A 121,896-nucleotide genomic window follows, 5' to 3' on the forward strand; every position below is an offset into this window, starting at 1 on the left:
TTGGGGTGCCTGGGTGGCTCAGTCGGTTAAGCGTCTGACTTCAGCTCAGGTCATGATCTCAAGTTTGTGAGTTCAAGCCCCGTGTCGGGCTCTGTGCTGACAGCCTGGAGCCTGCTTCGGATTCTGTGCCTCCCTCTCTCTGTGCCCCTCCCCCGCTCACACTCTGTCTTTCTCTCTCTAAAAAATAAACATTAAAAAAAATTAAAAGAAGAAGAAGAAGAAGAAGAAGAAGAAGAAGAAGAAGAAGAAGAAGAAGAAGAAGAAGAAGATGATGATTTGGTTGAAGTTTCAAGGGTCCAGAAGTCATTCTTATGTCAGCAGTAAGAGCCCTCACCTCTGTAGAGCGGGACAAGTGACTTAAAACCTGGCTGTTCAGGTAAATCACTCTAGCCAAGCTCTACCCAAGCTATACCACCTCTCTGTGCTTTGATTTTCTCTTTAGCAATGCAAGTAAGAAAATACTAGTCTCAGGGGTTTGTAAGAAAAAGCTTATCATTGATCAACTATAAAATATTAAATACACATATGCTTGCCGTAAAAAGTTGTATCTAAAGCGAACAGGAAAACTCAAGTCATAGGAATTAGACAATGAACATTCAACTCACACAAAGGAAGAAAAGTCTGCTGTTGGAAGATGTTTTCTCTTTTGATTTATTTTTCAATGTTTTTCTTTCAGTGCTTTCTTTTTTTATATATCACAGTGGCAGCAGGTGAGAGTTCATTAGACCAGATACATTAATAGGACATAATAAAATAACATTATATTTATAGATCTGAGTGTAGTGGGAGTGGATGTACAGCCTTGACACAGGAGAACAAACACTGAGCGATGTTTCATAAACATTCTTCCATGTCAACAAAATGCTATGGCCATTACTTCTTTTTTTCTTTTTTTAATTTTTTTTTAAATTTTTTTAATATTTGAAATTTACTGTCAAATTGGTTTCCATACAACACCCAGTGCTCATCCCAAAAGGTGCCCTCCTCAATACCCATCACCCACCCTGCCCTCCCTCCCACCCCCCATCAACCCTCAGTTTGTTCTCAGTTTTTAAGAGTCTCTTATGCTTTGGCTCTCTTCCACTCTAAACCTCTTTTTTTTTTTCCTTCCCTCCCCCATGGGTTTCTGTTACGTTTCTCAGGATCCACATAAGAGTGAAACCATATGGTATCTGTCTTTCTCTGTATGGTTTATTTCACTTAGCATCACACTCTCCAGTTCCATCCACGTTGCTACAAAACTATGGCCATTACTTCTAAAGGAGAGTGCAGGGGCACCTGGGTGGCTCAGTAGGTTGAGCATCCGACTCTTGATTTTGGCTCAGATCATGATCCTATGGTTCATGACATCAAGCCCTGCATTGGGCTCTGCTCTGAGCATGGAGCCTGCTTGGGATTCTCTCTCTCCCTCCCTCTGCCCCTTTCCTGCTCTCTCTCTCAAATAAAAAAAAATTTTTTTTTAATTATTAAAGAAGAGTTAAGTTTGTTTGGGGGTTTATTATATGACTTTATTATTTCCTATTATCTCACATGTGCTGGGCCTAGGGAAAGGAATCTTTACTCCTTTGGTTTTAAGCATGTTAAAAAGCCTAAAAATGAGACATATGGATGTGTGTACTGGGTTGAATAGTGTCTTCTAAATCAGATTCACACAGAACCTCAGAATGTGACCTTATTTGGAAATAAGGTCTTTGCAGACATAATTAGTTAAATCAAAGTGAAGTCATCTGGATTATGGTGATTATGGATTGTGGTAATCTAATGACTGATGTCCTTATAAGAAAATGGAAGTTTAGACACAGACCCACCAGGAGAACACCATGTGATGATGGGGGTAGAGATTGTAGTGATGTGTCTTCAAGCCAAGAACTATAAGAAGCTGGGAGGGGGCAAGGAAGAATCTTCCCTTAAAGCCTCCAGGGAAAGCATGCCCTGCTGACACATTGATGTTGGTCTTCTGGCCTCCAGAACTGTGAGAGAATAAATGTCTGTTGTTTTAAGCATCCAAGTGTGTGGTAATTTGCTACACGGCCCCAGGATACTACCACGACATTGCAGTCTCATGTGCAACTGAGCTTTGGGAAGCTGATTCATTCTAACCAAAATTCACAAACTGTTTTATAAACTCAGATTTCAGTTTATTCATCTACAATAAGAAATGTCTGGCAGGATAACAGGTCTTCTCTCAGGGAGCACCAACATGGTGTGTAGGCCTAAATTATGAATCAGGCAGGAGGAGAAACTAATATATATATTTTTTATTTTATTTATTTATTTATTTATTTATTTATTTATTTATTTATTTGAGACAGAGAGAGACAGAGCATGAACAGGGGAAGGACAGAGAGAAGGTGAGACACAGTATCAGAAGCAGGCTCCAGGCTCTGAGCCGTCAGCCCAGAGCCCAACGCGGGGCTCGAACTCACGGACCACGAGATCGTGACCTGAGCTGAAGCCGGACGCTCAACCGACTGAGCCACCCAGGCACCCCAAGGAGAAACTAATATTGATAGAGCGTCAGATGTGTTTTAGGTACCATACGTGTCACAAATATAAAATCGCAATTGTGATCAGGGCTTTGCAGAGAGAGGTACTGTGGCACATAAGCCAGAGAATTGAGGACATCAAGGAGCTCAAGGAAGATGAATCTCAGGAAAGGATCTGAAGGAATGATAGGAATTAACAAAGAGAAGGGAAGATGGCAGGTACAAAGGCCTTCCATAGTCAAGGAACTGAAAGAAGGCTCATGCGCACTGGGGTGGGGGTGGGGGGTTGTACCGGTTGAGGCAGGAGAGTGAGAGGTGACACATGCAAGGGCTCTTAGATGGTGTTCAGGTCTGTGTCTTTCTCCTAAGGCAACAGGGGAGGGCGGTGGTTAAGTTTTCCTATACAAAGAGATGGCAAAATTAGACTTGTAGTTGGGGAAAGATCACTGTGGCTGCAATGAAGGTACAAATTGGAAGGAAGGGATTTGATACCCGAAGAGGGTCCAGGGATTAGGAATGAACACATCACACCTCTGCAGACACTCTATGAGACCCCACGAGAGCCACCAAGAAGCCAGGCCCCTTGACCCTCGTGCCAGGAGGTCCCTCCCCATAGACCCAGACTTCCCCTTGGAGAGAAGTAGGGCTGAGCATTTGCCTGAGTTATCCAAGCAGAGAAAGAGTAACTAAAGAGTAACTAAAGGTATCACTGGATTGGGTTACAATTGTGGTTTTGGACCGAATTTTTACCCTTGCTACCCCAAATGATGAGAGCTCATCAGATCAGATCTATAATGGGATATAATAATATAACACTCTATTTATACACCTGAGTGTAGTGAAGGTGAATTCACAAGCCTGATGAGTGAAGAAAAACCAAACGCTCCACAATGTACCTTAAACATCCTTTCGGGTCAGAATATACCCACCTAAGGCGTTCTTTGTAACAGCTGCTGCCCTCTTTGTATGTGTACTGTCATTCGTCCCTTTTTTCTTTCTTTCTTTCTTTTTCTTTCTTTCTTTCTTTCTTTCTTTCTTTCTTTCTTTCTTTCTTTCTTTCTTTCTTTCTTTCTTTTTTATTGAAGTATGGCTGACACATAATGTTGCATTCGTTTCAGGTGTACAACATGATGATGTGACAACTCTGTACATTACGTGATGCTCACCAGTATAGCTACCGTCCGTCACGTACAATGCTATTACAATACCACTGACTATCTTCCCCGTGCTGTATATTTAACTATTTCCTTATTTAATATTTGGTAAACAATCTCTCCCAGGTATTTTGCTATTACACCAGCATCTTGAACATGGGCCCAAGTACACTTCGGAGAGATTTTTCTGTGGCAGTCTTAGGAGGAGGATTTCTAGGTCTAAGAGAAAGCATATTCAAACACTGATAGATCCTGGCAAACTCCCTAAAAGAGAGACAGGCAGCCCGTCTCTTAAGCACACTGATTTCTTTCTGAGTAGGATATTCACGCTTTGACACACGTTATCTAGTTTTTGTTGGTTATTTTTCTGATTATAAAATTGACATGTTTTGGGAGATGGAGAAACTGTCTTTCACTTGACCTATTAAGGAAGGCACTGTGGGTGTTTGATTCATGTACATGGATGGCTGCTTCTGGTGAGGGGCGATTATCGTCTGGCATGATGTTCAGGTGAGTAACTCCCCAGAGAGGATGGGCTTCTGGCTTCGCTGAGCCCATGTTTCAGAATAAGCCCTGACACGGACCGGAACCTTCTGTATTACAGAGGGGAGAGCTACAAGTTGGCGGTGGGATGGGGAGCCCGACAGGAAGACTCAGAAGCCAGTGACGACAAGCCTGGGATGGGGAAGGACAGGGAGCTAAATGCCAGACGCAGTGCAAGTAGAAAGGGATTTTGGAAACGAATGTACCATTTCCTAGAGTTCACAAAATTCCCCTCTCTTTGTTTTAATTGTGCCTCAGAATATGTGTTTAACCTCTTATTAGAGATGCTGTGAGTCAATTAGTTCTGGCCTTTCTCCCAGGAAGGCGGCTGCACAGCTCCCGTGAGTTGTTTCAACACAGTGAAGAGAAACCAGGGAAGCCCGTTTCTGACGGCCAGAGCGGGAGAAGGTGAGGGGAGGCTGCGACAGAGGGATGACGAAGTACGGCCGAAGGCTTGCTCTAGGTGCTGTTTTAGGTAACAGATCTAAATCCGTTTTTACTCTCACTTCAAGACCCAGGTGAGCAAGTGAAAAGGGTGAGGGGTGACTTGTCCCTGAAGGGTTTCGGTGTCGTGCTGAAGAGCAGGCCAAGGACGGCTGGGTGTCACCAGGCAGTGAAACAAGAGCGACAGGAGAAACACCAGGCAGAGGGTGACAGCCGAGAGCTGAGGGCAGGAAGGGCCTGACTCTACCCGGGCTGCCCAGGGGAGCCTCCACAGACAGCACAGCACCTGAACTAAGTCTGAAGGGCGAAGAGTAGATCTCCACGAAGCCCAGAGTGTGGACAGGTGTATCTGTCCTAGGCTGAAGTAACAAGTGACCTGAAGCCGGGTGGCTTACAACGACAGATATGTATTCTCTCACAGTTCTGGAGGCCGGAAGACCTCAAGGCGTTGGCACACCACCCAGAGGTTCTGGGGAGACTCCATTCCTTGCTTCTTCCTCCTTCCGATGACTGCCGGCTCCCTTGGCCTGTGCCACACCATCCCAACCTCTGCTTTCACTTTCACGCGGCCCTCTCCTCTTTTGTGGCTTTTAAGGACACAAGTCTTCGGATTTAGGCCCCACCTGGATGACACAGCATGATCTCACCTCAAGATACTTAAATCAATTATAGTGGCAAAGACTTTTTTTTTAAGTTTATCTTGTGAGAGACACTGCAGGTGGGGGAGGGGTAGAGAGCGAAGGAGAATCCCCAAGCAGTCCCCACAAGGTCAGCACAGAGCCCCGTGTGGGGCTCGAACTCAGGAAACTGTGAGATCATGACCTGCCAAAATCAAGACTTTGATGCTTAACCCACTGAGCCACCTAGGTGCCCCTATCTTTCTCTTTTTCATGTTTATTTACTTTGGAGAGAGCAAGAGAGAGACAGAGCATGAGCATGAGCAGGGGAGGGGCAGAGAGAGAGGAAGACAGAATCCTAAGCAGGCTTCAGGCTCTGAGCTCCGAGCTGTCAGCACAGAGCCTGATGAAGGAATCGAAATCACGAGCAGGGAGATCTTGACCTGAGCCAAAATTGGGCGCTTAACCAACTAAGCCACCCAGGCGCCCCTGAACTTCCTAGCATGCAAAGACGGGGGAGGGGCAGAAAGGAGGAGACAGAGATTCCAAAGCTGGCTCCTTGCTGACAGCAAAGAGAGAGCCTGATGCAGGGCTCGAACTCACAAACTGTGAGATCATGACCTAAGCCAAAGTCAGAGGCTTAACTGACTGAACAACCCAGGCACCCGAGTCCCTTGTCTTTTCAAATAGGATAGCATTCATAGATTCTAGGGGTTAGGGTGTGAGCATATCTTTTTGGAGATTTACCATTTAACCCATTCAGAGGGTCTCTGGGAGAAACCAAACTTCTTCTTCTTTCTTCTTTTTAATGTTTTTATTTATTTTTGAGAGAGAGAGAGAGAGAGAGAGAGAGAGAGAGAGAGACAGAATGAGCAGGGGAGGGGCACAGAGAGGGAGACACAGAATCTGAAATAGGCTCCAGGCTCTGAGTGGTCAGCACAGAGCCCGATGTGGGGCTCGAACTCACGAATCGTGAGACCATGACCTGAGCCAAAGTCAGACGTTCAACCGACTGAGCCACCCAGGTGCCCCTGGGAGAGAGCAAACTTCTTAACGGAAGGCCTTTGATAATGGTGTCCCCACCATCTTTCAAAGGTGGAATTAATTGCTTTCATTTCCACAAATGAAAGGTTTTCCAGGCCTCCATGCTTTTGTATATGCAGCTCCCCCTTTCAGTTTTAATCAAGTTGGATGGTGGAAGGAAATCAGTAGGGTGGAGCGGTGGCTGGAAATAGGTTTAGTGGATACGACAAACAGGCTCTCTGGCTCCAAATGTTTGTATTTCATCAATAAAAGCTTCTTTTGGACTATCCAGCTCTGTTCGGGAAGCCCCTTTACCATTCTGTCTGGCTTTATGTAAGTAGCAGTTAGGAGGTTTATTTGTGTGGAATGTAAAAATTTCCTCTCTGAAATTTGATTTCATGTTTACTCATGAGTAGCAGCTGCTTGCAAAAGTTGTTCACCTTTGAGTAAATTATAAATTTGCCTCTGAGCACATAAATATCCTAAAGGTTTATTTTGTTTTGTGTCTCAGGAGAAGGAAGTGGGACAGAATGAGCTGGATATTCATAAGGTTGCAGATAATTTGTTTTGAATGCTCTCCGTTGACTGAGGCAGAGTGGCTAAGGAGGAGGAATGCTTGAATTTCAATGGGAATTGTCAACATGAAGTGAATAACAAAGGTGCCAGCCACAAGATCAATGCCTTCCTATCTTTCTTTTATTGTCTCATTGTAATTAAAGTCTAAAGTGGATTATGAAAATATACAAACAAACATCTTCCACCTTGGATTTATGCCTGGCGTGCTGTGAGGTTCCACAAGGCGGGATATGATTGCCTATGCATTATGCAGATTTTACTATAGTGGAGAGACTTTATAATACGCTGTTTCCATGTGGTAAAAATGTGAAGTCTGGCGACACAAAGACAGATGAAAGGGTACTGCTTATTAAAGATCACAAGTAGACTAGGAAAAATTAAGAGGCAGGGAAGAAAATAAGCCATGGTGGCCCTGACACAGAGAAGGTATTGAATATCTGGTGCACAGTCAGAGGGAGAGGGCAAAGGAGTGAATGGGAAGCAGATGAAAAGAGAAGCCTAATATGTTGCTGTTTTCTAACAAGTTTTACGTTTGTTTAATCTCTAACACCCAACAGGGGGCTCAAGTTCACAACCCCAAGGTCAAGGGTCGCATGTTCTTTTAACTGAGCCAGCCACGTACTGCACAAATTCTTCACTTGTATAAAACACTGTATATCGTTGCTGTCTGAACTAACCCCATAGCTTCTCCCAGGGATTCCCCGGATTCTTGTCCTCTGTGGTCTGGACATCACTGTTCACACTCCGTTCCCACTAGAGCAAGGGGAACAGCTTCCTAGGCCTCTGAGAGGGAGGAGGCAGTGCAGAAAACATCCCTCACCAGCTTCCCATTCTCCGCCTCTGGAGAATGCTGGAACAAAAAGAACCCACACGTGCCAAGGTCTGGGCATGGACTGGGGCCAAAACCTCTGGGTAGGAGTAAACTGATCTTTCCTCTCCCTCAGTGCACAGAACCCCTGACGTGGCCCACACTGGCCTCTGGAGTCTGTTGGGCTGACGGATGCCCAGGGAATCCTTCTATGGCAAGGACGGGAAGTGTCCTGGCCCCGTGGGCCTCTGTCTCCACCTCATGGCCTGCTCTAGCCAGGTGAATAGAAGCAGAGAGGTTGGCCCTGCTGGTGTCAGGGCTCTGGCCAGAGACAGGGTGGCAGGACTGAGGTTTCAGAGAGTGTTTTGCTGCATAAAGGGTAAGGACTCAGACAGGCTTCAGTCTGGAGCCTCATCCTGCAATTTCATGTCTTTGAACGAAGGCAAATCATTTGCTGCCTCTGAATTGAATGTCTTTCTCCATAAGGTAAAGGTGATACTACCTACACCCAGAGTTATTGTGAAGACAAACAGGATGCCTGCCTGCCTTCCTTCTTTCACACACTCACTCAACCAATATTTTGGAGTGCAAGATTTGGGCAAAATTCTAAGATAACCTCCAATGACCCATACCCTTGTGTAATCTTTCCCTTTGAAGGTGGGCAGGATCTGTGACTATGATGAATGTTACTCCTGTGCTGAAGTTGTGTATTGTGGCAAAGTTGAAAGGATTTTGCAAATCTGTTGATTTTGAGTTAAGCAAAAAGGAAATTATCCTGGGTGGATCTGAATCAGATGAAAGCCCTGAAAGTGTCAGCAACAGTCTCTTGCTGGCTTGGAAGCAGGTCATTAGGAGTTCTAGAACCGCAAGGAAATGAATTCTGCCAACAACCATAGAAGGTCCGAAGAGAACCTGGAGCCTCAAATAAGACCCCATCTCATGGCGGTGCCACTGTGGTTGCAGCCTTGTGAAAGCCTCGGTAGAGGAGCCAGCTATGCCATGCCAAGACTCCTGATCCGTGGAAACTGTGAAATAATAAATGTGCATTATTTTAAGCTATTATATTCCAGGTAATATGTTATGCAGCATCATGCTGAGTGCTGGGGATGCAATGGTTCACAAGGCAAGCACAACCCTGTCCTGCTAGGAACACAAACAAGGAAATAAGACGACTAACTATTATCTGATGAACGAATAAAGGAGTAGTACGTTTGAGTTAAGTACTTTGAATCAAGTGCTTGAGTTAAGTGCTTCTGCCACTCCATCACAAGCAGGATTCTTCAACTGTAGGTCTGCTGCCACGATGCCTGCTGGGAAGGGGAAACAGAGAATGTGGGAAGGAGGAGGACATGAGTGGGGGAGGGGAAGGGGGGGAATCCCTTCCAGGTAGGGAGGGAAGGGAAAACAAAAGTCCATTTGCTTCTAAGAGGAAAGGCAGAGGAAGAAGAAAGAGGGGATGATGTACCATGGGTTTGTCTTCTCTCACCTTCCTCCCCCAAGTTGGGAGAGGAGGGAGGTTTTAAATAACCAGAAAGTTTGGGGGGTGGGGCGCCTGGGTGGCTCAGTTGGCTAGGCAACCGGCTTCGGCTCAGGTCATGACCTCACTGTTCTGGGTTCGAGCCCCGCATAAGGCTCTGTGCTGACAGCTCGGAGCCTGGAGCCTGCTTCAAATTCTGTGTCTCCCCCTCTCTGTGCCCCTCCCCTGCTCATGCTCTATGTCTCTCTGTCTCTCAATAATAAATAAACATTTAAAAAAAAAAAAGGAAGAAAATTTGGTGGGAGATTTTAGAGTAAGGGGACATTGCTCCTTTTTTCTATGGGTAAATACTGGGAAATTTTCAAGTGTCTTTAGAAGAATGCGAAATCCAGCCCCTACCCAGCTGAGGCAGGAAACTGTGGATCTAGGCGGAGGGAGGATCAGAGACAGCATCCCCGTCCCTCCTCCCCGACTCCCGCTCAGCCCTGCTGTCTGTAATCTTATCCACCGCCAGCTCATTTGGTCCCACTTTCTTCTTCTGAGGCACAAGACAAAAGAAACCCTCAGGATATTTATGTGTTCAGAAGCGCTTATGATTTACTCAATAAGTGAAGAACTTGTGAGCCGCTGCTAGTCATGAGTAAGCATGGAATCAGATTTCCGAGAATGTTTCACCCTTCACACAGTGGGAGAACAATGAAAGAGATGGTTTTAAGCCAGAAGAGACTAGGGTACTTTTAATTAGCAAGATCAAGTGTTATCCCTCAGGAGGGTGATGGTGGCTTGAACCCAAGAAGAGACCACCATTAGCAAATAAAGAAAGCTTTCTTGTTGTTGTTGTTCTTATTATTCTTGTAGCATCTGGATGTATCGAGAGTATAATTGGCCCCATTAAAAGCAACACCTTGGAGTGGAGATTTTTCGGGTTCAGTTTTGTTTCCCAGGGAGACATGTGGCCGTGTCTAGAGACATTTTTGGTTGTCATAACTTGAGGGGGGGTGCTACTGGCATCTAGCGGATAGAGGCCATCCCTGCAGCCAACCACCCTATGATGTTTAAAGACAGCCCCCACAATAAAAACTATTCGGCCCAATTGTCAATTGTGCTGCTGTTGAGAAATGTTTCCTTGGGGAAGCCAATGTTGCTAAAGGGAGGTGCACCAGCCCACATGAGGGTGAAAGGGAGGAGCAGGGAAGAAAGAGTGCGGCCTGAGTGAAGGCCTGTGGGGCACAGCCAGTGGGGGATCTGAACAGGGTGAAGCCTAGAGCAGGAGGTGGCTCAGAGACAGGGGGCAGCTGCAGAGGTGAGCCCGCTCAGGAAGAATCTTTAAGCCATGTACAGACTCTGGACTTCATTTCAAGGTCCTGAGGGGGAGAGATTGGAGGGTTTTAGGCAAGGCTGCGGCGGCAGAGTTTTGCCCCTTACAGCTTACAAAGGAATTGCAACGACTTCTCAGTGGATCTTCACAATAACTCGGTGAGGAGGGAAGGAGGGCTGTTGTTATTTCTATTTGTAAAATACATCTGCATGTCTTGACTGTCTTCACTACGCAGGGGCCATAAGCTGCCCTCCTGCCTACGACGGGAGGAAATATGGGAACCAGGAAAGAGAAATAAGAGGTGCATTCCCGGCTTCACACGCAGAAGTGGCAAAACGGCATAGAGGGGTCTTAATTGCCCTAATTTGTCCGCCAACCACCAATGTGGTGGCTTTGCTCTGGTTATTTTCCCTTTGATGAACCTTGGCTACGCATCAGCTACTTAGAATCACACAATTAAATCAAGTTCTGCTTCGGCAACAGGCTGCACATAAATTGTGATATTAGTTGAAATAAGAATAAACTATAAGAAGAGTTCATACCTACAATGGGCAGTATTATCCCTATGGGAGCGTGATCAACCAGTCAAAAGTCAATGGGCTGTGAAACCTTACTGAAACCAGATGTTAGTTAAATATGGAAGTGTGGGAAGATGAGCAGCAGAGAGAGAACAGCTTGCCTTCATAAATGGATTAGGATGAAATACTGGCATTCAGAGAGAAGTACAGCACAGTTAGAAAGAACATCTCATTTGCGGTATGGCTCGTTCATATTGATGTGGAGAACAAAGATAAAAAGAATTAAACGTCCTTACAACTTACAGCCCTTTGACAAGTTCTGAGACAGGCAGAGTGATCTTCTGGGAACTCAACCGCCTTCATGTTAAGACTTTGCTAAAGCCAAAAGGCAAACTTAGCTTAAGATTAGCCCAACCTCCAGGATCGTGTAAATCTCCTTTAACATATAAAAATTCCTTTGGAAACTTCCTTTATATCTCTACTCCCCGAGATACAGTTGAGCAATCATCCCCCAAGTATATGGCTCCCTGATATACACCTGAAGGGTCTCTTGACTCAGGTTTTACTAGACAGTAGTAAGTGACCTTTTCCTAACAATAATAGCTAACCCCCTCAAGGTCCTGGAAACCTTACTTTCAAATTCCTCAGAGACTTATGCTATCCCTAACCCCCTCCCAACTTGGAAGTACATAACCAGCCACTCCTCACAACCCCAGTGCAGCTCTTTCTGTCCAAGGGTCGTGTCCCCATGCTTTAATAAAACCACCCTTTTGCACCAAAGATGCCTCAAGAATTCTTTCTTTACTGTTCACGCCAAACCCCAACATTTTCACATTAATATCACTCACTTTCAGAGCATCTCCTACTCATAGTCCATAAATCGGCTGCCTGGAATTCACAATACGCTGACTTCCTGGGGGATACAATGAACCTTCTCCATGGGATCTTTATTTATAATGTCCTCCAACCACGCTGAGGGTGAAGGTGCAGTGTTGTGCCTTCTGTTCTGCAGGTGGTGAGGAGGAGGATTCTGTGAATAAACTGCATATTTACTGGCCGAGGTCAGCGATTGCTTAACAAATTCTCTGGTTTACCCTGGAGATACTTGCAAATACATATACATTAAATTGAAAACCAGAATAAATTCAAGAAATAATTTCCATCAGCAACCATGATTGTTTTCAGTAGTTTAGCATTAGTAACAACGCTAAGGCTTCACCCTCTGCATTTATTTTTCTAAGCTGTAGATGACACATGACATCATGTGTTCTAGAACCTTCAGTGGCTCCCTCTGTTTTCAAGATAAAATTCAAAGGTATGGCATACAAAGCTTTTCACAATCTAATACCACCTACTCTGCCCGCTTTTCTTCCCCCATTTGGGATCTTGATATGGAAGACATGTAACAGCCACAACAGGGGCCTGCCAGTCCATATGACTTATGCCCATGTTAATGCCTCCTTATTTCTAACAATGTTGTTTCTTCCATTGAGACTGCTCTCCCTACACTCTACCTGGCAAATTTTTCTGGATCACTTTAAATAACAAATTGGATGGGGCTGTAGAAAAAATGACTCTGCTTGGAAACCCAGGTTTTGGGAGTCAGAGTGTCCTTGTCCTTTGACCTGTATGTGAATGTTAGTTTGATTCTAACATTGGTCATTTGCAAGTAGATACCTGCCCAGCTCACAAAGATTCCCCTCTTTTGGGAACTGCCACCTTGATCCACCTGTCTCAGGCGTAAAAGGAGGAAGCAAGCCTACATAAGAGAGTTTCTTTACAAATACGGCCGGGAGGCCATAAACTAAGAAGAATTTATGCCCACCCTCATCGGAGGAACCGTAAATGTTGTGCCAGCTGCAAGCCCTCCGCCTGGACTTAACTCCTCCTCACCAGGACACCTGAATTGTTAGCATTCTTCACTCCGAAAGGAGCCAAGAGGATTCGACAAATTTCAATCCCTCGTTTGAATGTTAACTCAGTCAATCCCAGGTCACATATTTTCCGTCTGTGTTCTGCATAGAGGGCCTAAATGAGAACTGCACTTGTGAACTTTTGCCTTTATAACCCTGCCCCTCTCTGTCCTCCTCAGAAAAAGAGTCAGGTTCCTACCTACATCTTTGTCTCCAGAGTTGCAATCCTAACCGCCTAACTAAAAGGCTATCTGATTCAGGGTGCCTGGGTGGCTCAGCTGGTTGAGCATTTGACCTTGGCTCAAGCCATGATCTCACGGCTCAGTTGGTGAGTTTGAGCTCACTGCTGTCAGCACAGAACCTGCTTCTTATCCTCTGGCCCTTCTCTCTCTGTGCCCCCTCCACTCAAGCTCTCTCTCTCTCAAAAACAAAATTTTTTTAAATGCCCGTTTGATTAAATTTTCAGTGAATTTTTTTCTTGGTGGACACAAGAATGGACCTCTGGCAGCTGTATTTGTATCACAGGATCCACAGATTTTAGAGCTAGTGTTTGACACCCTGTAAAATTCTCTTTTCTGGAAATTTTTAATTGGGACCCAGGAAAAATTAGGTCATACTCATTATGTGTCTGGAACTGCGACTTGTAAGTTTACCAAGTGTGAGGCAGCCATTTTCACTGTGAACCTGCAGAGGTTGCAGAGGAATGAAGTCCACGGAGAGAGAAGCGTGTAACAAATCCACATGGAGAAGCAGAGGTGACAGATGGAGAAAGACACCTGGAGGCTTGGCTGACCTTAATTTCAGTTCCTTCCTTTTATTTTTTTTAAAGTTTATTTACTTACTTTGAGCGGGGTGGGGAGAGGGGCAGAGAAAGAGGGAGAGAGAGAATCCCAAGCAGACTCTGCACTGTCAGCACAGAGCCCGATGAGAGGCTCGAACTCACAAACCATAAGATTTGTGACCTGAGCCAAAGTCAAGAGTCGGACACTCAACCAACTGAGCCACTCAGGCGCCCCTGTTTCACTCAATTCTAATGCTCTGGCTGGTGCAATTATTTCTGCCTTTTGGGTTGAGGTGCGTGGGGCCGGTCTTTTGGCCTCCATGAGAGCCTTTAGGAATACGACAGCATATCTTGCCTTTCCTAGTCCATTATCCACAACACCGCTGCTGTCTAGAAGTCAGATTTCCTCTGCAGTGGACAGAGGTTCACTCTGGAGATCTTTGTAGCCAGAGTGAATCTGATCAAGTTCTTCCTGATTGGGGGGTAGGGTGGCAGCTGTATCTGGGAGTATCTATCTGTCAGCATGGCCTGAGATTGTAACATTTTGTTTTGGGATAGTTCCTAGGTTAAAAAAAAAAACCCTGGAAACATGGTCCAAACAGGCACAGGCTGACTTCTAGGGGATTTTTTGTTTGTTTGTTTCGCTTCATTTATCAAGAGGCACGTGGCTGCCACAGCTCCTCTTGGCCACCATGTCCAATGGTTCAGAAAAAGAAGCTACCATTCTCTTTAAGGGCCCCAGCATTTGGGTTAAAACCCCTACAGCTATTCCTTGCCTTTCATGTACAGACAAATCAAACAGCTTGTCAAAATCAGGGAATGCTAAGGCTGGAGCTTCATAAATAGGGCTTTACTTGCCTAGCTTCAGTTTGCAGGGCTTCAGGAAAAAAGGGGGGGGGGGGGACAGTTTTAGTCCAAGTCTTGACTTGATTCCAAGTCAAGAGAATGAAAGAAAACTGGAAACCTTAGTTTGGAGAGCCATAGTCAGATATTCAAGGAAACCAGAATTCAGGATCCAGGTTTATAGGCAAACAAAAAACACTAAGACAATCAGAATTAAATCTAACATCCACAAAGATATATTATTGGAACATAATTTTTCTCTAAAATCACCCTCATTTCCATCAAAGATAGCCAAAACGAGTATTAATGTGTTTGGAAAACAAGTCCAGTTTTAACAAACTTGGCCCAATAATTTTTTAAATTTTATTTATTCATTTTGAGAGAGAGCGTGCATGCACATGAGCGGGGAAGGGGCAGATAGAGGGAATGAGAGAGAGTCCCAAGCAGCCTCTGCACTGCCAGCACAGAGCCAGATGCGGAACTTGAACTGTGAGATCATGACCTGAGCCAAAATCAAGAGTCTGCCGCTTAACCACTTAAATGCTTCACGGATTAAGCCACCCAGGCGCCCCCAGGGTGGATTTAAACAGGGAACAACAACAAACAGAACAACAACAAACAAACCAAACAACCAAGTGGGAGAGTGATTTCTTCAATCTCCCAGATCCTAGATCAGTCTGTTAGATCACTCCCATTTCGCCAGGCTGGAGCATCCAACCCTCCAAATGGCTGGGTCATGTGATCCTTTGTCACTTGGGGATGTCTAGACTCAACACTGGACCCTAATCAGTGTTCAATCTCCCAGAGTGTTTACCAGAAAGGCCCTGTTTACCCAGTGTATTCTGTTATGCTGTCTTGCCCAGACTTTGTGAGAGAGCTTTAGTTTTACTTCTAAGATCTCTGCCACGGACCTGGCATAATTTATCCCAACAGAAATCCTTCGGGTAAATATAATCAGAGTTTCAAATGAGATCTGGATTTCAAATGAGGACAGAATGGCACGCCAGTGGTCACAAGCACCAAAAAAGGGTGAATCTCCTCCAAGGAATCTGCCCCTGGTCCTGACAGCTTGAACCGTTTAGCCCAAGCAAGCTTCCGCTGCCTGCTGCTCCGTCCGTCGGAACCCAGGGAACTGGAGGGCAGAACCTCAGGACAGCTGTCCCATCTGGGTCACCAAATTTGTAACCGAACCAACAGGCGTTTACGCCTTGGTGAGTCACAGAAACTGCACCAAGTGAGTTGTCGCACAAGGAAAACCTTATTTGGAAGCTTGGACTCATTTGCTGCAAATAAAGTTTCCCTTAAGGGACAACTCACATGGTGCAGTTTCTATGACTCACCAAGGAGCCAACACGCGTTGGTTTGGTTACAGTTGTGACTACTTTTCTCTTTCATCTTCAACCCTTCGACCTCCAATTGCTTACCTCCAAGCCACAGCTGAATAGCAGGCCATTGTGTGATTACTGCACAAGTGATTTATCTCTTTTCCTATGGAGAGAGGCGTAAGTTGCTTCCTTTTTTTTCTTTCTTGTTTCACTATTTCACAAAAAAACCACAAAGAATATTATATATATCTACAACTGCATATAAGTAACGATCCTTAGGGTGTATTTCTTGGGAGTGGAATTGCGGAGCTGGAAGTTACCCACTACACACGTTCAACTTTACAAGACAGTATCAAATCGTTTTCTAAAGTCATTGTGTTAGAGTAGGCAGTTAGTCAGGTTCTAACACGATACCTGGAGGCCAGCACGAGGAAGTCATGGCCAGCTATCGGGAAGGTCAGAGGCGGGTCCTGACAGCTCTCCCCAAGAAGCCGGATCTACCCAGGCAGAACTAAGATGGCAGGTGCCACGACAAGCAACCTCTGACCAAATTAGGAGGAAAAAGCTTGAAACGCTGCTTGCCGCCCAAGTAATACGCATTCCGCCCGCTAGTTAACAACTGTCAATAAAAGATAGAAACATCCCCACCTTGCGTGCAGCTCGCTCATGCTCTTCCGCCCACTTGCGCGCCTGCGCACCTGCGCATGCTCGCTAGGTCTCCCTCGGTCCTTCCCGCTCCCCGCCTCCCTCTCTAGTTCGCCGGCTCTCATATCTCCAGAGTGTGCTTTTTTGCTTTCATGAACTTGCCTGCTTGTGTCGCTCATGTGCTGTGCTGCGTGTTTGTCCTTGAATCGGTTCCCTTGACCAAAAATCGTCCGCGAGTCCTTTGGCTCTGTCTGGCTAGAGGCCCCAGGGCCCAGGATCTCCCCAGTTCACCTGACAACAATTGTACAAGTTTATATGCGCACTGTCATTAATAGCCAAAAAATAACTAATATTTACAAAGCATTATGATATGCCAGGTAGTCACTCACTGATAGTTTAATGTTGCCCTGTTTTTGCCTTCTTAGGATAAATACTTGGTGATGATGATTCTTATTTGTAATATACTGGTGGGTTCAGATAGTTAATAGTCTCTTTAGATTTTTGCATTCATACTCAGAAGTGAAAAGGCTCATAATTTCTTTTTCTTGTCCTGACACTGTTTGGGTTTGAAGTCAAAGAAACACCAGCTTCAAGAAATGAGGTTATCCCTCTAATTCTGTTTTCTGGCATGATTTGTATAGTTGTTTTCTGTTCCTTGAGAATTGTCAAAACTCAATAGTAAAATCATTAGGAGCGGGGCCTTTTTGTTGGGGGCAAGGTTGAGGATGTCCTTAATAATCATGTCAATTTCTTTATTAGTAGTCTCTGTGTTTCTTTTCCTTCTTGTATCCATTTTGGCATTTTATGTTTTGTTGTTGTTTTTTTTTTTTCCAGAATGTATCTCTTTTATCCAGGTTGCCAATACTCATTTTATTTTTTTATTACTTTAAACTCTATTATTGTTTTCTAGTCTGTAATTGTTTCTTGTCTGATGTTTTCTTCATCAGTTTTTCCAGTTATTTATTTATTTTTTTAAACGTTTATTTATTTTTGAGACAGAAAGAGACAGCATGAATGGGGGAGGGTCAGAGAGAGAGGGAGACACAGAATCTGAAACAGGCCCCAGGAAGGCTCTGAGCTGTCAGCACAGAGCCTGACACGGGGCTCGAACTCACGAACCGCGAGTTCATGACCTGAGCCGAAGTTGGACGCCCAACCGACTGAGCCACCCAGGTGCCCCTCCAGTTATTTTTTAAAAAACAGCTTTTAGCTTCATTGATATTCCCTACTGTGTGATTCGTTGATCTTCTCTGCTTAATTTCTGCTTTTATTTTTATTGATTTCTTCTGGTTTCCTTGGGTATGACCTGTTGCTTGTTTTCTGATTTCTTCAGCTATTTGTTTATAGTATTTTGGTTTTTGCTTGTTGGGTTGTTTTCTTATTTTTTGCTTGGAATAATCTTCCCTCAGTTCCACAAAGCCAGTCCTCCTCTTCCAATGGCTCCTGCCCACACCCTTGACACTTGTAGCTTCTCCAAACCCTCTCCATTCCTCTCCCTGCTTTATTTTTATTTTCCTCTATAGCATTAATAATAGCTATAGCTATAATAAATATAGCATATTTATTACCATCAAACATATTCTTTATTTTTTATTGCCTATTTCCCTGCATTATCATGTGAGTTCTTTTAGTTTTAGTTAATTTATAGAATTGTTCAATCATCATCATATCTAGAACATGTTATTCTTTATTATCTGTTATTTTTCTGCCCATTTTTAAAATTGGATTTTTTTTTTTTTTTTTTTACTGTTGAGTTGTATCACTTTCTTACATGAATTAGATCTTTATCTTCTCCCCACATAAGACAAGTATAAGTATATCCTCGTTGACCTCTGGTTGGTTTCTGGCCAACCCTGCTTCCCTTTCTCAACATGCTAGGAATCATCTTGGTTTAGCTCTAGATTTTAATCACAGGAAGAAAGAAAAGAGCCCTCCTGCAGTCTGCCCCCAGCACCAGATCACAATCCCTTTCTCTCTCTCTGAAAGAGATGAGGAAAAGAGCTCTCTTCCATAGCCTTTGTAATGTCCAGATTCATACACTTCTTTTGTAGCATTTTTACCATCAAACATTCTATGTATTTTACTTATTATTTCTCTCTCCCTGTTAGAACGTAAGCCTTTGATTTATTTTTTATTTTTTTAAAGTTTATTTATTTATTTTGAGAAAGAGGGGTCGGGGAAGGGCAGAGAGAAAGGGAGAGGGAATCCCAAGCAGGCTCCTCCGTTGTCAGTGCAGAGCCCCACGTGGGACTTGATCCCTCAAACTATGAGATCATTACCTGAGCTGAAATCAAGAGTTGGACTCTTAATCGACTGAACCACCCAGGCACCCCTAGAACATAAGCCTTTTAAATTTTAGCAAATATATGAAATTGTTCAGTCATTGTCATAACCCAGTTGTATTAGGGCAGGGCCAGAGGAGGAGAGGGAGCCAGCAGCCTTTGCTAGTTTGCTAATTTCAAAGTTCCATCTTTTTGCTTAGGACAGCTTGGGTTGGCTCTCATTATTTGTAGACACAGAGTTCTAAAATAACATGTTTACAATTGAATATGAGAATTAAGCTGTGTATTTTAACAGGGTAAACTATGTTTTAAAAAAATCCTCTTTAGGAATATGTAAAACACCATGGAAATGCAATAAGCAAAATCCATTAAGTGGGAAACGCTTTAGGATAAATTGTCCAATATTTTCAAAAGATAAATTGCATGGAGAAGTAAGCAGAGGGAGAGGGAATTTCTATATTAAAAATATGCTTAAGGGGTGCCTGGATGGCTCAGTTGGTGGAGCATGCGAGTCTTGGTCTCAGGGTAGTGGGTTTGAGCCTCACATTGGGTGTAGAGGTTACTTAAAAATAAAATCTTAAAAAAAAAAAAAAAATACAGGTATTTTTTATACCATAAAATGGTGGCTCAGTCGGCTAAGCACCCGACTTCAGCTCGAGTCATGATCTAGTGTTCATGAGTTCAAGCCCTGCATCAGGCTCTCTGCTGCCTGCTTTGGAGCCTGTTTCCTTCTCTCTCTGCCCCTCCCCCACTCACGAGTGTGTGCTCTCTCTCACTCTTTCTCTCTCAAAAATGAATAAACATTTATAGAATGTTTTTAAAATCTTTATTCACTTTTGAGACCGAGAGAGAGAGCACGCGAGCGAGCGTGAAGAGGGAGGGGCAGAGAGAGAGGGAGACACAGAATCAGAAGCAGGCTCCAGGCTCTGAGCTGTCAGCACAGAGCCCGACGTGGGGCTTGAACCTATGAACTGAGAGATCACGACCTGAGCCGAAGTCGGTCGCTCAACCAACTGAGCCACCCAGGCACCCCACAAATAAACATTAAAAAAAAAATGTCATATTTTTTTACAAATGTTAAAACAAATAAATACAGTCATATTTTAAAACAAATAAATACAGATTTTTTAAAAGTTTACAATTTTTTATGAGACAAATGAGGAAATTCAAACATTCATCTGATATTGGTGAAGTTAAGAACTTACTAATTTTAAAATATATATAGTAATAACATTTGGTTATGTTTATTTTATTTTATTTTATTTTAACGTTTATTTATTTTTTTGAGACAGAGCATGAACAGGGGAGGGTCAGAGAGAGGGAGACACAGAATCTGAAACAGGCTCCAGGCTCTGAGCTGTCAGCACAGAGCCCGACGCGGGGCTCGAACTCATGGACCGCGAGATCATGACCTGAGCCGAAGTTGGCCGCTTAACCGACTGAGCCACCCAGGCGCCCCTATTTTATTTTATTTTAGAGAGAGATAGAGCATGAGCAGGGTAGAGGGTCAAAGGGAGAGAGAGAGAAAGAATATTAAGCAGACTCCATGCTCAGTGAGGAGCTCCACGCGAGGCTCAATCCCACAACCCTGGGATCATGACCTGAGCGGAAATACAGAGTCCACGCTCAACGGACTGAGCCACCCAGGCGCCCCCATGTGGTTATGTTTTTAAAAAGAGAATTATCTTTTAGAAACAGACACTAAAACATTTCAGAAGAAATGTGATGTACCTGATACGCTTCAAATAATCAGGGTAGGGGAGTCGATGAGAGCATAAATGAAGGAAGAATGGTCATGAATTGATAATTGTTGAATCGGGGTGATGAGAAGGGTCATTATACTACTCCCTATACTTTTGTATATATTTAAAATTTTCTACAGTAAGAGCTTTTTAAAAGTTCTTCTTTATAATTACTGACCTGGAGATCTAAAAAAATAAGTGAGAAAAGAAAACTACAAAAGCCATTATGTAAAGATTTTGCTAATTACTGTCATGGTCTAGTAGGGGAGATAAGAAAGTAAACATGCAATTATGATACAATGCAATTAAGCTCTATCATAGAAGTATCGCAGGCTAGTATATGTGTAGGCCAGGGTCACTCAACCTAGTCTGGAGTATCGGGGAAAGAGAAAGATGTGGAGAATAGCACTCTGCCCAGAGTGGACATGAATTATAGCTCTGTTTGGCTTCGATGATGACCGAGACCCAAGTGTATGTCCACCTGCTGCTACTCCTGGCCTCTGTTTTAATCATTCTCTCTATGTCCTCTGAGACATCTATTTATTTGAAAACATAGTCTCAGTCTGTACCCCCGGCACCTTCTTGCCTTACCAGAAACCTGACTCTTCTTGGAGACATGGCCTCCCTGTGGACCTTCCAGGTAGACGCCATTTGACTTCCCACAGCTGGTCCTTGTGGCTGAGGGCAGGCAGGGCATTGACTTTTCCTTCTGGATACCATCCCACCCCATGCCACCTCCTGTTCCTCTTTCTCCTCTTATGTCCTCAACCTCTTCTCTCCATTGGTCTTTTATTATCCAACTATGTTCAAGTTTCTGCATCCTAGGGGCGCCTGGCTGGCTCAGTTGGCAGAGCATGTAACTCTTGATCTCTGTGTTGTGTGTTCAAGCCCCACGTTGGGTGTGGAGCCCACTTAAAATGAAAAGAAAGTAAGAAAGAAAAAAGAAAGGAAGAAAAGAAGGAAGGAAGGAAGGAAGGAAGGAAGGAAGGAAGGAAGGAAGGAAGAAAAAAAGGAAGAAAGAAAGGAAGAAAGAAAGAATGTTAGTTTCTGCAACCTGGTCATAGAACCAAAAAAAAGAAAGAACTATGCCCAACGTGAAGCTTGAACTCACAACCCTGAGATCAAGGGTTGCATGGTCTTCCAACAAAGGTAGCCAAGTGCCCCATAATGCCTTTCTTTCTTTCTTTCTTTCTTTCTTTCTTTCTTTCTTTCTTTCTTTCTCTCTTTCTTGAGTGCAAGCTGGGGAGTGGCAGAGGAACAGGGAGAGAGAGAATCTCAAGCACCAACATGGGGCTCTATCTCACAACCAGGAGATACTGACCTGAGCTGAAATCAAGAGTGATCGAACCACCCAAGCGCTCTCATTTCCGATTCGAGTAATTTGAATCTCCATTCTTTTCCCTTGGCCACTCTAGCTAAAGATTTGTCAATTATGTTGATGTTTTCAAAGAACCAATTTTTGAGTTCATTGCTTTTCTCTATTGTTTTTCTATTGTCTACTTAATTAGTTTCTGTTCTAATTCTGATCATTTCCTTTCTCTGCTTGTTTTGGGTTTAATTTGCCCTTCTTTTCCCAATGTCATGAGGTGAAAGCCTAGCTTATTAGGTTTCTTCTTTCTAAAAGGTGTTTAAAGCTATTAATTTCCCTTGCAACAAATATGCAAGCTCAAATTTGTTTTCATTTTCATTTATCTCTAAGTATGTTCTAATCTCTTTGTGATTTCCTCTTACTGAAAGTAATGCAGCAATTTCCAAATGCAAAGGACACATTAGGTGCACTCAGTGTAGCACTAGACATAGTAATTACTCCCTCTTTAAAATTCTCTCTTCCAAAGTTAAGAAAAAAATGTTAACTGCTTTTCCTCTGTTTATTCTTATTCAGATACTTTCATGGACTCCTCTTCTTCCACTAACCCACTAAATGTTAATGTTCTTTGTTATTCCTCAGCAGGACAAAAATAGACCCAAGAATCAGAATGGTACTGAATATGTCCACCTCGCTCCAGTCTATTGTACTTTCTATGGGTTTAGACAAATGTATAATGACATATATCTATTGTTATAGTATCATACAGTGCAGAGTATTTATTTGCTTTTTTTTATTTTGAGAGAGAGAGAGAGAGAGAGAGAGCACAAGTGGGGGAGAGAGGCAGAGGGAGAGCGAGAATCTTAAGAAGGTTCTATGCTCAGCAAGGAGCCCAACACGGGGCTCGATTTCATGACCCTGGGATCATGACCTGAGCCGAAATCAAGAGTCACATGCTCAACTGACTGAGCACCTGGGCGTCCCAGAGAGCAGAGTATTTTTATTGCTCTAATCATCCTCTCTGCTTTGTATATTCATCAATTCCCACTCTCAACTCTGGCAGCCACTGATCTTTTTATTGTCTCCACAATATTGCCTTTTCCAGAATATCATATAGTTGGGATCATACAGTATGTAGCCTCTTCGGATCGGCTTCCTCCACCCAGTAATATATATTTAAGGTTCATCCATGTCCTTTCATGGCTTGAGAGCTCATTTATTTTTAGCACTGGCCAGTATTCCAGTATCTGGATGGACCCCAGTTTATTTGCCCAGTCACCTTACTGAAGGACACCTTGCTTCTCAGTTTCAGCAATACAAATAGAGCTGCTAAAAACATCCGTGTACAGGTTTTTGTGTAGACATTCTCGATTCTTTTGTGTAGATACCAAGAGGTGCAATCGCTGGATTTGCCTTTTGGGAAAAATATGTTTTGTTTTGTAAGAAACAGTCAAACTGTCTTCCAAAGTGGCTGTACCATTTTGCATCTCCGCCAGCAACGAAGGAGAGCTCTTGTTGCTCCAAATCCTTGCCAATGTTCGGTTTTATCCGTGTTCCAGATTTTGGCCATTCTCATAGGTATGTATGTTCCATTTACTTTTCACAATATCCCTAGATGTTACGTAATTTGTGGAATATCAAACAACTTGTAAGAAGTGGAGTCATGATTTAAATCTGGTCACTTAAATTTCCCAACTGAGCTCTTTACTATGCAATATTACAGTCTCTTCCAGAATCTTCCACATTATCTGCATATATAAAAATACCTTGGGGCGCCTGGGTGGCTCAGTCGGTTAAGCGTCCGACTTCAGCTCAGGTCACGATCTCACGGTTCGTGGGTTCGAGCCCCGCGTCAGGCTCTGGGCTGATGGCTCAGAGCCTGGAGCCTGCTTCCGATTCTGTGTCTCCCTCTCTCTCTGCCCCTCCCCCATTCATGCTCTGTCTCTCTCTGTCTCAAAAATAAATAAACATTTAAAAAAAAAAATACCTTCACGTGGAGACAGATGTAGCTCCACATGCAATCCAGCAGCATGTCTGACATGAAAGCTTTCTGGTATTATTATTATTCCCTTTTCATGCATATAGTAGTTTTCTATTGCTATGTAACAAATTACCACAAACCTAGCAACTTAAAACAACCTTCATTTATGAGCTCACAGTTCTATACTTTTTCAAGAGAATATTTATTTTATTTATTTTTATTACTAAAAATTTTTTTAATGTTTATTTTTTGAGAGAGAGAGAGAGCAAGCTGGGGAGGGGCAGAGAGAGAGGGAGGGAGAAAGAAATCACAAGCAGACTCCATGCTTTCAGTGTAGAGACGAACGTGGGCTTAAACTCACCAACAGTGAGATCATGACTTGAGCTGAAGTCGGAGGCTTAACCGACTGAGCCACTCAGATGCCCCTAAAAAGAATATTTATTAGGTTAAATTACTGTTTGCTAGAACTTCCCCTGATATGGTCCACAGAACACTCATCTTGAAAGACAGTCTGTGAAATAAGGGTTCTACAATTTGACTTGTTGGAGAAACCTCATATTCATTTCCCCTCTGAAGTACTATATTCATAATGTTGTGTAAAAGTTATAGAGTCTGTGAAATCCTGCAGTATAGAAACCTGCTTAACGTTAACTCGTTATTTATCAAATTTATTTGGCCACACAACCATTCTGGGAGGAAACATATATTATCATCTAGAAGAACAATTTCTGGGGAGTTTACTTTAAAAAACACAGATATAGGGGCGCGTGGGTGGCTCAGTTGGCTAAGCGTCTGACTTTGGCTCAAGTCATGATCTCACGGTTTGTGGGTTCGAGCCCCGTGTTGGGCTCTGTGCTGACAGCTCGGAGCCTGGAGCCTGCTTCGGATTCTGTGTCTCCCTCTCTCTCTGCCTCTTCCCCGCTCATGCTCTGTGTCTCCCTCTCAAAAATAAATAAACATTAAAAAAAATTTTTTTTAATACATATATATATATATATATATACATATATATATATATATATACAACTTACTCATTTTTCCAGCAAACACAGGGTGGCCACTTAGCAGCAGGTGCTGTGCTGAGCACTCATAGGAAGAGTCAGAACCACGGTTTCTTCACAACTTCATACTTGCTGTGGAGCCAGAGAATAAACAAATCATCATCAAACATTATTAAAAACTGAGATAAGTACTATCAAGAAGTGTAGGGAACATGTGAGAATATCATTTAGACTGGGAAAGGGTCTTTAGATCGGGAAAGGGCAGGCTTCTTTGACAAAGTGACATTTCAGCTGAAGTCTGAAAGATGAGGGGAAGCCAATCAGGTATTGAGTAGGGAGAAGCATTCTAGACCAGGAGGGTGGCGTGTGTAAATGCCTCCCAGGGTCCAGATAATACTGGGTGGGTGGGTGGATATTGACAATATTGAGTAATTTCGGGAGAAGGAGGGGCGCCTGGGTGGCTCAGTGGGTTAAGCATCCGACTTTGGCTCAGGTCATGATCTCATGGTTCATGAGTTCAGGCTCCACATTGGGCTCTCTGCTGTCAGCACAGAGCCCACTTCAATTAAAAAAAATTTTTTTTTCAACATTTATTTATTTTTGAGACAGAGAGAGACAGAGCATGAATGGGGGAGGGTCAGAGAGAGGGAGACACAGAATCTGAAACAGACTCCAGGCTCTGAGCTGTCAGCACAGAGCCCGATGCGGGGCTCGAACTCACGGACCACAAGATCATGACCTGAGCCGAAGTCGGCCCCTTAACCGACTGAGCCACCCAGGCGCCCCATCACAGAGCCCACTTCAGATCCTCCTTCCCCCTCTCTCTGCCCCGCTGGTGTGCTCTCCCTCTCTCTCTCAAAAGAAATAAACATTTAAAAACAATTTTGGGAGAAAGATCACGAATCTTCAGTTTGGGACATGATTACCTTGAGATGTTGTGACATAAAAAGAAATACACATTTGGTCTCTCCTCCCAGTTCCTGGCACAGAGCTTCTAAAACCCTTGTAGCTTCCTGAGTCATAGGGTGAGAGGAGGTTATTCACAATAACACTTAGAGGACGGGGGCTGATTGCCAGAGGGTTGGAACTTTCAAAGCTCCCCGTACACCCCCGAAAAAAAAAAAAGAATGAATCAATCACGCCAATGCAATGAGGCCTCCACAAAAAACCCTGAACAACAGGATTCGGAGAGCTTCTGGGCTGGTGAGTAAGTACATGGAGATACTGAGAGGCTGGCATGCCCAGAAAGGGCCCCGAACCTCTGCCCCCATACATTCCTCCCCCACACCATGTCCTATGCATCTCGTCCCTTTGGCTGTTCCTGGGTTGTATCCCTCCATACCAAGCCAGTAATAGCGAAGAGTGAAATGTCTCTCTGAGTTCCGCAAACCATTCTGGCCGGTCATCAAACCTGAGAAGAGGGTCAGGAGAATCCCTCAGTCAGAAGTACAGGTAGCAGCCTAGAACTTTTGTTTGGTGTCTGAGGAGGGAGAGTCTTGTGGGGCAGCCCTTAACCTGTGGCATCGGAGGCTCACTCTGGATAGAGAGTGTCAGATCTGAATTGAGTTGTAGGACACTTAGCTGGTGTCCATAGAGAATTAGGAAAGTTCTGGGTGTGGAGAAAACCCCACGCATTTGGTGTCAGAATCCTGAGTGTAGAAACGTTGTTTCCTTTTAATTAAAAAAAAATTTTTTTTAACATTTATTTATTTTTGAAAGAGAGAGAGAGACCGAGGGCGAGCAGGGAAGGGGCAGAGAAAGACAGTGACACAGAATCCAAAGTGGGCTCCAGGCTCTGAGCTGTCGGCACAGAGCCTGACACGGGGTTGGAACTCACCGACCACGAGAGAATGACCTGAGCCGAAGTTGGACGCTCAACTGACTGAGCCGCCCAGGTGCCCCTTTTCTTCCTCTTTAGATGCCCGTGAGATATTTAAGGGAGATGTAATAGATAATTGGTTATGAGTTTGGAGCTAGAAAATAGATTTAGACTAAATAGTTAAATTATAATTTGCTTATATTTCAGTAGAAATTGACTAAAATTAAAGTAACTGGAAAAAAAGAATCACTGGTGGGTATATGAGAAATTCGTCACCAAATTTTGTGCCTATTCTAACTAGGGGAAAGATATCTGAGTGGGCCTTTAATTTAGTCTTATGAAAAGTCTAAAAAAGAACAAAGCTTTAGCCTGGCGATGATTAACGCTCTTAAAGCCCCCAGGAGTCCCAGCTGGCCACCATAGTAGCTGTTCCCAAATCCAAAGAGGAAAAGTGTTTGTGTCTGCTTAAAAATGGAGTAATTAATGATGTGGGGAAAAATAGTTTTCTTTTATTTGCTTCTCAACATGACGGTTCTCTGATAAGGGATAGAGTGTTAGGATTGAATATGAAGATTGCTAGGAAAAACACATGTGAGCTGATAATGCCTGTGCTGTATGAAGAATGCTCAGATGTTCAGAAGATAAGCTGCAAAGATCACTAAGATAGTATCTTAAAATGTCTAGAGAATTCTCAATATAAAGCTCCTAAAGGGGCGCCTGGGTGGCTCAGTCGGTTGGGCGTTCGACTTTGGCTCAGGTCATGATCTCACAGACTGTGAGTTCAGGCCCCGCCTTGGGCTCTGTGCTGACAGCTCAGAGCCTGGAGCCTGCTTCCGATTCTGTGTCTCCCTTTCTCTCTGCCCCTCCCCTGCTCATGCTCTGTCTCTCTCTGTCTCAAAAACAAATAAAAATGTTAAAAAAAAATTTAAAGCTCCTAGAAAATGACTATGTCCACATGGAGTTTCGGATGCCTCAGCAATACTAATAAGAATTAGGGGGCGCTTTGGTGGCTCAGTGGGTTAAGTATACGACTTCAGTTCATTCAGGTCATGATCTTGCAGTTCGTGGGTTCGAGCCCTGCATCAGGCTCTGTGCTGCCAGCTCAGAGCCTGGAGCCTGCTTTGGATTCTGTGTCTCCCTCTCTCTCTCTGCCCCTCCCCTGCACATTCTCTCTCTCTCTCTCTCTCTCTCTCTCTCAAAAATAAACATTAAAAATAAAAAAGAATGGGGAAAATAGGGTTATGGCAAGGGGGAGTGCTGGACAAGTTTCCCTGGTAATAAAGCAAAGGTGGGGCCTGCTTTTTGAGGAAGAGGACACGGGAATATTGTGGGCCAGAAGCACTGAAGGTAAGACGCCACTTCCTGGCCCATAGCCTTGGTCAAGTTGCTTCATGTTCATCCTTGAGATCTTGGCTCAAATTTAAGGGAGCCCACCCTGCTCATCTGCTGCCCACCCCCCCCCACCCCCATATGAGGTCCTTGTCCTAGAATCTCATTGGATATGAGTTTGGAGCTAGAAAATAGCCCTTCTCCGACAGCATGTAACAGCACCGTAATTACACCATTCACTGTGCAGAGATCCTAGTCCACAGCTTAGGTGAGCAAGAAATGTAATTTAATTTATACATTCAACCATGGTGGTAGAAATATAATTTCAGTCAATTTGGGGTTGCAAAGGGTTCTATAGAGATGTAGGATTAAGTTTCTCTTTAAAAAAGTTTTTTTAAACGTTTATTTATTTTTGAGAGACAGAGCATGAGTGGGGGAGGAACAGAATCTGAAGAGAGAGACAGAATCCGAAGCAGGCTCCAGGCTCTGAGCTGTCAGCACAGAGCCCGACATGAGGCTCAAACCCACAAACCGTGAGATCATGACCTGAGCCGAAGTCGGACGCCTAACCGACTGAGCCACCCAGGCACCCCAGGAGTAAGTTTCTGTAGTTGAAGGGAGAAGAGGAGGAAAAGAAGTTATTAGAGGGTGACCATTTTGTTTTAATGTTATCTGTCCATGAAGCTGACTGTTAAGATACCTAGAGTCCTATCTGGTTCTATTTCCTTAAGTACCTAGGTTCTTGGGCAACAGCAGCCAGAGAAACCCTTGGAAAAGCTTTTTGCCCTGCCACACCTCCTCTGGGACAATGAACACAGTTTCACTATTTTATTTCTTTTATTATTATTTTTTTTAATGTTTATTCATTTTTGAGAGATGGAGAGAGACAGAGTGACAGCAGGGGAGGGGCAGAGAGAGAGGGAGACGCAGAATCCTTAGCAGGCTCCAGGCTCTGAGCTGTCAGCACAGAGCTGACGTGGGGCTCAAACTCATGAACTGTGAGATCATGACCTGAGCCAAAACGAAGAGTCGGACACTTAACTGACTGAGCCACCCAGGTGCCTCCTGGTTATTATTTTTAAAATAGTATTAACACACACACACACACACACACACACACACACACACACACACATATTTACTCCGTCTGGGAATGAGTAGTGAAAGTTATGTGGGAGAAATAATTTTCCAATCTTTACTAGTCTAGTGAGAAGCTTAAGCTTCTTAGAAAGGAAAGGAAAGGAAAGGGGAAAGGAAAGGAAAGGAAAGGAAAGGTAAGGAAAGGAAAGGAGAAAGGAAAGGAAAGGAAAGGGGAAAGGAAAGCAAAGCAAAGGAAAGGAAAGGAAAGAAAAAGAAAGGAGAGGGGAAAGGAAAGTTTAAAAAAAAGAGAAGACAAGACGCTCCTTATCAGGGAAATACAAATCAAAACCACACTCAGATATCACCTCACGCCAGTCACAGTGGCCAAAATGAACAAATCAGGAGACTATAGATGCTGGAGAGGATGTGGAGAAACGGGAACCCTCTTGCACTGTTGGTGGGAATGCAAATTGGTGCAGCCGCTCTGGAAAGCAGTGTGGAGGTTCCTCAGAAAATTAAAAATAGACCTACCCTATGACCCAGCAATAGCACTGCTAGGAATTTACCCAAGGGATACAGGAGTACTGATGCATAGGGGCACTTGTACCCCAATGTTTATAGCAGCACTCTCAACAATAGCCAAATTATGGAAAGAGCCTAAATGTCCATCAACTGATGAATGGATAAAGAAATTGTGGTTTATATACACAATGGACTACTACATGGCAATGAGAAAGAACGAAATATGGCCCTTTGTAGCAACGTGGATGGAACTGGAGAGTGTGATGCTAAGTGAAATAAGCCATACAGAGAAAGACAGATACCATATGGTTTCACTCTTATGTGGATCCTGAGAAACTTAACAGAAATTCATGGGGGAGGGGAAGGGAAAAAAAAAAAAAGAGATTAGAGTGGGAGAGAGCCAAAGCATAAGAGACTCTTAAAAACTGAGAACAAACTGAGGGTTGATGGGGGGTAGGAGGGAGGGGGGGGATGGGTATTGAGGAGGGCACCTTTTGGGATGAGCACTGGGTGTTGTATGGAAACCAATTTGACAATAAATTTCATATATTAAAAAATAAAAAAAGGAAAAAAATAAATAAATAAAAAGAGAAGACAAGAAAAGAAAGTTTAAAAGTATCCAAAGGTGGAAGCAACACAGGTGTCCACTACTGAACAGATAAACACAATATGGTCTGTACAGAGAATAACATTTGTTTAGCCTTAAAAAAAACGGCAATTCTGTCACATGCTACAACCTAGATGAACCTTGACAGGATTATAATAAGTGAAGTAAGCCAGTCACAAAAAGACACACTGTATGATGCACTTACATGAGTGCGCTCAAATTCATAGAGACAAAAAGCAGGATGGTGGTTGCCAAGGGCTGGGGAGGAGGGGATGGGGTTAGTAGTTAATGGATACAGAGTTACAGTTTTGCAAGATGAAAAGAGTTACTTGGAGCTGGAAGTTGCTGACGGTTGCACAGCCATGTGGATATACCTAATGCCACTGACCTGTATACTTAAAAATGTTTAAATCTGTATTCATTGGATACAGGCAACTTTAATAAGAGACACAATATAGTGGCTTAAATAGTTTTTATGTTATGTATATTTTATCAGAATAAAAATATTATTCAGGGGCGCCTGGCTGGCTCAATGGGAAGAGCATGTGACCCTTGATCTTGGGGTTGTGAGTTCAAGCCCCACATTGGGTGCAGAGATTACTTAAATGAATAAATAAAAACTTAAAAAAATATTATCCAAACACATGTGTAATTAGTTGTTTAACATCTTTCTCTTCAGCTAGAAGATAAGCTCTGTAAGAGTGGGATCTTGTCCCAGTAGGATCTTATTCACTGGTATGTGCCCATGATTTAGCACAGTGCCTAGCATGTAGCAGTAACTCCACAAATACTTGTCAAAGGCATTAATAGTCCTGGGAGTGGGATTTGGGGGGCAGGTTACGCCTTAGGAAAGCAACACCCCATATAACGAATTACCTAAGAAACATTGGCAGATTATTGCGTAGTTTGCTACCGATAATATTTAGTTGTCATAGTACTTGGACATTTGTGAACACGTATCTTGATTAAATATAGAAAGAGAGGAAAAATGAGTATCACGTTACATACCTAGAGCCACATTCTTTTTTTTTTATGCTTATTTATTTATTTTGAGAGAGAGAGAAAGGGGGGGGGGGCAGGGGCAGAGAGAGAGGGAGAGAGGGAATCCCAAGCAGGCTTCACATTTAGGGTGGAGTCTGATTCAAGCCTTTGACCTGAGCCAAAATCAAGAGTCAGATGCTCAACCAACCAACTGAGCCAAAATCAAGAGTCAGATGCTCAACCAACCAACTGAGCCAAAATCAAGAGTCAGATGCTCAGCCAACCAACTGAGCCACCCAGGCGGCCCATACCTATAGCTACATTCTTAATCACTCTGTCCCTTGCAGAGGAGGGATTCTCCCTTTTGAGCCTTTTAATATGCTGATGAATTTTAGAAATAATACTTATTGTATTTTCGTAGTTTAGCACAAATAGTTTACATTTTAGCCTATTAGATTTGACCTAAAATAAACACGTCAGCCTTTTAGTTACAGAAAATAAAAGAAAGGAAGGATATAACAGGCAAGTGGGGAAAGAGACCTGTAGGGAGGGGAGGGGAAAAAAAGACGGCTCTAGGGAAGCAAGCAATTGAAACTGAAAACAATAGTCATTAAAATTAAAAATTCATATATCTTTTGAAAGCCTATACCTGGGAATATCCCAGAGGCAAAACCACTGGTTCATGAAGGCACATGTACATGGATGCTATTGCAGCATTCCTTGCTGTGACAAAAAGCTGGAAACAAAGCCCGTGACTGAATAATTTATAGTATACAACACCATCGGTTATTATCCAGGCATTAACAAGGCTGAATTAAATCTAAATCAACTGACTTGGAGAGATTTCCATGAAGTGTTGTTGAGTGAGAAGAGAACGGTGCAGAAAAGTGTCTATAACGTCCACACATATATTCCACTTTTGCAAGGAAAAAAAAAAAGAGTTAAAAAGCCCTTCGAGTCTCTATTTCCAATTTTGTGAGCATGGAGGAAAATATGAGAGCACGCATAGTTGTCGGGTGAGTTGTTGTGGGACTGTCTGGTGTCGGAGGGGAGGAAGAAGAAGAGACAGGAAGGAGGAAACAAAGTAGAGATGATAAAAACACATACGATTTGCATTTACATAAAGTTATGTGTGGCGTAGAAAAAAAATTAAGTTCAAAATTATGCAGTGAGGGGCGCCTGGGTGGCGCAGTCGGTTAAGCGTCCGACTTCAGCCAGGTCATGATCTCGCGGTCCGTGAGTTCGAGCCCCGCGTCAGGCTCTGGGCTGATGGCTCAGAGCCTGGAGCCCGTTTCCGATTCTGTGTCTCCCTCTCTCTCTGCCCCTCCCCCGTTCATGCTATGTCTCTCTCTGTCCCAAAAATAAATAAAAAACGTTGAAAAAAAATTTTTTTTTCAAAATTATGCAGTGAAAGCTAACTAGTCTCCTCCCTGGGTAAGGGTTCTTCACCTCTGAGGCCATCAACTCATGTTAATGGCAGAGGGACAAGACAGCCTTAGGCAATATTGACCCATAAGAGACATGAAGACTCTTGGTCGTGGCTGGCTTTCCCGTCTCTCCTAACTGGAGGAATGGCCTGCTGCCTGGCATGTGGGGAGCCAAATTGCTTATCTATAGTCTTTTAAAGTACCATCTTTTGGGGCGCCCGGGTGGCTCAGTCGGTTAAGCATCTGACTTCGGCTCAGGTCATGATCTCGCGATCCATGAGTTCAAGCCCCGCGTCGGGCTCTGTGCTGACAGCTCAGAGCCTGGAGGCTGCTTCGGATTCTGTGTCTCCCTCTCTCTCTGCCCCTCCCCTGCTCATGCCCTGTCTCTCTCTGTCTCAAAAATAAATAAAAACATAAAAAAAAAAATACAGTACCATATTTTATTCACTTTGGGATCTAATATAAATTCAGGAAGTGAGAACCACCTCTGTCAAAGTGTTCCACTATGTGATCTGTGATATATAACATAAGGTGTATGATAGATGATTATAAGGTATATGGGTGGTGTGGAAAAACACCATGTTGTTGTGGTGCCTGGGTGGCTCAGTCCGTTGAGCAGACTTTGGCTTGGGTCACGATCTCACAGTTTGTGAGTTTGAGCCCCGCATTGGGCTCACTGCTGTCAGCGGGGGGCCTGCTTTGGATCCTCTGTCCCCCTTTCTCTATGCCCCTCCCTGCTCATGCGTGTGTGCTCTCTCTCTTTCTCTCTCTCTTTCAAAACTAAATAAACATTTAAAGAAAAAAACAAAAGACATCATATTGTGCTGGTTCAGCTTTTGGTCTCTGGGGTCAAGTGGTCCTGGGTTCAACTCTGCATTTGCTGGTTATAGCTAGCTGCTTTAATAAGAGACACAAAACAGTGACTTAAATAAGAAAATAGTTTAACTTCTCAAGTAATAATCCTGACCGTCAGTCGAGGGCTGGTCTGTTGGCTCTTGGTGATGGAGACTCAAGTTCTTTTCATCCCTTTATCCCTGCAAAGGTGAAGACCATTCACCTACTTGCCTTCCAGCCTGTGAGAGAGAGAAAAAGGAAAGGGGAGACTTTACTCGAAGGTGAACTTTTCTTATTAGCTCAGACGCTAGTCACATGGCCACACCTAGCTGCAAGGGAGGCTGGGAAAAATGGTCTGGGGCTGGTATATGAGCAGCTAAAACTGTCATTGCTGAGGAAGACAAGGAGATAAGACACTACCCCCCAACTCTCAGAACTATATCCTAATAAACTGTGATACAATGGTAGAGCAAACTGGGAAACTATAAAGAGGAGTCCTGATCCGGTCTGAGGGGTCAGAAAATTGACTTTTTCCCGAGGCAGAGGTCTAAGGGATTCACTAGAAGAAGCAAGGAAGAAGGTTCTAGGAGGAGGGAACAACGTGCAAAAAACTCCGAAATAGAGGAATCGCAAAAAGGTTTAATTTAAGCAAATACATAAATCAGTTCTCTTCCCAAGGACCCAGGCTGGCTAGTAAAATATATTGTAACATGTACATCAGCCCTCAGATACACCATTTATTTTTGGGGGGCTTGGAACTATCCCACTGTGGTTCAGCTGGCAGCCCAGAGAAAGCTGACATCGGTTTGGGAAGGTCTAATTTTTTCTTTACGCGAGACCCAAGTGAATGAGCTTTGCGTGTGTTGCTGTAGAAGAATTTGACAAAGTTGTGCTCCTTATTTGCGTTATTTATGATTTTAGGTAACGTTACAAAATCGTCCCGTAATTTTCTATAATATATGGAAATGGAAATGCGGTGGCTTTGAAAGTCATTTGCCTTTTCACAGCAAAGGAACAAATTGACAGTTGGGTAATGGATCCACCTTGCCACGTGGGAGGTGAGAGCTGCAGTAATTATTGAGTCACAAGACTCATTTCCATACACAGCACATGAAGACCAGTTTCATTGCTTTATTGTTTCACTTCCTATTAAAGCCCTGTTAAATGAGAGTCAGCGTCCACTTGAGGTCCTAGAATTTGAGAGAGCCCATCTTGCCACACTGCTTACTCTACCGTTTCTTATTGCAACAGGGTGATTGTTTTTAGAATATTAATGTGCTTCTCTCCTTTGCTTTCCCAAGGACATAATTTTCCCCTTAGTTAGTTCTAGGCATGTATCTGATTTGAAGGAGATGAAAATCTGTTATGGTGCAAAGAGAAAGGCTGGGTAATTTCCATTTTTTGGCATTTAAAACCAGGATTAGGCAGTCAGGCCTGTCTTGAATATGGGTTTTGCATGTTAACATCTTTAGCGTACCTAGGAACCAGGCCCTGGTATAGTGTAGAAAAGTGTAGCGTCATATAGAAAAGAACCCCAAGGAGGGTTGCTAGATAAAATGCAGGTTGCCCTGTTAAATTTCAGGCAAACGCTGAAAAGTTTTTTATTTTTTTATTTTTTTTTAACGTTTTATTTATTTTTGAGACAGAGACAGAACATGAACAGGGGAGGGGCAGAGAGAGAGGGAGACACAGAATCGGAAGCAGGCTCCAGGCTCTGAGCCATCAGCCCAGAGCCCGACGCGGGGCTCGAACTCACGGACAGTGAGATCGTGACCTGAGCTGAAGTCGGCCGCTTAACCGACTGAGCCACCCAGGCGCCCCGAAAAGTTTTTAAACATAAATGTGTTCCAAATACTGTACGGGACATACTGACACTAAAAAATTATTTGTTTATCTGAAATTCAAATTTAACTGGGCATCTTGTATTTTTATTTGCTAAGCCTGGCAAGCCTAATTTCCAGGACAGAGAGGCAAATAATACCATAAAGTAGGAAAATAAGATGTGAGGGGAGTCTATAGCATGATAGTCATACTGACTGTACAAACTTTGAAGCCCTTTTCTCTATTTGACCAGAGACCACACCTGCTATGGAATCAGAAAATATCAGACACAGGGTGCCTGGGTGACTCAGTTGGTTAAGCCTCTGACTTCAGCTCAGGTCATGATCTCACGGTTTGTGGGTTCAACCGCTGCACTGGGTTCTCTGCTGTCAAAGAGCAGAGGCCCGCTTCGGATCCTCTGTCCCCCTCTGTCTCTGCCCCTCCCCTGCTTGTGCTCTCTCTGTGTCTCTCCAAAATAAATAAATAAACTTTAAAAAAAGAAACAAGACTATCACAGATACTTGCTTTCCTAGCTTCCCTTGAATATAAGTGAGGCATGTGCCAGTCAGATATATACATGTACCTTGACATTGATTAGGAAGCTGGTACTTGGAAGAAGCAGGTGTTCTGGTGTTGGGTGATGACAGGGACCTTGGCTGCATACGGTGTCCAGTGTTGTCAGTGGAGGAACCTGCGGGGTCCAGTGTCCATAGCAACAGCAGTGTTTCTAAAGCCTTGTTGTGAGCGTCGTTCCCCACTGCAGAGCCTCGGCGCCTGGTTCTGGCTCTCCCAGGGATCCTGCCGGCTCTCCAGTGCCTTCTGATGAGTCCCTTTGCCCCTTCACTCTGCCAGAGTTGGTTCTGTGCCTTGCACCTAAAAACTATGAGCGATAAATGAAAGAAAAGTCTTCCCAGGCATGAGAAATTATGGAGAGGAGAACAAGAGGAGCGGGAGATAGGAGAGGAGGGTGGGCGGGAATGGGTTTGGACAGGAGATGGAATGTAGGTAAGCTGCGGGGGCCGGAGGCCTTCGAGGGTGCTCCTGTGCCAGTCTGCGCTGGTGGAGCTGTCCTGGTGGTTCACAGCCCATTCTGATTGCCTGATCCGGTTAGTAAACACCAGTGTCCATTTGGATTGTGCGGTGCTTATGCTTTACTGGTTTTTAAAATGTTTTGGTTTGGGGGCACCTGCATGGCTCAGTCGGTTAAGCATCGACTTTGGCTCAGGTCATGATCTCACCATTCCTGGTAAAGCCTGCTTGGGGATTCTGTGTTTCCCTCTCTCTCTCTCTCGCCCCCTCCCCCATTTGTGCTTTGTGTGTGTCTCTCTCTCAAAAATAAATAAACACTAAATTTTTTAAAAATATTTTGGGGTTTTATTTGCAGGGTTTTTTTTTTTATTGTGGTAAAAAAAACCCCACATAACATAAAATTTAGCATCTTAGCCTTTTTAAAAAAAATTTTTTTTTAACGTTTATTTATTATTGAGAGACAGAGGGCAAACAGGGGAGGAGCAGATAGAGAGGGAGACACAGAATCGGAAGCAGGCTCCAGGCTCTGAGGTGTCAGCACAGAGCCCGACGTGGGGCTTGAACTCACAAACCGCAAGATCATGACCTGAGCCGAAGTCGGACACTCAACCGACTGAGCCACCCAGGTGCTCCTTGCATCTTAACCTTTTTAAGTGTAGTTCCATAGTATTAAGTACTCACATCGTTGTAAAGCAGATCTCCAGAATTTACTAGTCTTGCAAATCTGAAACTCTGTATCTATTAAACAAAACTCCCCTTTTCCTCCTTCCTCCAGCCCCTTTCTGTTTCTGTGAATCTGACTGCTCTAGAGAGCTCGTGTAAGTAGAAACCTAGAGTATTTGTCCTTTTGCATTTGTCTTACTCAGAACGATACCCTAAATGTTTATTCATTTTGCAGCACCTGACAGGATCTTCTCTTCCTTTTAAAGGCTGAATAACATGCCATGGTATGTACATACCACATTTTCCTCATTCATTCATCGATCCATGGACACTTGGGTCCCTTCCACATTTTGGCTGTAGTGAAAAACGCTATGAACATGAGGGTGCAGATATCTCTTCAAGGGCTTTGAAATATTTTGAGTTGCAGGGCGCCTGTGTGGCTCAGTCAGTTGAGCGTCCGACTCTTGGTTTTGGCTCAGGTCATGATCTCGTGGTTCGTGGGATCGAGCCCCGCATCCGGCTCTGTGTTGACATCTCTCCTTGGGATTCTCTCTCTGCCCCTCTCCTGCTCATGCTCTCTCTCTCTCTCAAAATAAGTAAATAAACATTTAAGAAATGTAAATATTTTGAATTGCTCCTGGGTGCAACTATTCATCTTGCTTAAGGAGAGGGGATCTCTGAGGGTTAATGGCCAGAGATGTCCTTGATTCCAGTGTGGCACAGGTGAAATGTAGAGTTTAGCTGAGGAGCTCAAGATGTGGTGAGGAGGTTGTTCTACAGCGAAGACCTGTGTAGGGAAGAGCACCCAAGCCAGACTTGATTGGAAATCCCAGACCTCTGAGTGTGGGGGGCTCAGAGTCGAGAGTGCTGCTGGCTGGCTGGGTCTGGCTAAGTTAGACCAGAGTAACCATGGACTTTCAGCCTCAAATGTCAGCATGGCAGGCAGCACCCAAGGTGAAAGAGGTGCTATCATAGCTTCTTAAGACCCCAACTCTTGGGGCGCCTGGGTGGCTCAGTCAGTTGAGCGTCTGACTTCAGCTCAGGTCATGACCTTGCAGTTTGTGGGTTCGAGCCCCGCGTCAGGCTCTGTGCTGACAGCTCAGAGCCTGGAGCCTGCTTCGGATTCTCTGTCTCCTTCTCTCTCTGCCCCTCCCTCACTTGTGTTCTATCTCTCTCTGTCTCTCAAAAATAAATCAATGTATCAAAAAATTAAAAAAAAAAAAGACCCCAACTCTTTTTGGACATCATGGGGTTGTAAAAACCATAGCCCTCAGCGCTCTGTTGGATAGAGAAGCGGAGGGCAAGGTGAGCTACTGAGAGACACATGTTACCTACATGGATGGTGAAATTATTGTATTAGCTACTTAGTTACTTCTGTTCTTGGCAAAGGTGTGGGTAGGGCAGAGAAGGAAGGCTAGATCAGTGAGAGATTAAATTCAAAATTGCTTTTCCTTCTGCATACCCGAGAAATTTGTGTTGGCTTCTTTGTGACCCTGCTGTATTTCCCTGCTTTGCAACCAATGTTGTGTTCTCCAGCCACACAGGACTACACGCTACCCCTCCACTCGGGCCCCGGAGGAGGAGCCCCTGGAGTTCGGAGCAAGTTGCTCAGCTGTTGCTGTGCGCGTCCTGGAGAAAATCAATGGTTTCCAAGGCGCCACAGCTGCGAACTCTATGTGCTTCTTCTGTTCATTCTGTTCTCTTGCTGTGGAACTCTCCCTTCCCCACTTGAAAAAACTCATTAGCCCCTTAAGAGCCATACCAAATGCCACGCCTGAGAAATTTATTTCCGGTCTATGCCCCATCCTGTGTTCTCTCTCTCTCTCTAGGAAGAAGCAATCACACCATTTCCCCCCTGCCTTTTGCGTTTGATGGCTGGATGCCTGTCTGCCTCACCAGGCCAGGCACTGAGGGCAGCAAGCACATGGTTTTGTTGTTATGCCCCAGCTCCTGACATGGAACCTGGCGGAGCTGGGCCCTAACAAGTGTTAGCCGAACACTGGAATGAGCTCCCTCCTTTGTCTTTCCCTGTTTGACCACCCCGATCTCACATGTAAATGGCCTTTAATTAGATTTATCTTTGATCTAAATACCGGGGTTTATTCTTACCCACTTATGATAGCATTTAGTGAAACAACTTGCACATAATAGGCGCTCGTGTGGTGGTTGATTTGACTGGATGTCTTGGTTTCATGCCTTTGTTCACAGAATGTCAGAATTTGAAGAGACCCTAGAAATCACCGAGTACAACCCGCCACCTGGTGTGTGAATTGGGGATGTCTCTGTGCCACTGGGTTAGGTCATACACATGGGTGTCTGTACTAATGCATCCCTGTGGCGCTAGTCTGCTGCATGGTCAACTCTTTTTGTTCAGGTATTGACAGCATTTGGCAGGTGCTTTCTCATGTTGATGGTGGTGATAAACAAATTGAGAAAGCAGTTCTAGAAAGAAGGGGTGGAATGCGCCAAGCAAGGAAGTGTGCGCGAAATGCCTGGGGCCATTACTACATTTGGAGTTCAGCATTGTAGCCACAGAACTAGAAAGGCAGAGGTTAGGGGCGTAGACAGACAACCGTTGAGCCTGGAGAGAGGCAGGGTTGCGAAGGGCCTCCCTTGTTAGGCATAAGGAATTCGTTTTCGTTACGTTGTCATTGAGGATCCTTGAGGAACTTTGAGCAATGGATTGATATTAGAAAGACCTTGCTCATATCATTATACTTGAGGCATAAGGTAGGGAGGTGACTTTAATATGGCGGTGAAGGATGGGGACCCGGCCCAAGGCAATGGTGGAGGGGATGAGACGACGAACAGAAAGAAGAGATATTTAAGATATACATGTAAGAGGTGCTGGTGAGATGGGTGAGAGGCGAGGACTGGAGGATGACTTCTGGTTTGGGGATGGCCTCCAGGGTGGATGGCAGTGGGCCGTCGACCATGAGGAGTCTGAGGATCCTCTAGGTCACAATGATCCATCTTCATTTTCATTAACTGCTCTGAGATTCAGAAAAAGTTATGGCTAAATATACAGACATGACATGGACAGTCCCCAGGGAGAGGTGACAGAGGTTAAAGACCTCCAGATGTAAGGAATATAACAAGGGATGAACAGGATCAGCACCTTAACAAGGTGCTTTATTCTAGAAGTTTGAGGGGCCACTGGGAGAGCAGTTTCAGTAGAGCGTTGAGTCAGGAAGCCTAGACGAGGTAGAAACTTTCCAGGAGCTTGGCTGTATAAGGAGAGGATGACAAGCAGAGAGAGACACATTTTCTTTTTTTGTTAATAAGATAAGAGAGCCTTGGACTGACCCACCCACTGAGAGGCAAGCGCCAGATGAGAGGAAGGATTGGGGGTCAGGAAAAGGGGAATAATCAGGGGAGCAAGGAACTTGAGGCGGGGCGGGTGGACGATTAGAGGAAGGCTGATCCTTTCCTCAGAAACATTGAGGAAGGCTGTCGGGACAGGTGCTGAGGAAGATGTGGGTAGTGTGGCGAGTGCAGGGGTTGAACAGGAGACATCTGAGGTCTGCGCCCATGGACTCTATCCCCAGTGAGCCAGGGCCTGACACAGTCACTGGAGAGAGGGCAGCTACCACATAATGGTGGAGAGGGCAGACTCCGGAGGCACGGCTGGAGTTCACATTCTCTTCCTGCCGTTCACTAGCTTATGACCCTGAGAAACAAACGCCCAAACACCATGTGCCTCAGTTTCCTCATCTGCCTAACGGATAGGACAAGAATCCGCAATGGGTTGCTGTGAGAATCAAATGGGTTACAATATGCGAAGGGCTTGGAACAGGTGTACAACAGGCGGCGTGTAACAGCTGTTGTTACTGCTGTCATTGTCACCATCGCTATCTGCTGAGCCAAAAGGTCTCTGGTGCACGGTTGGAGGTTGTAAAGATGTGGACCGGCTGTTGAGTAAAATAGGGACCGAAGAACGTGAAAGTTTAAAAGTTTGCTGAGAGGGGCGCCTGGGTGGCGCAGTCGGTTAAGCGTCCGACTTCAGCCAGGTCACGATCTCGCGGTCCGTGAGTTCGAGCCCCGCGTCAGGCTCTGGGCTGATGGCTCGGAGCCTGGAGCCTGTTTCCGATTCTGTGTCTCCCTCTCTCTCTGCCCCTCCCCCGTTCATGCTCTGTCTCTCTCTGTCCCAAAAATAAATAAAAAACGTTGAAAAAAAAAAAAAAAAAAAAAAAGTTTGCTGAGAAAAAAAAAAAAAAAAAAAGTTTGCTGAGTGATACTGGGGGATGCAGCTAAGACCAGGAGATAAGAATGTTAGCCTGTGTGACCTTGTCCCCAAACAACCTAAAGGGACAGGCTTTGTTTTCTGTTCCTAGAGAGGACACTTGAGGTTTAGAGAATTCCAGTGATTTGCCTAGGGTCACACACCGGTAAGCTGGCAGGAACAAGTGATTTGACTCCAGCTCTGTCTTTTTTTTTTTTTTTTTTAATTTATTTTTGGGACAGAGAGAGACAGAGCATGAACGGGGGAGGGTCAGAGAGAGAGGGAGACACAGAATCGGAAACAGGCTCCAGGCTCCGAGCCATCAGCCCAGAGCCTGACGCGGGGCTCGAACTCACGGACCGCGAGATCGTGACCTGGCTGAAGTCGGACGCTTAACCGACTGCGCCACCCAGGCGCCCCACCAGCTCTGTCTTTTAACCACAATGGGGTACAAAACACACCACGAAGCAGCTCACAAACCAAACTGTCACCAGGCTCTAGAAGCTGTGGTTGCCAGGCAGCGATGGGGTTATCCGTGGTGCAGGGCAAGAACAAAAGACATAGGACAGACAGAAGGATCTGGCTTTGTGAAGCACTTCTGTGACAATGGCTAGTGGAAGTTTCCTCCAAGTGACAAAAGGCTAGTTCACATCTCACTGGAAACACAATGCTTGTTTGTTTGTTTGTTTATTTATTTATGGGGGAGGGCAAGTGGGGAAGGGGCAGAGAGGGGGGGGACAGAGGATGGGTCAGAAGTGGGGTCCATGCTGACAGCAGACAGCCCAACGCAGGGCTCAAACTCACGAACTGTGAGGTCATGACCTGAGCCGAGGTCAGACACTTAACCGACTGGGCCACCCAGGCACCCAATGTTCATTTATTTTTGAGAGAGAGAAAGCGAGCAAGGGACAGAGAGGATAGGAAGTGCGCTCAGTGCTGAAAGCAGAGAGCCTGATGCGGGGCTCAAACCCACGAACCTTGAGATCATGACCTGAGCTGAACTCTGGTGCTTAACTGACTGAGCCACCCAGCCTTCCCACAAAGCCAAATTCTGATGCATTGTGGTAAAGAAGGCTTTTGATAAATAGACCCTTTATTCAAGGACTTGGCTCAGCATTAAAGCTGATGGAACAGACAGAGTATATTATCTGGGATACGTATATGGTGGGATCCAGCAGAGTGCCCAGCACACCATGGTGATTAGCATGTGTTTGCTGAATGAATGTCTGATTAAGTGATGGCTCTGGAGGTGTGGTAAGAGGGCGGAGAAGACATTTGGAGGATCCTTTAGAAATTAGTCTAACAGAGGCTTTTTCTCGAACATTTTAAAGTATTGGCACTACCTAGAAATTGCTTAAAATATCTGTAAAATTCTCACCTAAACAATTGAAATCACTCGACCATATTAACTATCCTTCTAACAGCCAAGCCCCACCAGCTTCTAGATGGTAATGGCCCAGCTGGTTTAAATGGGTCTCCATGGTTACAGGCATGCTCTGGTTTCCATGGTTACATTTCCCAGTCCCTTGCAGGAGTTAGATATATGTGAAATTTCAAAGGATTTTTTTTTTTCCTCTCTCGCCAGCCTACACAGAAATCTAGGGTCCGAAGGTCTGAGATGAAAGTTTCAGTGACCTCTTGGGAAGGAAAGGGGGAAATGGTAATAATATTTGGGACAGTTGCAATCTATCATTGAATGAGGAAGAAAGGATTCAATGGGGACCTATTGTGGCAGTAGAAAGATATCCCTATATTATGAGCCTGAGCATTTTGCTTAATTAGTGGAGGAGGAAAACTGGGGTAAGGGAACAATACGCTCTTGTCTGGATCTGGCTCCCTGGGGGCAGAGGGGATGTTGGCCAGAGGTGGAGGGGGAATTCATCCACATTAGAGTCCCTTTAGAGTGACCAATTCATCTCTCTGCCATGACAGCGCTGTAGCCTTCTTGTGTTGATTTCCCCCATGCTCCTCATTTCGAATCAGCTCTCTTGGACCATTTTGGCTCAACCAGGCAGGCATCTGTTGCAAGGCACCAGTCCAGGTCAAGACACTGTCATTGGAGCTGGCTTTTCTTGACAGAGGGAGCCCAGGTGGAATTCTAGTGCCTCCTTGTGGCATCTCTAACATTTCTAGCTCTATCTTATCCTGTAGGAACCACTCCCCCCACCCCCGCCACCCCCCAATGTTTTCCTGTTAGTATCTAGGAAGGAAAAATTGTCTTTCTCCCTGGATTCACGTATCCATCCTTCTCTCCTTCCTTCTCACAAAGTTACAGGGTATCCATTACGTTTTGGCTAGGCCCTAGAAATAGTACTAAGAAAGAAGAGGATATTGCCTTCACAGAGTTCACCATGCGGTGTGGGGAAGGGGCAAAACAGGTGAATAGCTCCCGGTAATAAAAAAGCAAATGGGGGGCGCCTGGGTGGCTCAGTCGGTTAAGCGTCCGACTTCAACTCAGGTCACGATCTCGCGGTCTGTGAGTTCGAGCCCCGCGTCAGGCTCTGGGCTGATGGCTCAGAGCCTGGAGGCTGCTTCCGATTCTGTGTCTCCCTCTCTCTCTGCCCCTCCCCCGTTCATGCTCTGTCTCTCTCTGTCTCAAAAATAAATAAACGTTAAAAAAAAAATTAAAAAAAAAAAAAGCAAATGGGACCATGACAGAGGGAGGGACCCACCAGCTGGGGAAGCCGGGGAAGCTGTGAAACTGGAGTGCCTTTTTGAGCTGGGTGTTCAAAGAACCGGTCCCTCAAAGATGAAGGATGAAATAAAGACAATATTCCATTAAGCAGGGGATTCTGTCTTCAAAATAAACTGGAGTACAAAATGTAGTAACACCCACCTTTATCTGGGCTCATATGCTTGCTACTCTGTGGTCAGAAGCAGGTACAAAGACAGTGCTGGTGGGAAAACCTGAGAAGGTGTCAGTATTAGAGTCAATCCAGCACAGCACCATTGGCTGAGTTATGGGCACCCAAAACACAGATGGTAGGCACCTCTTGGAAGGACCAGGTTGTTCCCTGGGCAGAAGGTGGGGTGTGTGAGTGAGCAGAGATGCACAAAAAGAGGCTGGGAGGGAGGCACAGACATACCCCCACCTGCAGCAGAGGCTTCGTGAGCTAGTCCGAAGACAGGGCACTTGAGTCTGAAGGCTATGGAGTCATTGAAAGACTTTAAATAGGGGAGATTCATAATCAAATTTATGAATTACAAAGGTTGTTCTAATGCTGTTGTGTTCATAACTAAGTTCAAGAATGACTCCTGGGGTCTGGATCGGGAGACTTCATTGATGGTGGTGCCTGTTCACAGAAAGAGGGAATCTAGGGGTCCCTGGGTGGCTCAGTCAGTTAAGTGTCCAACTCTTCATTTCCACTCAGGTCATGATCTCACAGTTTGTGAATTCGAGCCCCGCATCAGACTCTATGCTGACAGTGAGGAGCCTGCTTGGGGTTCCCTCTCTCCCTTTCTTCTGCTCTCTCTCTCTCTTTCAAAAAAAAAAGAGGGAATCTAGGAGAGGTCGGAGCACGGAAGCTACACCTACTGGTCTCTTGTGTATTCTCCCCAAGATATTCTTTGCTTCTACGAGCATATTTCAATTTAAAGCCAATAATGAATTCTATTTGGTCATGTAGGGCCTAGGAGCATCACATGGGTATGTCCAGCAAGCAGGGGATTTTGAATTAAAGAAAGCAGTCTGCCTGGAGATTTAGCTTTGAGGGTCATGGGTATCTAGACAAAAAGCAAAATCATAGGAGAATAAGCAGAATGGGAAGAGAGGACAACTATGAGGAACAACTGTATTTAAGGGGGAAGTAGACAAAAAGACACCTGTGAAGGCCTGTAGTGGACATATGGGACTGACTGTTCAACATTCGTCCTTCTTCTACAACTGCCCCCCCCCCATGTCTATTGAAGAAGCTGCCATGTTATTTTGAATTGACATCCTCAAACCAATCCAGCCTAGTGAGCACCTAACACAGATTAGAACAGAAGTGTCTCCTCCATTCCGGCTACAGCTCATTGATCCAGGGGTGGGCTGCTGACCCAAGCCAAGCCTGAGTCCTCCCTAGAAATTATTATTTTTTAGGAGATAAAACATTTTTAAATTTCAGGGGCTCCTGGGTGGCTCAGTCAGTTGAGCCACCGACTTCTGCTCAGGTCATAATCTCGCGGTTCGTGAGTTCGAGACTCGCGTCCGGCTCGCTGCTGTCAGTGCGGCGCTCACTTGGGATCCCCGTCCCCCTCTCTCTCTCTGCCCCTCCCCTGCTCATGCTCTCTTTGTGTCAAAAATAAGTAAACATTAAAAAAATTTTTTCTTTTAATTTCAATACCCAGCTCTAGCATTCATATACCCTGGCCTGGGGACAGGGTGGGGAGTACTCAGTTTTCCCTGTCCCCAAGGAGAGGGTAGATAGCTGAGTCACCCTTCACCCCCCCCCCCCCCCCCCAGTAAAGACCATCAGAAGGCCCAGATCCTGAGCTTTCAATATCAGGATCCAAATATGAGGGCTCACTCTCCCTCGAAGCTCAAACAACCTTCAACCAGGAAGGCAAGCCTTCTGCTCCTTTGTCTCCTGTCCATCCTTAAGACACAAAGACCTTCTGTCTGGCTAAGCAGGCAGGTCTGTTGGTGAACCCCAGGAGAATACAATCATCTTTCCAAATGTAGCAAGCATACTAGGTCTCTGACGCCCCATCTTGGAGCACACTTGGGGTCAGTTTCTGGAGGTGTTGATGCACGGGGGGCACTGAGGTTTTGCACAGCTCAAAGCCTCTCAAGAGGTGGACCTGGGAAGCTTATATGGAGGAGATGCTGCCTGAGATGCTCACCTGCCAGCAGGCAATTTCTGCAGCACGGTCCCGCAGGCCATCTCCCTTCGTGTGACATCTGTGGGTCATGGGAGAGGAGGCGGTTGACGTGAGTCACAGCCGCGGCCTAGAGCATGGCACCAGCCGTGATGAACTGCTCCAGTAGCCAGGGCCTGGAGTGGAGATGGGGGAGAGCCAGTTTGTCCTCCCTGGCAATTTGCGTGCTGAAATGAAAGAAGGAGGCAGTGTTCTTGGTGTGGCTAGAGCTGTGAGATGTCCAATTCAAAACTGTTAACGGCCACGCTCTTTTCCACATGGAGAAGATCAGCCTGTGGGGCCTGAGGTTGACGACACAGGAACTCATAGGGAAGCAGACTTAGAAAAGAAAGAGTCCGCAGGGCTGGAGACGCTGATTGCAGGCACCCTCACCCTTCCTGAGCTCTGTGTTTACTTCTGAATGATGGGGAGTTTCTCCCACAAACGCCTCTTAATTTGAATTGGGCTTCTGACCTTTGTTGCATCCTAATACTATAGAGTGACTTAGATGAAGCATAACCAGTAGGAGACAAAGCTAGGGAATAGGGTCACAGAAGTAAAAGGATATGGGTTTCTGGGGCACCTGGGTGGTTCAGTCGGTTAAGCGTCTATGGCTCAGGTCATGATCTCAGTTTGTGGGTTTGAGCCCCGCATCTGGCTCTGTGATGACAGCTCAGAGCCTGGAGCCTGCTTCGGGTTCTGTGTCTCCCTCTCTCTCTGCTCCTTCCCTGCTCATGCTCTGTTATGCTCTCAAAAATAAACATTAAAAAAAATTTTTTTTTTTTAAATTTTAATGTTCATTTATTTATTTAGAGAGCAAGCAGAGGAGGGGCAGAGAGTGAGGGAGAGAGAGAATCTCAAGCACTGACGGTGCAGAGCCCTATTTGGGGATCAATCTCAGGAACCATGAGATCATGACCTGAGCGGAAATCAAGAGTCAGACACTTAACCGACCGTGTCCCTCTGTTGTATGTAATTTTTATGAATATTCACAAGTTGTCAAAAAGGCCACATCACTTTACATCCTTCTAGCAACGTGGAGAACACATTTCCTACCACTCTTGCCAACGGGGTATTTTAATATTTTTTACTTTTGCGAATCTATTAATTGAAAAGCGACTTCTTACCGTAGTTTTAATTTGCATTTCTTTTTTATGAGCAAGGTTGAGTTTCTCTTCATATATTTAAGCTTAAACTATTTTATTTCTATGAATTGTGTTCATATTTGTTGCCCATTTATCTGTTGGCTTGTTGATTTTTTGTTGTTGTTGAATTACTTTTTTTGAGAGAGAGGGTGCAAGTGAGCAAGGGGCAGAGAGAGATATGGAGAGAGAGAGAATCCCATGAGGGGCAGAGAGGGAGAGAGAGAAGTGGGGCTCGAACTCACGAACCATGAGATCATGACCGAGCTGAAGTCCAATGCTTAACTGACTGAGCCACCCAGGTGCCCCATTGTTGAGTTTCTTATCGACTTCTGTCCGTTATTCAAATGCTAAGGAAATTATGCTTTTGTCTATGATGTGAGTTGCAAATATTCATGTCTTTTGACTGCTTTCTATACAGAATTTTTTTTTTTTTAATATTGTTCAATTTATCAACGCTTTATTTTAAGGCTTCTGGGTGTTAACTTATTTTTTGGCAATCCAATTCTGAGATTATAAAAGTAAATTCTCTCACATTTTCTCCCAGTACTTTTATGGTTTCATTTTTTTGACATCATAAAATATGTGATCTGTCTGGAATTTGTTTTGATCTACAGTGAGAGACAGAGATCTAACCCAATTCTCCCCCTACATGTCTACCCAGGAGTCTCAACATCACTTACTGAGTAATCTATTTTCCTTCTCACTGACTTGAAATGCCTTCTTTGTATTTGTGTCTGTTTCAGAACTTTCTATGACAGATGAGCTTTAACCCCATTCCCAACCCATTGTGCAACCAAGAAAGCTTCATTGTTACTGTTTTATTTTTAAAAACGGGAGAGCCTTGAGAATGTTTGTCTGTGGAGGGGAAGAGCAGGTGGCAAAGGAAAGTACAGAGGAGGCACCAACGGGGCCATGAAGGGCAAAGAGGTTGGGACCATTATGACAGATCCAAACAGCTCATTGGTATGCCCACCTCCGACAGGGGAGTGTGTGCTCTGGATTCTCAAAGGGTTTTTGCATAGTGTGAGGTCTCCTCCCTTTTAGCTTCGTGTAGCCCTCCCTCCCAGTTTGTCAGCCTCTTCTTGGCCACCCCGTCGGGAATCTGTGTCCGTTGACCAAGTGTTCTCTCATGGACCTTCCTTGCACTTCTCGGAGGCCCAGAGCGCAGCCTGGACCAATGGTACTGCCCATCTCGCTTTCTGCTCCTCTCTGTTTAGGTACCTCTCACTTGCCCCTCGGTGTTCGTTCCAAACCTCCCAGGCTCTGGCCCCTTCCTCCCAGCCAACGGCCTGTCTCATCTGGGTAGACGGCAGGTTCTCACCCGGAGTCCACGGTAGGGATTCAAGAGGCTGGTTCACAGAAGTTCTGTGTCAAAATCTGTGAGAAGTGAAATATCCACAGTGTTCATCAGATTCCCAACACCCCGAAAGGTCAGAAAACTTCTCCCTCAGCAAATCGAGTTTGCTAGGTATAATCTCCTTGAGCTTTTTAACTTTTACCTAAAAACTTATATATATATATCCATAACCACCCTCATTTCCTTTTCTCTGCTTTGGAGGACATGGGGTTCCTCTTCCTGTTTCTTCAAAGCCAGTCCCATACATCACCCTTTCACTCCAGCCTTTCTGCCGGATTATTTTCTCTGAGTTACTCTCCCCTCCCCTCCCCTCCACGCCTCCTGCCTTTCACACTGGCCTCTCTCGCTCCTAGGCCCTCACAGGACAGCAGCAACACCACACTCCGGCACCCTGGTGCCCCCCCCCTCGCTCTCAGCAGGCCGGGGGCCTCTCCTCTGTGGTCTCGCAGTATCCCGTGCACTTCTGTCCCGTGCCCCCCACCCTGCACTATTACAGCTGTGCTGTCTCTCCTGTGAGACTGTGAAATTGAGGACCACATCTTACTTTATATCTCTAGACCAATGTCTCACACACCATGGGAAGCTCGATCAATATTTGTAGTCAGGAGTTAATCGATTCAGTTCTTCTCTAGACCCTCTTCTCTCCTGTCTTTTCTTGAGGCCTAGAAATTAGAACAACAAACCGTTTTCTGGGTAGGCACACGGCGGGTTTGTCCAAATGTAGCACCTCTTTGTTTTTTTCTTGTATTTCTTTTCTCTCTTACGTCATGCAGTACTCCACGAGCTTTAAAAAAAAAAAAATGTGTTCTTTTGGCTACAGCTACACCGTGCGTCGGTCTAAATGACTCCTGAACCCTCTTCTGCTTTGTAACGGGGAATTCAAAGCTCATACTCTAATAAAGTATAATTTGTATTATTAACACCTAAATTGATGTGATTACTGCCCCCATCGAAGTGCAACTGCTCGGGAGGCAGTACAAATACAGCTCATTGAGAAATAGTTACTTACGTAAGAAAAAGAAAACCCAGGCCAGAAGTCCGAAATCAAGGTGTCAGCAGGGCCACGCTTCCTCTGAAGTCTCCAGGGGAGAATTGTTCCTCGCCCCTTACAACTTCTGGTGGCTTGTAAAGTTCCTTGGCGTGTGGAGGGTATCACTTCCGCTAATAAGGATACCTGTCGTTGGACGGAACCCACCCTAAATCCAGGATGATCTCATCTTGAGATCCCGAGTTTAATTACATCTGCCAAGACCCTTATTCCAAACCAGTCACATTCTGATGCTCCGGGTAGATGTGACTTTTGGGGGCCGCGATGCAGCCACTACCCCTGGCACTTCTCCAGACCCAGACCTCCAGTGCTCAGGAGAGGAATGTGAGACTCTCCCATCTCCCTTCTTGACTCCACCTCGTTTTATGATTTGGGGGTTTGTGGCCCCAACTTTGGTTAACCCCTCTCACAAGCTGCCCCAGACACTGAACACCTTCTATCCAAGATACATGATTAATTAGCAATGTCAGGCAAGCTTCCTTGTTATTGATTGGGTTGAAGCTGGCAGTTCGTCACATTTTTTCATTTTTCTTTTTTCTCGTTTGTAAATAGAAAAGGCTAAATGAACCATTTTGAGTTGTATTGTGTATTGAATTGTATCATCCAGAGGATTCGATGGAAGCCCGTAAGTAGGAGACACGCAGAGCTGTCTTACTGGGCGGAACCTTACCTGTCTCAGGCATCTCTAAAGCACTTCAGTGCATGGACGCGCCCTCCCCACGCTTCCCCCAACACAGACTCATAACCCTGAGACCTGGACTAGAAGATAACTGATGAAAAGGAGATTCACAATGGCCAGACACTAATACTGATAACCTGGGGAGAACTGACAGGTAGGTGGCGATATCCCATTTTGGCAGACCACTGGTTTTCTCATTAGAAAATTGGTGGGAATGAAAACAGATGAGGGCTAAAGCAAGCATCAGATGTTTCTGCCGTTGTAGCGTGTAGCCTTGTTCCCAGCTACAGCACCTTCATTCTCTTTTAGGGAACTGCCCTCCCAACTTTGAAGTCTGTGTGGTTAGGGAGGGTTTAGCTCCACAAGAGGGGGTGCGAACCAGCCTGGGTCATCGGGTGTTGTGTCTCCTGACCATTATGATCGATTCGGGGATGAACAAATGACCACAGCTTGTCCTTGCAGCCAGTTGGCATCAGTCCTTGGGCTTTGGCTGGATTTAGTAAGTTTTCTTCTCATTGGGTTGTTAAGATGGTAGGATGTCATGTTAGAGGTGCCACTATCCACATCTGTCATCAACTGGGAAGCCCACCTAATGATGAAGTCCACACAAAGGGAAGCTGGCTGAGGGATAGGGACAGAATCCTGATGGCATAGCTTAGGCATTCAGATCCAGTTGTCTCTAAAGCCAGGGCTACCCTCTGGACTTTGTATTACACGAAGGGATAAATTATCCTTTTTTGCTTAAGCCAGTTTGAATTAGGCTTCTCTCACTTGTTGCCAAGAGTCCTGGTAAATATAGGACTATTCTGAGATCGTAAGAAGTAAGCAGATCTGTCTCCAAAAGTTGTCTGAGTGGGCTTATTATCCAGGGGTCTACAGTGATAACCATCATTTATTGCTGGATTTTGTGCTGTTTCTATGTATCATCTTCTGTAATCCTCGTAACACCCTGTGAGGTATTATTGGTTTCATCTTAAGACCAATTACTGCTGAGACAGCTTAAGGAACTTTCTCAAGTCTATACAGCCAGTGGCAGGGCCAGGATTGGATTCCAGGCTGCTGTTTCCAATGTTTATGCTCTTAATTAGCATAACTTGTTAGTGAGGGCATTTGTGCCCAGTGATAAAAGGAGCACATTTGTTTTTCTCTTAGCACATGGACGGTATGAAGAGAAAACTTTACAACTAAATACCTTATCTTATGGCCTGTTTGTCCAACCTGACCTCATCCTAAAGAAACCAAATGGAAGGGCTGGACAGGAAAAAAGGTGGTTATCAGAGAGACTTGGAAATGAGTTTTGAAGTTCTTTTTAATATTTTAGCATAAGTTCTTGAAAATTTTGTCTTAAAAATTTTTTTTAATGTTTATTTACTTTTGAGAGGAAGACATAGAATGCGAGGAGAGGGGCAGAGAGAGAGAGAGGGAGACACAGAATCTGAAGCAGGCTCCAGACCCTGAACTGTCAGCACGGAGCCTCAAACTCATGAGCGGTGAGATCATGACCTGGGCTGAAGTTGGATGCCCAACCAGCTGAGCTACCCAGGCTCCCCACCATGCCTTTTAAGTTTATTTATTCATCTTTTGAGAGAGAGAAGGAAAGAGAGAGAGCCAGGGCGAGCATGAGCAGGGGAGGGGTAGAGAGGGAGGGAGAGAAATCCCAAGCAGGCTCCTCGCTGTCAGCGCAGAGCCCAATGTGGGGCTTGAACTTGAACTCTCCAATGACCGTGAGATCATGACCTGAGCCAAAACCAAGAGTCTGAGGCTTAACCGACTAAGCAACCCACGCGGCCCCCTGACCTCAGGTGATTTTGATGGTGGCTCAAGGATTACAAATTAAGAAATAGATGGATTTACTGTATTCTTGTCCCTAAATGAAAATGTTCTTCCATGTCCTGGAACTCTAAAGATTAATTACTCAATTGGTATCTGTTGCATTCCTCTGGTGCTATTGAGCTCTTTAAAAGAATGTACATAATCCTTAATAATTAGGCCTAGGAGAAGGAAATGAATAATAATTTATAACACATTTTGACAAAAGAGGAAAACCCGGATCTGCTTCAAATAATTACAGTTTCGGGGACAGGTGTGGGCACAAGTTCAATGCACTGATTTTCTGCTGATGACCATTATTAATGGAGTACATACAGTCTTCAGAACAAGGGCCTAAAGGGTGAACTCAGGCATGTTTGGGAAATTCTAGAAGGCCAGGCGGGCAGATTTTTGGTATTAGAATCCATCTAGGTAACTCCTCTCTGGTGTTTATGACTTGGCTAAAGTACATTCTCCTCTGGGAGGCTTCCTTCGATCTACTGAAACTGGGTTAGATGCCCTTATGTGGGATTCCTAGCACCGGTAGCAAGGACCAACCCTAAGCCCCCATAGTTCTTACATACCACCCACACTGGTGCGGTTCTTCAAACACCTCAGAATTAACACTTCAAGGCCTTTGCCTGTGCGGTCAGTCACTTTTCACACTGTTAGCACCTTTTCCTTTCTTTCCTTTTTTTAAAGTTTACTTATCTTGAGAGAGTGTGAGTGGGGGAGGGGCAGAGAGAGAGGAGAAGAGAGAGAATCCTAAGCAGGTGCCATGCTCTCAGTGCAGAGCCTGACTCGGGGCTCAATCTCATGAACTGTGAGATCAGGACTTGAGTCGGTCACTGAACCAACTGAGCCAGCCGGGTGCCCCAAACCTTTTTCATTTTTTAGGTTTCAGCTTAAATGATATCTCAGAGAGACTTTCCTTATTGCTTTCCCTAAAGAAGCATATATAATACAAAATTAGGACTTGAAAAAAGGGGGGATAATGCCCCACTCCAAATTATAAAAGAATACATGCTTTTGCAAAGCATTTGGAAAAGAGAGAAAGAAAAAACAATCTGCTAATAAAACACTCCTGAAAACACCACCAACTGTTATAGAACCTTACAACATGCAGAACAATGGAATCTTGGTTATAACCCAGGATGACCCCTCTTGTGCCACGGTGCTCTTAAAAGCATTTCCAATTTGTCTTAAATTTCTAAGGAATATTACTATTTGTAGTTATGTTGGGATAAGGAAAACCTGGTAAGTGAGCCATCTTCCTAAAATGTTCTGGTTGGCCAGAGTAGATTTTTGTGAAATAGTCTCTTTACTAATATTGCCTGCTCCAGATGAATTAATAATATTTAAGCAAAACAAAAATTGGGGCACCTGGGTGGCTCCGTCAGTTGAGCAACCAACTTCAACTCAGGTCATGATCTTGCGTTCGTGAGTTCGAGCCCCACATCGGGGCTCCCTGCTGTCAATGTGGAGCCTGCTTCGGATCCTCTGTCTTCCTCTCTCTGCCTTCCCCTGCGCGTGCTCTCTCTCAAAAATAAAAGAAACATTAAAACAAAACAAAACAAAAATAAAAGACCACAACTCCTGAGATATAGATGAAACTTTATTTGTACATAAAAAATTATACATCAGGAATTCTTTTCTAAAAAGTCTTTTATTGTAAAGCTCAAAATGAAAAGATTCAAAGAGGCAGTGTATAGCTCTTTGATTTTGTACATAATACAGTCACAGTTAAACAATTTTTTAAGCCACAAAAACATACACCTGTCCTATAATAGGAAATACATGACCTCTAACTGCATACTTAAATCTCATGATGCCATTCAAGGCCAAAGTAAAATTACTATCATGATAGAGGAGATTTGGCATTGATGTTAGCACAGGCACTATCTCTGACCACTTCTCTCTATGTTAATTCTTCTTCTCAGATACATTAACAGCAAATTGTTTTCTAACAATACTTAGTACCATGGAAGAAGTGAAAGAGACATGACAAGGACTCTTGTAAATAGTTAGAAAACTATCTCCCAAGATCACACATTTCTGAGTAATAATATTAACATTATCCACCCTATGTAAGAAATATAAAGCGTCATAATGTTTGGGGACCAAATAATTTATAGAATAAGTATTAATCTATTCTGGAGCATGTAAGCCTCAGTACCAGGTAAATCTCAACCTCACTTCTAAAACAAGTCGTTAATTCATAGAACCATTAAAATTTCAAGAGATAAATTAAATGTCAAATGGTTGCTACATCCAAACACGATTAAAAACTCTTAGTAAGACCATGGCTTTTTTTTTTTTTTTTTTTTTTGTGGTCACTAGTGGAAGCAACTAAATCTATCTGAGATGACAATTTATACAGGCAGACAAAAATCATATAATTTCAGATACACTGAACTTAGACATCACCTTCAACAATAAAGAAAGTTGGAGTATCTGCTTCACCTTTTGAACTTAGTATTGCTTTTTTCTTCTCCATCTTTTTTAAAGTTTATTTATTTATTTTCAGAGAGCTTGTGAGAGAAGAGAGAGGAGAGAGCGAGAGAAGCGAGCATGTGTACATGCGTGTGAAGGCAGGGGAGAGGCAGAGAGAGGGAGAGAGAGGATCCCAAACAGGCTCTGTGCTGTCAGCGCAGAGCCCAACTCAGGGCTCAATCTCATGAACCCGTGAGATCATGACCTGAGCCAAAGTCAAGAGTCAGACGTTTAACCAACTGAGCCACCCAAGCGCCCCTCTTCATTTTTAAGTTTCAAAAGACGTCATGGTTCTATAAAACTTGACCAAGAAATGTAGGTAATTAAAAAGTTCTGGGGCGCCTGGGTGGCGCAGTCGGTTAAGCGTCCGACTTCAGCCAGGTCACGTTCTCGCGGTCCGTGAGTTCGAGCCCCGCGTCAGACTCTGGGCTGATGGCTCGGAGCCTGGAGCCTGTTTCCGATTCTGTGTCTCCCTCTCTCTCTGCCCCTCCCCCGTTCATGCTCTGTCTCTCTCTGTCCCAAAAATAAATAAAAAACGTTGAAAAAAAAATTAAAAAAAAAAAAAAAAGTTCTTACTAGAAGATGTCAACAATGCCAATTTCCCTCCAGATGGATGGAGACTTGATTTAATTAGGCTTTTTACCATTTTGGAAGGGGGAGGGGCTGACATGAGCACCTTTGTATCCTGTGTAAATAGCAACTTTGTTCTTTTATTATCAGTGTTGTTATATTGGGCTTAATCTCTCAGAGGGACAAAAAACCCTCTGGTCTGGCCTTATGTTTTATTAAAATTGTCCTCAGGTGGCATGAAAGAGCATTACATCTAAAGCGGCAGTAAGCTGGCAACTTATGGAAGGCATTATGCAGAAAGAAAAGGTTTTTCTTCCTTTTGCTAAGGACAAAGACACTTCAAGGGTGAGAGAAAAAAATAGCAAATATGCAATACAGAAACATCCTATCCCTTTAAGACGAATAAAGCAAGGAAAAATAAGTAACCAATGGTGACATTTTTACTTTAAAAAATACCAAGTTTCCCTAAGACATAATGTTAGAAATTTATTTAAGGATGAGGAACTGGAAAACATTTCTTCATTTCACCAAAGAAAAAAATATAACCAAATTAAATGAAAGCAATGGATGCTTTTACACAAAGTTTTGTGTTCAGAACGCATTACCCACTAAAAATGACATCTTTAGTTCAATTTTGCTTAGACAAGAAGCTTTTTCGATTTCCTTAGGAGAATAATGCATCTTTTTTTTTTTTTAAAGTTTATTTATCTTTGAGAGAGAGTGAGAGCACGCGTGTGTGACCAGGGAAGGAGCAGAGAGAGAGGGAGAGAGAGAATCCCAAGCAGGCTCTGCACCATCAGCACAGAGCCCAAATGTGGGGCTTAATCTCATGAACTGCGAGATCATGACCTGAGCCAAAGCCCAACGCTTAACTGATTGAGCCACGCAGGCACCCCTAATTCATCTATTTAATAGCAACACTCCTCGAGTAGGCTATAATATCTTACACTGGTATTATGAGAGTAAAGAAGACTGATTTGTGCCATAATCTGAACAGTTCACTCAATTTTCATAACGCCTAAAAAAACCCTAGGAATCAGAATTTTTTCCATTAAAACCCCACACTTCCCACCTAGTCTCTGGTTTTTGTTCTTTTTCCCCACAGAAAACAAAACTCCTCATACTTCATCAAAACTAGGACACAGAACTAGTGAACAATTAGAATCACTCTGTAAGAAAACATAATTTAGAGGACTTGGATTTAGGCCTTAACTATTTAGAATGCTCTATTTGACATTTTAAGAAACAGTACCTAAAGCATTACAAACTAATATACTCTCATTAGAGTGGTTATGATTAGAGTTTCCATTTATATTTTTGTATTCAGGGCTAATTTTGATTTTTTAAAAAAAATATTCATGATTGATATAAAAGATCAGTCCCCAATAAATTAGCTAAAATCTGTTAAATACAAATGGGTTAAGTTAGATCATCTCAAAGCAAAGTTCAAAGACTTAGAAAGCTTTGATTGAGACCCATAGAGACCAAGTCCTAGGCTTCACACTGTTAATGGTTAATGGCATATTTTGTCCCTCAGATTGCCTCCCCTAGAAATACTTATTAAAGTTGGAAAAATCGAAATAGTTTTTCCTTAGCACATGAGATAATGCAGAGGTCCCTCTTTCTGACTTAAAAACCAACCAACCAACCAACCAACCAACCAATGAAAAAACAAAAACCCAAACAACAAACAAAAAGCCCCGTTTGCCCAAACAAGCAAAATGTTAACAGGACAAAACCTCCAAACCCTCTATTTGTAAATGTGCGTTCACTGGCTGAAGTTTAGAGGGAAAACCCAAATAACTTCCAATTCATGGATTTACTGCAAGGACCTGACACACTTACTCCAGGGCAGGTTAATAGTATCTCACGAGGAAGTCTAAGCTCTTGTGGAGATTTAGCAGATAGTCCTGACCAGACCTTAGAGGGTACTTAAGAGACATCACACAAATTAGGAGATGGGGGGAAATCCTCAAAATAATTACTTGAAGAAAAGCCCACACTTCATCAGAAGCCAAAAGCACATGAAATTCTATTCCACGTAAGAAATATTGACTTTAGGTTTCCACGTGACTTTAAAGGACAAGGTAAAGGACAGCACAAGGTAAGTTTGTATGGTTTTTAAGACTAAAATAATCTCCAATCTTAAACTCAAAACAAAGGAATGAAGGTGGACAGACAGATAATAGAGTATTCTTCAACTTTTCTTCATTGCACAGGGAAATCCCCCTGCAGTAAGAATAAGAAAGTTCAGTAAGTTGGAAAATATTTCTAACTTTAACTATATTTTCCTTTATTATTTTTAAGATTTTATTATTATTTTTTAAAGTTTATTTATTTTGAGAGAGAGAGAGAGAGAGAGAGAGAGAGAGAGCAGGGGAGGGGCAGACAGAGGGAAAGAGAGAACCCCAAGCAGGCTCTGCGTGACCAGTGCAGAGCCCAACACGGGGCTTAAACCCACGAACTTTGAGATCATGACCTGAGCCCAAATCAAGAGTAAGAGGCTTAACTGCCTGCCACCCAGGCACACCAAGATTTTATTTTTAAGTAACCTCTACACCCAGCGTAGAGCTCAAACTCACAACCCTGAGATCAAGAGTCGCATACTCCACTGACTGAGCCAGCCGGGCACTCCTGTATTTCCTTTAAAGCCACGATTCAATATTGATGTAGGTTTCATACAATTAAAAATGATAAAGGTTTTAAGAAGCAACCTCAGCTTTTACATAATTCCTTAATCACCATTATGAGCCCTTGTCAGATTGGGCTATGGATGAAGGATGCAATCATTTTGAACCTTAACTCATAGAGAAGCTTTCAAAGCACTAAACACTCTCTATGATCGTATTTAACACAGAGACTACAAACACATTTCCTTTGTCCATTCTTTAAAAAAGCATGCATATTGGGGTGCCTGGGTGGCTAAGCAGGTTAAGCATCTGACTCTTGATTTTGGCTCAGGTAGCGATCTCGTGGTTTATGGGTTCGAGCCCTGTGTCACCGCAGAGCCTGCTTGGGATCCTCTCTTTGTCTCTCAAAATAAATAAACTTAAAAAAAAAAAACCAAAAAAAAACCATGCACATTTACCCCAGCCTCAAACCACTCTTTCCTTTGCCATTTCTTCTAAATTAAACTTAAATTTTAGTGTCTTTAATGGCAATGCCTAGTTAGGTTATTATGAGGACAAGGCTACTTTTCCAGTAAACTACATTTTTTATCACACAAGGCTGAATATTAAAAAAAAAAATCACCGTTTACTTATAGAAAAAGATTTTAAGGTTTATAATCTACTTTATTATAAAAGGGAATAGATTTTTACATGCAATCATTTACGGACAACAGATTATATAGAAAAGTTCAAGTTCATCAGTTTGAAACTATACCTCACTGAAGTATACTTACTTATAAAAACATACTGCCTTTGCCGTGTGAAAATCTGGTGTTTAGTTCTCTAGATTTCTTTATCAGGGCTTTTTTCTGAGCTTCATCAAACTGATTAACTTTGAGATCCTTATCACGATCAAATGGTATTCGTTCTTGGGGCTTATTTTTCTCTTCAGCAGCCTTAGTCTTTAATTTCTTATGATGAATGTCCATAAGAGATTCTGATCTTTTTGATTCCTGGGGAAAGCAGGAGAGTAGAAGTGAAAATCTTTGTTGGTACAGATTACGGGCAGAATACGATCATGAACAAAATGATTAAGCAGTGATGACAAACACTAGAGAGGGCTTTTCACAAACCCTAACAATTTTTGCCAAAACCAAGACAGCATCTATGAAGCAAATACGTAGCAGGGGCAAATTCAATCAGCCAAAATGAAGGTGTCTACTAACTACCGCCACACACACTCACAAGCAAGACAGAGGGGGAACACATGTTTAAGTAACCATAATGAGAAGCATCCTGCGATGTGCCACAAAGTCCAAACCAAGAACACGGCTGAGAGAGGAAGAGCAAGTCCATCGTTGCCTAGGAGCCTGGTTAGAGTTTCACGGATGCGTGGGTCTGTGAAACCTGAACGAGCGGATGGGAATAGGAAGGGCCCTGCCAGGCTGAAGCGAGAACAAGGGCAAACCAGAAAAGTAATGGCATGGAAGCGATCAAATTCAAGGCCTGTTCAGGATATACAGTGGCATATTCCATACGCTAACAGAGTTCTGTTCCTTTCAGTTTTGTTCTTTCTCCGACATCCCTTATTTTCTTTCTTCTTAGCTGGGACAGGTGCTTACATTTTCAAATATATCTAGTAGGATGAGGTCTGGGCAAAGGCAACTGGCTTCATCAATTAGAGATTCATTGTAGACGTCTCAGTATTGACTGAAGTACAAGACAGAAGGGCCCTAGACTGAAGAAGCAGGGAGTGGAAAGCAGCAGCAGAGGTAGGCAGTGTAGACCGGCAGCTTGCAAAGTGGGGCACGGGGCATATGCGGGCCCGGGGGCTACAGAGAGTGGATTACACATGGTGGGAAGGTATGGCTAATTTTAAGATTATCCACCCACAACTCTCAACTTCTTCATGTAACCTCACTTCAAATTGATTTGGTTGATGATGCATCTTTTTAGCTCTCTAAAAAAAATTTTTTTTAACATTTATTCATTTTTGAGAGAGAGAGACAGAGCACAAGTGGGGGAGCAGCAGAGAGAGAGGCAGACACAGAATCCGAAGCAGGCTCCTGGTTCTGAGCTGTCAGCACAGAGCCTAACGCAGGGCTCGAACTCGCTGACTGAGTGATCGTGACCTGAGCTGAAGTCAGATGCCCAACGGACCGAGCCCCCCAGGCACCCCTCTTTTTATCTTGATCTCTCCCCTTTTATTATAGCCCTCTGCCAATGAACAAGGGAGAGGCCTCTCAGAATCTCCCTGTAAGAATACTGCCTAGGAGAGCAAGTCTCCATGGTTTCAAACAAAAAATGTGAAATACTGGCACGAGGCAACTTCCTCTGACTGAGGAACTGTAAGCCCAGGAGGGCTCTGTGTTCTGTGTCTGAAACAAATTTCTCTTAAGTGTGTGGTGTCCCTCGGAAATTGATGTTTTGCTTTTTGTTGGAATGATCTGTGTGCAGACACTGAATAGACGGGCAATGGAAGAAAGGGCAAGTTTTGCTTAGCAACCACCTCTCTTCCAGGCCCTACCTTGTTAAAAAATGTGAGAGCAAAGAAGTAAAAAGAGCTCTGTGAAAACAACAGAAAAAGGCGTTGGTAAGAAACGTTAAAAATGGTAGCATCTTATTTCATCCAGGAGACAAACTCATGATATCTATCTACTTTAGAACTCAGAAGTGCCACTGGAATAATCAGGAACACATCTATTTGAATGGAAAAATGAAGTGAGAGTTTCTGATAGAAAGTAAGTCTTACTTGGCTGATTTGACAAATCAGAGCTGACTTTGTCAATTAGGTTATATGGTAGTTATTCCCTATCAATTGAATAAGCTCAGTCTGGAGCTGCAGGTTTTAGCAGAATGTACAAAAGATATTATGTTAGTTGAGTATTTATTTGAATTACCACTATTTCCGTCTTCTTAATCTCTCTCACTCATTTCATAAATCTTGGTCAGATCTTTTAGAAAAAAATAGATGTGCAAGTCAAATGCTTTCTAATTCTTTATTTTCAGGAAAATTGAAGGAAATTTAAAACATTCATTAGTTATTGCTAAGAAAAAATAAGCTCTCAATACATGGAGTGTGGAGAAATAGGAACTTAAGTTCTGGACTCAGAAAAATCTGGGTTGCAATGGTGGTCCTGCTAGTTTCAACACTGGTAACCTTGGGCAAACAATTTGAACTTCATTTTATCAGCTGTAAAATGGTAGTAATCATTTTCAAATATTTGGGTGGGGAGGAGTTAAATGACATAATTAAAAAGGATTTAGTACAGTGTCAGGTATATAAGAATCACTCATAAATGCCATGTGTCAGATTTACTGATCATTTACTATAATTTAATCTTCACATTACCTCCACAAATCAAAAGTTATTCTCATTATATAGATCCAGAAAGAAAAATTAAGAAAATAAAGTAACTGGACCAGTGTGAAAAATACTGAAGGAGGTCCTAATGAGTTGACAGTTGACAGATCATTAATGATTTCTGTTACTAGATCACTATGAGGTTTAAGTAAATAACTCAGAAATTGTTTAAAGAATTGAATGGAGGGGCACCCAAGTGGCTCAGTCAGTTAAGCGTCTGACTTCAGCTCAGGTCATGATCTCACAGTTTGTAAGTTCAAGCCCCACGTCAGGCTCTGTGCTGACAGCTCGGAGCCCGGAGCCTGCTTCAGATTCTAGGTCTCCTCCTCTCTCTGCCCTCCCCTGCTCATGCTCTGTGTCTCTCTGTCTCTCAACAATAAATAAACGTTAAAAATTAAAAAAAAAAAAAAAAAAAAAAAAAAGAATTGAATGGATCGCTATAATGAACTTCATTCCATTCTCATCCACTTCTTTATGTAAACATGATTCCTTCCTTCCTTCCTTCCTTCCTTCCTTCATTAAAGTACAAACTGAAAACATTACATGAATACATGAAAAAATCCTACAAAAAGCCTATAAAAAGGATTTTATATAACTATACATTATACAACAGAATGGAATATTTCTAAGGGCAGATGTATAGAAAAACACTGAGGTAAAAAGGAAGACATATAAAAGAATGAGAAACAAGAAAGAAAATATAAGAAGAGCATTGAAGGATACAAAAAAAGAAAAGCTTATATATTTTATTCTTACTCACATTGTATGAGGACACCTGCTCAGCCAATCTCTTTTCCCTTCCTGACAATATATGTTCTTCATCCTTCTTATTGAATGACTTCCTTGCTTCTTGTGTTTCCTGAAGAATGAACACAGGTTGTTAACACATTACTGAACCATATAGTTAAGGGAAAAAAAAAAAACAAAAACATTATTTTTACTCAGATTGACTAAATAAGAGACTAAAGTAAGTTTGTTGAATCTTTTCCACTAGGAATATGAATAGAGTTGGTAAGGGATCAGTTCATGTTCTACTCAGTGATTTTCTTGAAAACAAGAAGAAAACCTATTCAGATCAATAGAAAAAGTCATTTACTTAGTTGTGTGTGTCAAACTCACAAAGGAGTTTGACAAATAATGATGAATTGTAGGAGAGGAAATTAGGCTTTAAAAGAAATCTGAGAGGGGCACCTGGCTGGCTCAGTGGGTAGATCATGTGACTTTTTGAGCTCAGGGTTGTAAGTCTGAGCCCCACCTTGGATATACAGATTACTTAAAAATAAAGCCTTAAAAAAATAGAAAAGAAATTTTACATTATCTGTTTTTAAAAGTAGTAATATCATTCTTGAGGGAAAAAAATAAAGAAAAAGAAAAGGTTTACAGTTTGGAAAAGAAATAGTAAAACTATCTTTATTCACGGATGACATGACTATTTATGTAGAAAACTCCAAAGCATCCATGAAAATACTCCTGGAACTAATAAGAAAGTACACTAGATCAAAGCTGCAGGATACAAGGTCAATATACAAAATAATCCAACAACGAACAACTGGAATTCGAAATTAAAAAAAAAAAATTAACAATAGTGTACACACAAGATGAAGTACTTAGATAGATTTCCAACAAATTTTAATTAGAAAAAAAAAAATTCTAGAGAATACAGTCCCAACCAGGGATGAGAAAAGCCCACATAAAAACAATTTAAAAGCACTGTTCTCAAAGCATTTAAAAAAAAAATTTTTTTTTTAACCTTTATTTATTTTTGAGACAGAGAGAGACAGAGCATGAACAGGGGAGGGTCAGAGAGAGGGAGACACAGAATCCGAAACAGGCTCCAGGCTCTGAGCTGTCAGCACAGAGCCTGACGCAGGGCTCGAACTCATGGACCACAAGATCACGACCTGAGCTGAAGTCGGACGCTCAACCGACTGAGCCACCCAGGCACCCCTCTCAAAGCATATTTTAATATTGTTGTTATCTGCTTAAGAAAACCAAAAAGGTCATCTATAATGTTTATCTTAATAATATGCAAAACAGGGGCTCCTAGCGGGCTCAGTTGGTAGAACACATGACTCTTGATCTTAGGGTTTGAGTTCAAGCCCCACATTGGGTGTGGAGCCTACTTAAAACACATGTACAAAACAACACTGCATTTGCTAAAGTATGTTAAAAACATAGGCATAGCTCAGTTCTTATTTTCTCATAAAAATTTTCCTAGAAAACATGCTTTCGTTTATTAAGGGGAAAATGATATTATGGTAAAATGGCAATAAAAACCTGACCATTTAATATTTAAGAGTTAACAGATCTAATCAAGACTAGGAGGTAAGGTAATAATAGATGTCAGGGAATTTTATGTATTTATTTATTTTAAAACAATGTTTATTTATTTTGAGAGAAAAAGTGTCCCAGCGGGGAAGGGACAGTGAGAGAGGGAGAGAGAGAATTCCAAATGGACTGTGCTGTCAGGAAGGAGCCCAACATGGGGCTTAATCTCACAAACCATGAGATCATGACCTGAACTGAAATCAAGAGGCAGAGGCTTAACTGAGCCACCCAGGTTAGCCACCTTCTACCTAACATTTAAAGAAGAATTAATACCTATTCTCAAACTATTCCAAAAAACAGAAAAGAAAACTTCCAAATTCATTCCATGAAGCGAACATTACCCTGATACCAAAACCAAATAAAGACACCACTAAAAAAGAGAACTATAAGCCAATATCCCTGATGAACACAGATGTAAAAATTCTCAATAAAATACTAGCAAACTGAATCCAACAATACATGAGAAAAATCATTCACTATGATCAAGTGAGATTTATTCCTGGGTTGCAAAGGTGGCTCAGTATTTGCAAATCAATCAGGGTGAGACATCACATTAATAAAAGAAAGGGTAAGAACCATATGATCATTTCAATAGATGCAGAAAAAGCATCTGAGAAAGTACAACATCCATTCGTGATAAAAATCCTCAAGAAAGTAGGTTTAGAGGGAACATAACCTCAACATAATAAAGGCCATCTATGAAAAACCCACAGCTAAGATCACCCTAAATGGGGAAAACAGAGATTTTCCTCTACCGTCAGGAGTAAGACAGGGTTGTCCACTCTCACCACTGTTGTTCAACACAGCAATCAGACAGCAAAAAGAAGTAAAAGGTATCCAAATCGGCAAGGAAGAAGTGAAATTTTCACTCTTTGCAGATGGCATGATATTCTATATAGAAAACCCAAAAGACTCTACCAAAAAACTGAACTGATAAATGAATTTAGTAAAGTCGCATAGCACAAAATCAATGTGTAGAAATCTGTTGCATTTGTATACACCAACAATGAAGCAAGAAAAAGAGGAATTAAGGAATTAATCCCATGTACAACTGCAGACAAAAAAGTAAGATACCTAGGAATAAACCTAACCAAAGAGGTGAAAAACTTGTGCTCTGAAAACTATAGAACACTGATGAAAAAAATTCAAGATGACACAAAGAAATGGAAAGACATTCCAGGCTCCTAGATTGGAAGAACAAATATTATTACCCAAAGTAATCTACACATTTAATGCAATCCCTATCACAATACCAACAGCATTTTTCATGGAGTTCGAACAAACATTCCTAAAATTTGTACGGAACCACAGAAGACTCTGAAGAGCCAGAGCAACCTTGAAAGAAAAACAAAAACAAAAACAAAAACAAAAACAAAAACAAAGTTGGAGGCATCACAACTCCAGACTTCAAGTTATACTACAAAGCTGTAGTAATCAAAACAGTATGGTACTGGCACAAACATAGACACCTAGATCAATGGAACGGAACAGAAATCACAGAAATGAACCCACAAATATATGGTCAATTAATCTTTGACAAAGCAGGAAAGAATATCCAATGGGAAAAGGAATGTCTCTTTAACAAATGGTGCTGAGAAAACTGGATAGCCACATGAAATAGAATTAGCCTGAACCACTGTCTTACACCAAAGACAAACGTAAATCCAAAATGGATTAAAGACCTAAATGGGAGACCTGAAGCCATAAAAATCCTAGAAGAGGGGTGCCTGGGTGGCTCAGCCGGTTGAGCGTCCAATTCTTGATTTTGTCTCAGGTCAAGATCCTAAGGGTCATGGGATTGAGCCCCACGTCAGGCTCTATGCTGAGCATGGAGCCTACTTAAGAGTCTCTCTCTTTCTTTGCCCCATTTCCTTGCTCTCATGCTCTCTCTAAAAATAAATAAATGAAATGAAATGAAATGAAGTGAAATGAAATGAAATGAAATGAAATGAAATGAAATGAAATGAAATAAAATACTCTAGAAGAGAACACAAGCAGTAACTTCTTAGACACTGGTCTTAGCAACTTCTTCTAGATATGTTGCAAGGGAAACAAAATAAAAAATAAACTACCGGAACGACATCAAAATAAAAAACTTCTGCACAGCGAAGGAAACAATCAACAAAACTAAAAGGCAACCTATGGAATGGGAGAAGATATTTGAAAATGGCATATTGGATAAAGAGTTAGTATCCAAAACCTATAAAGAAATTATCAAACGCAACACCCCAAAACTAAATAATCCAATTAAAAAATGGGCAGAAGACATACAGATGGCCGGCCAACAGACACATGAAAACATGCTCACCATCACTTATCATCAGGGAAATACAAATCAAATCCACGTGATATTCCACACCTGTAAGAATGGCTAAAATCGACAACACAAGAAACAACAAATGTTGGTGAAGATGTGGAGAAAGGGGAACTCTCTTACACCATTGGTGGCCCGTTGGTGGGAATGCAAACTGGTGCAGCCACTGTGGAAAACAGTATGAAGCTTCCTCAGAAAGGTAAAAATAGAACTACCCTATAATCTGGCAATTGCACTAGGTATTTATCCAAAGAATACAAAAATAATAATTTGAAGGGATACATGCACCCTGATGTTTATAGGAGCCAAACTATGGAAACAGTCCAAGTTTCCGTCAATTGATGAATGGATAAAGAAGATGTGGTATATATATATAAATGGAAAATTGCCCAGCCATAAAAAAAGAATGAAATCTTGCCATTTGCAACAACATGGATGGAGCTAGAGAGTATTATGCTAAGCGAAATAGGTCTGTGAAAGACAAACACCATTATGATTTCACTCATAATGCAATTTTTTTTTTTAACGTTTATTTTTGAGACAGAGAGAGACAGAGCATGAACGGGGGAGGGGCAGAGAGAGAGGGAGACACAGAATCAGAAGCAGGCTCCAGGCTCTGAGCCATCAGCCCAGAGCCTGACGCGGGGCTTGAACTCACGGACCGCGAGATCGTGACCTGAGCTGAAGTCGGATGCCTAACCGACTGAGCCACCCAGGCGCCCCACTCATAATGCAATTTAAGAAATAAATGAACAAATGAGAAAAAAAAAAAAAAAAAGAGAGGCAAACCAAGAAACAGACTTTTAACTATAGAGAACAAACTGATGTTACCAGAAGGGAAGTGGGTGTTGGGATGGGTTAAATAGGTGATGGGGATTAAGGAGGGCAATTGTGAGCACCAGGCACTGTATGGAAGTGGTGAATCACTATATTGTATACACTGTATGGTTAACGAACTAGAATTTATTTATTTTTTCCCTTCCCCACTTAACTAACTAGAATTTAAATAAAAGCTTAAAAAAAAAAGATGGCATCATAAGAAACAAAAATGGAAAGATGGAGAAAGTCTGTCAAAAAGGAAATTTAGCTAAGATCTGTGACAAAAATTACTCATAAACTTTACACAGAATGAAACACACAAGAAAATGAATGGCTCTCCGATACTGTATAGTTTATACCATAAATATGAGTCTGTGGTACTATACGCTATTTTTTAAAGTTTTTATTTATTTTGAGAGAGAGAGAGAGAGGAAGAACAAGCCTTCGACAGAGAAGGAAAGAAAGAATCCCAAGCAGGCTCCGCACTGTCAGTGCAGAGCCCGATGTGGGGCCTGAACTCACAAATCATGAGATCATGACCTGAGCCAAAAATCAAGAGTCGGATGCTTAACCGACTGAGCCACCCAGGCGCCTCTGTGGTACTATATGCTAAATATAGTATCCCATAAAATTGAAGGAGTATTAATAATCCTTTTATGAATTTGCTGTAGAACTGAACAAAACACTTTCAAGTACTGAAAAGAAAAAGATCTGAAGAACTTAATCATAGGTCCTAAAATCACTGGGTTGTCTAATTTCCATTTGCTCCATTTTTCTGATATTTTCCTCGGAAGAAGAGTCCCTCCATATCTGGCTATAGGCTAGACATCTATTTACCTATAGAGAGGAACAGAAGGAGAGAGAAAAGCACAACTAACATAGACATGAATAAATTCACGTAAACAAGGGAATGTCTTTTCTGGAAACAATCTTAAAGGCTAAATTACAGAAATGCCAATATGTTATTTTTATAAAACACCAGTTAAGAAAGAGTAGACAGGCACTGCAACACTAGTCATTCAAAGCATGCGGCTTACTTCCACACCACCTCTTTTTTTAAAAAAAAAAATTTTTTTTTTTAAGGTTGATTCATTTTTTAGAGGCAGAGACAGAGCACGAGTGGGGGAGGGGCAGAGATAGGGAGAGACAGAATCCGAAGCAGGCTCCAGGCTCTGAGCTGTCAGCACAGAGCCCAATGCGGGGCTCGAACCCACGAACTGTGAGATCACGACCGGAGCTGAAGTCGGATGCTCAACCAGCTGAGCCACCCAGGTGCCCCCACACCACCTTTTCTGTTGCCTCCTCTGCCTCAGGTGTGTTGGTTCACCTCAACTTTCTATTACAACTCTTAGATTTCCCTTAATCTTCTGGACCAAAGAGAATTTACAATTTTGCCACATGTGCAAGGTAGGGTGCTAAAATCTGGAGACATTACCATACCATCCACATTTTAAGAATAACACGGGGGGCGCCTGGGTGGCTCAGTCAGTTAGGCATCCGACTTCAGCTCAGGTCATGATCTCACAGTTTGTAGGTCTGAATCCTACATCGGGCTCTGTGCTGACAGCTCAGAGCCTGGAGCCTGCTTCGAATTCTGTGTCTCTCTCTCTGAGCCTTCCCTGCACGTGCTCTGTCTCTCTCTCTCTCAAAAATAAATAAACATTAAAAAAAAAAAAAAAAAGAGTAACACGGGGTATTTTATAACCAATTCTCCACTAAAATGAAAACTCCATAAGAAGCTTTTCCAGGGCACCTGGGTGGTTCAGTTGGTTGGGTGTCTGACTCTTGATTTCGGCTCAGGTCATGATCTCATGGTTTTTAAGATCGAGCCTGCATAGGGCTCTGGGTGCCAGCCTGGATCCTATTTGGGCTTCATTCTCTCTCTCTCTCTGTCTCTCTCTTCTCTCTCTCTCTTTCTCTTTCTCTCTCTCCTCCTCCCCTACTTGTGTGCACATGTGTTCTCTCATTCTCTCTCTGTCTCAAAATAAATAAGCTTGAGAAAAAAAAAAACTTTTCCATTTTACTATTACCTACAACCAAACTGAATGCCTGGCAGAGAAGGTATTCAATTTATAGTTACAGAATGAAAAGAGAAGGTCTCATAATTCTTGGTACTGATGGACAAGATAAACAGAGTAGAGGAATGAATGAAGTGTGGAACTATGGAAGTCAAAACTGGAAAGCTATAGCCTTCGGGTGCCAATTACTCAAGCATTCAAATTTGAATTAAAGGGAGTAAAAACCTTCGGATGGGGTAAATTTAAGAAGTAGTGCTGGGGGTATTTCTAATTTACAATGGTTCATTTCCTAATTTACAGTGGAAGATTTTGTAAAAAGCAGAGTCAATAATGCATTCTATCCAAACTTCTTTTCTTTTTTAGCAAATTATTTAGCACACTAATGAAAATGTTTCTTTGTTTAAAAACGGAGATATAACTGATGAAACATTTTATTAGTTTCAGGTGTACAACATAATGATTCAATATTTGTTATATATTGTAAAGTAATCAAAATAAGTCAACATCCATCACCATATACAGCTACCAACATTTATTCCATTTGTGATGAGGACTTTCAAGATCCACTCTTCTAGCTAATTTCAAATACGCGATACAGTATTACTAAGTATAGTTACCATGCTGTACATATGTCCCCATGAGTTTTATTTACTTCCTCCATTTTGCCTCCCCCTACCTCCAGGCAACCACCAGTCTATTCTCTATATCTATGACTTTTTTTTTTTTTTTCTGGTTTGTTTTTTTAGATTCTGCACAGAAGGGAGATCATATAGTATTCAGCACTATCGATAAAAGCATTTCTTGCCTATTTTGACAGTAACACAAAACTTAGTGCATCTGAAGTAAGGTCATTTTGTGGGAGAATCTCTATGTATCATTTAACCTAGGTGAACCCGTGGCTTTAGTTTCATGGAGACAGTATGATGGTGTATAAGGACTAGAGAATTTAGAATTATAGAAAGGTCTAGAATAGAATTATTATTCATTACTAATCAGCCCTCTAATTCCAGAAAAGTGGACCTCATAAAAGTTAGTTTCTCCCTCTATAAAATGAAGTCAGTAAGTCCAGATCTCTGGGTTTTCTTGAGATTTAAATGAGATAATTCATTGGGAAATCGCAAGCAATTGGTGTCACTTTCCTTATTTTCTTTCAGGGAGAAATCTGTATTTTCCCTTTGGAATCATAATTTAAAAATAGTACCTTTAAGTCATCATGCCTTCTATGTTTTCAAAATACAGCCAACATGGGCAGAAATACATGCACAAACAAGCTCTCTCACCTTAGCTCTCCTCTCCCTGTCAGCTGGGGTGTCTGTCCAGACCGATCGATCCCCAGATTTCTCATCGGCTCGTCTCTTAAAAGTTCTGGGCCCGAGACCAAAGTCTTTCATTTCTGGAGGAAGCTCAGTCATCCATGACTCTCTTGTAATTGGTTTGGATGAATTCTTTAAGAGAAGTAAAAAAATCAAACAGTCAAGAAAAAAAGAAAAGTAGCTCAGAAAGTGTTTGTAAGATACTGTATAAGTGGTCATGTTTCTCAATTGAAGCTTTAAGAGAAAGAATTTAATATAAAGGATTATATTTTGTCATATATGTTACAATTACCTCATCCAATTTATTGTTCTTTTGACTTTGTTATCTTTTGCCACACAGAAATTTTTAAATAGGCAAATTTGCCAGTCTTTTCCTTTCCTTTTACAGCTTCTAGGTTACCTTGCTCCTAAGTTTTCTTTATACACATATTGCATATATTTTATTTATATTATTAATTATATTATATTATTATTTATTTATATTACTTATATACATAATGCATATATTTTCTTTCATCTCGATTTTAAAATTTAGATTTTTAATCCATTTAGCCAATTTCTCAGAGTATAGTATATTTAAAACTTACATCATCTCCTCTGGTCAGTTTTTCTTTCATTCTCTGGGCCCTTTTTTCAAACTCTGTCGTGACGCTGTAGTTAACTGGTCCTTTTGCAGGCATGGGTCCAACAATGTCCTCATCTTCACTGCTATCTGTTTCCTTTTGAAATAAGACATTGCCTTTAAACCAGGAGCAGAGCTATGGGTTATAGAAAATGATCCTAAAATACTTAAAATTTCACTGCAATGGATTACTTAGAAACAATAAGACAAAAACGCAAACAATGTATTGCTGGCTAATCACTGAGCAATGAGGACCTTTTCCTCGCCTAAAATCATTGTTGCACCATGTGCTAACTAACTTGGATGTAAATTATAAAAAAATAAATAAATTATAGAAAAAAATACTCTCATGGTATCAGTAGTGAAGGTGTTAAGAATAACAACAATGACGAGAGCTATTATAAGTTGAAAATGTTCTGACTTAATCCTCACCAACAACCCTCTAAGACAAGGATAACAACCTGCATGATACTGACATGAAACTAAGCTCACCCAGGCGCCAATGGCTCTTGCCTTCTCTCTCCTGCTCTCTTCCCTCCAACCACACTGGACTTCTTTAAAAAAAAAAATTTTTTTTTAATGTTTATATTTTTGGAGAGTGAGTCGGGGAGGGGCAGAGAGACAGACACAGGATCTGAAGCAGGCTCCAGGCTCTGAGCTTTTAGTACAGAGCCCAACACGAGGCTCAAACCCACGAACTGCGAGATTATGACCTGAGCCGAAGTCAGATGCTTAACTGACTGAGCCACCCGGGTACCCTCACACTAAACTTCTAAAGCCCTAACTTTCCTCCTCTCTACATTGCTTTCTCTTCAAATAAGCTATCTGTGCTTTCTGGAACAATCTCTCCTGCCCTCTTTGCTGAGACATCTCCAACTCATCAGTCTTCAGTTTAGACATTTTCTCAGAGACAAAGGCTTTTTCTCATTTCTTTAGGTTAGTTTAGATTCCCCTGTCATGGTTCCATAGTATTTTATCTCACCCTTTTTTTTTTTTTTAATGTTTATTTATTTTTGAGACAGAGAGAGCATGAATGGGGGAGGGTCAGAGAGAGAGGGAGACACAGAATCGGAAGCAGGCTCCAGGCTCTGAGCCATCAGCACAGAGCCCGATGTGGGGCTCAAACTCATGGATGGTGAGATCATGACCTGAGCTGAAGTCGGATGATCAACCAACTAAGCCACCCAGGCGCCCCTTGTCTCACCTTTTGAATCACTCATAATGTTAGATGTTTGTGTAATGTCCATATTCCCCACTACCCTGCAGGTTGATTAGTGTGATTATCTAGGACTATGTCTAACGTACTCATTCATTCAACAAATACTTCCGAATGTCCCCTAGGGAGAAGACAAAATCTCCGTCCTCAACATTCTAGTGGGGAGAGGTCAACAATAAACAGAAAGAAGCAGTAACAGATGGTATCTGAGGTGCTGACAGATGCTACGGAGAGAATTAAAGGCTGGAAGGAGAGATGAGTAAAGGGAAGAGGAGATAGTAATTTTGAGCTAGGAGGTCAGAAACGACCTCACTAAGGTGACATTCCAGCCCAACACAGAAGCTCTGAGAGGCAAGCCACATAGATATCTAAGGGAAGACCACTCTGGGGAGACTTTGCAGGAAAGAACAGTCAGGGGCAGGAGCCTGCTGGGCGTAAGTGAGGAGGTACAGCAAGGAGCACAGTGTGGTCAGATTGACGTTAAGAGAGAAAATCATGGAGCTCAAGGAGACATCACAATGTGTGGGGCTCTAGTTTTAATTTAATTAAAAAAATTTTTTTTAATGTTTATTTATTTAATTAAAAAAATATTTACTTTTGAAGAAGAGAGAGAGCATGAGTGGGGGAAGAGCAGAGAGAGAGGGAGACACAGAATCCGAAGCAGGCTCCAGGCTCTGAGCTGTCAGCACAGTGTAATGGCTCTGTTTTTTTATTGTTTTTATTTTTCATTTTTCTTAAGTAATCTCTACGTTTCACATGGGGCTCAAGCTCATGACACCACAATCAAGAGTCGCACGCTCTACGGAGCCAGCCACGTGCCCCAGGGTTTGGCTTTTATGTAGAGAGAGGAGGAGCAGTGTGATAGTTCTGAGCGTGAGTGACACAATCTGACTTCATTTTACCCAGGCTGCTCTAGCTGCCGTGTTAAGAGGAGGTAACAGAAAAACAAGGTTTAAAATATCAAGATCGATAAACAGATGGACTGTGATTTGACTTAGACTAGGGGAGGAGCAGAAATGGTTGGACTGTGGATGTCCTTTGAAGGTGGGAGCAACTAGACTTGTTGACAGACTCATTCCTATGACCATGTGCCTCATACACTGTAGTAGGTACTCTCTAAGTAGCTGTTGAAGGAAGGAGTAAATCAGTCTGAAGTTCATGGTCTTAACCACTGCATTATATTTTCCTTGGTAACAGCCACAGTGTAACTGCTCAGTTCTCAATAGAGATGAACATCCAGGAAGTTACTACAGAATAACAGACTGAACAGGTGATCTAAAGCATTAAGAACTGGGCGTAAGGGGCACCTGGCTGGCTCGGTCAGGAGAGCAAGCGACTCTTTTTTTTTTTTTTATTAAAAAAACAACAACAACACTTTTTTAATTTTTTTTTTTTTTAATTTATTTTTGAGACAGAGCATGAGCAGGGGAGGGGCAGAGAGACAGAGAGACACAGAATCCGAAGCAGGCTCCAGGCTCTGAGCTGTCAGCACAGAGCCTGATGCGGGGCTCGAACTCACAGACTGTGAGATCATGACCTGAGCTGAAGTCGGTTGCTTAACTGACTGAGACACCCAGGCGCCCTGAGAGCAAGCAACTTTTGATCTTGGGGTTGTGAGTTTGAGTCCCTTGTAGAGTGTAGAGATTACTTAAAAGTAAATCTTTAAAAATAAAAAACTTAAAAAGAAACAAAAAAGAACTGGGTTTAAGCTTTGGCTTTGATTAGTGCAAAGTGTGAAATCTTGGGTAAGTTACCAAATTTCTCTGGTTTTTAGTATCTGTCAGATGGCGGATATCTATTTCATAAGGTTGCAGAGAAAATAATATCCATATATGGGGAAAAAGCATTACAAATTATAAAGTACTCTACAAATCTCAGCTATTGGTAAGGACCAGGCCTCTAACAAGAAAACAGCTTTCCTACTTGACTCTAAAATCACTGACCTATCTTTTCATAAAATCATTTAACCACCAGCTTTGTTAAATACAGGCACCAGAGATGGATGGATAAGAACTAATCTCAAGGTAGACCATTATCAAAAAATTCCTCAGCTGTCTTTTTTTCAGGTCAAATCACCATGATTCCTTAAACTTTTCATCATGTTGTATTTTCTGGCACTGTAAACATTGCCTTCAAGGATGAGAAGCATGAATAGATCACATTCTGTCAACATGTAACTGCCTTGTTATTTTTTTATAACATCTCATTTCTGTGACAAGCTTCTGATTTAGTATACCTTATAATCCTAGATTAATGTGGATGCAACTGTGTGACTGCGTATTAGTTACATTTGAGCCAAATGATTACATAGTTATTACTCTGCAAAGTCTTGAGTTTGTTACATTTTATGCTTTAATCAAAAAATTTCCAAACCTCATAGTTGAAATATGATGATACTTGTTGTCCTGGATCATCTCGGCCTTTGTCACTTTTCTGAGTAGATTTAATAAAACCAGGTGGTAATGCAGGACCTATTATAGGCCTGAAAAATAAAATGTACCTTTAACATTCTCCCTGATTTTCAAAAGCAGTTTTTAGAATAAGCGTTCACAAAAAAGAAAAAGAAAAAAAAAAACCAAGTACTAACAAATGTTGAAGATGAGAATTTCATGTAACATATTATTTGTATTTTATGACCTAGTATTTTTCTATAGTATCTTAAAAAAATACAATTTTCTCATTTTTATTTTCTATTTGTTAGTCAATGCTAAGATACTAAACCAGTAATTCTCAATGGCAGTGATGTATATCACTTCCTAAAAGAACTCCATTAAATAAAAATAGTATTTTTTAAAAATCCTTATTAAGAATTAAAGCCTGTGAAGATATTTTTCTATTTTGTGCCTTGGCTTTCAGTTTTGATATTCACTGACCACTGACAGGTGCATTAGGCGTGTTATAGTTATAGTCAGAACTCCTTAAGTATAAATTGAGTTCTAAGAACATAAACGGTGCATGCATACAGAGATGTCGGCAATTTATGGTTACATGTGCCACAGGAGTATACAAATCTGAACACTGTCCTCAATATGGAAGTGCACAAGAATGAAAAGTCATTTGAGACCTACAGACAAAGGAAAAGGTGCTGTGCTAGCCACATTTCAACCAGAGCACTTTTCTGTTTCCTTCAAACAACCCCTAAGTCATTCCATTTTCTGGGTGAGCAAAATAAGGCCCAAGGACACCACACACTAGCAAGTGTCAGTGCTGGCGTTTGAACCCTGGTCTCCTTGAGGCCAAAGTTCATTTTCTTTCAAGGGGACCTATTGCTACATTTCTGAGGGAACTGACATCAGTCCAAATGGGAGAAGTGCCTAAAATCTGGGGCTTACAAAGAGAAAGCCTTACTTCAGGGAAAAAATAACAGAGACAAGATATTTTCTACTCTCTTTCATACTTTATGTTTCTTAATTCTTTCTTTCATACCAATGTTTTCCCCAGAGATGTCTCTGTACCAGTATTAACAAGCAAGATGGCAATGAAGTCCTAAGCTGGCTTTTCCAGGTTGCACTGTGTTCAATCAGAGCCTCACAGACAGGCTTCCTAGCAGAGGAAAATTGGTACTGACTCAGAAGGTCTGGGTTCTGATCCTGGCCATTTAACAGCCAAATACAACTCTCAAGAAAGACATTGCTGTACTTCTAACAATGTGCTTTCTTGAAAGGAATGTTATGACCCAGTGGTTAGCAAATTTTCTGTAAAAGGCCAGAGAGGACATTTTAGGCTTTGAGGGCCGTATACGGGTCTCTTAGGCATGCCGGTCTTTGTTTTTTAGATGACCCTTTAAAGATTATTCTTGGCTTGGTGGCATACAAAATCAGGCAGCAGAGAGTCTAGCCTTATTTCCAAAAGGTCCAAAGTTAACATGAAAATTGGAGCTGATAGATAGGATTGCAAAGTTTGAATATAAAATATATAATAGTTGGGACGCCTGGGTGGCTCAGTCTGTTAAGCATCCGACGTCGGCTCGGTCACGATCACGCAGTTCGTGAGTTCGAGCCCTGCGCTGGGCTCTGTGCTGTCAGTTCGGAGCCTGGAGCCTGCTTCGGATTCTGTGTCTCCTTCTCTCTCTGCCCCTCCCCCACTCATGCTCTCTCTCTGTCTCAAAAATAAATAAAAAAAACACATTAAAATATACAAAAGTCTTTTTGACTTGTTCTTGCATACTGGTAACAGTGCTCTGAATTATAAACAAGGTGGTGTGCAATTACATATTCAGCATTAAAAACTTTATAATTCTGAGAAGATAGGAATCAAAACTTACTATATGCTTACCTGGGGCCAGGCATCATGTAAGAGGCGCGCGCGCACACACACACACACACACACACACACGTATGTGCATGTATGTAAATATGAAATCTCAATCATCACAATTTTGAAAGGTACATGTTGTTATCCTATTTTTCAGATGGCAATTCTGAGGTACAGAGAAGTTAGTCAAATTGTTTAACGTGGCACACAGGAACTGTTCTTTCTGTCACCAAATAACTAAGAAAGCATCTAATTTTAAAGGTAAATACCAGGATTCCAGCCCCAGGCCTACTGCTTACTATGTGTGCAACCTTATCTATTTAAGAAAAGGGCGAAGAGGGATAATGCTGCACTCAGTCTATCACAGAGCACTCTTGTGAGCATCAACTAAGGGATGTGGAGGTTTTTTATAAACTACAGAAGTGTTTATAGGCATGTAAATAATCATTTTTGTTAGAGGAAACAGTTACTTTCCCCTATGCGTTTCAAATGTTCTATAAATCTGTAAGTTAAAAAACAACTTTGGACAGCACTTTATTGAATCAACAAACACCTACTGAAATAGTTGGAAAAGACTGGCCTGAAACACTACACATTGTCACCTGGGAGGAGAATCATCCTGCTTTTTAAATCCGGGAGGAAGAGCTGGTCCAAAAAACCCTTCATCATCATCGTCATCATCCTGAGTTCTCCTCTGTTTTCTAAAAACACAGTAGTACAACGTTACACAAATTTTTTTCACGGAGAATTTTAAGTTTTAAAGGAAGCATTAACTCCAACTAGTTGTATGAACACTGAAACAATAAATTCATCTTGCCCAATGAGAACAAATGGACACCACAGTTGATCTTATATCAACCTTTTCCTGGAATTTATTTTTGGCCTAAAATAGTGCCATATTTTCTATGGCAGTAGTTTTCTATATTTTCTATAGCGTTAAAGATTCCACTTTACTGAGGTTTCAAAGAGTCTACTTGCTGAATGTTTTTGAGCAAAAAGTTTGACGCTAGCTTTTTATCTCATGCAGGAAGGTTTTAAGTTGCTAGTTCTGTCTTATCTTTAAAACGCATCAAAAAACCCTTGCTACCCAATACTAAACAAAAATTCCACTTTTCTTTACATGGACCCATGGCAAGGAAGGGTAGTTAGAAGGAAATCATTCATTTACTTAAGCAAAAACTGTACACTGCATAAATAATTTCTAAAAGAAATCCTATGGCTCATCTAGAATATGTATTTAGACACTTCAGTAATACCTTAAGAAAAAAATCTTTTAGATAAGAATTTAATTGAAATCCTAGATGTCTCCACAACTATCTACTACAATAAATTTCCTTCTAGAAGGTGTAGTTCCTGACGAAATGCCATATGAAACGATTTCTTCCTGTGCTGTAAAAATACAGATATGGCATTCCTGACTGTCCGTTCCAGCCAAAGTATACTAGGTTTGAAGCTTGGTTTATTTAAGTGACTGACCTTGCACTTGGACCAGTGTCATCTTCTTCAGATTCTTGATTTCCTTCTTCGTACAATGAACTACTGTCCTCATCACTGTCTGATGACTCTGAGCTACTGCTTTTATAATTAGGGGGTAAAGCTGGTCCTGCAACTATAGGAAATTTCTTGTTTAAGTCACAATTGGTCATAATTGTTGCAATTATGCATAAACTGTTTCAATGAACCCCTTAGCCAACACTTTATACTTTATTTTATATTTTTATAAAAGTATACATTTTATATTTTCTTACACTATACATCTTCCCAGCACTCGCTGGCTATTACTTATTGTGAACTTTTATCTCATTTGTTCCTGTTTTGTGCACAAAACAAATAAGGGAAGGGATTCAGATTAAAAATGAAAGGACTAGCCTTAGAAGAAGGTAGTGCACCTTTTCTATTGTAATCACAGGGAAGACAAAAAAGCTGAGCGAAGATTCAGGGAAGTTTTCAGGCATAGTGCAGAAAATAGAGTTAGTTCTTTTAAGATGGCATTTACTCTTCCAGTGAAGTAGAGGGAAAGACAGTCTGAGGAAGAAAAAGAGGCTTTTAAAAAACCATGGTTGAGATTAGGGAGAGAACTGCATGGGGAAACTGTCCGAGGACTGCTGGGCACAGCTGAGAACCCAATTAGGGAGGAGACTGTAATTTTTCGTAACATTAGCCTGTGGAACTGTGAAGTTTTTTCTAGCAGCATTTGGAAGGCTGGATGTAGGCTCATGAGAAGGTAAACATTTGGAATGATCTAGAGCTGGGTTTTTGCCAGATGAGTTTAACAGAATACTGAATGGGTAAGGCAGCTGAAAACATTGCAAGAGAATGGATGAATTGATGGACTGTGAGGTCTACGTCAAATAGGGGCAGAAGCAATTAAAAGGAGAAGGCCAAAAAGGATAGAAGGCAGGGTCTGCAGAGCTCAATGAGGTTAAACAACAACAATGACAACAACGACAACAACAACAACAACAACAACAACAACAAAGTCTAACAAGAATAACTGAATGAGAATGATAAGGGGTTCTTGCTGAGAAAGAAACTTGAATTTAAGTTTTCAGAGATAGAACAGATTCCAGTGTGTGATTAGAAATGCAGCTGAAATTCGTGGAGGTGATGGTCATTGCAGAGTCTGAAGTTGGAGTCAAAATAGCGAAGGCTCCACCTGTTTTCCACAAGGCAGCATCTGGAGTACATGGACTGGTCTTGAGAAAACATCTCCACACCCCTCTCCCCGAGTTTTCTAATGACATGATCTCAGGGGACATTTCCCAGCATTCAATATTCCAAGGTATTTGAGTAAAGTTAATTTGTTCCATCTCAGACCTGTGTGCTCACTCCCTCTTCCAAACTCAGCGATCTCTTTCAGGAGGGTAGCTGAGTGTGAGGAACACAGGGCAGATATCAGACTGGGTTCAAGAATCCCCCACCTGAGAGCAATTCTGGTGCATGCTACAACACGGATGAACTCCAAAGACATTACGTTAAGTGAAAATGCCAGTCACAAGAAGATAGGTACTGTATGATTCCACTTATCTGAGAGACCTAGAGTAGTTAAATTTACAGAGACAGAAAGTAGAATGGTGGCTTCCAGGAACTGGGGGAAATGGGAAGGGGAACAGGGACTTACTGTTTAATGAGTACAGAAGTTCAATTTTGCAAGAAGAAAAGCATTCTGGAAATGGATAGTGGTGATGGTTGCACAATGTCAATGTACTTAGTGATGAACTGTACACTTAAAGGTGGTTAAAATGGTAAATGTTATGTGTATTCTACCAGAATGAAAAAGAAAAAAACTAGATGCACATTTGTGGTCACATGATTTACAAAGAAAGTGACATTACAGTGCAGTATGGAAGGGAGGGTGATGGATCAATTAGAAACCTGTGAGGAAAAAAATAAATCTTCACCCCTACCTCACACCATATACAAGTATCAACTCCAGATGGACTGCAAATATAAACGTGAAAGATAAAACAGTAATGCTTGCAGGATAAAACAAAGGAGAATAATTCTGTAACCTCAGAAGAGGCAAAGACTACTTAAATAGGGTACAAAAAGCTGTAACCATAAAAGAAGAAAAACTAAAAATCAGAATGTACTGAAATTAAAAACTTCTGTTCATCAACACATACAAATGAAGAGTGAAAAGGCAAGCCACAGAATTAGAGGAGATATTTGCAACATGCATAACTGAAAAAAACGACTTGTCCAGACTACATAAAGAACTCAACAACAAAAACAACAACAAAGAACTCAACAGTCCAGTAAGGAAAGACAGATCAGTGGAAAAATGAACAAAAGACTGATTTTAGCAGTATGTACTAAAGCTGAATGTAGACATATCCAGTGATCCAAAAATTTCAAAAGGAATGCAACATGTATTCACTAAAAGGTAGAGCAAACATTAAAGAAGATAGAAATGCATGAAGAGTCTAAAAAGCATTTATTTGGCAAATACAAAGTGCCCACTCTGTATTAAGGCTAGAAGACCTGTAAGCAGATATGCTGACAAGTTATTCAAAAAAGTGTATTAAATATATGATGTAATTAAGTGGAAGAAAACCCTGTGGGGGAAAAAGAGGGCGTGACAATGCTTGGGAGAGTTTGGAAATGCTTCACTGAAGCCTTCGCTGACACTGAAGCTGGGCCTCGGAGGATGGGGTAGGAGTTCGTCAGGTATGTCAAAAAATGCAGAGTGGGGCCAGAAAGCTCCTAGAGAATTTAGAAACTGCGCAGTATTAAACTAGTTCAATACTGGGCTGTGTGTGTCAGGTACAATGACAGGAGGAGAGGCTAGGAAGGCAGGTCGGGGGCTAAGGAGCAAAGCATCCCCTGCAAGAGCCATGAGCACTGTTCGTCAGAAGGCAATATGGCACAGAGGTTAGGAGCACTGGCTGTGTTCTAAATTGGGCTCCACGATTAACCAGCCGTGTGATACGGGCAACAGCCTGGGCTTCAGTGTTCCCGTTTATAACATGGAAATGATCATCTTTACTTCATACGGTTTCTAGGAGGATTAAATGACAATGTGTATCGATCGTTTGGCACAGGGTCCGGCCCGTTAACCGTTAAATGGGAATACATCTTCATTACAATGATTACCATCCCCCCCCCCCCCGCTCGCCCCGTTCCAGCGCCACCTCCCCGCTACCGCTAGAGAAGCAAAGTTAGCTCCGGTCCTCCTCGCCCACTTGCCACTGCTCCACCGTTTCAGGCCTTAGATCTCAATTCCGAGAGTGGGGCCGGGCCAGAAAAGGGGCGGACAGGCCTGGCGGGCAGCGTACACGCCGGCCGCTTACCAGGGCTGGGGTCTCGCTCCTCGTCCTCTGCTGTCCCGCGAGCCTTGAAGCCGGGGGGCAGCGCCGGCCCGATCAGATCCCTCGCCATCCGCGGTGGCGGACACCGGTCTAGCCTACAACCCTATCCACGCAGCGTCAAACCTACCCAAAAGGCAGCCCGGGATCCGCCGCAAACGGCAGGAAGTTTTTCCGGCGCCGACCAATGACGTTGCAGCCCGTGGTTGGCAGAGTCCTGTAATTCACGAGACCGGAAGTGACGCATAAGGCTTGCTCCATATTCGCATGCTAGGTTCCCTACCTGGCTGGAGGCATGGCTGAGCCTGCTGGTGATTTCGTGACTTCTAACGGGTGGCTTCCAGCATCCGAGCTGACCCCCACGTTGGGGCCTCTGAGAGACACCGCTTCACTGTCCGACAACTGGATGTTCTGGGCAATGCTGCCGCCGCCACCACCGCCTTCGTCGTCGCCTCCCGTACGAGGGTCAGAGCCTTCCTCAGAGAAGCAGCACCCCCAGGAAGCCCAGGCTCTCCCCGAGGCGCCTCCTCCCTTCGACGCCCAGATTCTTCCCGGGGCGCAGCCTCCCTTCGACGCCCAGTCCCCCCTTGATTCTCAGCCTCAACTCAACGGCCAGCCTTCCTGGAATTTCCAGGCTTCTACATCGTGGTACTGGAGACAGTCTCCTGGTGTTTTTCCTGGATATCAGAACACTCCGGGTAGGCTATTACTCCTTTCCTTACCGCCCCTTTACTTTTCTTCTTCCCTTCTTCCCTTTCCCACTTTTCCCTTTCTCTGCTTTTGATTCTGCCCTGCACTCTTGGGGGTCTGGTCAGTTAAGGTCTTACAATTTGTTCGACCGGAATGTTTGCTCTGATTGTTCAGTCTGTTTAGCCGCTGAGGAACTGGGAATATAGCAGTGAACGAAACATAGAAAAATCCTTATTTTTATGTAGCTTAACATTTCCTGGTGGAGACAGAATTAAAAAAAAAAAGCAGTGTGTATTAGAAGACAGTGAGTGCTACCTAGAGAGAGAAAGCAAAGAAGGTGATAGGTAGTTCTGGTGTAATTGTCAGTGTCAGTCATAATGAAGGTGACATTTGAGCAGAGACTTCAAGGAGGTGAGTGATCAGAGCTATGGGGACCGCTGCTGGGGGAATACGGATGCAGGCAGAATGAACTGCAAGTGCAAAGAGCTTGAGGCAGGTGCTATAGATCAGAATGGAAGCCACTGTGGCTAGAGGTGAGCAATCCTGGGGTGGAATTGTAGAAGACTGGGGAAGAGGACAGACCTGCTAGGGCCTTGTAGACAATGGGATTTTGACTTTTTACTCTTGTGATAAGGGTAGTGCGGGGGAGTGGCATAATTTATGTTTTAGAAGGATTAATGTGGCTACTCATGGGAATTGACTTAAAAGGAGATGAATTAGGAAGCTATTGCAGTTATCCAAGTGAGAGATACTGGGGACTTGGACCAGGGCGGAGCTCGGGAGGTGATGAGAAGTGTTGGATTCTGGATCTGTTTGGAAGGTAGGTTTGGGCCAACACGATTTGCAGGCTGTGAGGTAAACTCAAGACAAGAATAACTTAGTTTTTTGCCAGCCAAGCAGAAAGATGTGGATTGAACAGATTTGGAAGAAAGACCAGGAGTTCAGTTTGGAATACGTGTCAACAAGATATATCAAATAAGCTGCTAGTTTGTGCTTTCAGGGGAGATTTGTGGCTAGAGCTGTGAATTTGGGTGTCATCTGCATACAGATCATATTTAAAGCCATGAGATTGTTTACTTAAAACCTTCTTCAACTCTGCCTAAGATTATTTTACACTAACTTGATGCCAAATCAGCCTTTACTGTGTGCCAAATGCTGGGAATATGAATGCGCCTAAGACGGTCCTAAGACAGGTGAGATGGGTTCATAAATAATAACCACAACACAGCATGACTTGTGCTGGAGGCGTATGAAAGGTGATTTCAGAGTGTGGAGGAAGTTGGGGAAAGTTTTTGGAAGAAGTGTCTTGGAAGCTGTCTAGGATTTTGGAAGAGATACTTTTGTAAGTCGGGGCAAAGAGGTGTGAGTACAAGGCGAGTTCTAAAGATTGCACTTTCTGTTGCGACTGAAGCCGAGTAAGTGGAGGGTATGGGGGAAGAGTAGCATGAGAAAATATACCGGCGTCTCATTGAAGGATTCTGGGAAGTCATTCGTAGATTTTCCAGCAAGCTTGTGACCATTGGAGGATTATTTTTCGGTGGTGTCAGTGCACAGTGTCTATTGGAAGAGAGGGCTTAGGAACTGGAAGACAGTCTGGGAGGCTGTCAAAGTAATCTTGGTGAAGGATCAGGGTTTCAGAGCTGGATCACAACCATAAGAAAGGAAAGAATTTGAGAGAAAATGTATTTCACAAGGTTGTTTTCCTGGTATAAAATTGATGCTGAAAAGCTGTATTGGGATAGTATTGTTTACATTTCTAATGTTTCAAATAACAAGAAATGTCATCAAGGTTAGAGTAGCCATTCCTTTCTTTGATGCCTTTGAAACATTGTATGGACATCTAATCTTACCAATTATGTGTTCATTTGAAACATATTTATTTGGTAGACTAGTCTTAATCTTTGTTAGTTTGTTTGAACTACTTTTCTTCCTAGAAGAGGTAGTTTCTGCCCAAGTATTTGTGACATGATAGAGCAAATAAAAATTTAAAAAATTGTATAGTTGCAAATATTTATGGATTTCTTTTTGTTTCTTAGTTAAGCGTTCTTATTTTCCACGAAAATATGATGCAAAATTCACTGACGTCAACTTCCCTCCCAGTAGAAAACAGAAGAAAAAGGTATTTTTAAAGATATTCTTGAATGGGACACTTCGGTCCCTATGTCACTGTTTCATGCCTTGCGTTTCTAACATAACTGTTTCAGTGTTTTGCATCCATTATTGACACAGTGGGGCCTTGCTATAATAGGATCTTTAAAGATCTTAGCTTTAAGTAAAAACTTTAAGCAAAATCTTTTTGAGAAGTAAATGGAGAAATTGTAGAGAGAGAAAACATTGAATTCATTTCAATATATTTTCAAAAATAAACATAACAGAATTGTGATTATGAGTAAATATAAATGTTATTAAACCTTGGTGAACTAAATATTTATATATTAGCAAATTGGAAGGGGAAGGATGGAATTTAGGGAGAAGAACAGAAGTCCAAACTTTCTCTTATAAAATTGAAAGTATGGAGTTAAGAACAAATTATAATGACATAAACTCTTTATTTTTCATTATCTTTTTGACACAGGGATCTTTTAGGAAAAAATACTTCTGTGATTGAAAAAAGAGCAGTTTCTTCTTCTTGTGTCAAAATCAATTAAAATTAAATGTAATGTTAATTTAAAATAGTTTATATTTAGTTTATCCTCTGTGCCTGAAGTCATATCTGAAATTGTTCAGGCAAGATTTTTTTGTGTTATTATTGTTACTTTATTTATTTGTTTATCTTAATTCATTGTACTGCTTCAGTTCTTTTCAGTAGTAGATATTTATCATTTTTAGGAACAAAGTTATTGTTTTTTAAAAATCAGGATCAACTCTTTGTTATGCTTCAGGGACCAAATCTTAAAATAGGCTGCTTTCTGAGGAAATTTATATATCTGGTCTGTTTTAAAGATGTGCATTAATTAGTGTCAGGGCATCTGACTGGCTCAGTTGGTAGAGGATGTGACTCTTGATCTTGGGGTTGTAAGTTTGAACCCCGTGTTGGGTGTGGTGATTACTTAAAAATAAAATCTGGAAAACAAATAATGTCATTAGTTTAGAATGAGTCGAATAAAGTCTACAGCATGAAATTAGGATTCCTCATTTCGACGTGAAAACTGTGTAGCTAGTATTAACAAAATATTGTACAAGTGTATTAACATAATCCCAATGTTAAACAATAGAAGGCCATTTCCTAGTCTCATTGTAAACAATTTTTTTGTTTTAAATTTAAGAATAAAAATAGCAAATTGGGAATAAGTAACTGACCTTTACTAAATGATTCTTTTTTGGGGTTAAAACAAAATCTGATATAGTTGTTTTTCCTAAAAGTTGAAATGCTGTTTTGTTTTTAATTTTTTTTATTTTTAACATTTATTCATCTTTGAGAGACAGAGAGCTAGAGTGTGAGTGGGGGAGGGGCAGAGAGGGAGGGAGACAAAGAATCTGAAGCAGGCTCTAGGGTCTGAGTTGTCAGCACAGAACCTGATGCAGGGCTCGAACCCATGAACCTCAAAATCATGACCTGAGCTGAAGTCAGACGTTTAACCAACTGAGCCACCCAGGTGCCCCAAAATGCTGTTTTACCATGAGTATTGATTAGACCATTTTGACATATGCTGTGCCCTTAATTAGATTACCAATTTGATCTACTCGCAGTTTATATTCTACTCAGATTTAACAATTTTTTTATAATGCTTGTTTTTCCTAATATATTTCCTATAGAAAACAAAACAGAATTATCCTTTCATTAGAAACGTATTCAGAAGTTTTCCCCACATACAGGGATTATGTGAGAAAGTACATCCTACTGAGAGGATAGTTATATTTTCATCATTGAGTAAACATTTTTTATCAAAAATCTAATGCTTGTTTTTGTTTGCAGAAAAGAAAGGAACCAGTTTTTCACTGTTTTTGTGATACCTGTGATCGTGGTTTTAAAAATCAAGAGAAGTATGATAAACACATGTCTGAACATACAAAAGTAGGTTTTTCTTGGTTGCCCTGAAGTGTCTTTAACAAAATGAGTATACTTGGTAGAAATTCCAAGCTTTTTTTCCTTAAAAGTTTATAGTTTTCATAGAAATGTCATTTGATGTCTTGACGCATTGAGATAGGGACCCTGGGATTTGCAGTTGGAGGGTGGGGAGCCTACTGCTTCAGGAAGAGGCAAGATGGCAGTAAAGAAAGGAGGTCTGACAACTGTGTGTGCTCACCTCCTCTGCTTAGTAAGAGTGCTGGGCCTCACCCCAGTTGCTCTGTGTACCTTTGTGTGTTTTTTCCCCTTTAAGGCTGCCCTTGACCATTTAATCACACTGTGTAATTTGCCATGGCCCATCACTCTCTAAGGTTGGTCTGGACCTTATTAAGTACTTTAAAAAAAAAATGCTCTTAATTTGGAAAGGTTCTTTTTCAGTTTATAGGAATGCCTTCAACTTTAGGAGTTAAGAAAATTTTATAACATTGCCGATGTCATGTATATACTAAGTAGAGAAGTAAATGATATGTGTTACTGTACTATCTGCTTTGAGAATGTCATTCCTTTTTAAATACAACCTGGTTTGGAGTGCTCTTTATTTTGCTATTGACATAGTTTGGGATGCTGTCTATCCCACATAGATGGGATAACTATGTAGCTCAGTGAGATTATGTTTGAATATGCAGTAGTAGGGTAAAATTAACATAGAAAACATTGAATAGTCTTTTTCTTTAAACTCTTGCAGTGTCCTGAGGTAGATTGTTCTTTTAGTGCACATGAGAAGATTGTCCAGTTCCATTGGAGAAATGTAAGTTCTTGTGTGAATTTTTGTTTTGTTTTTTTAAATTCACGTTCTTTTTAATTCATTGATTTGTTATCTTCACAGCTCTTCATTTACATAGCCTAGTAATAAGTAACATGGAGTACTTTGTATTATTCAGTTGTTTTTTTTTTTAAATTTTTTTTAACATTTATTTATTTTTGAGACAGAGAGAGAGACAGAGCATGAACGGGGGAAGGTCAGAGAGAGAGGGAGGCACAGAATCCAAAACAGGCTTCAGGCTCTGAGCAGTCAGCACAGAGGCCGACGCGGGGCTCGAACCCACGGACAGTGAGATCGTGACCTGAGCTGAAGTCGGACGCTTAACCGACTGAGCCACCCAGGCGCCCCTGTATTATTCAGTTTTATCTTCACAGACCACTATGTGAAATAGATAAATATTGGCCAGAATTAACATTAAAAAAAAAAAAAAAAAAAAGGATTTACCGAGCGCTTTAGAACTGATTTCTGCACTTGAGTTTCTTGATCACAAATTCTTTGCTTGCTTTATTATGCCATGCTGCTTCAAATCGTTCTGTGTATTCATTATTTCTTTAGCTACCTCACTCAATTTTGGGTGATGGGTCATTCATTTGGGTACATGATGTTAGTTGAGATATGGGTGACATACCTACTTTGTAACCAAAATTGCATTACTCCTTTTTTCCTTATCAATTGCACTAATCTGAACACATGAGAAATTATCCCTTTTTCTTTAAAGGGAAAGTCACAATATGGATGGATAAAACCTGCTTACTTAGTTTTAAATTTGTCTCTGCTAGTAAATTTAATGTTGAATACAGAGTCTCCATTATCCCCCATAATTGAAATTTAGTCAGAAACATACAATATGAGGAGGCCTGGCTGGCTTAGCCGGTAGAGTGTGCGACTCTTGATCTCAGAGTTGTGAGTTCAAGCCCCACGTGGGCGTGCAGCCTGCTTAAAGATTAAAAAAGATTAAAAAAAACCCAAAACCCAAACATGTACAATATGCTTCCTGATGTTCATCAGGCTTTTTCTCCCTAGATGCATGCTCCTGGTATGAAGAAGATCAAGTTAGACACTCCAGAGGAGATTGCAAGATGGAGGGAAGAAAGAAGGAAGTGAGTCAAGAGTTCAGAACTAGTGACATAATTTTTCTTCTGTGTCAAGGCTGAGTACTTCCAAATAATGGCCATTCTGGCTCTAATGAGTAATTTGAAAAAGGAAATTTGGTGTTTTTTAACATTGCAAATATTCATCTGAAAACGACTAGTACTGACTAATTTTGCTGTTCTTCCGAGTTGGTATACAGAGACTTTGAGATTGTTACTTGATGTTTCAAATATAAGCATTACAATTTTATTAGGGTAGTTTTGATTCATTGAATTCCCTTATGATGTTGGTGCTAGGGGATAGGACAGTAAGCTATATTATATGAGGCTATTATTGAATAAGTTTTTAGAAAACCTAATAGGAGTTCTTTGTAAATGACTGGTTACATAATGGGACTGTAGTCTACTCTTTGAGGGGAGCTACTACATGCCCCCTGTGTCAGAAGTTCAATGTTGAGGCAGTAATGAGTGGGTACTCTTACTAAAAAAATATATAATGCTTTGCTGTGTTTTTCCTTTGATTTTTTTTTTTTTTTCCCAGCAAAAATTTGTTGACTGACTGCAGCATGCTAAGTAGAGGGAGTACAACAACGATACACGGGTTTATCCTTAATTATAAAAGGCCAGGAATTCTTTCCTTTAAGTAATGTCTAAGAAATTTGGCCATGTGACTTAGGGCTTTATGCTTATTAAGGAAGAACATTTACTAGATGTCTAGCTAGGATATTCTATGAAAAACCCCAGTGGGACACTGTTTTATTGTCTTCTCAGAAAGGACTATAATATCATCCTGAAGCTGAAACTAAGGCAGAACTCTTAGAATGGTCAGACGCATTTTGAAGTCAAACAGTGTTTTTCTGGCACTAAAAAATGAAGAGAGCCTGAGATGAAAAAGGGGATAGTTCTCTTCTAAGGTCAAGAAAGATACTTGAAACTTTTGACAGGGGGGTCAAATTTTTACTTTGTTCAGCTCAATTTAAGGTTTTAGTTTATTTTTAAATTCAACATTTTTATGTGTAATGAATTATTTGAGACTATGTACTTTATGAAAAAAAGAATGTTAGTCAAATTATAGGTATTTGTTATCTTCACTACCATCATCCTTAAAGTCTTGGATATATGAGTGAGATAAGCTTGATCAGATGCCCAGCAAACAATAAAACATGACATGGCATGTTTTATTATTTTGTTAATACCTGCCTTGAGTACAGTGTGAGGTTGAGTAAATGTCCCAGTGAAACACACCCCAGAGTTATCTTACGCTTTATATAGCACTCACTGTCGCGCTTTTAAACTTCTTAAAATACATGTTTTTGGGTTTTTTTTTTTTTTTATTTGAGCATAGTTAACATACAATGTTATATTAGTTTCAGGTGTACAGCGTAGTGATTAAACAGGTTTATATGTTTTGCTCACCAGAGTGTAGCTGCCACCTGTCGCCATGCAATGCCGTTACAGTACCATTGGCTATATTCCTGTGCTGTACCTTTTAACCCTGTGACTTAGTCATTGCATACTTGGAAGCCTGCATCTCCCACTCCCCTTCACTCATTTTACCCATCCCTCCACCCACCTCCCCTCTGGCAACCATCAGTTTGTTATCTCTATGTGTATAGGGAACTTTTTGTTTATTATTTAATTTGCTTAATTTTTCAGATTCCACATATAAGTGAGATCATATGGTATTTGTCTTTCTCTTTCTGACTTATTTCACTTACCATAATTCCCTTCAGGTCTTAAGTTTTTAGTTTAAATCCACTTACATGTAGTATTGTGCCAGACGTTATACTATTAGGTGAAAAAGTTAGTTACTGCCCGTTAAAGCTTCAGAGGTAATTCTGAGGGAAGCCCGCATAAACATGAAGATTTAGAGCCAACTGAGAGCAAATAGAATTTAGTAGATGTGTGTAGTTGTGTCGGTTATTAATATAGTGTGCAGAGATGGAGAGGGTGAAGGGATAATCGGAAGAATTGAATCTTTAAGCAAGTAGAGTATAGCCATGGGTTAATACATGCCTTGGGTACGGTGTGAGGTTGTGACTAAATGTTCCAATGAAATACACCCCAGAGTTATCTTATGCTCTATACAGCGCTCACTGTCTCACTTTTAAACTTCAGCATGGACTTGGTGGATTTAATAGAATTTCAGTCTCATCTTTGGCTCACGAACGAAGGAGTTTAGGCCTCTTGGAGAGAGTATACTAGAATGCCTTTTTCTCTTTATCTCCTTAGCAGAATCTTACTATCTTGAAAGACTGTCTTAAATGTCACTTGGTTTGTCACTCTTTCTCAATCTTCATTTCCTTTATCTCGGTGCTGCCAGAGTGCTAGTCTGTAACAAGTTAAGGAACTTGTACCAGAATGTGAATTTATTCATCACTTTTATTATTCAGAAAATCTTGCTAGGAAAATGATGTCAGCTGATCTAAACATTTTGCTGAGCGACAGAAGTGACGTATACTCTGGCATCAGTGTGTGGACTGGCTGCCAGTCCATGGCCTGCCGTAACGTAAAGCACTATCTGCTACCTCGTTTGTGAATACGTAGCTTAGTAATACGACCACAGTAGCGCGTGTTGCCTTCTATTATAGTTGGCCCTAGTCTTGGACATCTTTGATTCTGCTGCACTTCGCACTGTGCCTGGAGCTTCGTATGTGGAGGATAAATGCTTGTTGATCGAATTTCTTTTTGTTGTTGTTGATCGAAGTCCTGTTAAGTGGTGCAGAGTAGGAAGACCCAGTCTTGGCATGAGGGAGCCAGTTGCATTGTCAAAGTAGTCAGGACCATGATGTAGTTTGACTTGGTGAAGAATTTTGAAGCATTTTATCAAGTATATGTTTTTGTTTTGTTTTGTTTTGTTTTGCTTCTTCGTTTTAATCACCTGGTTTAATGTTTTTCTGATTATTTTACACAGAGGAATAGTAAAGCAAGAGGAGTTAACTCCGCTTTCTGTCTGATATTTAGTTTTTCAGGAGCGGATGCTACCAGTGTTGAAGATTGTATCCTGCTAGATGGGGTGGAAATGGCTTGACTGCTAAAACACTAACATAGTCCCCTTACTACTTAGCCCTGACTTTGATCATTTGCAAGTTAGTGTAGCTCAGTGGTGCCAGCCCCTTTCATAAATGTTTAATTCTTTTTAGGAGAGTAGCAATGGCTGCTAGTCAGAAAAGATTATAAAGCAACTAAGAAGTTAACTAAGTAAACTTAGTTGTTGAATCTCTCAAGTTTTGAGTTCACTTAACTCAGTAGGAAAAGTCTGATGAGTTTCTGATTTGTCAGCTTTGGTTCTCTTATCTGTAGTCAGTGTGTAAACGGAGTCATTATATGAACTTTGGGAATATTAGACCACTATTAATGGTCACCACCTCCGTTGACCCTCTGCTACAAGTCTAGCTATTTTACTCTCTCACAATCCTTCCTTCCTTCTCAGCCTGTAAGAGAAGGACCTCAATCTAGTCTGGAGGAGTGCAGTGTTCCTTGACAAAGGGAAGTTGAGCTAAACTCAGATCTAACTAGGAAAAGATGAGGGGAGGCAGAGAGTAGTGTCCAGATGGACTGGCATGTTCAAGGGACTTGACTATAGGTAAGAGATGACAGAAGCTCTTAGAAGATGGCAGTGTTACAGACAGAGAGAACTAGGTGGGTACAGAACATTTGGGAGATAAATGGGCACTATTTGGTGATAGAATGTGAGGTAGAGGAGGAAACAGGTTTTGAGGAGACTTCCAAGTTCCTGACAGGAACTTGGTGAATCTGAGAGGCGAATCCTGGAAGAGGGTGTGGAGATACTGATTTTGGACATTGTTCAGTATGAGGAGATTCTGAGATACTTACTTGAAGATGTTGCGTAGATATTGGGACTTGGACTGGACTGGGCTGGAGATAGATATTTTTAAATCATGAAATTACAAATGTAAAGACATTCTCCCCAGAGAGGACAGAGAGGACAGAGTGAAAGGAGAAGGCAGCCTAACAGGATAAAAACCAACAAGACTGCTGAGTTGAGAGCCAGAGAGGTAGAAGAGAGCTAAGAACATGACATGTCACAGAAGCCAGTGGACAGGAGAATTTTAAGAAGGAAGATGTGGTTAGTAGTAACAGTGTAGTTTGCTGTGGAAAGGTCAGATAAAGCAAGAACAAAAAGTGATTATTTGATTTTGTGACATGTAGGGGCTCCTTGATGTGGACACAGGTGATTGATTGCTCCTTCGCTCTTCTCCTTTGAGTTTCCTGCCATCTGTCTACACAGATCTCTGCAGTTCTGACACCCTCCCCAGTGATTCCCAACAAGATGGTTGCAGCTGCCTTTGCCACCTGCCCTTGACATATTTGATGCTCCAACAGAAGTGTGTATACTTTGAATTCCCCTGACTTTTTGAGACTCAGATTGTAATAGTTCATTCAGTACCTTTTCATATTCGGATTTCCAGTGTCCTTCACCTCTGTGCATGCAATTTTAGCCTCTTTTGTGGTCATTCTCTGGACTTTTTGTCCTGAAAATCTTAAAGTTGGGCATACTCCTCTTTTCTAATTTTTTTAAAGTGTTTTTTTTTTTTTTTTTTTTTTTTTTAAGTAATCTCTACACCCAATGTAGGGCTTGAACTCACAACCCCCAAATCAGGAGTCACATGCTCTACTGACTGAGCCAGCCAGGCTCCCCTGGGCATACTCCTCTTTGATCATAACCTCCATTCTGTCCAGCTCTGTTACCTCTGCCTGGTCTGGGACTAGTTGAGACCTCCCATCCCTTACCCCTTTTACTTTCTTCTTCCATCATCCTCTCTGTCTTCCCTTCGCTTCAGCTCCTCTGGTTAATATCTCAGCTCCTTATTCCTTCATCCTTCGTTGTAGCCACCTGGCAAAAATGTCAGCTCTGGCTCAGGTGCTGAGCGCTGTTCAAGAAAATCACACAGTTGAAGTGTTCTCTGCAAGGAACTGACTTAACTGATGAGAAGGCTGGGTCATTTTCTTAGTATTTGTTCCTTGTTGTGCAAAATTAGATGTTCAATAGGCATACATTTCTTGGTTATATAGGTGACTATGTAGAATAAAATTTCAATAAATTTGTTAAACTGATTTTATTTAGTTTAGCCAACAAAGATGCCAGTAAAAACAGCTCCTTAAAAGTGGCAGTCAGGATTCTGTAATGTGGGCTTAACATGCATTTTCTGATTATTTCCACATTTCTTGCTCCTAGGAGCTCTTTGTCCCGGCTAGACCTGTTACTAAGCGTCTCCCAAACAGGTTTTCTGGCCTTTCAGCTTCAGTTTTGCTCATGCGGTTACTTCTAGAAAAATCTTACCTATTCTATCTTTGAGTTTTGCCCTTAGACCAGCTAAATCCTGCCTCTTGAGGGCTTTTTTCCCCCTCATCTGGCTAGAGGACTATCTTGTCCTTCTTTTCTGTCTGCCACTTTAATACAGATGTCCCTTATGATCCTATTAATGAACTTCTTTGCATATGTGTCTTTTTTTTAAAAAAAACTAAATTATAGTCTTTAGAAATATAAATATGTGGCTGTTTTACCTCCTGGTGCCATAGATCTAAGGGATGTTTGTAAATGTTGGTATATGTTTATGGGACTGGAAAATGTTTTTATTATGGGTGTAATTCTCTTATGGTATATTCAAGTAAGTGTTTGTAGAAATTTTGCTGAGATTCATATTTTTAATTCCTGTTTTAAACCATACCTTTGTCATTTTTATTTATTTATTTTTGTACCTTTGTCGTTTCTAAAGAAATTGGGCAGAAATGTGTTGATCTGATTAATAATTGTGGTTGGAAGCCAGTAATAATAGCTAATAGTACTTAAACTGCTGTGGTTTTGAACATTAAATTCTCACCACATAGGACAGACCATCACTAGACCAGCCAAATTGATGTGTGTCTGAATGCATTTCTTTTCTAACGTAGCTTCCCCACATGCATATGAACTATGCCCCCTTGTGGTTTTGTGTAAAAAATGCTTTAGCCTTTGAAGATGAAAACCAGCTTAGGTAGCCTGTGTAAAATCCCTAGTAGAAGGCTAGTTTGACTTTCTAATGGTAGCAAGAAATCCTAGTACCCTTTGAATTTATGTTAACGTATGTTTGACTAACTTCTTGACAATTGGTTAGCTTAAAAATTAGAGAGAAACATTCAGTATTTCAAAAGGCAAACATTGTATGTGGCTGAGGTCACCAAAAACTTAAAGCAGTAGACACTTGCCTTTCAGACTCTTAACCTAATATGAGCTCTAAGATAAATATATGTGAGGTGGCCATGAGACCACAGGCAAGTAAAGGCTGAATTTTAGCCATGTAGGGATAATAATGACTGGTTAAGGTGTACTTGGAATCTTTGGAAGGCAGGCAGGGTTACTAATTTGTTTTACAAAACTTCTTATAGGAGGTATAGTGCCCGCTCACCTCTCCTCCCCCTTTATTTTAAGGTATGTTGTCTACACAGTGAAATTCATCCTTTTTAATGCATAGTTCTGACAGATGTATGTAGTCGCGTGATCACCACCGCAGTCAAGGTATAGAACTATTCCATTATCCCCCCACATCCCCTCATGCCCGATGTGGTCAACTTCTAGCCCAGCTCTAGCCCCTGACAACCACTGATACGTTTCCCGTTGATGTGTTTGTGCCTTTGCAGAATATCGTGTCGATGGAATCATACGGTGTGTGACTTTTTGAGTCTGACTCTTGCTTATTAGCACAGTGCCTTTGAGATTCATTTATATTGTTGTATGTGGTAGTGGTTCGTCCCTTTCTGTTGCTGTGCTGTTCCACTATATGGATGTACCACAATTTGTTCATTTACTTCTCAACTGAGGGACATTGGGATGTTACCAGTATTTGGCAATTATGAGTAAAGCTTTTGTAAACATTGATGTACAGGTCTTTGTTTTGTTTAGACTTTTTTTTTTTTTTTTTGACTCGGGTAAATACCTGAGAGTGGGATTGATTTGTCATAGGATAACCATATGTATAACTTTATAAGAAGCGTATGTTTAACTTTATAAGGAACTGCTTTTAGGAGGCGAGTTTTTAAATCCAGATATGCCTAGTTGGGCATGGACAGCATTCGGATCAAAGAGGATGGCTAGGATGCACTGGTGATTACATCAGTTAGGATCCTGTTTCAGTAAATGGATCAGCAACCTTACTATCTTAGCTTAGCACAAAGAGGTCTGTTTTTCCCAAGTGGAAAAAAAAAGTCTGGGGCTACTGCTGCTTAGCAGCATCATCAGGCACATTTTCTTGCTTGTTGCTCCTTAGTTGGTGGCTTTCTTCATGTCCGCTGGAAGGTTCCTGCATATCCAAATATTAAGCCCTCATTCTAGGCAAGACGACAAGAAAAAGGCAAAAGACACACAAAGCTGAGTTTGCCTCTTTTCATTGGCAGAACAGTAGCTCTGTTTTTAGACCCGACCAAGAGACTCCCACGTAGCTCTCATTGGCTATAAGTGGGTTGCTTGACCACTTTTAGTGACGACAGGGTTGGTGGAGCATCCCCAAATGAAATTGTTAAGGAAGAGGGGAGAACAGGCAGTTCGTAGTGTTGGCCTCGGTGCTTGGTGGCCAAGTTTAAAGCTCCTTGAATTTCAAAACTCTTTTTTTTTTTTTTTTTTAATTTCAAACCTCTTAAGTGGTATTTGGAAGCAGCTCTATCCTGACTAAAGGATGGACTTGAGCAAGTGTTTAATATGCTTATTGGTGATGATTTTTATGTAAGATAGGTGGGGACAGAGGGGATAGAGTATAGTTCTAGTTTTTAGAATGTAGGCTGAAAGTATCCCATGACAGTGGACAGAAATGCCTTGGGAAAGGAATGGGTAAACCTGTGGAGTGAATAAATGAAGTTACAGATTTGTGAAATTTAGAGATGTTGAAAGAGAATGAGGATATTGGGTGAGGATGACAACTTGGGATGAAGTTTATACCTGTGATGTTGCCTTATTAATAAAGTGCTCTGTGGGGCGCCTGGGTGGCTCAGTCGGTTAAGCGTCCGACTTCGGCTCAGGTCATGATCTCACAGTCTGTGGGTTCGAGCCCCGCGTCGGGCTCTGTGCTGACAGCTCAGAGCCGGGAGCCTGTTTCGGATTCTGTGTCTCCCTCTCTCTCTGCCCCTCCCCTGCTCATGCTCTGTCTTTCTCTGTCGCAAAAATAAATAAAAACATTAAAAAAATAATAATAAAGTGCTCTGAGACGATCCCTTCGCACTTGCTGATTCATCTGAGGTTATTCCATATCTTGTTCCTCAAGTTCTTTCTCTGAAAATATTCATACATTGTTTCTCTAAGTGTACTTTATTAATAAAAAGCCTGGGAAACATTTCTTTTTTGGTACATTTGATAGATCTCTTAAGAATATGTGAATATTCTTTCCACTAGCAGTTTTTATAAAAACCAATTATAAAAATATATTTACGTTTTAAAATTCTATCATTCTCTATTAAAAAATGTTATTTGAAGGCCTAAAAAGAATAAATTTCACATCAATGTGGCAGAATAATCCATATGTCTTGAATTTTATCTTTTGAGTGCTACCTTCTGTCTGAGGAAGGCATTGTATTCTTTGATATACAGGGAAGGTAAAGCCTTTATGTAATTGCTATGTTAAAAAATGTAAAAGATTTTCATACAGTAAGAATTTTAGAGTTGGAAGAGAATGCTAAAGATTTGGTTTATCTTTAAAGGAAGTACATCTTTACGTTTATTCCTTTATCCAGCCAAACTTGGAGATGCCCACTGTGTTTAAAAACTTTAAGGCTTTCTGGGGTGCGTGGGTGGCTCAGTCGGTGGAGTGTCAAATTCTTGATTTCGGCTCGGGTCATGATCTCCCGGTTCATGGGATCGAGTCCCACGTTAGGCTCTGTGCTGACAGCGTGGAGCCTGCCTGGGATGCTCTCTCTCCTTCTCTCTCTGCCCCTCCCCTGCTTGCACGCGCATGCTGCACGCACTGTCTCTCAAAATAAAAAACCAAAAAACAACTTTAAGGCTTTCTGCTAATAGTCTGCAACCCACCCTGCCAGAAGCAATTCTTTCTTAATTCCTGACCTTTGAGGTATAAATGCTGTGATTTGGCATTCTAGAACACAGAATCTATCTGAAAGCAGCGGTGGAAGTTTGCTAGAAACGTTGAAACGTATTTCACAGTAGACAGGGAGTCCACTAGGTGGAGTAGTAATGTGATACATGTTTCACTAGTTACTGTGGTGCTGAGGAAATTCTTTTAAGTTGTAACCCCAATTCTTTCAGAATTCCAACAGAGGGGGTCTGCTTCTAAAACATGCTACGTCTTTTTGAAGTCCAGAAAGACTTTGAAATAAAAATACAGTAGTATGGCTTGTGTGGAAGCAGTTGTGGGTCAGTGCCAGTAAAGAGGGATTGTGTTTATATAGAGAATAAGCTTAGGGGAAAAGTCAACAAATGGGTGGTGATTTGAGAAGGAAAGAGTCAGAGTATGACCGGAATGATGTGTGCCGAGATCACGGTTGGCATAGTTTTGACCGTTTATCGACCTCAGTGCTTAAGGATCATCACTGCAGGCTAAAGGCTGAGGCAAGGGGAAGACAGAGTAGGGAAGACAGGAAAGAAGGAGGAGAAGGAAAAAGGGCATATGGCTTTTTTAATCAAAGCTGCAAACTCTTCCTTATTCTTGTGTTTCAGTATTAATGTTGCTCTATATGTAACAAGGTCTTGTGTTTCTGGTTTTCCTTTTTTTTTGGATAATTTGCTTTCTAGTGCCCTTGCTTTTCCTAGTTTTTAGTCTTCGGGTGCTGTGTAAATAGGAATGGCATAAATTTGGAAGAGGGTTTTATTAACTCAAGCACTGAAAAATGGCATCTTGTAGCTTTTCAAGGGATATTAAAAGAGCCCTTACCTTTAGGAAAGTGTTACTTTAGTATCGGCTAGAGGCAAAGTGAGCTGTTTTAAAAGACTTTCACCATCGGAGTTTGCACAACCTCCTTGATGTCTTAAGGAGTTCTTTCTTAGATCTCACCTAAAATCCCCTTGCTGTCACATTTACATTCTTTACCTTTGGGAAGCACGTAGGTAGCCTCTGTTTGCTTGTTCGTGGCCCACTGTGGCACCAAGTCTTTAGTGCTTGGCGTATGGCTCAACATGGTCAGGGTCTGCAGTACTCAGAAGAAAAGTGTTGAAGAAACATTCGTAGTAAGAAGTGAATTTCGGAGATGTGAAGGGTGTTGAGTGGCTGTGAGTCACTTGCCTAGACACTGTGGGGCCTGCGAACGTCATCACCGTTTTTCTCACCATTTCTGCGTCTGCGTGTTTCTGTCTTCAGATTGGGACCAGCTGGCTGCCATCCTTCCTGTCAGAGCGTTTATTGTCATTTCTCTTCCTCTTTTAAAGGCTGCAAATAGTTCCAGGTCCTTTCATCTTTCTTCAGAGGTTTTCTTTTTCATCTTGTTAATGATCTTTGAATCTCTTCTGAATCCCTTCCAAGTTTTATTTTTCCTCAACATTCCTCTTCAGTGTAGGGGCACAAAACTGAACACAGTGCCCTGAGAGTTTCTGACCACTTTTGAATATCATGAGAGGAAGATTTCACACTTGTACGTATGCCAGACTCCATTTCACATAACCTTAGATTATGTTTGCTTTCCAAAAGTCCAGTCATATGGTGCTGACTGGCTGTCAGATTTTTGTCTCCTATGACCTTGATCTTCTCCTCTTATGTTTATTTATAGCTTGTACATTCATCATCTTTTATTTATGGCGTTTACTTTCCTTGGCTGAATAGATTGCTTTGCACGGTCCTCATTGAAATTCATTGCCTTTTTTCTGATTATTTCACCACTTACTCAATGTCATTTCCATTCTTATCTTCCATTGTGGCCAACCCAAAGGCTTCATGTTGTCTGTGCCATTCAAATCAGTGATGCAGGTGTTAAAAAACAAAAACAAAAACAAAAAAGGGGAAGTTGGGGTGGAAACAATGTCCTAGAAACAATGGCAGAACACAATTTGTTGATATTTCTTAAAATACTTACTCTGATGATCAGCCAAGCTGAGTGGTAGAGAGCTGTGTTCCCCCTCTGTCTGTGCTTTTTTTATACTCCTAAGATCTGTTCCCCTCACCACCAGAGTTTGCATCTCCACACAACTGTGCCAAGGGACAAAGAAAGCTTTGTCAGAGCAATTCATCTTGCACATTGCTGTCAGATTTAATCTTAATCACTGCCTTACACAGAGCTCTCCCTGTTCATAACTTTCAGTGGCTCCCTATTGTCACTGAAATAAATATAAACTTTCTAGTCTGGTTTCAAGGCACATTTAATGGCCTCAGCCTCCCTTTCTGTCTGATTGCTTGTAACTGTTTCGTACAAAATGAACCACTTGCCATTCCCTGGATATCTTGCACACCTTCTGAGGCTTTGGTTTGTTTGTATTGTTTATTCTGCTTAGAACACTGAAGCTTTTCCATCTGATTTCTGTTTATTAACACCATGTAAGACTAATTTCTTTCATCTTTCTTCTGGATTTCTCCTGCTGGATATGATCATTTCCTCCCACCCAGTCTTTGTACCTCTTTGGGGTACTTTTATTATATTTTGCCCTTTGTAATAGCTATTTGTGTGCTTTTCTTATCTTTTTTTGAGAACTGTTTCTTCCTCGTTTTGGTAACTTTGGGTGTACCTAGTATGTATTTGCATAAGTAATTGCATAGACTTACATTTTTTAAATAGTATTTATGGATAAATGGCAAATAAATGAACTATATCAGTTTGAGCACATTTTATGATATATTTAATTCACATTCTAGTATAAGCTCCTTATCTACTCATCGACTGGTGACAGTTTGTGGACTGACAGCTGGTCTACTTGAGTAGCATTGTCACAGTCTACTTTTTTTCCCTTAAAAAATTCTAGAAAGAATTAAAGGTTTAAAATGATTTATTGTATTAGTTATTAAATAAACAGAAATTGCTAAATGCAGTAATTGCTTGATTAGATAATTAAATTTGTACTCTAAAAGCCCTTTTATAATTGATTTTTATTGTTTTCTAGAAACTACCCTACTCTGGCCAATATTGAAAGAAAGAAAAAATTAAAACTTGAAAAGGAAAAGAGAGGAGCAGTTTTGACAACAACACAGTATGGGTAAGTTCCTTAAAATCGCTTGCATTCTCAATGCTTATTTTATTTTATTTTATTTTATTTTATTTTATTTTATTTTATTTTATTTTTTTAAATGTTTATTTCTTTATTTTGAGGGAGAGAGCGTGCCCGCATGTGCACAAGCCAGGGAGGGGCAGGGGGAGGAGAGAATCCCAAGCAGACTCCATGCTCTCAGTACAGAGCCAGACACGGGGCTTGAACTCACAAACCATGAGGTCATAACCTGTGCCAAAATCAAGAGTCGGGGGCTCAACAGACTGAGCCACCCAGGCACCCCAACTCAATGCTTATTTTATTTATTTATTTTTTTTTTAATTTTTTTTTTCAACGTTTTTTTATTTATTTTTGGGACAGAGAGAGACAGAGCATGAACAGGGGAGGGGCAGAGAGAGAGGGAGACACAGAATCGGAAACAGGCTCCAGGCTCCGAGCCATCAGCCCAGAGCCCGACGCGGGGCTTGAACTCACGGACCGCGAGATCGTGACCTGGCTGAAGTCGGACGCCCAACCGACTGCGCCACCCAGGCGCCCCTCAATGCTTATTTTAAACGAGTATGCTGAAAATTAATAAACGAGCATACACCAAAATCTTAAAATTTCTACATTTCTGATTCTGAAATCTCTGCTTTTATAAATTTTTAACTTCAGGATTTCTTTATTATTATTATTTTTTTTTTTTTAATTTTTTTTTAACGTTTTATTTATTTTTGAGACAGAGAGAGACAGAGCATGAACGGGGGAGGGGCAGAGAGAGAGGGAGACACAGAATCGGAAGCAGACTCCAGGCTCTGAGCCATCAGCCCAGAGCCCGACGCGGGGCTCGAACTCACGGACCGTGAGATCGTGACCTGAGCTGAAGTCGGCCGCTTAACCGACTGAGCCACCCAGGCGCCCCCAGGATTTCTTTAAATTATATTTTTAAACAGATAATACCCCATATTCGCGTGGTTTTCACAAAGACTCGTTAATAAGTATTTTCTGTCTTTGTCTCCTAGCTAAACAGTTGTCCTTCTCAGAGACAACCCATTTTTCCTTCCAGAGATACTTCATATAGCACATAAGATAGTAGTCTTTTTTTTTACTTTCTCCTTTTTTGACACTATTTCTATATCTTGCTTTTTTAGCCAAATGATATATTTGGAGATTGTCCCATATTAATAAATAACAAGCCTCCTCATTCTTCAAGGATGTATAGAACCCTAAGGGTAACCCACAGGTTTTTTGTTTTTTTTTTCTTTTCTAAAACTAATTTCCCGTTGACAGGTACTTAAGTTTTTACCAATCTTTTACGAATAAAAATATGCCATGCTTGGCCTGCACATACATTTTACACATGTACAAATATTTCTAAGGATGGATTCCTAGAAGTGGATTTGCTGAGTCAAAAGATAAAATGTGTATTTGCAGTATTAATGGTTAACTGCCAAATAGCTGTCATAGCTTGCTCTCCCACCAGCGGCCTCTGAGACGCCCTGTTTTCCCCAGTCCCTCACCTTCATAGAAGTTTGTTCAAAATTGTTTCCATTTTGGGGCCCCTGGGTGGCTCGGTCGGTTGGACCGCTGACTACAGCTCAGGTCATGATCTCGCGGTCAGTGAGTTCGACCCCTGCGTCAAGCTGTGTGCTAACAGTTCGGAGCCCGGAGCCTGCTTCCGATCCTGTGTCTCCCCCTCTCTCTGCCCCTTCCCTGCTGCTCTCTGTCTCTCTCTCAAAAATAATAAACATTAAAAAAAAAAATTGAAAAAAAATTGTCTCCATTTTATTTTTTTGCTAAAGTTTATTTTTAATATAAACAAAATCTGTAAATCTCAAGTGTACAACTCGGGTTTATACACATACACACATACACCTATACATCCGTGCAACCTCCACACAGATTAATATACAAAATGTCTTCGCCTCATAAATCTCTCTTAAGCTCTCCCTAGTTCGATGCCTCTCCGCAAAGATGACCTCTCTTCTGATTTCTGTCATCACAGATTTATTTTGCCTGCTCTTAGAACCTTATATAAAAATCATATAATATATATTCTTTGGTGTAAGATTTCTATGGTTCAGAATTATTTTGTGCTATTCATTCATTTCATGTGTAGCTGTAAACTGTTCATTCTTGTGTAGAACTCATTTGTAAGAATATCCATTCTACTGTTGGACATTAGGGTTGTTTCCAGTGTGGATTATTATGAATAAGCTGTTACTAATGAACATCCTTTTCTTTTTTTTTTAAAGTTTATTTATTTTGAGAGAGAGAAAATCCCAAGCATGCTTTGCACGGTCAGTGCAGAGCCCAACGCAGGGGTCAAACTCACGAACTGTGAGATTATGACCTGAGTGGAAGTCAGACTTAACCAACTGAGCCACCCAGGCACCCCGAACATTCCTTTACATGTCTTTTGGGAACATAAGTACTCATTTTCACTGGTCATATATATGCTGGATCATTGGGCATCTGTATGTTTAGCTTTGATAGGTAAAGCCGAACAGTTTTCCACAATGGTTGTACCAATTTACACTCGTACTGATTGTGTATCTAATTGCCCTTGTTTCCTGACTAATGCTTAGTTATGCCTTTTTCTCATGTCATACCATTTCTCTCTTGACTAATGATGTGGGACACCTTTTTTAAAAGTTAAGAAAAAATTTTTTAAAGTTTATTTTGAGAGGGACAGAGCAAGAGAGAGTGTGTGTGAGTGGCAGAGGGGCAGAGAGAGAGAGAGACAGAGAGAGAGACAGAGAGACAGAGAGAATCCCAAGCAGGCTTTCATGCTGTTAGCATGGAGCCTGACATGGGCTCAATCCAGTGAACCATGAGATCATGACCTGAGTCGAAATCAAGTCAGATGCCTAACCAACTGAGCCACCCATGTTGCCCCTATTTTTATTTTTATTTTATTTTACTTTTTATTTTTAAAAATTGATTTATTTTGAGAGAGTGTGAGTAGGGGAGGGGCGGAGAGGGGTTGGAGAGAGAATCCCAAGCAGACTCCCTGCTGGCTGTGCAGAGACCGACACGGGGCTTGAACTCACAAACCGTGAGTGAGCGAGAATCAAGAGTCTGGATGCTTAACTGACTGAGCCACTCAGGCACCCCCCCCCCCCACCATTTTTATTTTAGGGAGAGAGAGAGAGCAAGAGTGCGTGAGCAGGGAAGAGGGGTGGGGTGGGGAGAGAATCTCAAGCAGGCTCCATGCTCAGTGCAGAGCCTGACGCAGGGCTCAGTTCCACAACCCTAGGATCGTGACCTGAGCCCAGATCAAAAGTTGGACGTTCAACTGACCAAACCACCCAGGTGCTGCTGATGTTGGACACCTTTTTATTTGCTTATCAGCCATTTTGCTATTTTCTATTTTTATTAATTTTTTTTTAACGTTTATTTATTTTTGAGACAGAGAGAGACAGAGCATGAATGGGGGAGGGGCAGAGAGAGAGGGAGGCACAGAATCGGAAGCAGGCTCTATGCTCTGAGCCATTAGCCCAGAGCCTGATGCGGGGCTCGAACTCACGGACCGTGAGATCGTGACCTGAGCTGAAGTCGGACGCTTAACCGACTGAGCCACCCAGGCACCCCAATTTTGCTATTTTCTTGTGAAGTGCCAGTTCAAGTTTTTGACCAGTTTTTAATTGGGTTGCTTTTCTTGATTTGTAGGAGTTATTTACTTAGATACAGATCCTATTTTGAGTAGAGTGTATATATGCAAATATACCCTCACAACTTATGACTTGCCTTTTTACTCTCTTAATGAGTGTCCTTTTTTCCCCCCAATAAAATAGCAAGTATTAATCGCTCAGATATCTGGAGTCAGTTGGGGTTCAGTTAGATCTTGACAAAGTTCAGTCACAGCTGGGGTTTGGTAGGCTGATGGCTGATCTAGCCTGGCTGATGGCTGGGGTACCTACATATTTACCATTTCTGGTACTCTTCATTCTTTAATGGTGATCCATCTTTTCGTCTAATAGCATTTTCCTTTTGCTAAAACACTTTCTTTGACATTTCTTGTAGTAAAGAACCGCTGGAGGTGACTTCTTTCAGCTTTTGTGTGTCTGAAAAGGTTTTTCTTTGCCTTTCTTTTTGTATCCTTTTTTTTTTTTTTTTTTTTTTTTTGAGAGAGAGAGAGAGAGAGAGAGAGAGAGACAGTATGCAAGTGGGAGAGCGGGGCAGAGGGAGAGAGAGAGAGAATCATAAGTGGAGGCTCCATCCTCAGCGCAGAGCCTGATGAGGGGCTCGATCCCACAACCTTGGCTGGGATCGTGACCTGAGCTGAAATCAAGAGTTGGACACTTAACCGACTGAGCCACCCAGGCGCCCTAATTTTTTTTGTTATATGTCCTGTTTTTTTTGTTGTTGTTTCCTTCCTTGCCTCCTTTTGGAATAATTGAATAATTTGTTAATATTCTGCTCCCCCTCTATTAGCTTTTTAGTTGTAATTGTTCCTTTATCTCTCCACTTCATGTGCATCTACACTTTAACTTATGTTATACTTTAAGTGTTTTAAAGTGTTGATTAAATAAACTTTTTATTTTATTTATTTATCTACGTTTAATGTTTTATTTACTTTTTGAGAGAGTGCAAGTGGGGGAGGTACAGAGAGAGGGGGACAGGGGATCCCAAGCGGGCTCTGCACTGACAGCAGCGAGCTCGATGGGCTTGAACTCGCCAACTGTGAGATCACGACCTGAGCTGAACTCAGATGCTCAACCAGCTGAGCCACCCAGGCGCCCCTAAACTTTTCCCTGTAAATGATTGTTAGGCAACTGTGTAAAGGAACTACTCCCTCAAAGGTGGGGCAGTGCAACTTCCAGATACATCACTTTTCAGTGAAGTCTTACTGATCTCATCAGTTAAAGGTCATTCCAGGGGCACTTGGCTGGCTCAGTCAGTAGATCATGAGACTCTTGATCTTGGGGTTGTGAGTTCGAACCCCATGTTGGGTATAGAGATTACTGGAAAAAAAAATCTTAAAAAAAAGGCCATTCTAATTCATTGCTTATTACTGAATACCTTAAAAATGATCATTTAGAAGTCATCTGTGGTGAGGTACTGTAGGAGCAGAATACAGGGAAGGCTTCTGTGAATGGGAGCCTATGGAAAGTGGCATCTCTTCATCATCCTCATGGGGACTGTGAGCCAGAGGCAAGACTCTTAACTTGTTTTACCTGTGATGAAACTGTTGAGGCCTGACGTCTGCGGTTGCACATTAGAAATCGGTCCATGGTTTTCTGCAAAATTTGGAGCCTATATATGATTTTTTGGAATGAGACTTTGTAAGGATTATGGTGACCCTAAAAGAATTAAGAACCTTTGGATTACAGAAATATTAACCGAATATGTTGGCTTAGCAAGTTATTTAGAAAATGTTATGGTAATAACTACCATTTATTAAGGGCTCACTGTGGCACTTTATATTAATTCTATGTGTCTGTGATTCCCTTTCTACAAACAAGGGATTAAGCAGACTCAGGGATATTAATATTGTCCAAGAGGCACAGCTAGTAAGTAGCAAAATTGGGATTTGAACCCAGATTTCTAATTTCGATATTCCTAACTGCAGCCTCCATTATTAATGAAAAACAAAACAAAAAAAAACCAAACAAAAAAAGAATTCTGGTAAATGACAAATTAGAAAAAAAATATATTTTTGTGAAAATTCATCCCCACCAAAGGATACTTTGTATTTTCTATTGAGAATGTGTAACAAACCTTTTTTTGAAATTTTTCCCTATACATAGCTTACATTAGAATATGCTTGTGTAAGCACTGTTTTTCCTTCTAAGAGGAGTAATTGTAGTCATTGAGAGGGCACTTGATTTGAGATAGCTGTGAAACTGTGCTCAGTTTATGATCTTTAAGCTTATCCTCTTACAAAGTGAAGAGAGTAGTACCTGTCTAGCCAATTTCAAAGAGCTGTCATGAAGATCAAACAAGGCAGCATATTTGTAAGTGCGTCAGAAACTTTAAGACGCCTGTAGAATGACTAGACAAGAGTTAACACACTTTGTAAGTTTAAGAAACACTTTTATGCACAATCAGAATGAAAATTCTGCCAGTTAAATTCACCTCCTGTTGATCCTACAACATAGACCATTTTCAGAGGGGTTAAAATACGGGAGGAAATGTACACCTTGGAATTCATAAAGTGGTATTTATTGTCGTGTGTTATTTTATTAAAGTTCTGCCATAAAGTTCCCTGTCCTTGGAAGCCATTGAGTTTCTTTCTTTTATCTCTTGAATGTAGTAGGCTACAAATGAATGATTGATTTGGTGGCTAGGTTTCTTTTGCATTCAGTACTCTCCTTTAAATTTTTCTTGGGAGGAGGGCACCTGGGTGGCTCAGTGTGTTAAGCGTCAGACTCTTGGTTTTGGCTCAGGTCATAATTTCATGGCCCTGAGATCGAGCTCTGCATTGGGCTCCCCACTGGGCAGGAGCCTGCTTGAGATTCTCTCTTTCTCTCTCTCTCTGCCCTTCCCCCACTGGTGCTTTCTTGTGGTCTCTCTCAAAAACAAATTTTTTTTTCTTTTTCTTGGGGGGTCAGTGCCTTTTATATTAAGAATTGCATTTTTCTCACTCCAGCAAGATGAAAGGGATGTCCAGACATTCACATATGGCAAAGATCAGAAGTCCTGGCAGGCATCACAAATGGAAAAATGACTGTGTTGGACAGACAGCAGCCACTGGATCTGGTAGTAGCTTGCGTGATTCGAAGCCTGAAGATCCGCCCAAGGCAAATGCAGACCCTCTGGGTGTTTTGGTAAACACGGACTCTGGTAAGCTAAACAGGAAAGCAGCATGTTGATAAGCTTACAGGCCATGGTGCTGAACTTGATTCTTCACAGTGTTATTTGTGGAGAGTCTAATGGCAAATATGTACAAAAGTAGAATGATGCTTTTCTTTTTCTTTGTAATGGGAGTGTCTTGTCAAAACCCTCATTTCAGGTCATTTTTTCTGAATCTTGGGGAGTGGGTGCATGAGGCAGACAGATATGAAAGGAAGGTTGTATTTATTGGATAATTTTCATAGTATGGTGTAATCTTGGGAACTTTCTTAAGATTGTTCTCAATGTGTTAATGCTATAGATTCAAAATCTTTCAGTTATGTTAATTTTTCGCCCACCAGTGAAGTGGGTAATTCCAGCGGAAGCCAGTATTATTTATGCAGCTAAGCGTGAACGTAATCTCTTTGGGTAAATGATATTATTTCATTGTATTTGATACTGTTCTTCCTCAGCCCATAGAATATATTTATATTAGCATTAAATTCCCTTATTCTTGCTTAATAAGTTGAAAAATTAAAGGACCAGAATGCTGCTAACCACATAGAGATACCCTCCAGCCTCTGAGGCTCCATTTTCCCTTCTGAAAAATAAAAGTGTAGATGTAAGTGTCTTGAAAAACAAAAATGTAGGTGTAAATACTTCTGCCATCTTTCCTTCCAATAATGTATGTGTGTTCTCTTCTGCAAAGGAGTGTTATTAGTGAGTGGACTGGTTTTACATTATAAGTTTGCTAGCAAGCTCTGTTCCGCTTGGAAGACAATGGCTTCTGTGATAATCACATGGCAAATTATTAAACTTATGGATGGCAAGAGATGGGCTCACTCATTCAGTGACTGAATCAGGATGGAAGGGATCTTGGTATAAGAGAGTATTGGGCTAAGAATAAGATAGAATTTAGTTAGAATGATAGTAATTATTTTAACACCAACTAATACTTATGGAGTAAAGTACTTAACTGTGCTCTATGTGCTTTGTACGTGTTAACTCTTTTTCTCATCGCAAACCTTTTCTAATGCATAGGTACTGTTGCTACTTCCATTTTAGAACTGAGGGACGCAGGGTAAGGAATTTACCTTAGTGCAGCTGCTAGCTAATGCCAGAGCCAAAGTTTGAATTTAACAGTCTGACTCGACCGGACACTAGACTTCCTCTAAATGTGAAGTCTGAATTTATCTAAAAAAATATTGTACGAGCCTAGGATAGTTGAGATGTAGGAGAGAGTTTAGAAAAGGCAACTTTTTATCCTTGTTGATAGCAAGGAAAAGGCAGATGACATCTGGGCCAGGGCTGTTTACTCTTGGACACTGATTTTTTTCCCTTCAAAGATATTAGAGCCCACACACACTTCATCAGATTCACAGTGTGTGACCTTGATGATAAAAACCATCTGTATTCAAGTATAAACTTTCATGTTATTAAAATACTTGAAACACAAAGACTACTGTTAAAATTAGTAAGTTAGTGATTTGAAAATTATGTAATTCTTCATGCACTTTTCTAAATGAACATTTGAAGGACTTTGTAATGTTGCATAGTCTTCATCCTGTTAGCTTTGGTAGATGTGTAATTCTGTTTTCTTTCTCTTTTTTTAAGTAATCTCTACACCCAACGTGGGGTTCAAACTCACAACCCTGAGATCGAGAGTCTCATGCTCTATTGACTGAGCCAGACAGAACCCCCTTCTGTTTTCTCATTTTTAAAGAAGTATTTTAGTATGTGGTGATCTGGTGAAATACCAACAAAAAGATGATTATATATTTTGCTCTATGAAGCCTGTATCTAGGTATTCAGGAGATACTTTAGATGTGAGAACAGTGTAAATACCTTCATGTTCATGGTAGAAAGCATTTAGTCAGATTCCTAGTAGCAGTTAAATGAGGGATCTCAAGTAATTTTGTTTTGGTTTAAATGTTGAAACCTTTACTTATACTGAGGATCAAAGATAGCAATGTACCTGTATTGAGGGTCAAAGATGATTATGTAAGTCTTGAATATAAAACTCTTACAAGTCAGTTTTAAGTTTATGATAATGTTCTTTAAGGAAATTAAAAAAAAAATGATCAAATTAGGGTAGCTTTATTTTGTGGGAGAGATTCCATTTAAATTTATGTTATCCTTTACCTGGGATTTCTTCTGGACTTTTATATTTTCCAAAAGAATGTTTAGAGCATTGGTTCTTCAACTTTTCACTCCAGTTGTAGCTACAAAAAGCTATGTGTACCATATTTTCACATGCCCAGATATTGTCAGCATGTCTGCTCTCCAATCTGTCAGTCCTACACTTGTTTGCAGGCAGCTTCCTTCTCCATGGGCCTGAGCCGGCCCACCTTACGATCGGTTGTCATGCTCATTATCCAGGTTATCGTTGGCAGGGCATCATTGTAATAATATGGCCCTGTTCATGCTCTCAGGTGGCAGTTTTCATCACTAATTTCACTTTTACAATGACGATTTCTCAATGCTTTACTTTTTTTTTCTCCTTTTTTAGGCTCAGAACCTTATGTAGACATCAGCATTCACATCTTAAACAAGAACAGTTTTTAAGGATCTTTATAGACTTCAGATCATGCTTAGAAAACCAGTGTTTTTTGTGATAGCTGGCAGGATGTGAACACTGATTAATTGCGCAGGTGCTTTAACTGGGGATTGATACTGTTACACAGGGAAAGCCTATCATTTGGAGTCTCCCAGTTTATCAGTTTTGAATATGGCCTGTTGTTACTAGATGTCCTTAATGGTGCTGTATTTTTTTTTTTTTTAATAGTTCCTTGCATATTCTGCTAACCCATCTCGCAAGGTGTTGTTGCAAATCTGTTTTTGGTACCTCATTCATTGGGACCATGTTTATTTGTTGTTTAAGTATATATACAACATGTTTTATGGCTTTCCTGACATGTGGTTTTAGTAAGTGTTGTCTGAGCTAGAAAGAAAAGAGCTGGGCAATGATGTGCGTCAAGCATCGCCGACTGAAGTGCCTCAGCATCCACAAAACAAAAAAGATCCAAGTTGTCAGTCGTATAGTATAAATATAGCTATTGTCATAGAATCACTGGGGGACATCAGTCTTTACACTGACATTAAGGTAGGTGGGCTTCTGGCGTTTAAAAGATAGATGTGAAAATAAGAAAATAAGCTAGCATGTCAGTTGCCATGAATGCTTGTTGTTAATACTTGTTTTTGAGAGTTGGAAACTGTAAAGCAAGGTTTCCATTTTTTAGGGTGACTTTTTCAACATACTGCATTTTCTTTAGGGTACATAATTGATAAATCTTCATGGAGCTAGAGCGTGTAATTGTGTTTTGCTTCATAAAGGCTATAGGAAATAGGGGGATGAAGGCGAGAGACACGTAAAGAAAGAAGTTGTAGGAAGAAGCCAGATGGGAAGCGTTTACACCTAGGGTTTATACTTACAAAGTCTGCAAGACTTACAGAGGGCATTTTTTTCCCACTTTTCATTTCAGTAAGGATTTACTTGAGGTCCCACATTCTGCTTGTTCAGGATTGTAATTTAGAGAAGTTTCTCCCTGCTTTCAAGAAATTCATAGTCCAGTGATAAATTTTAGATTATTATATATATATGTATTTTGGTCAGAGGGCATATGATATGTATGTGTGAGAGATTGAGGTGAGGTTTACCCTAAGGAAAGGATTGCTAGGGTTTTAACAGTAAGAGAAATTATTTGAGCTAGTATTTTGTAATCATTTTAAAGTTTGATTTTATCATCTTCATTGCTCCTATCTTTATACTGGCATTTTTGGGTTAGAGAGGTGTTTCGGCTGCTTTTGTTAAAAAGTGAGTGAATTTTCGTGAGTATAATTTTGTCAGCCAGTACAGTGCCTTCAGCATACTCTTTGCAGCTGCTAAAAATGCCTGCGTTTGAACTGCTGGTAGATCCAAGGGACTTTGGGAATGGCTTTTTTTTTTTTTCTTTTTTTTTTCTTTTTTAGATGAAAAGTCATGGTCGAGGACTGTTTTGATAGGGCCAAAAAGACGATCCCCCTTTTCAAAGTGTTATTGCATATCATGGATTCCCAAAACATGCCTGAGGGAGAACGAAAGCGGGGAGCAATTGTTCACTTGTGTGGACTCCTAGCTCTTACCCATGGGGAGGGTACTCAAGTGCAGCGAACTATGTGACAGTCCTGGTAGTGAGTTCACCAGGCATCCATATTGTGGTTTTACCATTGTCAAACTGAAGAAACCAGGGCCGTTTGGAGAAATGATTGACTGTAGAGTCAATATGGATTGGATCCTGAAACAAGAGAAGAGCATTAGTGGTGAAGTAGGAAAAGTGGTGAAATTACTATATAATCTGTAGATTAGGTAGTATTATACCAATGTTAATGTGGTAGCTGTGAGAATTGTGCCATGGTTATGTAAGATGTTAACAGTAGGGGAAGCTAGGTGAAGAGTATGTGGAAGTTCTTTGTAGTATCTTTGCAACATTTGTGTAAATCTAAAATTAATTGTTTCAAATACAAAGTTTTTTATAAAAAAAAAAGAAAAGGCAGGAAAAGGTGTGATATGTAGGCCAATCAAAGCCTTGCCCTCCACTTCTCGAATTGAGTTGTGAGGAAACACTATCCTCCAGGGTTTATTTCCCTGTGCTTTTCTATTATGTTCTGATTATAAAAACAGAAAAAACTAAAAAGCATTAAAAAAAAAACAACCCTACTTTTTCTTAACTTACAGAGACAGCCACTGCTCACATTTTGTTGTATATCCTTGTAATGTTTTTCTTATCACGTGTATATGATTTTTAAAAATAAAAATGGAATCAGGTTATTAAAGAAAAGAAAGAAGGGCCCCTGGGTGGTTCATTTCAGGTCTTAATCTCAGGGTCGTGAGTTCAAGCCCCAGGTTGGGCTCCACCCTGTGGAGACTACTTTAAAAAAAAAAAAAAAAAAAAAAAAAAAAGAGCTTTGAATCCAGACAGAACTAGGTTTGTGTTGAGGCTCTACCTTTTCCTAACCCTATTGTTCTGTACTAGTTAGCCTTTTTTGAACTTGTCGTTATTCATTCATGCAACAGTTTGTTCTTCAAATATTTGTTGAACATTTATGTATTGTTTTAGGCTCTGAAGATACAGTACTGAACAAAGCCGAACCCTTTCCCTCCTGTAACTTGTGCTTGTTGACCTCCAAGTAGATCAGGTAGTTGTTTGGAGTTTTGCTAGAACAGGGAACAGAGAAATGGAACCATGGCTGGAAGAAGATATTTTTTAGCATTATTATTGACCATAGAGACATTTTTTAAAACTTTTTTATGTTTTTTATTATTATTATTTTTCTTTTTTTGAGAGAAAGAGAGTGAGAGCAAGCTGCAGAGGGGCAGAGAGAGAGAAGGACAGAGAGAATCCCAAGCAGGCTCTGCACTGTCAGTGCAGAGCCCAATGCAGGGCTCCAACTCACAAACTGTGAGGTCATGACCTGAGCCAAAACCAAGAATCGGACATTCAACCGACTGAGCCACCCAGGTGCCCCGTCCATGGAGACATTTTGGTAGGATGGCTTCATTTTAAGAAGAGGACTTTATGTATCTATAGGAGATATTCTAGCCCACTAATTAAGATTGGGATTTAGAGTCAAATAGCCTGGATTTAAATTTGATCCAACTGTTGTATAATTTTGTTACCTGAAGGAAAAGTAATTTAGATTTTCTGAATTTTGATTTCATCACCTGTAATGAATAGTGAAAACATATGACACCTCCTGAGACTTAAACAAGCTTATGCTTTTAGAGAGCTTTATAGTCAACTGTGTTGTGCTTTTCGGTACCTCTCTTTGGGTCTTAGAAGGAAATAATACAGTTTGGCATCTCATCACTCAAACAATGAGATGAACAGTCTCCATACTAATATTGCTGTAGAATTCTCTTTAGTCCACTAGTAATTTGTATATAAAACTGTGTGTTTTTCTTTTCCCTTATTTAATTCATGAGAAAAGATAATAAAATAGCTTAAAATTGACAAGGAGCCGTTTTGGGGGCTGTGGTGCTGATTAGTATGGATGGGTGGAGGAGAGGGGATTTAACTTCATACACCAGCAGGTGGTGGTTCCTTGTTCACATAGACGTATACCCCATATCCTACTAGCATGTTTCATTTTCCCCTGGGCTGACTTGGTGAATGTTAAATGCTGTCTTGAAACATTTCATATTGGTTGTGGGTTGAGCTGGTTCATTATTACATAGACAGGTTACTTCCTGTTTTCATTCTTCATCAGGCTTTCTTTTTATTGGTTGGTTAGAAGAGATTGAATACACTTTTAGAGCTGCCAAAAACACATGTAATAGGCAGTGTCCTGAGGCTACTGCCAGGTTCACTGGGCTATGATCAAACACTTTACCTTTGGCAGGCTCTTTGAGACTTGCTCAATTCTCTGGTTTAACTTGTTTACTTAAGTTCTTAGAAGTTCTAAATAATAAAAACTTTGGGTGAATTCATTTCAGTGTAACTCTTTGAGTAATCCTTTGTGTATAAAGTGTTTTAAATATTACTTGTGCCCTCAAAACCAGTCTTAAAAACAAAAGAGGTAGATTTTTTTTTCATAGTTTACTTATTCCTAAATCTAATTTTTACAGTCAACCATCCCAATCTAGTGAAGTTAAATAAATTTCTGGCCTTGGTCTTTCCACTGCCTTAATGAAATTAATTATTTGCACAGTAGCATAAATGAAGTAAAATAATTAATAGCAAAGACTGTATAATTAATTTAGAGAAGGCCCAAATTCCATAACCTGTGAAGCATGGTAAGTAACTGAGCTCTTTGTAGCTTCCATTGACCCTCTGTCTTCTCTTTGGGGCAGATAGCTTCTTTGACCATGAAGGTTTCAAACCAAGGGACATTTTTAGGTTTCCTGAATTTTGCTTTTGGGGAAGATTAGGGAAATGATCAGAAATTGCTTCCTTTTTATTAACATCTGAGGGAGTGGGGGGCTGTCAGCTTTCTTAAATATGGTGGTGGATGTTTCTGGTTGACTGTTTCCCTTCTTTCCTGTTCTGTTTCAGAGTCTGATAAAGAGGAGAAACCACAGAGTACTGTCATACCCAAGGAAGTAACACCAGCCCTGTGCTCACTAATGAGCAGCTATGGCAGTCTCTCAGGGTCAGAGAGTGAGCCAGAAGGTAAGTTGTGGCTTCAGTTGTTACAGGCGGTTTGTTTTGTTTTGGTGCCTTTTGAATTTGGTGTATACTGTGCATCAGTAGCATCCTTTCATGTGTGTGTTTCTGAGGGCAAGATGTGTCAAGTATATCCTTTATTTAATCTTCACTTTTTTCATCTGATTCAGAAGTGAAGTTAGCATAGGATAAAGGAAAACTGGAGAAACGAAGAAATGTATTGTTAGCCTGGGAGAAAAAGACAAAAATAATATAATGACAGAAGAGAAAGAGAAAGAGAAAGAGAAATATTCCATTAATGAAATAAAAATTCTAAAAGATACGACAAAGAAAGTTAATTTCTTTTTTTTTTTACTCTCAAGAACACTTGTCTTAACATGTTTATTCAGGGATGCCTGGGTAGGTCAGTCAGTTAAGCATCCGACTCTTGGTTTTGGCTCAGGTCATGATCTCACAGTTTGTGAGTTTGAGCCCTGTTTCGGGCTCTGCCTGGAGCCTGCCTGGGTTTCTCTCACCTTCTCTCTCTGCCCCTCCCTGGTGTGCATGCTCGCTCGCTCGCTCTTTCTCTCTCAAAATAAATAAACTTTAAAAAGAAAAAAAAATTATTTAGCACCTTTGGTAGGTAGAGAGAGGTCATTTGTGACCAAATGGATAATAGAATTCCTTAGATGTATATGGAGCATTGTTCTTTATAGAGCGTATTTATATAAACTGCTCATTTGAGGAACACAGTAACTCTGTACTTGTGGTTGAATTAGCCTATGTGTTTTAAAGACTGGACGAAATGGAATCCTTGACTGTTCTTTCTGAGAAGTCAGTGATGTACAGGATACATGTCTAACCTTTAAAGATGTTGACAAACCAGCTTAATCTAGCATCTTTTTTAGGGGCACCTAAAAGAGTTGTGAGTAAGTTATAGATCGTCGTAGTGTTGCAGTTCTAAACCCAGGGTTCATATATAAATCATCAGCATATGCTTACTGAGTAAGCCCGTGTCCTTCTGTTGTGGAACCCTGGCTCTGCATGGCAAATTTATTTGGGCTTTACCGTCCATGAGAGAATTCATTTGTGTGTGTCTCGGGACAAGATGTGTAATCACAGTAGGAGCTATACCGAAGATGAGAATATAGGGTCTACAAGTGAGTGTGTAGAAAGAAGGGAGGATTTGAGTGTAATTGGATGAAGAAGGCAGCACTTTTAATATTAATTAGGTTACAGGTAATCACTGTTTGTATAGTTGGAAGATGTTGAAGGAGAAAGAGTTGGGCTTTCATATGAAGGATAATGTTTAGATGTATCCGTAACATAGGGACTTTTTCTTCTTTTTTAATGGACCACGATTTACTATGGTAGCTGGTTAAAAGCTACTTGAATTTTGATATATAAACTACTCTGGCTTTATCAGAGTATTTCTTAACAGATGGTTGCCTCTTCTTATTTTTATTTTTACTTTAAGAAAAAGTATTTGTTTCTTTACTCTTGTTTCCAATACACTGATACGATTATGGAGTTATTCTTTAAACACATATTATGTTTCCTGCTTATCGCTCTTATTTATGACAGGTGATAGCAATGAAAGCTGTTACCAGATTACTGAATCTCATAAAAACAAGCTGCACTAATGCTCTCTTCTCTCTCTCTCTTAAGATAAAACATTTGATACTTTCATTCTCATGTCTTCATTTTGAGGCTGCCACCATCTTTCAGTTAGAAGGAAGAAAGGAAACTGGGAGGTCCCACTCCTTCATTTATAGAAACTTAAATTTAAAGAAGACAAGTTTGTGAAGTTAGTATGTGTCAGAGCTGATATAAAGCCTAGGTTTAGGGACTTAAAAATCTAAAAAAGTCAACTATATTGCCTTTCATTATAGTCATGCTCTGTGTTCCTGAACAGAAATGCATAGCCTTTTCTTATAGATAATAGAAGATATCATCTATTAAGAGATACATTTGATTTTATATGAACTTATTTTTACTAATTGTCTAAAATTCCCTGCCTAAAGGAAAAAGACCTTACTTCACATTCCTAAGGCTTAAGAATTATTTTCTGTAGTTTGAATTCAGCTTTATTGTACATAGTCGCCCAGGTCACTAGCAAGTTTCCAACTTTCATGGTTAATTCTGGGCCACAGGATAGAATATTGACACAGAGGGACTTTGGAAGAAGTAAACCAAAGAAATAAAGGGGGCTTTCGCTGAACCATGAAATAACATCTAGAAGGCTGCTTATTCAAGTGGATTCTAAATGGAGAGGAGTAGTCTGATTCATCACAGATTTTAACAATTGTATCATCATAATTAAGATCTGTCTCAACTTGGGAATTAATACAAAGGTGTGGAGAGGATCTTAAACATGAATAGTGCTTTTCCAGAAAGAGTTTTAAACAAGGAAAGGGTCCCTCAAGAAACATTGAAGCAAAACAAGAGGCTGTGCTTGGCTCCGAATCATTAAGATATACATAGGAAAGAAAATTTCAGTGAGTAATGTTTCCAAGTGGGTTAGTTTGATATCTGTCCTGGGTTTTGCATGTTAACTTTTTGTTTTTGTTTTGCCATGTTAGAAGTTAAGTGCAGTTTTATAGCTCTTCAAAATTGTTTTTTCAAACTGGTTTGGGCTATGACCGGTGGTCCTCTAAACTGAAAACTCATTTTAAAAGGCCACATACCAAAAAAGTATGATTTATAGGTTTGAAAAACTTGAACGGTTATGTTTTAAATTCATTTGGATTGATAAATATTGCATTAAAATATGACACTAAGCTGGGAAATGTTGTGAGCCTCAAGAAAAACATAACTGGTCCCAGTTCCTCATTCCTTAGCAGAGGATTGACAGTGTGAGCTCCGGTCCATTTGACTTTCGTGTTCCTGAATTGGAAGAGCAATACGTGGAGGGGAAGGAAATAATAGAAAATAGTGCCCTTTCTGCCATTTGTTATTATTCCCATAGTTTTGAACTCTATAAACCACTTTGAATTCTTTTTTTAAAAGTTATTTATATATATATTTATTTTTAATGTTTATTATTTATTTAAAAAATTTTTTTTAATGTTTATTTATTTTTGAGAGAGGGAGAGACAGAGTGCAAGCTGGGGAGAGCCAGAGAGAGAGAGAGGGAGACGCAGAATCCGAAGTAGGCTGTAGGCTCCAGGCTCCTAGCTGTCCACACAGAGCCCGACGCGGGGCTCAAACTCACTAACGGTGAGCTCGTGACCTGAGCCGAAGTCGGATGCTCAACCAATTGAGCCACCAACGCGCCCCAAATGTTTATTTATTTTTGAGAGAGAGAAAGCAGAGCATGAGCAGGGGCAGGGAGGGGCAGAGAGAGAGAGGGAGACACAGAACTCGAAGCAGGCTCCAGGCTCTGAGCTGTCAGCAGAGAGCCTGACGTGGGGCTCAAACTCAAACTGTGAGATCATGACCTGAGCCGAAATCGGACGCTCAATCGACTAAGCCACCCAGGTGCCCCTACTTATTTATTTTTAGAGAGAGAGAGAGAGAGAGAGAGAGAGAGCAAGTGAGCATGCAAGTGGGGGTGGAGCAGAGAGAGAGGGAGAGAGACTCTCAGACAGGCTCTGTGCTGTCAGTGGGGAGCCTGACACGGGGCTCAAACCCACAAACCATGAAATCGTGACCTGAGCCAAAATCAAGGTGCCAACACCTTGGGGCAAGTACTTCCTTGGTAACTGAGATTTATTGTCATTCCTGTTTGTGCAAGGCAAGGACTGGCTACAGTTTAAGGTTGGTTTCTCGTAGACATTATGTAATTGGTCTTGTGTTTTTCTCCCCAGTCTGACCACTCACCCTTTTAAGTGTGATGTTTAAATTATTTATATATATGGTAATTGATTTGGCTTGTTTCTTTTTGTCTCAGTTGTTTTTTGTTCTCTTTTCCTTCTTTTCCTGCCTTTGCATTTATCTTGTCTTATTTTAAGGGTAGTGCCAATATGGGCTTATTAGTTGAACCTCTTTTTTATTTTTTAGGAATTGGTCTGAGTTTATAGTGTGCATCTTCATTCAACTTGTTGCAATATAGTTTCAATGATATTGCACCACTTCACATATAGTTTAAGAATTTTATAGCAATATACTTACACTTTCCTCTTCCTTTCCTTAGTGCTATTGTTATCATGGGTTTTCCGAGAGATGTTATAAATCCCACATACATTGTTATTATTTTGGCTCTGAATAAACAGTTATCTTTAAAACCTTTTGCAAATGAGAAAACATGTCTTTTGTATTTATCCACATATTGACGATTTCTGACACTCTTCATTTCTTTGTGTAGATCCAGGTTTCCATCTGGTATTATTTCCTTCATAGGGATCACTTTCTGTAGCTCTTTATGGTAATCTCTTCAATTCTTGGCCAATTATATTCCCAACTTGAAAAATATTGTACTATATTATAAATGCCTAGTTTTTATCACTAAGTAGCCAGTATTATGGCTGCTGGGGGGGGGGTGGATAATTGACTATTTTTGTTTTAAATTGTTGGAAGTTTACCAGGTTTTTTTTTGTTGTTGTTGTTATTTATTTTTGTACTTTTGTTCATCACATTTAGAAGCTCCCATTAAGACTGAAGCAGACATTCTGGCGGAAGATGAGGTTCTTCATAGTGAAACTCCTAAGAAACCAAGTCAAGATGTTAAAGTGACTGTTAGAAAGTATGAGAGCCAAAAGAAAAGTTTTAAAAAGACAAACCCTAAGAGGAGAAAAGATTATCACAACTATCAAACATTATTTGAACCAAGAACACACCATCCATATCTCCTGGAAATGGTAAATGACTGTTCTTTACATTGTGATCTTTGTGTTTTTCTCAGATGATGAAGACAGAGCCACTGGGTCTGTGTGTGGGTTCACGATGCGTGTTTTTTAAGGTCACCAACAACATTTGCTCCTTGACGACTCAACTGTGTATCTTAACTTTGAAGCTTCATTTCACATATAGCTGACGTCTGGTAAATGTATAGAATAGTTACACTTTTCAAAACTGCTTAAAATAAAAGAATCTAGATTTAACTGATTGGCAAGGAAATATGTATTGAGGTGTGCTGACATTGTTAAAGTTTTCATTGAAAGCACAGATAAATGCAGTGGCAGACTAAAGGGTGAAAGAGGTTTTTATGCGTTTATTTTGTGCGTTATTGACTTTATTCTCAGCGTGATATGCTGAAAAATCTTATTTCTTCAACAAATTTTAAAAGAGGAAGCATCACATCTTTTGATTCTAATTAATGGACATGAAGCTGTTCAGTGACCCAGGACTTTCATGCTAAGAGTGATAGAAAATATTCCAAATTTTTTACTAGAGTTGTAGAACTGTTGACATTGTGTGAAAGTCTGTTTTTGCCCCGTCAGGTAAGTGCTTATGCTGTAGCTAAAGTGTTCTGTGCCTGCACTCTTTGGGGTGTTACATGTAGACACTGTTGCTTCTTCTTAAAATTGATCTGAAATGTAAATTTCAGTGCTTATATAAAGTAAATTGCATTTTTAAAATACTTACCTTATAAGTAGTAAATTAAATCCTCTCTCCACTGAACATTTGTTCCTCTGTGATGTTTCTAGACTACACTAATGACATCAGAAAAGAAATTGAGTGATCTTACTCTTTTCTACAGATCACATATGATTCCTTGGTTATGTGTTTCTTCTAAAAATCAGGGATTTTTAGATTTCTTTCGATTACAATAAGCACAAAAATGAAAAGTTGTAAAATTCCAGGAATGTTGGGATTTTTTAATGCTGGTTTCATTATTACTGTATTTATATATCTGCTTATCACTTTCTATACTGTTTGTAGGTTTGGTTTTAGGAGGGTCCTCTTTGACAGGATTTGTAGATTAAAGAATTGCAGACTTTTAAACCTATATTTCCTGTCCTTTGTTAGATACTCCTAGAGAGGACCCCAAATGTGAACATTTGTGCTGTTTAAAAAGCTAGATAGTCTTGGTATAAGTTAAAAGGAAATGTTCCTGCATTATTTTTTTAACAAATAATTTAAATATAATAATATTTTAGATTGTATTTCTTGGATATGTTTTATTTACCAGCTAATCATTTTATTGTTTTTGTTTTGTTTTGTTTTTTGTTTTAGCTTTTAGCTCCAGACATTCGACATGAAAGAAATGTTATTTTGCAGTGTGTTCGGTACATCATCAAAAATGACTTTTTTGGACTTAATACTAATTCTGCAAAAACTAAAGATGTATAGGTACCTGATGTTTCAGCGCTCATGTAACTCCTAAAGTTAGTAGAGGAAAACATTTTTAAAAGACAACTGGATTAATAATTAAATTGTCAGCCTCATGGGATATTATGTTGGATTTTTAATTCTTTCCTTTGAATCTATGCAAATAAATACATAACTGATTTTTAAGAGTGTGTCTGTATTGTTGGGGTTGTGCATAATAATTGCTGGCAGAATTCTACTTTTTATTTTTATTTATTTGTATGTATTGCTGTCATATAAGGTAGTTTGCTCTTGGACCAGTTAAGAATGGAAGATACTGGTTTAGTAGTAGAGAAAAAAGCTTTAAAAATGTTGAATTCAGCTGAGCAAAGCTGTAGGTTAGGGAGAGAAATACAGTCATTTTGCTTTTAATGCAGGAGAGCAAGAATCATTCTTTAACTATAGCAAGGGGGATTATTTTAAAAATAAACCCTATCAATTAATTCAACTCGAAGGTCTTGAAATCTAAAATTTCCCTCTTTATTTCAAAGGACATTTTGAAATTCACCTAGTGGCACTACTTAAGTAATTCAAATATTGAATGTTTGGTATATTAATATAAATATGTCCTCTATGTGTGTTTGGAGTCACTGAAAGTACTTCTTTTTGGTATAGTTCAGAATTGTACCTTTTTAATTTTTCTGTTGAAAACTATGTAAAGCATGGTACTGGATGAGGTCCAACTAATTTATAGCCAAAACAGTAGTTTGTGAAATAACGGAAAGCCTCAGTTTTAAGATTTAATTAAAATCCATCCTATGAGCATATTAATTGAACCCTTTTTAAATGTCTTAAATAAATGGATCTTTTTGAGTCCTGTCCTACCAGAGATTTTGATTTTAGGTTGTAGTCACCTGTGCTAGCTAGAGCAGGAACTTTCCCTTCTTGACTGTGTTTTTAAAAATCAGTCTGTTGTAGTTGAAAAACTGATTTTATCTGACATTGTGATTATGGAAGTCTATGAATCTTGCCTGCAAGAAAAAGGCAAGAAAGCTGATGGGAGCCTTGAAGGAAGACCTCATCTTATCCAGAATCCTGGAACACCTGGCATGTAACATTATTTGATTAGAGAGCTGAGATTAAAATTCATATGAGGTCTGTGTTTCCCGACTTTGTAACCACCACATAGACCGTTTTAGTCTCTTTTATTCTCCTCTTCCAGTGAATCCAATGCTTTAGAAAATCATCTGTCCAGTACATTACTTAATTCAGGTTATACAGTACTGTTGAGTGCCTGCTTATGTGCCACCACTATACATGGATTAAAGGTATCAACATGAACGAGGCCTTGCCTGACTTTAAGGAACTCAGTTTAATTTTTGTATTATTCATAGTTGTGACTCTTAACCCTTCATCTCATCGTGACGAAGTAACCAGGGTTACAAATGGGGTTGATGTTGTAAAACATGACTTAGTCTGCAGTTTTATCACAGGTTGGCATGCGCATTCCATAGGCTGTAAGTACATAAATGATTCCAGACCCCAGGGCTACTTTCACAGACCCCTGGGTCTCCAGGGATGTGCACAACCGCTGCCTTAAAGTATATTGCGCAACGTTTGATTTTCAATTTCTCTTGTTTTCTAATAAATGTATTTAAGACTGAAAATGCTCTTCTGAGTACTACCTTGACTGTGTCTGGCAGTCTTGAGCTCTGGTGACTGCTGTTTATTTCTAGTGGATAATTTCAGATTCAGTTACCTTTATACTTAACCCAGGAATTATTCAAGTGCATTTAAAATTTCCAGGCCCCTAGAATACAGCCCATACTGCTTCTCCTTTATGGAATACATGGTCAATATTTGTAAATGTTCTATGAGTTTTTTTTTTTAATTTTTTTTTTTTAACGTTTATTTATTTTTGAGACAGAGAGAGACAGAGCATGAACGGGGGAGGGGCAGAGAGAGAGGGAGACACAGAATCGGAAACAGGCTCCAGGCTCTGAGCCATCAGCCCAGAGCCTGACGCGGGGCTCGAACTCACGGACCGCGAGATCGTGACCTGAGCCGAAGTCGGACGCTTAACCAACTGAGCCACCCAGGCGCCCCGTTCTATGAGTTTTTTTGAGGGGAGGGGTGCCTGTTCTTGGATAGAAGGATTTTTGGATTTAGCTTGTTAATTGCTCATACAGTCTACATTTCTCTCTCTCTTTTTAAAAAAAAATTTTTAATGTTCATTTATTTTTGAGTGACAGAGAGAGACAGAGCATGAGCATGAAGGGCAGAGAGAGAGGGAGACGCAGAATCCGAAGCAGGCTCCAGGCTCTGAGCTGTCAGCACAGAGCCAGACGTGGGGCTCAAACTC

General features: G+C 41.2%; 3 protein-coding genes across 8 annotated transcripts in view; 1 reads left to right on the forward strand and 2 right to left on the reverse strand.

The window, feature by feature from the left end:
• GTF2F2 (general transcription factor IIF subunit 2) overlaps positions 1-16,575 on the reverse strand; it is a 201,090-nt gene extending 184,515 nt beyond the window's left edge. Inside the window, exons 1-2 of one of the 2 annotated variants that reach the window (XM_042974418.1) lie at positions 16,241-16,575; positions 15,926-16,037 (exon numbers count right to left, since the gene is read on the reverse strand). The gene's annotated coding sequence lies outside the window, so the exon portion shown is untranslated. The remainder of the gene's footprint in view (positions 1-15,925; positions 16,038-16,240) is intronic. The other variant, XM_042974472.1, reaches the window with a different exon arrangement.
• A 29,515-nt stretch (positions 16,576-46,090) lies between these two features.
• GPALPP1 (GPALPP motifs containing 1) lies at positions 46,091-81,120 on the reverse strand. Of its 5 annotated transcripts, XR_006213381.1 has the most exons (11): positions 80,708-81,120; positions 77,391-77,523; positions 76,517-76,615; positions 74,034-74,142; positions 70,410-70,541; positions 69,790-69,954; positions 61,791-61,889; positions 58,461-58,679; positions 49,003-49,120; positions 48,423-48,478; positions 46,091-46,144 (listed from the first exon to the last, which is right to left on the reverse strand). XR_006213381.1 is itself a non-coding variant. In XM_015538982.2 (9 exons), the coding sequence occupies exons 1-8, from the start codon at positions 80,793-80,795 to the stop codon at positions 58,461-58,463; spliced, it is 1,044 nt and encodes a 347-aa protein (XP_015394468.2). In that variant the 5' UTR covers positions 80,796-81,120; the 3' UTR covers positions 53,497-53,533. The 5 variants fall into 5 exon arrangements, 2 of the variants coding, with proteins under 2 accessions (XP_015394468.2, XP_007085440.2); XR_001510676.2 differs by lacking the exon at positions 46,091-46,144 and having other exon boundaries at positions 47,805-48,478; XR_006213377.1 differs by lacking the exon at positions 46,091-46,144 and having other exon boundaries at positions 47,806-48,478; positions 49,033-49,120.
• Positions 81,000-119,735, forward strand: NUFIP1 (nuclear FMR1 interacting protein 1). Its single transcript, XM_007085377.3, has 10 exons — positions 81,000-81,420; positions 83,449-83,531; positions 85,329-85,427; positions 86,167-86,229; positions 87,268-87,344; positions 99,361-99,453; positions 106,040-106,233; positions 113,253-113,369; positions 117,924-118,141; positions 119,460-119,735. The coding sequence occupies exons 1-10, from the start codon at positions 81,018-81,020 to the stop codon at positions 119,574-119,576; spliced, it is 1,464 nt and encodes a 487-aa protein (XP_007085439.1). The 5' UTR covers positions 81,000-81,017; the 3' UTR covers positions 119,577-119,735.
• Positions 119,736-121,896: the final 2,161 nt, after the last annotated feature.

Source organism: Panthera tigris, chromosome A1 (assembly GCF_018350195.1).
Source record: "Panthera tigris isolate Pti1 chromosome A1, P.tigris_Pti1_mat1.1, whole genome shotgun sequence".
NCBI lineage: Eukaryota > Metazoa > Chordata > Mammalia > Carnivora > Felidae > Panthera > Panthera tigris.

Excerpts from the sequence above, each read along its gene's own strand:
- GPALPP1 (XM_015538982.2), bottom strand. The coding sequence starts at position 80,795 with ATGGCGAGGGATCTGATCGGGCCGGCGCTGCCCCCCGGCTTCAAGGCT. Across the intron at positions 74,143-76,516 it reads CAGGATGATTCTCCTCCCAG|GCCTATAATAGGTCCTGCAT; the intron begins GTGACAATGTGT and ends TTTATTTTTCAG. Across the intron at positions 69,955-70,409 it reads AACTGACCAGAGGAGATGAT|AATTCATCCAAACCAATTAC; the intron begins GTAAGTTTTAAA and ends CTTCTCTTAAAG.
- NUFIP1 (XM_007085377.3), top strand. The coding sequence starts at position 81,018 with ATGGCTGAGCCTGCTGGTGATTTCGTGACTTCTAACGGGTGGCTTCCA. Across the intron at positions 87,345-99,360 it reads TGGAGGGAAGAAAGAAGGAA|AAACTACCCTACTCTGGCCA; the intron begins GTGAGTCAAGAG and ends ATTGTTTTCTAG. Across the intron at positions 106,234-113,252 it reads TTTGGTAAACACGGACTCTG|AGTCTGATAAAGAGGAGAAA; the intron begins GTAAGCTAAACA and ends GTTCTGTTTCAG.